This window comes from Drosophila pseudoobscura, chromosome X (assembly GCF_009870125.1).
Source record: "Drosophila pseudoobscura strain MV-25-SWS-2005 chromosome X, UCI_Dpse_MV25, whole genome shotgun sequence".
NCBI classification, from domain to species: Eukaryota; Metazoa; Arthropoda; class Insecta; order Diptera; family Drosophilidae; genus Drosophila; species Drosophila pseudoobscura.
Window position 1 is genome coordinate 37,210,078 of NC_046683.1, and position 144,179 is coordinate 37,354,256.

The 144,179-nt window shown below is 40.5% G+C and overlaps 3 protein-coding genes and 4 long non-coding RNA genes across 7 annotated transcripts; 6 read left to right on the plus strand and 1 right to left on the minus strand.

The window, feature by feature from the left end:
• The first annotated feature begins 4,434 nt into the window (after positions 1 to 4,434).
• LOC6903955 (uncharacterized) lies at positions 4,435 to 69,427 on the plus strand. Its single transcript, XM_033383064.1, has 4 exons — positions 4,435 to 5,099; positions 60,766 to 61,034; positions 61,849 to 63,109; positions 64,706 to 69,427. The coding sequence occupies exons 1-4, from the start codon at positions 4,832 to 4,834 to the stop codon at positions 66,589 to 66,591; spliced, it is 3,684 nt and encodes a 1,227-aa protein (XP_033238955.1). The 5' UTR covers positions 4,435 to 4,831; the 3' UTR covers positions 66,592 to 69,427.
• Positions 40,810 to 58,023, minus strand: LOC117184616 (uncharacterized). The gene is made up of 3 exons (XR_004470024.1): positions 57,951 to 58,023; positions 42,233 to 42,439; positions 40,810 to 42,170 (listed from the first exon to the last, which is right to left on the minus strand). It is a non-coding gene; the product is annotated as an uncharacterized lncRNA (long non-coding RNA).
• Positions 69,428 to 72,035: 2,608 nt separating the features above from the next.
• Positions 72,036 to 72,830, plus strand: LOC6903956 (alanine aminotransferase 2-like). The gene is made up of 3 exons (XM_033385105.1): positions 72,036 to 72,382; positions 72,460 to 72,672; positions 72,761 to 72,830. The coding sequence occupies exons 1-3, from the start codon at positions 72,036 to 72,038 to the stop codon at positions 72,828 to 72,830; spliced, it is 630 nt and encodes a 209-aa protein (XP_033240996.1).
• Positions 72,831 to 86,170: 13,340 nt separating this feature from the next.
• Positions 86,171 to 87,234, plus strand: LOC117184942 (uncharacterized). Its single transcript, XR_004470415.1, has 3 exons — positions 86,171 to 86,374; positions 86,425 to 87,102; positions 87,183 to 87,234. It is a non-coding gene; the product is annotated as an uncharacterized lncRNA (long non-coding RNA).
• A 2,346-nt stretch (positions 87,235 to 89,580) lies between these two features.
• Positions 89,581 to 90,271, plus strand: LOC117185015 (uncharacterized). The gene is made up of 2 exons (XR_004470507.1): positions 89,581 to 89,644; positions 89,703 to 90,271. It is a non-coding gene; the product is annotated as an uncharacterized lncRNA (long non-coding RNA).
• A 9,301-nt stretch (positions 90,272 to 99,572) lies between these two features.
• On the plus strand, positions 99,573 to 102,792 carry LOC117184746 (uncharacterized). Its single transcript, XM_033383571.1, has 2 exons — positions 99,573 to 99,756; positions 100,962 to 102,792. The coding sequence occupies exon 2, from the start codon at positions 101,146 to 101,148 to the stop codon at positions 102,565 to 102,567; it is 1,422 nt and encodes a 473-aa protein (XP_033239462.1). The 5' UTR covers positions 99,573 to 99,756; positions 100,962 to 101,145; the 3' UTR covers positions 102,568 to 102,792.
• Positions 102,793 to 109,835: 7,043 nt separating this feature from the next.
• On the plus strand, positions 109,836 to 111,920 carry LOC117184857 (uncharacterized). The gene is made up of 2 exons (XR_004470326.1): positions 109,836 to 110,379; positions 110,437 to 111,920. It is a non-coding gene; the product is annotated as an uncharacterized lncRNA (long non-coding RNA).
• The last annotated feature ends 32,259 nt before the right edge of the window (positions 111,921 to 144,179 follow it).

Sequence of the window (144,179 nt, forward strand, 5' to 3'; positions counted from 1 at the left end):
CTCCACAGCACCCTGCCCACGGGCCACGATCTGCGCCATACAGAGCCCCGTTGGCGCACATAAAATAACGTGCATGATAAAATGTACTAACGATCCTTCGGGCCTGGTATGCAATGCTAAACAAGGACCGCCGAGGAAAATTCTTCCCTAAGCCATACCACTTGCGTAGCCGTTATCTGGAGGTCCTGAACCTAAGCCTGGTTGAACCAGGTTGAACCCTCCAACAGTCTATAGTCGTATGCAGAGTGCCAGTGCCTCAGGATAGAAAGGCTATCAGAGTATCAATGTGACTCTCTCTCCATCATTCAGCGCATCACTTTTCAGTACGACTTTTTCCAACTGTACTGGTTGCTGTTGGTTTTTGGTGCCGAGGTATTGACCATCGTCTGACCTGCCTGTGGGCAGCAAGGAATGCTTTGGCTTTCTGCTCTCTGGCTTTTCTCGTGCGAGTGTGTCCATTCAGCAGCGGAGAAGTGGGTACCTCGTGCGTAAGCCCCACCGAAACCTTCCCGATGTAAGAGTGTTAACTATACCGAAAATTCTTTGGTGGTACTTCTGCGCGTGCTGCCGGACCACGAGTTAATTCTGCTCTTCCTGCGAGATTATTCTGGTCGCCTACTATTCTCAGAATGGCTTCAGCTGAAGCCCAATAAAATGTATTCTTCTTAGCGTAAATAACCCAAAGCTTGAGTGCCAGTTTCAACTCTGTGCTGACGAAGAGGATACTGCGTCTACGCTGACCCGGATTTTATGCCTGCAAATCGTATTGGTTACCTAATCCCCTAGCCCGCAGTCTCAGTCCCATCCAGATTAAGCATTACTGGGCTAAGCAAATTGCCCCATCATCACTCTAGAGTGAGCCAAATGGCTCGCACATCCTGCACACAAAGCTGATTATTGTTGCGGTTAGGGCAGGGCTCCTGTCCGATTGGATATGTGTACATATACTCTATCGAAGAATATCATAATTTTGGCCAGCCGTTTGCAAACCACAAAGTGAATCTCTCACCTTATAGAGCGATCGTGTTCGTCCTCTTGAGTCGACAGTCACGTCCATATTTTCGCTTCTGCTTTAGATCATAAACAACGTGGCAAATCCTGTCTTGTTTTGTCTAATCTTTCGAGTTAGTTTCTGCGAAGATGACAGTCAGGTGTCAGATAGTTGGCTTAATCATAATACACACACACACTGTATATTAATACTAGGTATATATTTATTTATATAGCGAGTCAAATTATGCATTATGAATAAATGCATGTCAAAAGAGATGATATGAAGAAGACATCTCGTTATACGATTGATCGATATGCAAGTCTATTTAATGCGTCGACTCTTGTTGTGGGGCATCAGTCACGCTTTTCGCTTTCGGGGATAGCCTATTTGAGCGCTTTGCGGGCTTTGTTCAATCTCGTGCTGCAGTGCCGAGGTCGCAGTGAATTCAATTAGAGCCTTGTAGGATGCACTGGAGAATGCCAGGGTCAAACGAAGGCGAGCGAACAGCAATTGCCGGAACTGGACCGGACCACAAACAAAAAAAATAGCTCGACAATTAGCTCAGTAAATATGCCACAATAACAATTACAGCCATAAGAGCATTTCTCAGCACACCTCAGCCAGAGGGAAGTGTGATTAAAAAAAATCATGTACATATATGCGGATTCTGTTTTGCAGATACCACATCCATTCCTACTTCTGTCATAATAGCAATCATAATTGAAACACGACACTCTCCCACACATCAATACGACACACTAAAAAAATTACATAAACAAATAATATTTACAGCGCAATCCAAAGAAAACGGTGAATTAGAATTTTGATCAAATTTGTATTCAATTTAGCATGTATTTTAGAAAAGCAAATAGCAAAATTCACTAATGAAGACTGACATAACTCAAAGTTTCGTTCTTTAAAAGTGCAACACATGAATACTACACTTAAATTGTAAAATTTTTTTATTGGCTGTGGCAGCGAGCGGACGTAGAACAAATTCTTAAAAATGCATTGAAGTGTCTTAATTATAAGAAAGAATAAAATCGTTGAATGAAGTAGGTTAAACTAGGTGTGCCTTGAGTGATTTCGTTAAAAACGAATAAAATTAAACCAAAACAGTTGTTTTTCGAGTCCGCTAAGCGATCTATTCTGCGAGCCGCATCGAAAACTTACAACTCAAATAATAGAAAATATAAAATCTAAAATTGTCTTCTAAGCTAGTGCTAAATTAATAAAACATGTTTTTCCGAAGACTACACACCTTATGGGACTGTAATTAATCAAACAACTAAATGATCAAAAAGACCAGCTTTTAGCATACTTGATAAACTTGATTTGATAAAAATTGCAGCTCGTCCAATCCGTAATAGGATATTGCACACCACAGCATAATAGCGCTCACACAGCTGTGAAGACGATCCAAATGTACATAACTCCTCTTCACTTCTCACTTCCTTAGCTTCCTTTTCATGAATATGTGGCTTTTCTAAACTTCATCTGAAATACCTACATATATAGGGACAGTTTCTACTTCGCGCCATATATGTAAGTATGGCAAAAGTCAAGAGTATTGTAAGTTTTCGTCCGTAAACGATCAAGTGCTGCATAAGAAGGTTTGGTCAAACTACTGTACCTTAGCCGTTTATCCATTGAATTTAACAAACGAAACGAAAGCAGAAATGACAACAAAAATATATTTTTCATCTTTTCCTGAGTTTATAAAGTCAAGATTTAAATAACAAAATACCGGCAAAAAGGATCAATTTTAGCTTGAAAACTTAATATTTTCCAAACGGTAAGCTGAAGCTACAAAGTGTTTGGGTCCGATTGTATTATTATAGTTGAATAAAGCGGTACTTAAATTTTTAAATTGCCAGAATACAGGCAGATGTAAGATGCTTAAGTTATGTGAAAAAAAGAAGCACTGCCCCTGAAAAACACTTAAATAAATAAGCTTTTTGAAATTAATAAAAACTACACCATGAAAAACAACCAATTAATTCATTAAATGTTTTGAAAGTCAAAATCTATCAGAAAATATCGGTTCGGTTCGTAGCGTGGTTAAAAAGTTTAATTTTGTTGCCTAGAGTTATTGATCGAATCAATGATAGTTTTATAAAACATATTCTCGTGATAGCTGCGTATATGCAGCATCATTTCATTTATTTCTATTATGGTATACTGTGTTGTTCCTTATAAATAAGCATTTATGTGAGTATTTAATACTGTGCTGTCCCGCTCTACCAGGCGTCACTTCGAGTGCTATGTCGGTCTGGAAATTCACTCTCGAAAAGCACTTTTTTCGTTGCTTGAAAATGAACATATCAAAAATAACAAAAATTGCTTTGAGAACACGCTAAGAAAACTACCGCGCGGCAGATAAAATCTACTGCAAAATGTTTTAACTAAGAGAGAGAGAGCGAAATACAGGTGGAGTGGAGTTGAGTGGAGAGTATGGAAAGGAAGAGGCTACTAAATGCCGAAATGCCATTGCGATGCCAATCCCAAGCCGGATGAACAGCTTTGGAGTAAGGCAGCGGAGGCAGCAGTGGCTGCAATTGGTACCAATTTCATGTGATCTTCAACGAAACTGTAGCAAGGTGAATAAAAGTAACAGAAACGAGCTCGAAACTTCGATATCCATTGAATTCAGCCGAATAAATTCAAATACAAACTGTTGTATCTACCTCTAGATTAAGATTGCTTATATTAATTTTTCCTCCGCAGTTATTTTGGAAAAATTTACTTCGATATTTTATCCGTCTACCTTTCCGTAGGAACCCTAAAGGTTTAAACCCATAGCTAATTAAAATACCCCGTGTCATACCCTATCCCATGAAATATCCCATACAATTTGTGCATTATTGCAATACTATTATCTGGAATAGTAAAATTTTAAAAACGGTTTGGTTTTTATAGCCGATATTTTTCCCCAGCTCTCTCTTGGATTCATATATAATTTAATGTTAGAAAGATGGCGCACCCTGTATATTATTAAAGACGTATCCTGCTATCCAACCGTAGATGATCAACAAACATACAGTCCTTTGCAGACTTTTTGAGAACACTACCCGTAAAACAGTCCATCAAAACTGCAGCCAGAAGCTCTGACGGCGCTTGCAAATCCGATTTCCCATTGCCCATCAGCCATTATCCATTATCCCACTTCCCGCCTTCCCCAGCCGAAACTCTCAGCACGTAGCCGAGCAAATGAACTGCAACTGACTTCTGTCACACACTACCTTCCGCTGCCACGTACCCTGCAGCCCTTCAGCCCTCCAGCCCTCCAGCCCTCCTGCCCTGCAGGAGCTCCAGCTACTTCATGCTCCATCGTTGACTGTCTCAGGCGCAGGCGTCAGCCGAAGCAGCCGTCCATTCACCAAAACAGAAGTTCGGCTTCGGGGGCTATATGAGTGCTGGCTGAGGACTTCACTGCCTCAATTGGGCTTCGCAAGTTGGCCAGGTCGCACGCTGCCTGCCTAGCGCTCAGTTTAGAATCCTTGTTGCCGGCGTGGGAAACGCGTGTCCCAAGCAGCCAGAATACAGGAATCGAACCGTCGAAAACACAAGTAAGGTTTATTAGCCTCTATCCTTCAACAATTTTGGCTGCGGGGCTTGAGTCAGTGTGTGTGGTATTTTTTTTTTGCTGTTCTGGTGTGGCGACCACCGCTTATTTTCTTCGGAGTCGCCCCAGACTGAGGCAAACCAGAGTACAGTAATCCATAAGTGAAACAAAAGGCGAGTCCTTTTCGTCGGGTGCCAATTTTTTGTGTTTCCGGGTTGCGTTCCGTGCTTTAAGTTACGTGCGTGCGATTTACAGTGAGCCTGCAGTCGAGCATGGCTATGGCGGCTATGGCGGCTATGGCGGCTAAGGAACGCCGACCCCACCACCTGCCGCTGGTTCTAGTACTGGCCCTGAGTGTGGCTCTGGATCTGGCACTGCCCGCCGGGGGAGCCGGAAATGATGTTATTTCCTCGACGAAAGCAGAGTCGGAGCACGGTCTGATGCAGCTCGACCAGGACATCGAAGATGCAGCGGATACCAGCGACCAGTCCCGCCAGCCGAGACCACACAAAAATATTGACTATGACGCCTACGCGAACGGTAAGTGCCGGTTGGGATGGGGATGGAACTGGCGATTTCAAGGGTACGTACCATTAGAGGAAAGAAGAAAGTGCAAGGAAAGAGCTCCTAAACCGATATTTCACGAGTTGGAGTCGCATTCTCAAATTATCTGGAGTACTTTTCGAAGCTTGAGTAAGATACATATTATTTGATGTTTTTCGAGTACCAGTAACAAAATTGAGTGTCTGGCATTGTATACGTTATTTTAAAACATATTCCACGTAACTAATCCAATCTGTCCAAATCATTCACAGTATTTCCTTATTTTACCGATCTTGAATGTATCCAGCCTATTGTTGCAAACCCTTGAAAGCCTTACCTTTTATTTAATTATCTGACCATACTATAAATAAGACTATTAGGTACATGAACTGTTTGGTCTCATATGAGCTTTTTTAACTTCTTAATTCTCAATCAACCTATTTCCGAGCTCTCGACAATATTACCATTACGCTGCTAAAGAACTTCTAAGAAGAAAGTACTCTAACAACTAGCGGGAACATCGTGAGCCGCTGTTCTGAATTTATACATGATACTCAGTCAGTATGTCTTCCCTCCGCCAGAGGGCGTACAATGTACTGTAAGAATGAGAGGGTTTTTGGTCGTTTTGTATCTCCAAAATTTTGGATGCCACAGAAATTCGTCCTTTGTTGGGTCAGAAAGGAGGGGCGAAATTTTCTAAATCGCAAGAATCTAGATAAAAAATTTTTTTGCTCTGGCTCTTATAGACGGCAAGACGGATAGACAGACAGGGCTCAATAGAATAGGCTATTGATGCTGTTCAAGAATATATACTTAAGGTGTTCGGAAACGCTTTTTTCTGGGTGTTACTATTGCCGGCAGTGTTAAGAAGTGCAGTGTTAACAACTGCACCTGTGTCGAAATTATTAGTTTATTTGACTAGCCTAATAGCTCCTAACATAATCTTCAGCTAAAAGCACTATGTTTTTCGATTATGTACATATACACCAAACAACTTTTTTTGCATTTTGTTCATTTAAGAAAAATGAATGATATGCCATCTACATTGCAGTTAGAACGACAAAAATTTTAAACAGTATCTGTGTTTATGTGTGGGGGAAGGGGACTTGGCACTTAAAAGCTACATATACAAAAGTCACTCAAAGATCTTGGTGAAGAAAGATGCGGGCGGAAGAGCTGACTAACCACACTGACAAAAATTTCGAATCGAAGCATTTTTTTATAGCGCGAATCACGAAATGTTTGCTATACACAAAGGCGACAAATACGCACGCGAAAAAACGGCAATCAATTGCATTACGGGTACGTAGTACAGAATATATTCGAATTAAGTTGAATAAGTGCGAAGCACAGTGGGTCAAACGGTCAATATAGCTTTAGCATGTGCAATATCATATAATAATATCATAATTTTTGAAATCCGAAAATTTTTTTTCTGTCTATTCGGATAATAATATAATGATATGAATATCATCAATATATCAATATCAATATTTTTTTTATTTTTATTTTTGACACCGATCTGGTTATGTTAGACGATCTTAAAAGAGAATACATCAATGAAGGCGCATCAACAAATTTTGGTGCCTCTTTGCACCCGGCGCAAAAAAGGTCGAATTTTTACGAAATTAAGCAAAGATTGTTGAGCCAAATGGCTTTCGCATTTTTATACCCGATACTCAAAATAAGTATTGGGGTATATTAGATTTGTGGTAAAAGTGGATGTGTGTAACGGCCAGAAGGACATATATTCATTATCAGCATCAAACGCCGAGTCGATTGAGCCATGTCTGTCTATCCGTCTCTACGTCCGTCCGTCTGTCCGTCCCTATTAGCGCCTAGTGCTCAAAGACCATAAGAGCTAGAGCAACGACATTTTATATCCGGACTTCTGTGATATGTCACTATTACAAGTATATTTCAAAACTTTTCCCCGCCCACTTCCGCTCCCACAAAGGACGAAAATCTGTGGCATTCACAGATCTCAGAGACTATTAGAGCTAGAGCAACCAAATTTTGGACCCATACTCCTGTTTGATCTCACTGTTAGAAGTGTACTTCAAAATTTCGCCCCACCCCCTTCCGCCCCCACAAAGGACGAAAATCTGTGGCATCCACAATATTGAAGATACGAGAAAACTCAAAAAGCACAATCATAAAGAATGACCACATGTACCGAATCCGGATCAGATCGGATCATTTTTGTAGCCAAAAGGAACAAATCAATTTGCAGTGGCTACGCAGCGCCCGACGACACTTTCAGACACGTTTTCTCTCTCTCCCGCACGCACTTTTTGTCATACATAACCAACAAAAGAAAAAAAAAACAGACGCAATACAAAAAAAAGAACGCGTAGAAACTGGTGGTGGTAAGAATTTTTTTATTTTTTGTTTTTTTGAAGCCATTCAAAAATCTTGTTATATACATTTAGTATGAAAACATATGAGTTTGCGGGGAGCCCGAAAGAATCCTTTTGATGTCGATCTGGACAGATAAAATGCATCTTTAAGTATTTAGTATTCTTTCTGCGGCCAAGGCGCCTCACCAAAGCAACAAAACTGGACAACCTTCTGGAGATTAATCGGGAAATGCTGCTAAGAAGGATCAGCAGAAATTACAGCAAGAGCACCAGGAAACAAAAGGAAGAGATACTCCAGCAAATTGTGAGCAGCCAACTTCCAAAGAGAGCTTCTGAAATGTTTAAGGCCATATAAAGAATAACGTCTCATAGTGCCTAGTGGCTAAAAACTGTATATATAGTAGATAGTATATTATAGCCAATAAAACCGCCACTTTATTCATTTCAACTTGTTAAATATCACAATTCAGCCAAAAACTTTGGTATTGTTATTGTCATCAGCAGATTTTTTGATGTATAGTAAATGGTGGATGAGGCCCCGATTCCCACGGTTTCCGTCTGTAAAAAATCCCACCGTTCCCCGTAGATGTACTGCGTGGGTAAAGGCTACTAAGAATAAGCCCAAAGCTGATAATGATGTATCAGAATATGCATTTAAAATGCAGACGTAGGAGGGCGTCTGCTCCGATTCTGTTGTCATTTTCTAATGGGTAATATTATGATATGCTTAATTGGTTAAATCAAACTGTGTTCAGCGTTAATTAAATGCTCAAATGCCGACGCAAAGAAACTCTCAGCACAAATCCTTTTAATCGCTTAAGTAATTACCTAGACACACTCCCAAAAACATTGAGCGAATGAGCGAAAGGTATTCAATGGCTTACAAAAGTTTTCCGTCGCAAATGGTTTAGGGAAGGTGCTGCTGGGATACAAGATCAGGTGTTAATTACACTACTCAACATTTCTGCTGTATACCAAACCGACCTTTTCTGATAGATTTGAGGCTTTAAAATTTAAAATTAAAATGAATGTATTTCGACTTTTTCCGAGTTTTCAAATTCAGAATTGTGGAAAAATATTTGAAAGCTTTATGTTTTCCAGACGGCAAGCTGCAGCTACAAGTTATTTGGTCCGAATTGCAAAAAAAAAATTCAAAAGATTAAAAATAGATTTTAAGTTGTTCTTTAATATACAGCCCCAAAGCTATACAAAAAAGGGTTTGGTTCACAGCGGAAAATTTTGTTGAGTAGTGTTATTAAAGTACTTAAAGTAGCTTTTGTTAATGAGCTGCGAAATATTTCATAGAAAATACCAAAAGCCTACTGAAGTCCACAAAATTCTTTTTTTACATTGTCAATCGCAGTCGCAATCTCGTTTGGTTTTTGTTTTTTTTTTTTTTGGTTTTTTTGACGGTGATTTTGGGAGATTTGGTCGAACGGCACCGTTTTTCGCGCGAGGTTGTGGCAAGTAAATCGGTATAGAAGCCAAACGGTTCCGAAGCGCAGGGCTTTTAGACTTAGGTAATAAATAGTTCAAAGAACATATGTACATAAAAAAAATTTCGGGAAAATTTAGGGATATATTTTTTTAAAGTCCAGTCAAAGTTGAAAACTGCTCAAAAGCTGGGTACTAATGAATCCATATGCTACCTGAGCAGAATACTCCGAATACTTAGAACTTAGTACTATGTAGAAAAGATTATATAATCATAATAGTTGAGTTTGACCCAACCAAAACCAATGTGACATCTAGTCACTAGTGCTCTAATTATAAGCCCCATGCTTGTAGCACTAGGAAAGAAAATAAATAAATAAATAAATAAAAACGCCAGCCAAGGAAATACAGAAGACTAGAAACAAAATTATCCAAGAACAATTTTTGAACAAACTATTGCTGAAAATGGACCGCCCCAAAAAAGGATTTGGAAACACAAACGATGGAAACTCACCATTCTTTGAGAAAAATGAAATAACTGGGTGGATATTGACATTATGAAAAGATTGGGTGTCATTTTGTATATTTTAAACTGCAAAGAAAGTAAATACCCACAAGTTTGGTGAATATGCCTCGAAGACTGCAGAGCTGTTACTGGAAAAATATCCTGAAAAGAAGCTAGCTCCTACGCTTCATAAAATTCTGGCACATGGTCAAATTTTAATTGTACACCAAAGCCTACCAATTGGAGAGATGTCAGAGGAAGCGTAGGAACCGAGAAACAAAGAATACAAAAAATACAGGAATACGAGTACGTGCAAGACATAACGAATTAAGCAAAACAAAGACCTTTTCAACATGTGAGCCTCTTCAGATCCATATATTTCATCCATTAGATATGTGAGATCACAAAATTAATCGGCAAGCAGTCATTCTTTAGAAATAATAAGTTTATAAGATATTCCACCCACTAAACAGGATGTGGAGGATTATTTTACAGAAACAAAAAAATTCAACCAACTTTCCGATAAAAAAAAAAATTTTTTTTGTAAATAAAATTTTGTTAAATAAGGTTGAGTTGAAAATTAAATCAAAAATATTAGTTTATAGGAAAAACACAACATTAAAAGAATCTTATCTTAAAGAATAAAAATTAAGCATTTTAATTAGGAAAATATGCTCCGTCAAAGTTGAACTTTATTCAATATTGTGAAGCTTTTAGACACCGTAGCATAATGTACTTAAGCAGATTAAATTGTGAAATGCAGTTTGTTTCATGAAGATATCTTTAATTGTTCAGAAGTTTTTAATTTAGCAAGCTGAAACGTCGGAATGCCCCACTGTGCGACGCCTAGGTAACGCGTCTATACGTAAATATCAAATATAAAATAAAAAGAAACTATGTGTGTATTTTAGGGGTAGATTAGTTTTTTAGTGGAAGTTTATGTATGTAAAACCTAGAATGAAACATTTCCGACCCTATAAAGTGTATATATTCTTGAACAGCACCAATATATGATTCAGTCCGTCCATCCCGCTGAGCGCCTAGATCTCAGACTCTATATGGGCTAGAGCAACCAAATGTTGTATCCAGGCTCGTGTGATATCACATTGTTAAAAGTTACATTTTGCCATAAATCTTATATACCCTTATACTCTTCAAGTACTAGGTATAAAAATGGAAACAGATAAGATGTTATAAAATGTTAAACAAATAGGTCATTAGGTGGAGAGGCGAAAAACTATGTTAAAGTTGCTGTTGAGACCGCAACTCTACATTTATACCCGATACTTAGTCAGTATGGCTCTCCTCCGGTAGACGCCGCTAATATTAAACGACACGACAAAGAGTGCGTGCGAGAGACACAGATGATCCGATCTGATCCAGATTCAGTAACCGGATAGATATGGTAATTTTCTATGATTGTGTGTTTTTAGTTTTCTCAAATCTGCAATATTGTGGATGTCACAGATTTTCGCCCTTTGTGGGGACGGAAGTGGGCGGGGCAAAGTTTTAAAATATTCTCGTAACAGTGACATATCACAGAAGTCTAGATATAAAATGTCATTGCATTAGCTCTTATAGTCTTTGAGCACTATGCGCTGATAGGGACGGACAGACGGACGGACGGACAGACAGGGCTTGATCGACTCGGCTAATTACAAATAGGACACAGACTAGGGGGCTGTGTAGCACTTTTCCCTAACTTACGATGGGCAAGCAGGCAATCGGAGGCAGCAGCAGAGTGATTCTCGGCGGGCATTAAAGGTACAATATAATCGTTTCGCCTGCGGTTGCCGAGCCCATAACGAGGAGCATGTTTTGAAAAGTCAATCTAGTACAATTCCAGGCTTCACCGATCTCTTCACCCGCTAGCCCACTCGCCCGCTCGCCACAGAGTAGACTGAAACTGACAACTGAATGTGCAATTTTTGTATTATTATCAATCTTGCATGACATCAGAGTCTGTTTTCGTCTTTGTATGTGAAGTGTTTTGGGAATTTAATTGCTTTCGAATCAATGAACATGTGTCGGAGAGAGCAGATAGAGCCAGAGTAGGATGAATAGCAAGGTACATATATTGACATGCAATAATAGGGACATTCCGCTCACGAATAAGTACGTACTAGAGCACTGAATGAATGGCAAAAAGCAGCATTCGAATTAACAATGCGACTTGTCACGAATTGAATGAATTAAATGAGCGTCTGTTTCGAAATTCGAAATGCATTTTTTTTTTTTGCTTCTACATTTGGACCGCAATCACCTTGGTCAACTTTTGAGAAGCAAAATAGCTGTTTTTGTGGTAAAGTATAAAAAAGTTTTTTTTTTATTAATTTTTGCACACAGTTTTAGAAATCATGAAAATAAATAGCAAAACAGAGATAAATATGTTTTTCAAATTTTTATAGATATCGAACTTTAAAAATAGCCAGTACTAGCTTCACATAAAATAGCTCATTATGTAACAGTGTCAGCAATGGCCTCGCAATTGTGGTTGCTTTGCGTAAGGAAAAGAATAACAAATTCAATTCATTGTGTGCGTCGCACAGTGGGCAATCTAGCTTAAATAAACTAATAACTAAGGTACGTAGTAGGTACTTAGACGGCCTGTAATTGGCCTTCTGTAAGGTCTATTCAGTGTCCTGCGCCAGATAATGTGTCGTATTTAAGCCTTTGCTTTACATAATCCCGAAGGCCTGAGGCATGATGAACTGGGCATAAGATGTACGACACCTGAAACCTAAAAGGTAATCCCACATATTCGTAACGCAAAGTTCGTTGCGTTGTTGTGTGGCAACAACTCTCACACGCGTACGTACAAGCCATCCGTTCATATATGAAGTCCATTGAACAAAGGATATCATTGTGTTTGGCATCGTATTCAGACAAATGAAATCCGAGTCGAGATCCACTCATGTGCAATCTACCACATCGAAATCGAATGTAAAATGTCGTCTTGCTGGCGTCCGCCTAGTGGCTGTGCTTCGTTTTGTCCTCAGCCAATTTTCCACACTCAATCACTCTAATTATCCTTAAATGAATTTGATGTGCATCTGAATGCAGCTGAGGATGTAGTCCAATTGGCCAAGCCTATTCGATGGCAGGCGGGCCATTCAGTCAGCATCCATTACGTGTTCAGAATGAAATTTTTTTTATAGAACATCTGAAGACCAGAAGCAGTCCTGTGTGCTATTTAGCATAAACCCCCTTTCGTTTAGCCAGTGCTTTTATCGTTCCAGAATCTCCGCCCAGTGGCCTTCGTCTTTCCTGCATGCGTTAAGAGCTTACTCCAGGAAAGAATTGCTCCAAATGTCGTCGTGCTGCACTAAGCTAATGGCGGAAAGCAGGAAAGCTGGACGACAACGTAGAAGCGATGCTCCTCCAAAGTGCTGGTTGCTGTCTGCTGGCTGCCTATGCCCGTTACAATTTGGCACCCCGTTGCGTATGATTAACATAAATTTTTTGGACTTCATCCCCACCGCCCATCCCTCCTTGGGACCCAGTGTGAGCGGAAGCGGAAGCAGCGGAGCGTAAGGAGTGTGGGAGGGAGTCCGACTAAAATTTTCCAGCACTTAAAACAATTGCTGCTTGCACCGAACATAGAGTACAGTGCAGCCTCGTACTTGGGTGAATGTGCAATGAGGCTGGGCTGTTCTATCTCGGAATCGATTTATCCATAGATCAGACATGCCATTCATTTCCGCGCTCACGGAACGTACTGCCTTCACGACTGCTGCATCTGCTTAAGACTTTTTAGCTATACGTCTCCATGTTGAGGTGGCATTTTTTTTGTTTCTTCTGCGTATGATACTACGGTGATATATGTACGTATTTTTGTTTCTGTTGGTACTGCTACATGCCATGGCCCTAAATGTCACATTACTGAAAGTACGACAGCGAGATGAATGGCATGGGACGGCATAGTCCACCAGCCGTGATTGGGGTCTGGTGTGGCCAAATACTCTGAAATTTATTCTGTCGTAGCTTCTGCATGAGCCGTATCCGCATGGGCAGAAGGAGCAAAAGTGGCAGGACCACTCATACGTACCCCTCTCAACTTTGCTATCAGCTTTGGCCTTGGATGTGCTTCATTCCTCAGCCATGGTGGCAACATTGCCTCCAGTTTCCGTACAAGTCAATCTCCCAAAAAAGGGAGGGAAAAGTTGGTGTACAAAAATTCACAAAGATCGCGTGAACGCTTTAGAACCGACGCGGTCTGTAATGAAAATAAAACTGGCAGCGAAAGAGGAAAAATCACTGGCCTAAAGAGATGAAAAAGGACCAGTCTAGGCGGTGGGACTAGAGAAGAGGCTTAGTGAGTGAACAATAGATGCAGCAGCTTGTTTCAAATTTATAGTAGCATCTGACACATAGGAACCAATTTAATCCTCGGGTAGTTTTCACAGATAATGACAAAATAACAATACAAATAGTTACGCAATCTTTATTTTAACCAGAAACAGCAACAACAATACAACAAATAATCAATACAAACAAAAAAAAACAAAAATGTTCAATGAAAATAAAACCAAACAAAAATTCAAGAAATTAGAGCCAAAGGTTCTAATAAAATAAAAACAAATAAAGAAACAACTTATAGAAATGAGAACCACACGTTCTAATTTCACAGCGCCCAATAAATTAAAATTACCAGTTCTAATTTCTGGACAGTTCAAATTTGTGCGTCTGTTAATTTGTGAGGTTGTACTGTACTGGCCTATCATACTTGAAAATTTGCCAGTTTGCTGTGGCACTACTTTTTGTGATACATGATGAGAAACTAGGGAAACTGTCGGTTACAGAGGTCCAGATGCCAAGGCACACTGGGCGGAATTCCCAAATAAGTGGCATAAAGTCGAATAAAGTAGATATCGAGCTGAAACTTGGTGTATTTAATAAATATAGCACTCTAAATATTTGAACAAAATTTTAAGTTCATCTGACCACGCCTACCGCAAAAGCCCATATATGGCAACAAGGCGTATACGTGATCACAAAGGAAAGTCATGAGAGCTATAAAAAAGTACTACAATTTTAAGGGAATTTATTATTCTGTTGTAATTTTGATGTAATAGTGGTAAATATAAAAATATAAAACAAATTTTTTGATAAACAATTCTTATTATGATCAAATTCTTATTCTACTATTTAACTATTTCTAACTATTTATGTTAAATTATCATTTAGATGTTTTGTACAGATAATTCAAACGAATATGGATTTATATCCTCTAATCCCGACTCATCCGAGTCATAATCGAAACTGTAGTCATTAGTTAAAGGCTGAGGATCTGAGGAGTCCATAGATCTTTGGAATTTGGAATATATCCATCATGTTATTTACCCGCGAATTGTGTCGAGCGTGCATTAGCCGGTCACGCTTGTAAAATTTATTTTTCGCTTCAGACGCATTTTCCCCAAGACAGCCCACCGGCATCACAGATGGAGTTACTATTTGTGATCTATGAACTAAAATTTTATGGAGAGTTGGTGACATAGGATAGCAAGAGTAATGCAACATGTATCATCTAATGGTTTTATCTGAGAAATTTTGAAATTTTAAAGCGTCGATTGCAAATTCGCAGTTAATAGCTATTAAAAGAGTATGCAGACTCTCAAGTAACTCCGAATCGAGTTTTTATTACTGATTGCTACATCGGCAGCTGGTTTTCGTTTTAGACGGGGCCCTGCTTTATCATAAATTAGCCTTGGTCTACCCAATTGAAGACTGTGCGTCTCTTCTTTATTTTCCAAAACAATTTTTAAGCGCATTGATAGCCACTGTGAATGTTTTTTTCTAAATGTGCGCATATTTCGGTTGCACTTTTGCAGATTCGAAGAAATATAAATTGCAAGGCTTTTAACTTTCTTGTTAATTTCACTAATGTTTTCATTGGTTAGTGAACATTCCGTCAATTGGCCAACTATCCAGCTTGCAAGGGCGGTAGAGTTGCGGCCGTTGTCGATCCATACGTCCAGCAGCGTTGCATGACAGAACTCAAGCTGATCTAAAAGTTCAAAGTACCGCAAGAGCCGCAAAAAGCCGCAAACCGGATTATTACTTACTTTTAATACACACTTTCTACTTTATTTTAACATACATTACATAACGCACAAACACGCAGAAGGTTAGTTTTTACTCCACACAAGACGAACACATTGGTTTGGTTTTCTTTTTTTTTTTTGACACATTTTAACACAAAATGTTTTTTGTTATTCAATCTACATACCCGGGCCTTTAAAATCCATATTTCACAATATTTTATTTTAGCAATGTGTGAATTTGCCAAGCGCTCAAAGTGAATACAAATTTCCCGCCAATTTTGTCTCAGGAATCAGCTGACTAATCAACTGACTTTGAAGTTTGATCAGAATGACAGGGTTGCATTTTTAGCAACAAAATTTATTGATTTGTAATATATAGGGATTCTACTTTCAATATATTGAAATATAATTAATATTTGCTTCGACAAAATTTTCGACTTTATGCCACTTATTTGGGAATTCCAGCCCTTGCAAGAGCGAGAATTTTTTTCATGGGGAAAGTTTTCTAAAAGGAACTGCATAGATTTAATTGCAGTTATTTCTAATTTTTCTGCTGCACACAGTGGTAAATTTTAGCATTCTATACAGAAATACTAAAAAGATAAGAGATTACAACAATTTTATTTACATGCATATTCTTGGACGTTGACATGCAATGACTGCATCTTTCAAGAGGCGATGCAGTTACTGCACCGTCAAGTGGCCCGTGTGAAACCAGCAGAAGGCTGATACGCGCGGGTCTCAGCAAATCGCAGCCCTCCTCCCGCCCAACCGACCGAGGGGCGCTGCCGCAAGAAAGATAGCTGTTAGCCTAACATTCGAGGAAAATTAGCACTAAACTTACTAAGAAACATGCAATCAAAATATAAATACCACTACAATTACTAATTACTAGAAAGGTGTGTAAAGATTAGTAATTTAATAAGAGGAAGAGAATTAGTGGTGGATATAATATGGTAGAGGGAATTATAATCCCAGCATAAAACCCTAAACGGTTCATGCAAGGTTAACTAAGGATGGGATGTTTACTAATAGTAGTGTACTATAGTAAGATGGGAGTCTTACACCCGCATCCCAGTCAAGGCCCCGCAGAGCAAAGAGTAAAAAGTTTTTCTGTACTGATTCTATACGGTCCTGGTGTACTTTGTACTGAGGGCACCATACACAGGAGGCGTATTCTAAGATCGGACGAACAAGCGAGGTATAGAGAGTCTTTGTTATATAGGGGTCGTCAAATTCCTTTGACCACCTCTTTATAAAACCCAAGCACGCCCATGGCCTTATTTACCATGGTAGAAATGTGTTCGGAAAACTTTAACTTGGGGACTAACATAACACCCAGATCATCCACCAGGGTAATTCTCTCAAGAGAACCACCAAATAGGGTATAGGGAGCCAACAAAGGGCTAGAACGATGAAATGTCATAACTTTGCATTTCGAGGCATTAGGGTGTAACAAGTTTGCACAACACCATGACTGAAAGTTATTGAGATCGGATTGCAAGCAAGAATGAAATGAAATGTCCTTATACTGGACACAGAGTTTAACATCATCCGCATACATTTTGCTATACCTCTATAATTTTTTGCATCAGACTTGATACCTTTTTTATGGAGAGGAATTATAAACGATTCCTTCCAGATCGGCGGGAGGCAAGAAGAATCAATGGACAGGGTGAATAGTTTAAGCAAAGGTCAGCACAGAGCCTCGGCGCAGTACCTGAGTACACAACCTGGAACCCCGTCTGGACCCGGTGAAAACGTATCCTGCATCGAGATAGGTAGTTCTTATAACATTGTTCATTAAGAACTGAAAAGTGCACAAGTACAAAGCGGATTAAGCTTCGCAAACTCGGCTTTACGTTCAGGTAGTCTACTCGACCGATCCAATACAGTTGGTCCAATATCTAGCGACACCTCGAAAGTAGGGTGGTAGGCGTCTTCAGGTATAGTGAGCGGAAGGGCTCGGGCTAACAACACTATGGTCGGATCCGATACAAAGCACAGATCAAGCAATAGACCCAAGGATTTTTTCACATGATTGACTTGAGACAGGGACAGGTCAAGCAAGCCGTCAACAAAGTCATGTCGTGACATGGGCACTAGGACACTAGACTCGTTTACCGAAGACCAAACAGTTCCTGGTAGGTTGAAGACACCACGAACTATCATACGATCTTTATCAGATAGCGAGGAAGAAACAGCGGTTAAAGCGGACAAGTGCTGCTCATAAATTGAAATATCCGAAGAAGGTGGGATATACGAGCAAGTAATGAATATAGCGAAAGCGGGAAGAATCAGTTTTACACACAGGAATTCCAGTTCCTGTTGAACTTGGACGTGATGTAAGAGTCCACTGCCAAAACCTCGGAACTAAGAATGTACGGCTTTAACCAGGTTTCAGTAAACACAATAACGTGGGAAGCAAATGCAAATGCATCACGGAAAATAATGCTGAGCTTACTACGTAAGCCTCTAATATTCTGATAAGTTACTTAAAGAGAAGTTCGTTTTTTGGAGAGGTGGAAGCAGGAAGAGAAGATGAGAAAGAGGAAGTTGAGGTTGAGGGTGGCACACTGGAATGATTTGTTAGAGTTAAGGGGGCCTATTCTCCTTCTTAGCCTTAAACTCCCTTACCACCAAATGCTCCGGCCAAAATTTGGCGGAGCAAATGGTGTCAAATTGAGTTGGGGAGATGCTTATCTTAACGATGCTATCTCCCTGGCATAAGATAAGTTGAATTTCTCCACCTTTAAACCAACGGCTTTTATTTTGCTTTGAATAAAAGCAATTACATCATTAGATGTGAGGTCAGGGGCCAGCCGTGAGACAAAAACTTGTTTTGGTGGGACTCCCACCAGTGGTTTGGGCACCACAGGCCTAGTACCTGTGGTGGCAATATCCGGAGGTCCCGAACGTCTATTGACTGGTGGGATCGGGATGGACGGGACAACTAGCGAACTTGCGGACACCACGGACACGGACGCTGCAGACGTACTTGGCTGCACATTCTCCGAGGCGATGAATTCGGCTACCGAATCTGCATCGCCAGCAGCTGTCGTTGCCCTTGGAGTGGCAAACGAGATCAACTGCTGCACCCTTGGAGTGGTCGGAGTCAGTTTTTCGGCGGCGCACGGCTGAGTGACGGTCGGCACTTGCAGATCCCGCGGAGTGACCTTTTTACGCCTCGGAGACTCATTCAGCAGTTGCAGACTGCCAAATTGAGACTCCATGGCTAGGAGCCGATCGTATTGCTTTTTAAAGCCAACGGTCAGCTCCTTAGAGCCCTTCCGCGTCTGCCTCATAAAAGCTACCATGTCTTTCTCCACCGCACCGCATGCCTGGCAACTGTAGTGCAAACCATTACGCTTTGGCATCAAATGGCTCAAATGGCATCACTCACAAGGCCAGAAAATCCAGCGCATTTTGCGTGCACTACGCTGTCGCAGAGCCAGCAGGGGATAATCGGCTGATCGTGGGTGATCTGCTTATTGCATGATTTTTTGGCACATACAACAGAAACTCCATAATACAAAATTTGAACAAAATTAAAATCAAATAATATTTCAAAACAAATGGCTATCAAACCAGTGTGCCAGACAAACGCTAATAGGAGGAGAGGAGAACAGTTGCAGAGCTACTTAACAGAATGTTACGAGAGCGAGAGAGAAAAAACAGTTAGCTAAGTTTAGGTGATAGGGAGAGAGTGATAACACAACAAAAGCTACCAGACGAGAGCGGACTGCAATGCAATGTAATGCGTACTCACTCAGTGCAACAACACAATCACGACAAGCCACGCCAAAAAATAAAAAGTTAAATAATGTTTTAACACAAATCAAAAGGCATGCACTCGCGGAATAGAATAGGTTCCAGATTGTTGGCTGGTTAGGAGGGTTATTCAAGTTTATTAAGGAAAACACCGGCTTTTTATTCAAAACAAAAGGAAAGAATGCGGAGCGCAAAACAAAATCGCGTCTGATCACTACGAAAGAGAACGAACGAATATATATACATATGTATGTATGTATATACAATGTTTTTACAGGTTTTTACAATTTATAATAGTTACGATGTCTTACAATTCCCAATAAGTATTTTGGGTGGAATCTCTCAACGGCGGCTTTACTTGAATGTTGAATTCTTTCACCTATTGAAATGAAAAGATTTATAGAGGATCGGGAACGTGGTGAGTCGCAGTTAGGGTCGTGACTCAACATTTATACCCGATACTCAATCAGTATGGCTATCCTCCGCCAGAGGGCGCACACCGCACAAAGAAGAGTGTGTGAAAGAGAAGGAATGAGTAAGCGCGTGGAAGGCGCTGCGTAGTTACAGTTTCATTTGTTCCTTATGGCTATAATAATGATCCGATCTGATTCAGATTCGTTAATCTGATAGATATGATCTCCTCTACGATTCTGTTTTCTTGGTTTTCTTGTATCTTCAAAATTTTGGATGCTTTATTGTGTGGGGTAAAATTTTGAAATACACTTGTAACAGTGTAATATTACTGGAATCTGGATACTAAAGTATTCTGCTCTACCACTTATAGTCTCTAAGAACTAGGTGCTCATGTACAGAACGAAATGGTTATATCGACTCGACTACTGATGCTGATCAAGAGTGTATGTAACATACATATGTACATGTATGTACATATACTTAATCGGGTCGAAAACGCTTCATTCTGGGTGTTGCACACATTCGATTTCACCACAAATCTAACCCTATACTTTTCGAGCATCGGGTTTAAAAAGGTACAAATATCTGTCAGACAATCATCATATATCATAGTGGGGAAAGTAGAATTGCTTGGTCACATGCGGTATTGAAGCGTCGTGCATGGGGCCGAAGTCACAAATAATCAACAAACACACATTCAAGCTAATTTTGCGAGAGGACCCACTGCATCGGTTCAACCATTCCACTGCGCCACAAACTTCTCGTTACCGCGACAGCGATTCCAAAACACACAAAGTCCATTTACATAAATGTAAATGTTAATCCCCGGTTGCTGGCCCGCTCAAACACACGGGCCGACAGACATGTGTAGTACAGATACACGTACTTACGCATATACGTACGAATAAAATTTACCTTTGAACTTTGCCCCCATCAAACTTAATAAAAGGAGCTGGAGCTGGCCCAGTGATATAGGAAGCAGTCCTCTGGGTAACACAATTCGAGCTCCCGTTATCCAACCCCACTGGAACCTGCCCGCAGTTAGCGGGATCCACTCCCGCTCCTTGGGAATATGATAATGCCCACAAACAAGGACATCAATCGATGTTGGCGAAATTGTTTTGCTTCCAACCGCTTTTCCCATTAATATTTTACATTTCATATTCTCATTCGCAGTGGCAATGGCATTGAACCGGTTTCTGGTCATGCAATCTTTCTGGGTGTGGGGTCATACACCTGGCGGAAGCGACGCCTACGTCTGGCAGCCTGCACGGGCAGGGTCGGCTAGGGTGTTTTAATTGTGTTGACTTTGTAAATGATCCATTCATAATGCTACTCCAAGCCATCACACCTTCACCATCATCGTCGTGGCCTTTGTGGCACTGCCTCTGGTCCTTTGGACTGTTTTTAATGGCCGCATTTAAGCAGCGCTCCAATATGAGCGGCGCCAGCAACACAACCTGTACAAAAATCCGAACCGAATGAAACGGAAGGAAAATCGATAATGAAATAATTTCCAAACACTAAAGGCAAATGGCGCCGACAAATTTATGACTGTGGGCAGACCCACATCATTGAACTGATGTAAAACTCGCCTGTCTGGCCAACCCGCTTTGACTCTGACTCTGACTCCGACTCCGACTCCGACTCCCACTCTGTCCCTCTACTATTGCGGACAGCCTCGTAGAGAAAATTGCCCGATAAGCTTTCAGTCAGTCAACCGGGAAATAAAGGACACAAAATAGGGAGCTTTATGACTCACGAGTGCTGTTACCCAATTACACCAGTCGAGTCAAGTAACCAGTTTATTGGCTGGTTATTATACTATATAGATATTTTTTCTTTGAAAACTAAGAAAATAAATTAGATTCTTGTTATTTTATATTTTATTCGTATAGGCACGTATGTAATTGAGCCTCGCACAGTGGGTACTCAGCCCAAAAGAGGGGACAAAAATCAAAGAACTTTATGAGCGCTTTGGATAAAATAAATACATTCATCTTATAGGCAAACAAGCAAAAAAGGCCAGTCGCAGGTATAAAATCCCATATAACCCATATTTTGACTGTTTTCGTGCGAGATTACGTCAGTTAAATCGATCTACATACATATAAGCCGATCGGCTCAAAATCGCACAATGAGCATTTGAACTTAGATAAAATAATATTTAAAGAACATATACAAATTTCGGGAAAATTGTATGGTAGATTTATATAAAGTCAAGTCACAGTTGAAAACGAGGGGGAACGTTGTGAGTTGCTGCGGACACCGCAACACTACAGTTATACCCGATACTAAGTCAGTATGGCTCTCCTCCGGCAGACTCCGCTAATATTAAACGACACGACAAAAAGTGCGTGCGAGAGAGACAGAAAATCAGTCTGAGCGTGACGTCGGGCGCTGCGTAACCAGTGCAAAGTGATTTGTTCCTTTTGGCTATACAAATTATCTGATCTGATTCAGCAATCTAATAGATATGGCCATTATCTATGATTCTGCGTTTTTAGTTTTCTCGAATGTGTAATATTGTGGATGCAACAGATTTTCGTCCTTTGTGGGGGCGGAAGGGGGTGGGGCGAAATTTGGAGATATACGTTTTATAGTGAGATCTAACAGAAGTGCGGATACCAAATTTGGTTACTCTAGCGTTAATAGTCTCTGAAATTTGTGAATATCCCCAGATTTTCGTCCTTTACGGGGGCGGAAGGGGGTGTGGCGAAATTTTGAAACAAACTCGTCTCGGTCCGATATATTAGGAGAGTTTATACCAAATTTGGTTGCTCTAGCTCTTATGGGTTCTGGGATCCTTGAACTCATATATTGCAATTGGCAAAACCGACCATGAAACATGTGTGTAAGAGAGAGACAGAGCGAGAAAGAATGAAATTGTTTTCTTGATTCTGGCTATAATAATTATACGATCTGGTTCAGATTTTGCACCCTAGAAGATATAGTCATCCTCTACGATTCTGCGTTTTTAGTTTTCTCGTATCGTCGAAATTGTGGATGCCACAGATTTTCGCCGTTTGTGGTGGCGGAAGTGGGCGGGGCAAAGCTTAGAAATATTCCTGTAGCAGTGACATATCACAGAAGTCTGGATCCAAAACATCGTTGCTCTAGCTCTCATATATAGCGCTGAAGGGGACGGGCAGACGGACACACGGACAGACAGACATGGCTCAATCGACTCGGCTATTGATGCTGATCAAGAATATATATACTTTATGGGGTCGGAAACGATTCCTTCTGGACGTCACACACATCCACTTTTACCACAAATCTAATATACCCCAATACTCATTTTGAGTATCGGGTATAAAAAACTAAAAAGGAAAAAAAATTCCACATACAAATAAATCCATATTTTTCATACATACATACGAGAGGTGAGATACCAAAATAAATCAGATGATTAATATACAAAAATACAAAATTAGACAAATTTTTATAATTAAAATATTTATTTTTTAATTTTATTTGGTTATAAATTAAATATACAATTTTTGTATAGCAAAAAAATGTATTTTATATAGGCAAATATGCACCGGAGCAAAGTTCAACATTGCGTGCGTTTAGGGTATCGTTTGTATTTGTCTATTTGTCTCAAAAATCACATGTTATATGTACATATGTATTAGAGGTTTGCGTGAATAGAAAAAACCGGCATTCGAATCAGCCATGCGCAAAATGAATTGAATGAATTCGAATGCTCGCCGATAGATTTCGAGTAAATGAGTGCGATGACGTACATATAACCCATCCAACAACATTCAAATGAATTGGCACTATTTGAATGAGTTGAGTAAGCGGCTGAATTCGATTCCATTCGAATGCAGTCAATTTTTTTGCCTCTACATTTGGGCAGGGAACAGTGTGGTTAATTTTTGAGAAGAAAAATACATACATAGCTGATTTTGTGGTAAAATGAAACAATAGTTTGTTTTTTTGGTGCAAGCTTTGTACAGCTTTAGAAAACATACTTATAAATATATAGCAAAATATAGCTTTATAAATATTTTAAATTTAATAAAAAAATTTGTATAGAATTGGAACTTAAAAAATAGCCAGAACTAGCCATCAAATAGCCGATTTTACAACATGGTCAGCAATAGCCTCTCAATTGTTGTTGCTTTGCTGTGGGTAAGGAAACAAAGAAACACAAGAACGAAAAGCCCAAGTATCGAACGAATACATAAAGTGGAAATGCAAAAATACGGGTAATTTGAATGTTTGAATAACTGAATACTCATCCGTACCTCTGCCACGCAGGAACCTTTCCACGTTTTATAACCGTTTTTTTGTTCGACCAAAAATATTAGAATTTTTTTCATGAACCGGACGGTGTCTAACGGTCAAATGTGATGAAGTTTTGGTTATGACGATGTATTATCATTTGAGGCTAAATAAATAAAGGCTTTCATTTAGGTATGTAGTTATCACTTTCGGGCCCGAGTCTCCCATAAAAAAATAGACAAAGTGATGAGCGCGTACAAGGGACTGCTGCGCCGAGATTCAATATCGGAGATATGCCTTGAAAACAAAATTAAAATACATATCGTTTGTGGGTATCAAAGCTCATCGCTTTTCGACTCTAGTTTTACTACTAAAAGTGGTTCTTCGTCAAATAAATATCTTTGTAAGTCATCGACTAGTTTGCAAATAAACTATTCGCCGAATCTTAATAAACCGGGTATTAGAAGAATGGGCGAGGGTGAGCTTTTGAAAAAAATCAGTAGATCTCTGTAAATATACATTTATCTATCTATGTATATTCGACTTCGCGCCCTTGAAGATACACTACCAATAAATCTGTATCCCTCCAACAGACTTCCCCACGCAACGCACCCAATTATCTATATTTATATTTCGCTTGATAAGGTCCGTACTAAGCTGTGCACTCCATAACTATATGTGGTCGTTTAGTTGGAGTTTCTTTAGAAACTATGAGTTGGAATGTTATCTGTCGTATCAAGAGAGCATCGGAAGTATTAAGTATTCAGTTTGTACTAGTTACTGAACTATTATCTCTATGAAACACATTGAATGATGTTAATTCTTGGATTGAAGGGAAATGGGCTGTATTACCAGTACGCGAGAAACAGAGAGGTGGTATGTAAGTGCAACCGTATTTCTAACTGAAAGGGGGTCTATTGTACACATATTCTAAAGGGTATCCTGATTCGAAGGAACATATCTATGTATGTATGTGCTGATCATTAAGAGTATCTGGAAAATATTTTGAATATTAATACGAACATATAATACCCCCGTAGATACGTAGTTTATTGGTAGATTTAAGCTGCGTCCTTAAACCTTTCTAGCAGAAACTACTCGTAGAGTGGTACTTCCAGGTAGGGACCAGACTTCCTTTGGTTCTAATTTGATTTGATATAGATGCAGAGAGGACAACTATTAATTATGCTTGGTCGACTTTAATGATATTAGCTCCAGCTGGCTAAAAGTCAGCCTGTCAGATGCATAGAAATCGATGCGCACTAAAAACTAATCGCAGCACTGGCATGTGGCTCAAAGGATTAGCGTTCAATTTGCTAGCACTCGGTATCCAATTAAAGTCGAGTTTCTGCACTCAATAATACAGGAGTGTGTACCACGTAAGTACACAAGCACATACATACATACATATGTATGTGCATATGTGTGCATATATGTAAGTACATAGTATCTGGATTTTTTTGGGGATGTACAAGGGGGAAATAAAGTTCGTGTTTGTGTACATATGTATGTATGTACATTTTAATATGTTTGGCTTGGTTTCCTTCCGGCCCTTTTTACGCCTTCTTAGCTCTTTTTTGAACATGCAATGCACCTGTAATTATACACACGACTGACACAAATTTCATGTACCACAGCACACTCACACACAGCCCCTGGGTATATTTATAAAGTACTTAAAGGTAAGCAAGACACCGTATAAGTAAGTTACACACTCAACTATCTATAAAAAAACCCAGAAAAGGTCCAATATCGGCTATCGGTGTATTTATACCCGATACTCAAATGTTTGGGAGTATATTAGATTTTTAGTGAAAGTAGATTTGTGTAAAACCCATAAGCAAGTCCGATCCCATGGCGTATATAAGTGGGATTTGGTAGGAAGCCACAGAAAGCTACAGAGTCTGTAGACATAACTGAGAAAGTACCAAAGCAAGTTACAGATAAAGTAAGAGAGCGCGTAACACAGTAAGTAGCAGAGAGAGAGAGAGAGAGAGACTAGAAACGGCCGTCGAACCTAAGAGAGGAGAGCCTCAACGATCTACGCATAGTAGTTTGGTGCCAAAGCCTCATTTTAATTAATGAAATCCCATCTGTTGAGAATATTATTAAAACCCACTGTATCCACAAGTTTCAGTATAGCATACAATAAATAGGGAATTATGTATGTATAGGGTATCGACTCCTTCATACTATTGCTTTGATCATCACTTCTTCGACTCGAAAATGTTCCAGTTTTTTATTGTACAATTTTCTTTGCATCTTTGTTTGACATGCAAATTTTGTAGTTAAGTATATAAATATACCTGTACATTTTCGCATATATATAGTACCATCTAGTATGTACATACATACACTACTGGCCAAAATAATAAGTACACGCTTATGAGCTTTCTGTATGTACATGAAAAATGAGAGTCTCGCTAGGCACGCGAATTCTGTGGCAACATTTTGTTGTTTAATTTTTATGTCCCGACTGCAAGTCGAAGAACTAGTCTTGAGTCCTAGTCTCCTTCCCAGTGCAAGTTTCAGGACGGACCCATTCAAAGTCGCGGTCTCATGCAGAGCTTGGACGATAGCAATATTCTGAATACAAATCGCTGGGAAGGCTGCCGCTGCTGCTGTTGGCAGCCAAAAGAACTTTAAGTAGGTTACTTACTACACACAAATACACACAGGCATGCAGTCATACAAATATACATACATTGAAAGTAGCTTTTGTGCATACTTAAGGCATCGGACCAGCCAAGTGGCCTCTTCCTTCCGCTCGCTGTCTATCCCGCTTCCCCTCATACCAATACCTCTACTGCTGTAATTGAGGCAACTTTGCAAAAAGGCAAAAGTTGCCGCATGTACGAATAGTTTGCTGCATAATGACAGGCGCGCCGGCATGCATATTTATGTCCATCTTCCACCACCCCCACTCAGCGCCAGGCCCCAAAACAGTTGGAAAGGCGTGGAAAGTCACGCTCTATCTGCATGCCCAATGTGGATATGCAAGCGAGTGGAAGATGCCCCATATTCTACCATCACCCCCTCTGCGATCAGGGCTTGAAACGCTGGGAGCTCACACGGATTAATTATTTAGCAATCATTTCAATAGAATTTGCTTGACTTCAAATGAAACCGCAATGAAAGCGGTAGATGTAAGCCCGTCAGCTCTATTCAGCCTAATTGGAGAGAGAGGAGAAGACTGTATAAAAGACTCTATATACATATATACTAGGTGCCCCGGCGAACGTTACTTTACCATGTATATTATTTTTAGGAAACGTTAATCTCTCAGCGCAATAGAGTGTACAATATTCTGGTTTAGTCCGTCTTTAGCCAACACAAACAAACTGGATGGTTTTCCCACGCGAGGACACGCCACATATAGTTGTCCGTGGGATAAACATGGTGTTTTCAAATCTATGCCACATACAGAAAATGTCTGGCCTTGTGCCTTATTGATCGTCATAGCGAATACCAATCTTATTGGGAATTGATTGCGTTTGAATTCAATTGACACATCTGAATTAATCATAGGGATTCGTGGCAGCAACACATTTTCGCTTTGAATCTTTCCATTCAAAATGATGGTTTCAATACCGTTTCCCATTAGTTTTTTAGTGACTAATTGCGTGCCATTACACAGCCGTTATGGGTTCAAGTTACAAAGCAGAATGATCGGAGATCCAACCTTCAATTGTAAATGGTATGCATGGTGGCATAAATGGTGGCATGCCTGGTAATCGAATGAATTGAAAAACTCAATTGGATAATTCACAGTTTCGTTGGTATCGCAAACTGCATCGGGAAATATGTTATCGATGAGAGAATTTTGCGAGTCGATGATTGTGCAGAAGTCCGTCTATGTATCTGCGCGTTACTCTCCGTTCTAGTTGTAGTCTAGTCACGTAACTGCGCCGGCTCACCTGAAATTGGCATTGCTCAAATATATTAAATTATCGGGTTGCAATATTTGGCATTGAACTTTTCACACAAAATTTAAAAAAAAAATCGGCAGAGCCATTTCGGACGAGTTTAGCCACAAAGAGCTCCCAAAAAAAGGACATAGATAGGTACCCGAAGAGTAGTCTGATCGGCATTTAAATGTTGGCCGATGCGCACACCTAACACCTAACATAAAGCACACAGAATTTCACGAAAATCGGTCGAGCCATTTCAGGGGAGGAGGCAAAGGAGGAGGTACTAGGAAGCAAACCCCCGCTCGTGCTAATATGAGTAAGATATCGGACGACCACGACAGAAAACTTTTTTATATAATATAGAGATATATATCTCGCTTATTCAACTTTAACACCTGATCTTGAGATAGATTAAGTAAGTCATGTTAAGAGCAAATGTTAGTTTTTGGTCAAAGCATTTAATTCCAATAAAATGATCAGATTTGACATAAACCAAAATTAAGAAATCCCAATTGTATAAAAGTTTACCGCTCAAAGCTAATACCGCTCAATACTAATTCAAAGTATTTGTTGATTGGTAGAGTTCCTTTACCAACTGAGAAACTTTGAGAAAATAGCTCAAGTACATTGATTCAATCTAAATTTTCAAATGAAAGAGAAAATAATGTTAAGCAAAGAGCAAAAGCAAAAAGCTAGATTTTCGCGATTTTCTCACCTCCCAAGAGGTTAATGTTTATTACAACTTTTTCCAAATTTCACAAAACTTTTCATGCCAAGCTCCACACATATCGCTTCGCCCCTTGTATGTATGTAAAGTGTAATGATATTCCCTACTACAGTTTTTCATTTGCTCGTTTAGATTTAGCTTTTTAGTGATCCGATAGAACTCAGAGAACGAAATGTAAGCTAATCCTCAAATTTAATCACATACCAGGTAGGAATCACATATCAGGAAGAAATAAAAAGAGTAGTTACCCATTATTTAGCAAGCTCGAAATTTTAATTTGTATATTATTGTAGTTTTTCAAGTTCGTGACTTAAGTTTGCCATCTCACGTTCTACTAGTTAACGAATGTTCATATGATTCTTAGAGCAAGGAACAAATTCTAACTAGAGGTTATCGTCCAGTTTATATATGTACATATGGTTTATCATTTTATTGCTAGAAAGCCTCTACCTGAATCGGGACGGGATACAATTACACTCAAAAATTCAGAAATAGAGGAACCAAAAACAAGAACAAGGAACAAGGACCGCGTATGTATTTATCATCCGACAGGACTGGGTCAATGGAAAATATACAAATTAGTCTAAGAGGATACCGGTTGGCGGCCACAAAAGGAAAATGTAACTGCCACTTGGCGTATGATTAGGGGGCTTTGGCACGGAGTGTGTGGAGCTGAACAGATGCATAAAAATACCTCATGTATGTATGAATGTTTGTGTGTGTGTCGAGTGGAAGCAGCAAAAGAAAAAAATTAATTTAAATTTTTATCATGCCATAAAAATAACGCATGGCATGTACATATGTACATACATATGTGCCTCGGCAAATTGTGGGTAAGGCAGACGCAGAGTGAGAGGGAGAGCGCGTGAAACAGCAGAGAGGCTAAAAGACTTGAAAGGGAAAGGGACAAGTGAGGCGAAGTGATGTGGAAGCTGCCGCATCGCCCACGACGGGGGCCATAGCGTTGGTGATGGCCCATCGCTGGCCCAATTAGCTTCCAACTGTGCCCCAGCATGTGAGATGCACGAGGCAGGAGTGAGGAGAGTGGTGGCGCAGGGGGTGCACACCCTAAGCAGCATGTCATTAGTGGCGACTTCCAAACAAAGCCAGAACACACGGAAATGGGGAAGTACTAATCAGAGTAATAGAAAATGTCAGCATCTTCGCAATATCCGAGAAAAATATGCAGTAAAGTTGTCCTCCGGAGCAAAGAATTAAGACTCGAAGACTGATACATGTACATATTTAATGTGACTAAGATACTTATTACGTTAGAGCCGGAATCGCAATCGCGTGCCAGATTTAATTCAAGCCAGACAAGATATACTTTTCCCCTTCTTCAAATTATAGTTTGAGAAATGACAACGGCCTGTCAAAGTTTGTAGCTGAATAATTAATTAAAGAGTTACAGGCTAGTATTCCGAAAACAGAATAAATATTCAATGATATTAAACGATTTTTGCTTACGCTTGACAATCTGATATCACTAGGTCATTAGGAGGGTTTGTCAACCAGCCTAGCCGTTTCGTCGTATTAATTTATTTCGATGAAAAATACCGAACAAAATTTTCCATTTTGCTTTTGAAAGCTTTATATTTCCCGAAGTTAAGCTGAAGCTACAAAATTTTTAAGCCTCAAAAAATGTTGTAGCCCCAAATCTATCAGAAACAGTCGGTTTGATCCAAGAGTATTTTTCAGGGACCGTTAATATTAATAATTTTGTATTTTTGCAGTCGAAAAAATCATCCTCTTAGAATAACCGCACAGCAGAATTAAATTTACCAATATACTCCTATGACACATGGCAAAAAAATCGAACGCTAATCGTTGACGCTACGAACCATATCAACTTTTTCAGATTTCTACAATTTTTGAATAAAGTATGTTTTTTTCTATGGCAACGTTTCTTATACGGTGCTCAAAGAGTATAGTCCCTGCTTTACCGCATTTTACCGTTCAATTCCATTACTCGAAATACGACCGTTTTTTTTTTTTGTTAAAACATTTTGTATTTTCACAGTATTTAGCGTTAAAAAAATTACATTAGGGAAGGTACGTAATGGAATTCAATGGATCAAACGGCTGCACTTTATCCGTATATCCATACATTTTTTACAAACGAAACCTTAATTAACGCCGCAACCTCTGAAAAACCCTCTTACAAAAAATAAATACCTAAATACGGTTGCATAGTGTAATAGAAAATTGTTGACATAAATTTATTTTGGTAATACAATAAAAATAGTTATTTGCATGTTTACACATAATGTTCATCTATTCTTAAATTTGTTCTATATTAACAGTTTTTAGCGTTGTTTCGTGAGATTTATCTACAAATATCTAAACTTGTCTACCCTAAAACTAGCTTTAGTTGGCAATTGGTCTGTTCTGATTATAAAATAGTAAAATACCATTGTTTTTTGTTTGCGATTTTTATACACCATACTCGAAGAGCAAAGGAATATATTTTATTTATGTGGATGTGTGTATCATCCTGGAGAAAGGTTTTCGGCACTATAAAGTGTATATATTCTTGATCAGCATCAATAGCCGAGTCGATTGAGCCATGTCTGACTGTCCGTCCCTATGAGCGCCTAGTGCTCAGAGATAATAAGAGCAAGAGCAACAAAATCTGGCATTCACAATTTTGAAGATACGAGAAAATAAAAAACTCATACAGTATGTCAAGAAACTCTTTACACACTGAAATTAAATTACATTTTTTGACTTTGGATAAGAAAATAATGGTCTTTGGTTCAAATTTATCAAATTTTTTTAATTCCTAACCATTCAGGGATTAATTATAAAGTAGTTAGTGAAAAAAGAATAACAAAACTATAAATAGGTAACTTACAAAACAACAAAAACAATGATTACTCATTTTTGACACTGTCAAGAAACTCTTTACACAAAATATTTTCATTTTTTAAATTCAAAATTCTTTGTAATTATTTAATATATTTAACTTATTTTAATATTTGGTATGTCCTCCCTTAGCATTGACTACATGCTGGAGCCGTTTTTTCATCGAATTTATCAGTTTTTGTAGGTCATACTCAAAGGGAATGTTTTGCCACTCTTCCAGTATGAATTCTTTTAGCTGATTGCGGTTTTTGGGCTGTCTTTTCCCACTTTCTTCTTGAAGTAGGCCCACAAATTTTCAATGGGGCTAAGATCGGGGCTCTGGGATGGTGTATCAATAACTTTTCCACAGTTGTAAAGCACCCAAGCTCTCACATTGGACTCTATGTTTGGGATCATTGTCTTGATAAAACTTGAATTTGGCCATATTGTCCGTAATGAGCCCAAATTTCTCCGCACTGCTTTTTAAATTTGTTTTTAAAATTTGGAGGTACTGTTTGACATCCATTGTGTTCTCAATAAATGTAATATTTCCCACTCCTCGGATAGAGATGCACCCCCAAATCATAACCGCAAATTTTCCAAACTTTACAGTCGGAAAGATGTTTCGGTTATCTAAAGCTATTAACGGCTTGCGCCATACTCTGGGTGTACCATCATTGTAATAAAGCATCATTTTTGTTTCGTCGCACTATATATGACGTCATCCCAATACTCTGCCGGCTTACTGATCATGTTAACAGCGAAAGTGAAGCGCTTTTCCACATTGACCGACGAAAGCAGCGGTTTTTTTTCGTGCCACTCTGGAAGAGTATCTATGGCGTAGAATAACCTGACGTACTGTTTCGTGTGAAACAACCAAGTCAAGGTCTTCCTCAAGCTCCTTGGCCAAAGTCCTGACCGATATTTGCGGATTCTGATTAATTTTCCTCATGATTATGCGGTCTGCCCGTTTGTCTATCTTCCTTTTACGGCCACCTCCAGATTTGGTTTCCAGTCTCCCTTCGTTCTTCGCGCGACTTAGGACATTGTAAATTGTTTTCCTGGATACTGAAAACATTTCTACCATGTCTGCAACAGATTTGCCCAACTGGTGATTATAGTAAATCAACTGGACAACGTCAAAACTAAGTCTTTTGCCAGGCATTTTAAAAATTTCAGAATGTTACTCTGTACATGTGCACCGGTCAAAATTTCGCAACCAAATCAAAGTCAATGCAAAAATAGAGCATCACTGAGCAACGCCAAAAGCATAGATTACGGTAAAGTCCCGTTTTTTCTAAGAACGAGATCAAAACAGAGCTCGAAAACGAAATGTGTAAAGAGTTTCTTGACAGTGTCAAAAATGAGTAATCATTGTTTTTGTTGTTTTGTAAGTTACCTATTTATAGTTTTGTTATTCTTTTTTCACTAACTACTTTATAATTAATCCCTGAATGGTTAGGAATTAAAAAAATTTGATAAATTTGAACCAAAGGCCATTATTTTCTTATCCAAAGTCAAAAAATTTAATTTATTTTCAGTGTGTAAAGAGTTTCTTGACATACTGTAATTATAGAGAGAGAATAACGCCGTCCACGCACTTACTCATAATCTCTCTCTCTCTCCCTCTTTCTCACACACTCTCTCAACATGCAGTGCGAGCCATCTAGCGGAGGGGAGTCAGACTGAGGCCTTTGCCGCTGGTCACAATGTTCCCTCTCTTTTTTAATGAATTAATTTCAAATAACAAATAATAACAAAATTTTTATATTTTCGCTGCTTAATCTTAATCACCTCGCCCTCGCGTAACCAACTCTTTTTACACGATCTCGGTCTTACACTTACTCTTATAAATTTGGTCTGTTCCCCCTTTTAACACGTTGAAAACCTCGTTCTTACACGATTGCAAAATATCAATATTTTTTTTTCGATTGATGCCTGAGACCTTTTCTGTATGCATCAATTCGCATGGGCGTCTAAATAAAGGGTAGGTGAAAAAACCTTGAGCTTTTCAGACGCTTAAAAAAAATTAAATATGTTGTGGCAAGTGAAAAGGTGATGGATTAAATGAAAAAGGTTATCAATAAAATTTACAAAACGTTGTGAGTTTCTTGATACCTGACTTCATTTTTCGTTTTGCCTTTTTCAAAATACTAATCTTGATGTAGAAATTACATTAATATTACATCAATATTGCTCCACGCGTACTTTAATGTAGCTGAACTAAGACGGGATTTCCTGAAATCGCATGCCAATACATATACATATGTATATACATACAGACATACTCATTCTCGCTATATTGGCATAGTAACTCCCATAGCTGTATAATTATTATATGACCTTATTGGGGTAATTGGGGTAATACACAGAAACTAAAACAGTGACCTAAATATTTGCAAGTGCACAATATTTGCTGGTTCAAAAAGCACTGTTTTCAGGCTTTCCCAATGCTTAGAAAGTTAATTTTTTCTCATCAAATAATGGCACCTCATAACCCTATAGTCCCTTAGCCCGTCTCAAGTTTACTTTGCTTTGCGTTAGTTAACCAAAAACTAAGGCGAACGTCGACTGTCGTCACTTAGAAACAACGCGTACTTCTCTATGCGTGCACAACAGCAACTGCAACACTGCAAGCGAACGCGGAGAGAGCACGCTCTCTCCCCTGCGATATTATACTCAAGCAGCACAAAGAACCCGTCCCCCGACCCTTACTGTCTTACCAACGAACTGCTGATAATAACTACGACCAATACAATGCCCTCGCTTACAAATTACAACAACAACGGCAGTTTCTTAGCGCCCGATATTTTCAGCTCAATGCCACAAGAAATGGGAATTGAACATCTATCAAATGAAAAGCTTTGCCCAATTGCTATCGATCGCGTGTGGAATGAAATAGCAATACTTAATCGATAATTGAATAGAAAAAGCCTCCCCTCCTCCTCCCTCTGGATCCAGGTTTCGTTTGGAGCACCCTGTATGGAAGATTCTCACACCCCTCTCCCAACCGAAATGTGCAGAAAACGCTAATACAACCTGGGCTCGTTGGCTATGTGCAAATAAAAAGAAAATTGAGCCCTCAAGCAACTAAGCAAATCTGCACACCCAAAATAACCAACACATTTAAAAACACTGTGATATAGATTCGCGATTCTTAGTGACCCGAAAGCAGATGATGATAACGCTCAATCTAAGGCCAAGCAAGTAAGGAAACCCCTTATTTACTGAATTAAAATGGTTAAAAAATAACTAATAAAGATGGCGAAAACAAAAAATGTCACGTCCATAAATAGTGGTGACATAAATTAAATAACAATACAAGTCAATGACGAACATAATTATCGGTCAGGGGCCAAATATCTCGACGACTTGATTTTTTGTTTTCATTGTTTCTGTTTGGCCAAGGATGTCAACTAACGAACCGATTCTCGATCTTCCGAAATTTCCAGTTTGGCAAAAAGCTGCATTATGTCTGCCGGTCTGGTGGAATAAGTCTAGACTTCCGATCCGGTGGTCCCCTGTTCAAGGCCAGGACTGGCTTATAGTTTTATATTTTCCTGTTTTCTTTAAAAAATTCTTTATTTTTCTTTTATGGCTACGCCCACAAGCGCAAGACCCTAAAAATTGCATATTAAAATTGATCCTACGAACTCACATTTAGCATTCGACTGCATGACCGACGCACTGCTTCAGAGAGAGCATCTCGTCCGCACGAAAAGCAATTCGTAGGAAGTAGTATGACGACGCTTTTGAAGATGAATATTAAAGTAATTAAGTGACTTCGTCCGCCCTGGTGAAGACCATCTACTTTTTTAAAAAGACAAGCGCCAGAGAGGAATACCACTCTTTGTTGCTTGTTGTTTTCATGCTCACTGACAAACGAATGATCCTCAAAAGAAAGCAGATGTGATGATGACACCGTATAGAAAGGTTCAAGTATGTTTTGAGACCATAAAAAATAGGTATAAAGTTCAAAACAATTCTCTCGGTATAAAGATGAGAGTTCACTTAAAAGGTTTCTGATGCGAATCTGTTATTTTCTAATGTAAACGAACGAAAAAAAATATATCCTGATAATCGACATATTAAAAAGAAAGGTTTAGAACGGTTTTCACTACAAATGCGAACATGTCTGAATTGAATTAGGCGCTTTTGAAGGGGAAAGTAATCGAATAATCGAATCAATCGAATAATTCCGTTATTGAAGCTGATGCGGCTGTTCATCACCACGTTGACTTTTTGAACAGCTTTAATCCTTGAGGCCAGCATTCGTCTTCTTGGGTATATTGAAGAGCTGCTACGCGATATATAAGAAGGAGCGTTAAAAAATAGCCAACAAGCTACTACGTAAAACCCTAGAATATGAGAAAAGTCGAGTATGTCCACCAACCGAGAGTGAATCACCGTTACGTACCCAAAGAGGGGAGTGGGCACTCCCATCCTCGCAAACCTTTCTCAATACGTCTTTGATCTTTTTGCCCAATTTTTCCAAACCACCTATTCTGAGGAAAGCTACTCTGGTCAGCTGTACCCATACGGCTTACCGAGGTCGAACAGCAGTCCCTTGCTAAATAAAAGCTTGCTGCTTCATGATCTTCGACTAGTGGGTCCTGACGGAGTTCCCTGCTGTGTACTCAAGTACTGCGCGGAGGTTCTGAGCGTGCCCTATTCACCCTGTCCATTGATTCTTCATGCTTCCCCCGAATTTGTGAGGAATCGTTTTTAATTCCTCTCCGTAAAAAGGTAGCAAGTCTGATGCAACGAACTATAGAGATATATCAAAGTTATCCGCTATTCCTAAAATGTTTGAGAAAGTTTAACCTCCGCACTTGCAAAATCTCAACAAGTCACTTATATCTCCAACTCAGCATGGATTTGCGATCAACCACCACGAATTTGTTAGAGTTGACCTCTCTCATCATTAAAGGCTTTCAGGGTAACTTACAGACGGATGTTATTTACACCGACTTTAGTAAAGCATTCGACGCTGTAAACCATTCCCGTCTAGCACATAAGCTTGACCTTTTGTTATTTCCGCCTAACCTCCTTGGATGGACTTCTAGCTATCTTTTTTCAGGTCTTAAAGAGTCCTCTTCAAAAACTCCCTCTCCTCACCAGTCAAAGTTTCTTCGGGAGTACAACAGGGCAGCCATCTAGGCCCCTTACTCTTCACATTCTTCATTAATGACTTTCCCTCGGTATAACATACTCTCGAGTACGGATATATGCGGATGATATTAAACACTGATGATGCTAAACATTTAATTTCATTCTCGCTCGCAAACCGATCTGAACCACTTTCAGTCATGGTGTTGTGCACACTTGTTACACCATAATGCCTCAAAATGCAATGTAATGACATTTAATCGTTCTAGAACCTTGTTGGCTTCCTCTCCCTATGCGGTGGTTCTCTAGAGAGAATTCCTCTGGTGGATGATCTTGGTGTTATATTAGGCGCCAAGTTTTTGTTTTCTGAACACATTTCTATCACACCATGGGTGTGCCTAGGTTTATAAAGAGGTGGTCAAAGGAATATGACGATCCAAGTTCGTCCGATTTTAGAATTCGGCTCTTGTGTATGGTGCCTTCAGTACAAAGCATACCAAGAACTTATTAAATCAGTCCAAAAAAACTTTTTACTTCTTGCTCTGCGCGGCCTTAGCTGGGATGCAAGTGGGAAAGTGATATTTCACCCCAGTAGATGGCTTTTAATAGACCTTCTATCGTTAGTTAATCGTAGGAAAATGCTTGGTGTGATTTTTGTGCCCAACTTGATCCAGGGTGACGTAGATAGCCCGATCTGTTGAGCCGCATAAACTTCACGATTCATATAGATCCCCTAGAAACTATTTACCGTGGACCCATCCGTTTTATAGATCGAATTATTCCTGCATGAATCGTTTAGGTTCTTACCTTATAACTTCTTCAACTAATTCCCTTCGTCTTCTTAAATTATTTATATATATATAGTATTTATATTTTGAATGCATGTTCTAAGTTTAGTTTGCTGAATCATATTAAAGAATACCTACACATCAACAGTGCAATCCCAATGCACCAATTTGGGTTTCGCGAAAAGCATGAAACCATGGTTATACCGACAAACAGTCTTACAACAACTTCGACATTCGCTGATGATACTGCCATCCTAAGTCGCTTCAAGTGACCAACAAGAGCAACGGAACACTTAACATATAGGATCTGCACAATGAGCACATCTTGGGGAACGGTGGTATTTTTTGACAGATGTGAAATCCCGAATCACAATGGCACTATCCACCATCTTTTATCAAAAAGCAGCTGATGAATAAAAACAACAAAGTTTTGGTCTGAATTGGTTAATTTCCACAATTTAAAATTAGTAAATTGGCCATTTAATTTGCTATAATAGAACAATCCATATGTGTACATTTTACAATAATCGTTACCCTTTGGACTCCCTTAATAATTGCAGTAGCTCTGTTTGGAAGTTCGTTTGGCCTTGGCAGCTCACAAATTGCTGGGGTTTCTCTCGCTTTGCTTTCTGGTGCTCCTCCTGTAATTTCTGCTGCTCTTTCTGGACTTCAAGTATTTCCCGAACAATCTCAAGAAGATTTTCCTGTTTAATCCGCTTTGGTGCGGCGCCTTGGTTGCAGAAAGAATACTAGGGCTGCAGTTGGATCTATCCTCGTCGACATAATCGGAATTATTTCGGGACCCCCCGAAAATCCGCAGTACTATCAAAACAAATAATCAATGCCAAATGCAGTCCATTTCGGCATTCGTTTATTTCATTTCGGCCAAATACTGATAATAAACGAGGGGGAACGTTGTGAGTTGCTGCGGAGACCGCAACTCTACATTTATACCCGATACTAAGACAATATGGCTTCATTCAACGACAAAGAGTGCGTGCGAGAGAGACAGAAAATCAGTCAGAACGTGACGTCGGGCGCTGCGTAGCCACTGCAAATTGAGCCTTTTGGCTATAAAAATGATCAGATCTGATCATACGGCTCTGAGCCATCTGGAAACGCTTACATTCGTAATATAGAAATAATCCAGAGGGCTTAATCGAAGATACTGAAAACTATCACTGAGGGACGATGGTACATCGTGAAGGAAAACATTGATAGAGATTTAAATGTAGGATCTGTAAAAGATTAAATCGCCAAGTTGAAAGCATAGTATCACGTCAGGCTTCTGGCCCATCCTAATCGCCTTGCGCAGTTTTTAACTTGGCAAAGTAGTCATACACGACTCCTCCACACCCTGCAATAAGACCATACTGTAAATAATTAATTGTAATTCATTAAATAAATATTTTAGATTAAAATGTACAAAACAAGCAGCTAAAACTTATTAAAGATATCAAATAATGGTTTATTAAGTGGGACTAAAAAATTTGTAACCAAATGTTGTAACCATGTTGCACAGTAGTTTTTCACTGGTAACCTACTCCGCGTTTTAACTTTCGCTTAACATTCCTCAGAACGAGATCATTATCACTGATCAGTGCCGTTCATCAGGAAAAATCATTGCAAAATGATCAGTGAGAAGGCGTACGCTGGTAGCAGGACCATTTTTGCCTGGTAAAATTGTGGGTGGATGTTAGCACGAAAAAAAAGCTAAAACGCAATTCATAGAAATTATCTGCGAGGAAGTCGGAGTTGAAACATGAAACAAAACTAATTATCGTTACAGCAAATTTATTGTTCGTCTACTGCTATAAATTTAGTCTGCTCTCTGTCTCTCCCTCTGTGTTAGTATAAGTGTATGTGCAAAGATTGTTAGGGGTGGTGTCACACTCTTTGACGATGGTGATGGTGCAAAAGAAAATGAAGCGGAGACGCCCATATTTATAATTACTGTTTGCACACTTAACGAAGACACTAAGAAGAACAAGGAGCCCTACTACAAGAGGAGAGAATAAAAAACAACATATAAGAAAAACCAGAAAAAAGCATGATGAAAGTAAAGAAGGAGCAGCTGACGGGGGTAGCGATACAAATTTTTGAAACTTCAGTTTAAAACGAGGGGGAACGTTGTGAGTTGCTGCGGTCACCGCAACTCTACAGTTATACCCGATACTAAGTCAGTATGGCTCTCCTCCGGCAGATGGCGCTAATATTAAGCGACACGACAAAGAGTGTGTGCGAGAGAGACAGAAAATCAGTCTGAGCGTGACGTCGGGCGCTGCGTAGCCACTGCAAATTGATTTGTTCCTTTTGGCTATAAAAATGATCTGATCTGATCCAGATTCAGCAATCTAATAGATATGGTCATTATCTATGATTCTGCGTTTTTAGTTTTCTCGAATCTGCAATATTGTGGATGCAACAGATTTTCGTCCTTTGTGGGGGCGGATGGGGGTGGGGCGAAATTCTGAGATATACGTTTTATAGTGACATCTTAAAGGAGTGTGTGTACCAAATTTGGTTACTCTAGCCTTAATAGTCTCTGAGATTTGTGGTTGCCCCAGATTTTCGTCCTGTGCGGGGGCGGAAGGGGGTGTGGCGAAATTTGGACAGGAAACGGTCAAGGTCCGATATCACAGGAGTGTGGATACCAAATTTGGTTGCTCTAGCTTTTATGGGTTCTGAGATCCTTGAACTCATATTTTGTAATTGGCAAAACCGACCATGAAACCTGTGTGTTAGAGTGAGACAGAGCGAGAAAGAGTGAAATTGTTTTCGTGATTCTGGCTATAATAATTATACGATTTGGTTCAGATTTTGCACTCTTGAAGATATAGTCATCTTCTACGATTCTGCGTTTTTAGTTTTCTGGTATCGTCAAAATTGTGGATGCCACAGATTTTCGCCCTTTGTGGGGGCGGAAGTGGGCGGGGCAAAGTCTTGAAATATTTTTGGAGCAGTGACATATCACAGAAGTCTGGATCCAAAACATCGTTGCTCTAGCTCTTATAGTCTTTGAGCATTAGGCGCTGAAGGGGACGGACAGACGGACAGACGGACAGACGGACGGACGGACAGACGGACAGACGGACGGACGGACAGACGGACAGACAGACATGGCTCAATCGACTCGGCTATTGATGCTGATCAAGAATATATATACTTTATGGGGTCGGAAACGATTCCTTCTGGACGTTACACACATCTACTTTCACCACAAATCTAATATACCCCAATACTCATTTTGAGTATCGGGTATAATTATGCTCATTTATCATGAAACACAACTAAAATGGCGAAATTGGGGGAGAATGATATTTATATATTTATTAAAAAAAAGGTGCTGGAGAGTTGAGGAAAGGAGTATGTGTATGTATATTGGATATTTGAATGTCTAACAATACGTTACCATTCCACCAAAGAGGGAGGAGATCATGGATTTGAAGTCTATTTGGAAAAGGAAAGGACTACGTTTTTTTTTTTACTTTTTTAAGAAAACCAAAAACACCTTGCAATCTTGGGTCCTTGGGATTTGTGTGGAAAAGTATTGAAAAGTCTTCAATATGTTGAAAATCTTACAGTTTTCGCATAAAGTTAAACTGTTCTCATTTTTTTAATTCAAAATTGATTTGTATAAAAAATATTTAAAAATTGTTTGCTTAGAATCGACGCGCAGTTAAATTCAGCTTATTGAATGTAAACTAAGCTTGATCGACTTTCAGCATAATTTTGAGGGCTATGCATAAACATGTAATTATACCAGTTATCAAATCGGTATCTCTGCCTCTGTATAGCTCTCACATTCCAAGGAAAGCTATCTTTACCGTATTAATACGGTGATACTATTAGCTGTAAACGAGCGGGAGCGATGTGTCAGTCAATAAGACGAAAAACATAGCTGTGCATAGAAACGCATTAGGGGAATTTGGCGATTTCAGTGAAAGTGTATGTTTCTGCTGGCAATCAATGATTAAAGTGATTAAAATGATTACACGTATTGATAAGTATACTAAGTATGAACACCATCCTTGCCAAGCACGCACCGTTAAAGAACACAGAAGGTCAAAAATAAACGCAGAACTAAAGTTGGCTGATGTGCTTAATTTATGAGTAATAGAAGCCAATGAAAAAGTAGGGTAGTTTTCGCTGAGAGACAGTGGCACTCCCCCACTTTTTGTCGCTTCAGTAAACTATTAACTTTTCATGGCTGATCTTTGGCTCCTGTCATTGCATGTTCAAATCTGTACAATGTACATACAATATATTCGTATATGTATTATGTAGCTGTATACACATACATGTATGTATGTTAACCATTATCTGCACATATCCAAGTAGTATTTCCTAAATCACACCCAGACACTTTCAGATACACAAAAACGAAACAAAATCAAAAATTATTTAGCCAAGCACACAACACAGCAAACAAGCAGGAAACGAAGGTAAATTCGAATGTATATCCTGGGAAAGTAATGGGGGAAATAGTTTTTGTCAATCTTCACTACAACCAATGGACAATTCTTTTAAATGCTTTAAAGTTTCAGAGTTTAAGTTGCGAAGTATATTTGTACCTTTCTATATTCTATATTCGGCCGGTAAATCCATTCTTTATAGCTATTCCTTTCCACCCCTATTCGTTCTGATAATCTTCTGAATACCCTTACTTAGTGAATCAAATATAGGAACCACACCATTGGGACATTGTCTGTCCCTTTTCCCCACACCACGCCATGGACATTCTTCCTCAGTTCCCGTCCTACACATTGTGTTTGTATTTTTGTGGTTCCTTCTAGGGCTTTCAGCGGTCGCACGTAGCGAATTCCATTTACGTGTCCTTGAAATATGCTTGATATTATTTGAGCCTTTCCGCCTCTCCTCCATTCCTTCCTTCTTTCTTATCCACACCAATTGCAAGCTAACTGGAACTGTAATAGAAATGGGAATGGGAATAGAATTAGGAATCGAATGAGAAATTAATAACCAATACCGCAGCCACAGAAATAGAAAACGAAGCGGTCCAGAATTCGACGAAGGGAAGTAATTTTTGTAGCCATTTCCTTGACGAGAGGTGTCTGAAGAGCTCTCAGTTGGGGCAGCTTAGCGTTGATTTGCTTTCGGCATTTGGGGCTCATAACTCATACGCATCCTGGGCTCTTCCAGGCCCTGTTCAAGGCTGACTGCGCGAAGGCGATGACTGCGAATGAAATAAATATTTTATTAAATCGATATGGTCTCAGTTGTTGCCGTTGATGGAGCGGCTGGAGCTGGTGGGGCAGCGATGACAACAGCTTGTAAAATACCAAAACCGCTGACAGCCCAGTGATTTATTTATGTACTGCGGCGCATAATCGCTCTCTGACTCCCAGTACTGTTCCCTGAGCCCTGAGCCCAGTGCCCTGACCCTGTCTGCTGTATGTCTGTCTGTGCCTGTCTGCGTCTGCTCCTGTTCCTGCTATCTCTCCGCACAGATTTTAATTATTTTGCCATTGAGATAGTATCTTAAAGCTCAATGAAAACTCGCATCCCGAGGCGCACCCCATAGGCACGCCTACAAATCCAGGAAAAACATTACCAGTAACAAGTTCGAGCAGCAGATGCAGCCACAGGATAATAACAAGGAAAGCAGTGCCATTTAGAAAAACAATCGTAGTTTGGTGCAAGACATAACCCTTTTCCTTTTCGAGCCTTTGAGTCCTTACCGCTACCCGTTCGGCTCCACCACTCCAATGCAGTGCCCCAATGGTCTGCCATCAGAAGCTAGGTGTGCGAGTCAAGTGATTTGTCTGGGGCTTTCCGCGGTCTAGGACTAAAATAACAGGACCAAGGACCCCTGCGTAGCCTGAAATCCTTATGAGTCGCAGTGTATGATAACTGAGCTGGGCTTAGATCCGAGTATGTCTTGGCACAGCGACCACCGCGCCATACTAATCGAGATCGCCCACCCGCCCAACAGGAGGAGCACGCGCAGATCGCCAAGGTCAGGGCCGACATCTGTGCCACCAGACGAAGAATCCAGAGATCTAGAGGCGATCACGCGTACTGACTCAACGAAGAGCACTTCAGATCGAAACGAAAGGCATTAAAAGCGCCATCAAGAGGAGCAAGGCTAAATGCTTTCAGGTATTACTTCACGTAGGCTGGAGTACTGCGAGGACTCGAAACACACGATCTTCGCCGGCACTCTATAAGCAGAAGATCGCGCTATCGTCGAGCAGACAACGAACAGCGCTATAGACACAGCGCTATTTATAGCGCTGTAGCGCGGATAAAAGGCAGGCAATCGCAAGAATAGGTTGGAAATTCTTGCTTCTGACTGTTACACACATCTACCCAAAACTAATATATCAGCCAGGCCCCGTTTGTCACCTTCACAAAAGTTTTCCGATTTACTTTTGAAATCACATAAATTGGGGCTCTCTTTTTCCCATTCCGCAAGATTTCTTCGTTTTCAAAACGAAAACATTTTCGTTGATGAAATGAAAAGTAAACGGCTTTTTCTACAACAAAACGAACCTTAATTGCAAAAGGAAAAAAATAGATGACTTATTGATGCATTAACATAAACTTATCAGGAAATATACCCTATATCAGGGTAATATAACTTGTGCTTTCTTTATAAATAATTTTATTTTAACCCAACCTCAAATTTAGTTCGGACAAAATTGGCCACAGCAACAACAAATTTCGTTTTGGTGTAGGCAGCTGACGCATTCCGATTTGGTTATCGGAACGTTGGCAAGTAATACATTTTTGCGTATAACAGCACAAATGTGCATGTAACAGCTCAGACTGTGCTTGGAACATGCGCTTAACAGAACATCTGGGTGAGCACAGCTGTTTCCCGTCCAATTTAATTCGGACTTTTCTGCAATCGTTTTGCTTCAAAACAAGCAATTGAAAAAATAAAAGGCATTTTAATCACGATGTAAAGCAAAGCAGCAAGCTCAGTTGTTTTTGTTTGCCAGAAGCGATGAAAAAAGAAACATATCGATAAAAAAATATGTGAAAACTGGAGCACCTTAAAACGAAAACGAAACGTTTTGGCTAAAAGCGTAATCCGCAAAAGTAAATGAAAAACGGAGCCTGCCTGTATGCCTTAACTCTTATAGTTGTGGGTATAAGACAAAAAACACACACAAACACTATCCAACATCAAAAACAGATCTAAACCGATTGGACCTCACATCCCGTCTCCAGCTCCTCGTGCATGTAGATTGTAAATATTTAGTTGGTAGGCATCGCCCAGAACGACTTCAGGAAAACATTATCTACAAGCCGATTAAACTTTCCAGAAAGGAAAAAGTTATTGTTTCATGGCTGGGCTTTTCATTCTTCCACAGCCCACAGTCCCAGAGTGTGCCAGAAGCTCGCTTAAATATAACAGGGCCTAAAGCTTTTTTGAGAATTATGCAAATTTACACAGATGTAACTACATATAGCTCTTGATGTTTCTTGTTTACATACATCGTTCCCGCTCACTCGGTTTTGGATGTTGGCTGAAAGCCTGCTGTTGGAGAAGTTGTGGCATAGCTCTCATCTATTTTTCGGTATGTTGCAATCATAAATAAGCGACACACAGATGTGTGGACTATTGAGCCATTTGTTCAGCTGGCACACAGTTGCTCAAGTTTTGCTGCTGTCCATATGACCAGTGCTGCCGATTACGCTTTTTTCCCGTCAGATCTGGCTTTTTTTAAGAGGAAAAGCGTGAAAAATTTGTGAACTGCGGGAATAATGCAATTTTTATACCCGATACTCAAAATGAGTATTGGGGTATATTAGATTTGTGGTAAAAGTGGATTTGTGTAACGTCCGGAAGGAATCGTTTCCGACCCCATAAAGTATATATATTCTTGATCAGCATCAATAGCCGAGTCGATTGAGCCCTGTCTGTCTGTCCGTCCGTCCGTCTGTCCGTCCCCTTCAGCGCCTAGTGCTCAAAGACTATAAGAGCTAGAGCAACGATGTTTTGGATCCAGACTTCTGTGATATGTCACTGCTACAAAAATATTTCAAAACTTCGCCCCGCCCATTTCCGCCCCACAAAGGACGAAAATCTGTGGCATCCACATTTTTAAAGATACTAGCAAAAACGCAGAATCGTATAGGATGACTATCTATCTCAACCAGATCGTATAATTACTATACACACATACATATGTACATATGTGGCCCCAAGTTTTCCGTAGTTATAATTTAATCCAGGACCCAGGTTTTATTACATTTAGTTTTTATTTATGAATATTATGTAGATTCGTTACAATTTCCATTGCGCTAGTAATTTGCGTGTGCTTGAGTGAGAGCTTGGTACTGAACTTCTTTGCGTCGATCGTTGAGGCTCTCCTCTCTTAGGTTCGACGGCCGTTTCTAGTCTCTCTCTCTGTTACTTGCTATGTTACTTTCTCTGTGACTTTCTCTGTTACTTTTTCTGTTGCTTTCTCTGTTACTTGCTCAGCTATACTTGCAGCCTCTGTTGCTTTCTGTGGCTTCCTACCAAGTCCTTCATATATATTTCATTATACCCCTATCCTCTTTGAGTATTGGGTATGAAATGGTCCGAAGTCGATTCTTCAGGTATATTATAACATTACCATTTTTACTTTGCATTACTTTAGCAATTTGATTTCCCTGGTAACAATCGACGCTTTAATAGGTGTAATTTCTATGGACGGGCCTGGTTCAATTTCTTCAAAATTGACGGGGTCCCTTGTGCTGTTCCTTGTTCGGTACCACTAATGGCGCCAATTGGATCCTCCGTTAGAAGTAATATCAGTTTAAGCTTGAACGCTGTAATATTTGAGTTCCGGGGAAGTAGTGTAGCAATTTAGCTTTATAGGTACCCGCGATATGGAAAATTTTTAGCGGATCAACGTTGTTCATGTATCGGTCAGATTTTTTTTCCGAATATTCCCTAGCGGTATCCCTCTATTAAAGAAAAAAATATATCTTTTATCTATTTAGAATGAAGGCGACTCATTATATTCTGTCCTTTTATCCCATTATTAATATTACGATTTCGCAATCTGAATCTGTGCTACGCAAAGCTTCAGATAACTCGGAATCTTTTAAAAGGAGGAGATCTATGATCTATAAAGAGTGATCTATTATCTTATATCCTCATGGCCTCACGCAATTATTGTATGCAAGATCGAAAATGATTTTTAACTCAAAATGAGTATAGACGTATGTATACTAGATTTTTGCTGAATGTGGATGTGTGTAACGTCTAGAAGAAAGCTTTTCCGACCCCTTAAAGTATATATATTCTTGATCAGCATCAATAGCCGAGTCCATTGAGCCCTGTCTGTCCGTCCGTCTCTCCGTCCCTCCGCAGAATCGTAGAGAATGACCATATCTTTTAGACTGCGGAATCTGAATTGGATCGTATTATTATTATAGCCAGCAACAAGAAAACAATTTCACACGTAGCATAGGCGGCTTTGCTTAGAGTAAAACATTAGCGCCTAGATCTCAGAGACTGTAAAAGCTAAAGCAACCAAATTTGGTATCCAAAAAACTAAAAACGCAGAATCAGATAGACCACAGACCGCAGAATAGATAGATAACGACCATTTCTATCAGATTGCTGAATCTGGATCAGATCGGATCATTTTTGTAGCCAATAGGAACAAATCAATTTGCAGTGGCTACGCAGCGCGCGACGTCACGCGTCAGACTGATTTTGTGTCTCTCTCGCACGCAGTCTTTGTCGTGTCGTTCAATATTAGCGGCGTCTGCAGGAGGAGAGCCATACTGACTAAGTATCGGGTATAAATGTAGAGTTGCGGTATCCGCAGCAACTCACAACGTTCCCCCTCGTTTAGTAATGAGGAAGGATAGATCTATAAGGGGAATTCAAAAACAACATTATTTTAACTTAAGTTTTTCACTTGTTCATAATACAATGGTTTACTGTGGGTTTTGATTGAAAACCGCACAATCTTTTTAGACAGCTTTGAGAGTTTGTTATGCAACAGAAACAAATTAAAGCACCTGACCACAAGCTAAGCCTAATGAAACTGGGTATTAAAATATGGAATATAAGATATGAAGTAAAAAGAATAGATTATTTCCATGCCAGTCTCACAAGAGCCAGTTCAGTTGCCAGTTTTGGTTTTTGGTTACCTGAATTTATTGGATTTAGCTTTGGAGTGCACGTAAGCAGGCAATGCTCTGTATGTCTTTGCGTTCGTCTGCACTTGTGGGTGCGCACTCGATTTTATGAGCGCTCTGGGGCTGACTCCAGACCCGTTACTTGGCCTCAAATCGAAGACGGAGTCAGCTCAATTAATTGCACGTCTCGACCACGATGCTGCTATGTGCAGGCTGTGTAAACAAGCAAGTTGTGTTTGTGGGAGTGAACATTTTGTATGTCCCTCGTATTGGGCAAAACAGTCTCTGTCCACCGAATCTCTTTGGGTATGAGGGCTCAGTGCCTCTGACTCGGTGTGTGCCGAAACGCTTAGCAGTTAACCATGTTCAGGGAACATCGACAAGAGGGAAGGGATGTCTCGGATTGTTTTGGGACGAGACCATTATATCAGATACCCGCGAAACCTACCCTTATAAACCTTTAAAAGGCGTCATAAGACCGTAAAGTGAAAGTCAAACTGTTGGAAAAAAAGAGCGCAACAAATTATCAATTTCGAATTTAAAAGTTTTACATTTTCTAAACGGTAAGCTTAAGCTACACTGAGTTTGGGTTATAGTTAGGTTAAAAAGGTGAAAGAATAAGCACAAATTCTGAAAAAAACATTGAAAAGTACCAGTTCTTCTTTTTTAATTAAAAAAAAAACACTGGAAAAAAAATGTATTAAATGTCTTAAAGCCCATATCTATCAGAAAAATTAGTTTTGGTTTACCGCGGAAATGTGGTGTTGCACAGTGTTATTGCTAAAGTAGAGACGCGGCCCTTGCTGCGGCTCACTACGTGCCCCCTCTCACGCATACCCAATCCAATTCAGTTTCATGCTTGTAAGGCCATTGATTAATTTAGGCTTTAATTAATTTAATTATGAGCCGAAAGGCAACTGAAATTATTCACCTGTTGCCGAAAATTCGACGTGTTCAGTGATGCTTAAACTTGTCTTTTACGATAGCAGACAAACATACATATGCATGTGTACCTATGGATGTACATATATGTATATGTACAGGGTGCGCCATCTTTTATGTCGGAAGGTAAACATTAAAGACCTTGGAAAAAAAGGCAACCAATTTTCAAATATCTCGATACTTTTTTTTAACTTAGTCCGTTACAATTTATTCGGACTAATTTTTGCAAAACATTATCAATCAAGTGGCCGCCTTAATTGGAAATTGTAAGTGTGCCCGTTTGGTGCGTTTTCCATCACTTTTTTGCCTCAGATGATCGGTTTGCTGTCGTAAACCTTTGCTTGTAAGCTTTTGATTTAAAGTGCAGACTCGTCAAGTCTCGATCTCTTACTGTCCCGTGCTTAACCAAATTTGGCACCAAACGAGGAATAGTTGTCAGATGGTGCTTGCTTTTCACGATACTTTCAGGTTCATGTTTAAAATGTTACTGAATCGACGATTCCAACACTGGTCTACTCAAGTTAATTGGACTGGGACAAAAGTCAAAGGTATTCAATGTTTAAATACCGCCAAAAAAGATGTCGCATCCTTTATATGTATGTAAAGTATGTGCTATTTGGCTTATCGGCCATAAAAAGAATTGCAGGAGGGGCACATTTTTGATGCGCTCAAATGAAGTTAAATTAGAGGAATCGGCTTATCGTAAGTGAATCTCCCAGTCCCACTCTCTCACAGCCTCTTTCCTGTCCACCGTTGTGGTAAATTACTTTAAATAGCATTAAACGCTTCCACAATTCCACTGCTCTCGCTCGTTTTTTTCTATACTGCTCCTTCATGTGGCATCCATACAAAGCATAATGCAGACAGAAGCCGAAACCTAATATCAGAAAAATCGGGGGGAACGTTGTGAGTCGCAGCTGTAGCCGCGACTTTACATGTAAGCCCGATACTCAGTCAGTCAGCCCTCCGCCAGAGGGCGCAAACTGAAAGTTGGGAGTGTGTAAGATAGAGTGAGAGAGAGATAGTATGAGTAAGCGCGTGGAAGGCGTTGCATCACCACTTCTAATTGGTTTGTTCCTTCTGGGTATCATAATAATGCGATCTGATTCAGATTCGGCAATCTGCTAGATATGGCCTTTCTCTAATGTTGTGGATGCCACATTTTCGACTTTTGTGGTAGAGGAAGAGGGCGTGGCAAAATTAAAAAAAAAATTGTTTCAGTGTGATATCATAGGAGTCTGGATACAAAATGTCGTTGCTCTAGCTCTTATAATATCTGAGAATTAGCCGTCAATCAATCCGGACAGATAGACATGACTATATCGACTCGGTCATTAATCCTGATTATGAATATACGTATGTACGCTGTATGTACATACTCCTATCAAAGTACGAGGTTCGGTCGTAAGAAAATAAGAAAAGAGCGAATTTATTGTTTAGGAATTAAAGGCTATATCAATAAGTGTGTGAATTTTGCATTTAATTCTACAACTGGTTAAAACTCTAAACATATTATTTATTTACTTACAGAGTCTGCTCTAGGTTAAACTGTAGTTACTTAAAATCACTTATGTCCTTAGGGACTTTTTGACCATATATATACATCGAACCAAACCTACTTTTTCTGGTAGATTTGGGGCTTTACATTTTTGTTTTTAGAATTATTACTTATTTGCAGTTTACCGTTTTGTAAACAAATTTAGGTCCAATTTATAGCTGCATATATCAGTTTTTCAGAATTGCAAATTCCAATACAACCTGATGTGGGATACTTACATAAAAAAAAAATTCAAAATAATTGTTAAAGAAGTTGCAAGTTGCAACGGCCGAAGACCCCAATTTGCAATGAAAAAGATACCTAGCTAAATCGCAACTTTTGTTTGGAAAATCACAACTATTTTGGGGGCTTATTACGAATTGTAAAGAGATTCAAAAGATCTACTCAACCAGGCCAATGACTTGAGTTTAATTTTGTGTAAAGCTAATTAAAAAGTGTTTCCTTTGTAGCAATGCGTAAGCAATCGAAAGTTTAAGCTTTGAGAGGAAAATATTTTCTTTGATACCAAATGAGCATTTTCGAATGTTAAAGTATCTTTCCAAATATTCATAATTCATAGGCTTTGCAGAGCAAAGCATACATCCAGATTATTAAATATGAGTGTTGGAAGGAATAATAAAGATAACCAATAATCAAAACGCAAATGGCTTTCACAGTTTATATGGCATATTTTGTTGAAATGTTTAATGCGAAGGTCACACTTTTTCCTCTTCTGCCCCTCACCGGCAAGCCATATTCATCTGCTCTCCACCTTTACATTGCTTCTGCGCCCACGGCCTTTGCCATTGAGTTTGACAAAACTGAAAAAGTTTGAATTTTTCGGGTTTTTTCGCTTGAAGATTATTTTTTAGCTGTCACTTTTCCCTTTTTACCGACACGACACATACATATATGTACATATGTTCATATATTTACCCTTTTTTACCCGATACTCAAAATGAGTATTGGGGTATATTAGATTTTTGGTGAAAATGGATGTGTGTAACGTCCACAAGAAATCGTTTCCGACCCCATAAAGTATATATATTCCCTGTCCTGTCTGTCTGTCCGTCCCTATTAGCGCCTAGCGCTCAAAACTATAAGAGCTAGAGCAACGACATTTTATATCCGGACTTCTGTGGTATGTCACTGTTACAAGTATATTTCAAAACTTTGCCCCGCCCACTTCCGCCCCCCACAAAAGGCGAAAATCTGTGGCATCCACAATATATAAGATACGAGAAAACTAAAAACTCACAATCATAGAGAATGACCGTATCTATTTGATTGCTGAATCTGGATTTGATCGGATCATTTTTATGGCCAAAAGGAACAAATAAATTTGCAGTGGCTACACAGCGCCCGACAGACACGTTTTCTGTCCTCCCGCACGCACACATTGTCGTTCAATGTAGCCATATTGACTATGTATCGGGTATAAATGTAGAGTTGCGGTCGCCGCAGCAACTCACAACGTTCCCCCTCCTTTTTACTATATGAATGTATACATATATGTACATATGTATAACATTTTAAAATATTTGTTGATGGTGTGTCGTTGCCTTTTTGCACCATGTTGCAATTTCAGCATCATAAAAATGCAAATGGGTGTTCGGTATGGGCTTATGCCACACAAACAGCAAAAGGAAAATGAAGGGAGAGAGGGGGCAGCAGAAATAGAGGGAGGGGTGTAGTGCCAGAGAGAGAAAGGAAATATTTAGAAGTCCGATTGAAATGGAAAGCTTATGAAATTTGCACCCCATCCACCGATTGCAGGGCTTCAAATACAATAAAAAAAGACCCCATACTCATAAATATGTACATACATACATAAATACGTATAGATATGTAAATTACGTTCGTATGTTCGTTATGTTCGTAGTGGAACATTAGCTTAGCTTGTATTTAAATATGCCATGACATCGATGATATCCTAAGAAAAATCGAGTGAGGGCTCCGCCTTGTTTGGAATGGAGGGGTATCGTCAAACAGGGTAACAGGGAAGTTATTTGCTCTGAAATGGGTATTAAAAATGGTCTTGATTTTTTGGCAAATGTACAGTGAGTACAAATATCTTTTCGTGTGTTTAAAGTTCGAAAATCAAACAATCCAATCAAATCAATAACTTTATCAGCTGTGTAAGACTATGAAACAGGCAATGAAATTCTTTAAATATTTTATTCTTTTAATTTTTTTTCAGAGGTTAGCTTGGATTGTTGCACATAACTTAAGTATGTTACAACTAGTTTTAAAGAACTTTAAAAAGGTAATGACTGCAGCGTCAAACGGCTTACAAATAATTGAATCTTAGGCTTACCGTTTTCGAAATATTGGGATTTCAAATTCTAAATTTATTAGTTTTTTTGCAGTGTTTTTCCTGAACTGTTGACTTTTAAAAAACAGTAAAATCTGCAGAAGCCACAAGACTGCAACCACGCTCTCGCAATAAAACAAAAATAAATAATAACATAATTTTATAAATTAGTATCAACAAAAGTGCAGGTTTGACAAGCGTTATTTAGCCAATTTTGTTTATTTCATAAACAAATTTTTAAATCTTATTCCTTATTCCTATAAGAATCTTTATTCGAAGAGAACATGCAAAAATATGAAAGCTACTGCCCACATAATTTTCTATCATGGAATGGAGAGGGATATTTTTTACTGCGAATGTGAAGGTCCTCGGCTCTATAGTCCTTTCGAGCGTGAATCACTGGATGAAGAAATAAAACGTTCTTAGCCGCATATAAAAGAGTGGAAAGTATTTTCGCCCTGGTGCCTTTAGCCAAAGTTTATGGAAGGCAAAAGCGACGACCCAACCTTCATTATAGACTTCAAAGCAGCATTCGACACGATTGATAGATATATCCTATTTTTGAAACTCAGGCTGGCAAGGTTTAGGTATCCAAAATTAACAAAAAGGTTGAACCTATTAAAAGGTTTCTACAGGCCCATAATTCTTTGTAAAATGTTGGAGTCTAACAAGAAGGTCGATTTCGGTAGGGACTTAAAAAATTTCTGTTGCCTAAGTTTTGACCAAAAAAATTAAAAGATCCTCTTATCGGATCCATCGGATCGATGGAAGTATGCACGTTAAAGTTTTTTTTTGCTTCTAAATGAATGTTCAGAGGATGTAAATAAATTGCTCAGTGGAATGGACAAATAGATCGTTGGATTATTATGCAAAAAGTCCTTCCAGCCAAAGGTGAAAGAGGAGGATCCGACAAAATCAACAGGCCATAATGGGTTAATTAATTCTGTCAGGAAGAGGGGAAAAGCCAGGCCAGCTCAGCTCTGCATCATCTGTCCGCAGTCTGCAGTCCGACCTGTCCCTCTGTCTATTAATTATCCTAAAGTGGATGGCGGTGATTGCCGGGCAGGAGGCCGGCGAAGCCGGGCGTGGGTTGACGATGGCATTGGCCTGCTAGAATATGCAAAATCCTCATTACAAGCATAATAATTAAACTACAGAGTGACAGAAAGTTCAAATATTCACAGCGAGAGCGAGCGGCTCAGCTTGCTTACGCGATTTCAAATGGCATTTGTATGGCATATGTATGTACATGTAGACATTGCCTACCATGACTGGGTGTGTGCGTGTGTTGCATGGATTTGCGGTATTTGCCTCCAAAGCTCCAAGAAAAACCAACAGTGCAAAGCAAAGCAACGAACAGAACGTGCCAGGCGACCCCATCGCCATCGCATGAACACGTAACCCCTTGTGGACCAGGTTTGCGTGCAAATTAATGCGACATTTATTCATTATGGCATGAAACAGTCATAGAAGGTGAAGTAGAGCATGAGACGAAGGAAGAGTGTCCGCCGAAGGGCTAGGGTTAGGCCCCCAGCTAATGGCTGGATGAGAGGGCAGGCATATGAGAGAGTCATCCATTCGACAACCGAGTAACGCAGTCGATGACACAAAACCCCACTCTGCACATTGGGCCAGATTTTTTTTTTTTTTGCCTAATGTTTAAAAATATAGCTAGAGAGCTGAATTTTGGTGGAATTCCGACCACGCCCACATATACCGCCCATACTAGGACCCATTGTTGAGGAGAAGATTTTTTATAATTAATTGATACATTAATATAAACGAGCTCAAAAACTAATTCTTGAATTTAAAGAGTCCGACGAATCCATTGACCGGTGAAGCACATGCGATAAATTGTATATAATAAAATTTCGTCTAGCGCCTATAAAGTTTATTTCGTGGCTCACGTGCATTTTACTGATGATGATATTAATTATTATCTGCGAGCCGCGAAATAAAACTTTGTGGACAGTTGCTGATATTGGATACGCATTTGACGCATTTACTCGGCAGAACTGGTCAAATCGTAGCCCACAAATCATAAAAAATGCCCACATCTACCAGACTGCAGAATTTGAATCATCTCGGATCATTATTATAGCCAGAAGGAAAAATTCAATTTGCAGTGGTTACGCAACGCAGACCACACGCTTACTTATTTTCTCTCCGTCTCTCTCCCGTACACTCTTCGTCGTTCTGTGTACCCCTCTGGCGGAGGGCAGCCATACTAGCTGATTGTCGGGTATAAATGTTATTTATTAAATGTAGAGTCGCGGCCGTAGCTGGTCTTAAAATCTATTTGGGAAGCTGACTGGGAGAGCTAAATGTCAAATAAGAAGGTGATTGGGGAAGTGCATGGGCTGTCGGCAAAGGAGACGTTGGAAAAGTGAGTGCACACGTCAGCAGCGTAAATCTGGAGAGAGCAGTGCAGAGGAGCAGCAAGTCGTCGGCAAACGGCCTAGGAAAAGTACCTCAGCGTAGGGCTTGAGTTTGCGTCGGAAGAGAGCGTCAGCAGTCAATTACTTCTGGAGCAGAGGTAACGCTCTTCAAACCCTCCCACAATCGACTTCAGAGAGATTTCTAATCAGACTATTTGTACACAACTGGCGTCAGAGCAAAGTTAATATTTGTTGGGGTCAGATAGTGCTGCTTTTAGGTAATTCGCGAGTATTACGAGTTGTGGAATTTGGCAACAATTTGTGTACACTTTAGTTGGGAAGTTACAACACATTCTTTTAATCGCCATTCAAAGTTACTTTTTCGCTTTTAGTGCATCGAACCACGGCATGTTGCGTGTCTGCTCTTAGCTGAAGTAATAATTTTGACTTTTTCCGAACGAATCTTCGACAATTTCCAAACTCTTATCACTTTAGGCGTACACATTGCTTCAAGTTCAGCCAACTCCTTAACATGTTTTAATAAACTAACTTTTGTTAAACTTTTATTGTTTATCTTTTATATTTTTTAACCGCGCACTTCTTCTGATATTTTACAAATAGGAAGGCAGTCAAATTAAATTATGGCTTGGTGAACTTCTTTTTAACCTTTGACCAGGAGAAAGTCCTGGGATTTTTTATACTTCATCGTCAAGGCGTTGCAAGATCTTCTATGACTTCCGCTCAGTAGCCTCTGTAAGTTTATCTTTTCTAGTAAATTATGAGCACTTGAGTAAATTGTCACTTCAGTCCTGCCTCTCAGTTGGGATTTTCTAGGCTTGCACGTATAAACGTACCTACTTCTTGAAATATAATTTTCTGGAACTCCAACCAAATAAGATTTGGGGGTTCGGGATTTATCAGATCCATTCCCTCCGATAACACTGCTTGTTGCAAAAACTTAAATCAATTGATAACACTATGCAACATCACATTTACTCCACGAACCAAAGCGAATTTTTCTTGAATAATTTATTATAGGTTTTGTTTTTAATTTTCAGAAGTTCTACGTTGTTTTTAGAAGTAAGGCATCTTTTTCACATAAGTTAAATATCTTACATCTGGTTGTATGTAATTGGACCTGACCATTTTGTAGCTTCATTCCACATTCTACTTCTGGTCAATATTAATTTCAAATGCAAAATTGATTTTTTTGCGGTATTTTGACTTTAAAATCTCTAGAAAAGTAGAAAAAAATGTATTGTGGTTGTAAACTTTATTTGTATAGGGTCATTTACTAGTCGTCGTATAAGGTACCGTTTATACAAATCTATAGATAAACGGCTAAGGGTAGGCTGTTTGCCCAAACCTCCTAAAATTGAATTTTACAATTATGTATCGTTCGGCATTTATGGCTCAGTGTCGTTCTTACTTTCTATGGAATTCGACAGTTTTTTTTCAAAAAATAACAAAAAATTGTGTATTTGTAACAGTTTTACACGGTAAAATGGTATTTGGTAAGGTACCCAGCGGTATTTAACGGTATAATGCGGAAATTTCCGTTATCACGCTTATTCTTCTTTATTTTGTTGTTTTTGACCTGGGACCAAAATATTTTTATATACTATTATATTATTATACTATTTGTACTGTGATTAAATTAACCCAAGTTCAATAGACACAAGCACACTAACAAACTTACGCGCGCCAGCACACACACACGCAAAATAAATAACTGCGGTATCGGATTGCATTTTTATACCCGATACTCAAAATAAGTATTGGGGTATATTAGATTTGTGGTGAAAGTGGATGTGTGTAACGTCCAGAAGGAATCGTTTCCGACCCCATAAAGTATATATATTCTTGATCAGCATCAATAGCCGAGTCGATTGAGCCATGTCTGTCTGTCCGTCTGTCCGTCCGTCCGTCTGTCCGTCTGTCCGTCTGTCCGTCCCCTTCAGCGCCTAATGCGCAAAGACTATAAGAGCTAGAGCAACGATGTTTTGGATCCAGACTTCTGTGATATGTCACTGCTCCAAAAATATTTCAAAACTTTGCCCCGCCCACTTCCGCCCCCACAAAGGGCGAAAATCTGTGGCATCCACAATTTCAACGATACGAAAAAACTAAAAACGCAGAATCGTAGAAGATGCCTATATCTTCTAGAGTGCAAAATCTGAACCAGATCGTATAATTATTACAGCCAGAATCACGAAAACAATTTCACTCTTTCTCGCTCTGTCTCACTCTAACACACAGGTTTCATGGTCGGTTTTGCCAATTGCAAAATATGAGTTCAAGGATCTCAGAACCTATAAAAGCCAGAGCAACCAAATTTGGTATCCACACTCCTGTGATATCGGACCTTGACCGTTTCCTGTCCAAATTTCGCCACACCCCCTTCCGCCCCCGCAAAGGACGAAAATCTGAGGCAACCACAAATCTCAGAGACTATTAAGGCTAGAGTAACCAAATTTGGTACACACACTCCTTTAAGATGTCACTATAAAACGTATATCTCAGAATTTCACCCCACCCCCTTCCGCCCCCACAAAGGACGAAAATCTGTTGCATCCACAATATTGCAGATTTGAGAAAACTAAAAACGCAGAGTCATAGATAATGACCATATCTATCAGATTGCTGAATCTGGATCAGATCAGATCATTTTTATAGCCAAAAGGAACAAATCAATTTGCAGTGGCTACGCAGCGCCCGACGTCACGCTCAGACTGATTTTCTGTCTCTCTCGCACGCACTCTTTGTCGTGTCGTTAAATATTAGCGGCGTCTGCCGGATGAGAGCCATACTGACTTAGTATCGGGTATAACCGTAGAGTTGCGGTGTCCGCAGCAACTCACAACGTTCCACCTCGTTTAAATTATTATTTAATTTTTGCTGCACAGATTAAGACTTAAAGTTGAGGTTTACGCGATCTAAGGTTTTAGTTCAACTTCAAAGTTTCATTTCTGGATCAACACTGAACTTATGAATTTCTGAATCGCGTTTGTTTGCTTTGTAGAAAAATTTTTCCATAAAAATGCGATTGGAATTCATTATCCCAATTATTGGATTTCGTCATCCAAAGGATTAAAAATTGTGAAATACTCAACGTGCAGAATCTGCAGACATCGTTTATCAGAACCCGGGTGTGGTCAAGGATTGTTTACCAATTTAGGCGTTGTGTGTTTTGTGCTATTTTTTCCAAAGGTTGTGCTTCTTTTTTTCACATAGCATCAGATACTTAATCTTACATTTGGTTGTATGGAACTTTGTAATTATAAAAAGAAGCTAAAAATCGGACAGTTTTTAGCTTCAGCTAACCGTCTGGAAAATATTATGCTTTTAAATTCAAAATTGTAAATTTTTTGTGGTATATTATTAAAAAATAATTTGGCTTTAAAAACTCGAAAACAATTACTTTCTTCTGCTTTAATAATTTTTCCGTAAAAATACATTAATGGGGCGTCGTTAAAGGTATTGTTACATCTATGGATAAACGGCTAAGGCGCAGCCTTCTTACTACATATTTTAATGCCGCATTTTACGGTTTAATTTCAATACTGGAAAACGACCGTTTTTTTCAATACCAAAATTTCGTATAGACAACAGTTTTTAACGGTAAAATTTCATTTAGGAACGAACTTAATTTAATTAATTTTAGGCCATTTTGCCTATTATTTTTTTTCTATGTTAATTTAGTTTTAAGAAGTTAATTTTTCTTATTCTAATTTAAGGTGTGCCCTTAACTGCTTTTTGAACTGTGAAAGGTTATTTCTCTTTATCATGTGATGCTATTCTATTTGCGAATGGCATTGACGAAGAAATGCCTCGCGGAATTGTGAGTTTTATGCCGAATGATAATATTATTTGTTCTGTCGGAATTAGTAAATCCAAGATTTTGGTGCATTTATTCGGGTTGTTTGGTGAATAGTATCTAATGTAGTACTCTAGCATCTTATAGTCAATCCATTTGAAAAGATTCGTTTCGTATATTTTGAATGAGAATGCTAAGATTCGATCATTTAGCCTTAATCCGAACAGATATCTACCTATATTATAAAAGCACACGCTTAGCTTTTGCCTGTTTGGGTAGCCACAGCTACCAAATATCTCAATCCCATAAGTGAGTACAGGTACAAGGTATGCTTTTGCTATCCGCATACGAATGTTCAATGGTATAGTTCGTTTGGTAATGTTGAGTGATCTTAAGATCCAATACGTTTTCCCAGTCTTTACTTACGTGATCATCAAACCTTCTCTACGTAGCTCATGGGAGTATTTGAAAGTTCCACGCATAGATAATCAAACATTTTGCCATGGTTGGATCTAGGCATAGACGATTGTTGGCTGCCCATGCACTAATCTTCTCGATTGCTAACATTGATACACCAGCAGGTCAATTACATAAATAAAGAACAATAACGAACCAAGTACTGGTCCGACATTTTAGCTTCAGCGACAACAGCCTGACTCCTATTTAGGAACTTAGACGATAGCAACGGTACTGCTGAGTCAGAGAAATTATATTATCTGCAAATCCTTGCACTGAGGATACCATGGTCAAGTGAGTCAAAGCCAAAGTTCAAATGTATGCACTGTGGGAAAGCGCTTTGATAGGGTCAGTAGAATGGATATTGTTCTGTAATCTTGGGAGTTTGCTTTTGACCTAGTTCTACTTTTCAGGCAGCATTGGCATAGTAATGGTTATGTTGAAAATGTGGGTAGCTTGCGCTATAGTTCGGGGGAGAATTATTCTTAGGAATTCAAGGCCAATTGGATTCGATTTAATCTTAAGAAGGGATTTATAGGACGTCACAAGGTCTAACACAACAGAAACTAAAGCTACGATTTCAAGTTCAGTGCTGGGGGAAAGCCTGGTACAACTAATTTCACAAAATTTGTAATTACTTCATTAACGTTCATGTCAAATTTAGAGTAGTTTATTGTTAATTTCTCTATTCCAATATTTTTAATTATTTGCCATTTTTCCTTGAGGTATACAGCGTTGTTAAACTTTGACGTGTACGAGTAGAGGGCGGTCTTCGCAGGGTTGATTAGCTTTCTTACATTTGATATTAACGATTTGTACATATTAAAATGAATTTCAGTCCTGTACCTTTTAAACTTTTTGAAGGGTTCATTTCGTCTAGTGATAACCATTTTTAACTGACAACTGGCCGACGGCATATAATAGACGGACATTTTCATATCTTACATAGTTTCAGTTTTTTTCTGAGAATACATATTTCGTTTATTATTAAACTATATACATATAACAGTAACGACCGTACAAGAAAAAGTTATCAGAATTATATGGCCAGAAAATGCTACATTTTGAAATTGGAGAGGCAATTTTAGCCTGTCTAAAAGGGTGGTGTAATGTCGCTCCTAATTGTTCGCCTAATTTTAGACAAAATAATTTAATAAGAAGTCTGCGCAAAAAATTTTGCCAGTCTTAATGAAAATGTATTAATTTACCGGATAAAACTACGTATCTGTAAAAAATAAGGATGTACTTATGGGTATATAGTATGGGAGGTATACTGATTGGTATTTCCAGACCTAAAACATGTTGTACGGCGGCTTACCACATCGCCGGCTTGCGTGTATGTCAACAGCACTCCCACGTGCGGCCACCTCTTTTGCATCGCGCCGTTTCTCAAGCTGCCCAAATGGCAATTCAGTCAATGACAGAGCATAAAAGATACCTGTGCGTGTATGCGGTGAAGTGGTGGGCAGGGCCAGGGGCAATGGCAGGGGCCGGAAAGAAAATCTTCTCTATTCAACTATGAGTGAAACCTATTTTCCTGAGGTCATGCATGGTATCTGCATGCATACTCACATACCTTCCAGATACATATGTACATATGTATAGTATCTATATATGAATAGGTGTATGTATGCATATGTGCTATCACATACGAATAGATATATTCGCATTGAAAGAGACCCAAAGTGGAAGTCAATTCAACCAGCTTACCTTTATTTAAAGGAAAAAGAACACACACGCTCACACATATTTTTTGTTCGAAATGTACTTGAGCAGGGCCACCACTAGTCCATGCCCACTGCTCTGACCTTTTCTATGTTATTTTATTGTGGGGCATTCGTGTGTACGGAGGCCCGTTTTCCTGCAAACCACCTGAACAATTCCAATGGGGTACTTTCTGTCTCTTTCTTTTGCTTTTTTCTATACCGTACTCAATTCTTGCTTATTTTTCTTGCTTTTGCAGATTTCAATTTTCAAGAAGAGGCCTCCATACCGGAGGACATATTTGACCAGCACGATGGCGACATTGAAGTTACCGACTCCCAGCTGCATTATGCCCCAGCCGCCCTAGCTTCCCCAGCCGCCACTGATGCAACCGCTGGCGACGATGATGAAGCCAGAGATGCTGAAGATGCGATCGAGGCTGTGTGGAGCGATGTGGATGGTTCACCCCTATGGTATGAGGACCAGAACGAGGACGAGGAGAATGATGCATCCGAGGCAGCCGATATAGTAAGTATACACACCCATACATACCCGTGTGTAAATATAAATATAGTACATACCTACTTGTAAGTACATACACATAGAGTGCCTGAGGCCCGAGCCAAGTCCGTTGCGAATGAGGTCAGTTCTGTTGTACCAGTGTACCAGTCCATTGAAATGTCGCAAAATGTCGGCCAAGTCAAATTACTATTCTAACTAGGCGGCGAAGAGGAAGAGGGCTACGGCCACAATGCTGAATATCTGCATTAAAATTCACTTGAGAAAAAATGAGTCGATACCAGCGCCATTCACTTCAAACCATTTTTGAGCCCAATATTTAGACACAGGCAGTAAGGAAGCTCACTTCAGAGACCCAAAGTTGATACATTAGATATAAATATGACGAACAGTAAGTCTACATTCTTCAGTCTGTTATGCTTCACAGAATTAATACGAATGAAGGCCACAATACATAAAAAGTAGCGCATTAAGAAAATGAATAGCTTAAAGTTTCGCTTCGCCTTTTTAATTCAAACTACTCGTATGCTGTTCATCAGACAAAAGGAAAAGGGGAAGACAAAATACAAAAGAGATTAAACAAATGAATGGAGCACCGGAGATGATAATTATAGCGCACGACCCTCCTAATCATTAGGCTAAACATCACGGTTTGCAGACACTTGAGGGAGTGGCAGCAAGACATAGAGATATGTAGATATGGTCAAAGGAAATAAAACTATACGTAATTGTATTGTTAACTGCACGTGTGCTCGCTTCCATCTTTTTGCGTTTGTTTCCAGCATTTTTATCTATGTAATATGTAATTGTCATATATTTGCAGATACTTGAATCGCAATGGCCCACTACGAAAAACTGTACTGCTTACCTAGACGCAAAAGAAATGTTCATAAAGTACCAGAATGGTAACAGCAAGAAGAAGTTTGCGGAACAGAAGCAAAATAAAGGTAACTACATCTACAAATTGGTGAACAATAAGGAGAGCCAGCCGCCGAAAAGATTACCCGATGAAAATGAAGGGGCAGCAAAGGAAGCCGTGGCCGGGACAGAAAGTGCAGTAAAATTTGTTTTCGCCAAGGAGGCAGTGACTGAGTCGAGCCAGGACAACGCTAACTTTGACAGGAAAAGTTTAAGGTATACAAGATTTAAGAAAATGCATGAACAGGAAAATCAACAGCCGAAGAAGCAACACGAAGAACAGGACCCCAAGCCGCAGGACCGCCAGGAGCAGGCTCACGGTCCAGACAGGGCCAAGTGGCAAGGTGGTGAGATGGGGGAGAGGAGAGGCCGAGAGGAACAGCTGTTTGATTCTATAGAAATATTAAATGAACGAAAATTTAATAAACCACCGGGCCAATTAACATTGGAACCGGAGCTGGATAAAGAGCAGGAAAAACATAATCGAGACAACAAAAAAGGGAAAGAGATAGTCAAGATAGTGAGAGAGGATGAGGAAGCAATCGGCGACATTGAAAACAATTTTGATAATGATAAAATACTGGAGGACGAAGGCATCCAGTTTTCAATTGACATTGACGAATCATCCCAAAAACCCCCACCAGTACCAACAACTTCCACAAAAATAACACCCACAGCCGGCAGGGAGACTGGTAAGGACTGTGAAGCCACAATGTCACCGACCATAGCAATGATTGGTCGCAAAGAAAAGCGTGGATTTTTCCGCATGTATAGGCCAGATATCATGGCTAAATATTTTGAAAAGTTCGAGGAGCTTGACAATGCAAGGGAAAATGTTAAGACGAGTGCTGATGACGACGACATCCTTGGTTCCCCTGTTGGGGAGCTGCACTACTTCGACAACGGTGGTAAGCATCAGAAGCAACCAGCAGAAAAGGGATTGATGATGGACCCGACTCAGGTCCCATTACGGGCCAGTTATTTAAGTAGCTCCTTTGGTCTGCCAGAAAATGGAAAGCAACAGCATCCCGAATCAAGTTTCGCTGACGATCAGACCTCGGAGCAGCCCCCCCCTCTGGAACCACAGCAGGACAGTCTTGGAAGTCTGGAGTTGAAAAGAAGCCAATCGGAAACTTATATGGAATCTGCATTGCAGCCGTTTCAGGGTAAGTCGAAAAATTTGGACAAACAACAAAAAAGCAAACCAGTTGAAACTTTTAAATTGTGACAGACATCTACCAAAATAAGGTTTCAAATATGTTAGGCATATAAAAAAAAAGATAAATGTAAATTTCATGTAGTACCTGATGTTACCTGTTTTTACTTAAATTTAAATACAAGTATAAAGAAAATCAGCAATGCATCCCCATAGAGAGGGGGATAAGACTGTTGGCCGGGAAGTCTCTTTAAAAGGACTGAGAATGCTTGAGACGGGCTGCAAAGGAGGAGTTTTGGGTTCGGTACTTTCCTAATTAGTTTGGGCAAAAAGTTTCCGCAACATTTTTTTGCAGTTTCCTTTTGCTTTTTTTCCTAAATAGGAAAGAAGTCGCGGCTACGGCCGCGGCTTTATTTTATACCGGGAACTCAGTTAGTATGTGAGCTGATGATTTATTAAATTTATGTAATATGTTTTATACGTCGCTTTCAAAAAAAAAAAAAAAATTCATAAAAATATGTTGAACCGTGTGAACGGTTAAAAAGACTTGGGATCACTTTGCGTTGTATTGTCTCGGTTGTATTCAATAAAACCCGACAGCTTTCGCGAATACGCATTGGAAACCGTATTCTTAAACAAGAATATCGATGGTTTTACATGCTCTGCTCTGTACACAAAATATGCAATCATGGAGCCGATATAATGATATAATAGAAAGTACACCACTTCCGACTAGAATGATGTTGGAAGAAGCCTTGGGAGTAAACAACAACAATTTACGCAATTTTCGGATTCAACATACTCGAAAAAATTCGCGACTAAGTTCGATGGAGGTTCTGATGAACTAGTTTTTTAGATTCTTCAGATCCAGTAATACTTATACAAAAGGTCAATAAGTAAAAACAGCACGGCCATTTTCTTTGACAAGGAAGCCCAAAATCTACTATCGGATCACCCCGAAGAATCAGAAGACTACGATTCGGCTTCCAAAAACTAAAATTTTGTTCACAAATATGTAATGTAAAAGGAATTATTTAAAACCGAGGGGGAACCGCAACTCTATAGTTATACCCGATACGAAGTCAGTATGGCTCTCCTCCGGCAGACGCCTCTAATATTGAACGACACGAAATATTTTGGTATTTTTATAGGCTGATTTCCTTTACTATTACAAACATATATCCTACATGAGAGATGATTCCTTATGAAATGTTTACCTCAAAGTCCTGCTAAAACATATATTGAAGTTTTTCGGACAACTATTATAAAGGTGAATACTTTTTCACTGACTTGAATATGCTTTTGAAAAAAAGGTTTTTGGTGTTTCTTTAGCTAATTTAATGGTTTACTTCGTTGAATAAGATTTTTCTTGAAAAACATACCAAGATATTATAAAACATTTGTAAATTTTTGTACATTTGTACATATGTATGTATCTATTTATGTAGGCAGTATCTATTTTGGGAATGTTTGAAACTTCTGGTCTGAATTTTGACCCCTATGTATGTGCTTCGGAGAGTACAACAAGACATTGTACCATTCCTTAATATAAAGAAATCTGCAGCATGCCGGGACTAATAGTTTTCTTGTTTTTCTCCATTCACAGAGACGGTTCCGACCACAACCATAACGCCAACCTCTTCGACACCTTCCTCTGCTTTTGAGCGATTCAAGGCTTTGCGGCGCAGCCATCAGAAGACTGGCCACAAGAGCCACAAAAAGCGATACAAGGATTACCTAAAACGGCATCACCAGCCAGAACCAGGAACAGTAAAACAACCACCACCCCCGAGTCTCGCACCCCGTCATGTCCAGAAGCTGCTCCACGAACAAGTGCGAGAGCGGGAGCGATCCCTCTCAGCTCCCATATTCGCCTTAGGTATGCGGCCCCGCTCATCTCTGTCCACTGATAAACCCTTCTATGAGGGACGCGTACACTACTACGACCACCCCCGACTCGGCATGGAGCAAGACCAGGAGCAACAGCAGACCACAGAGATGGAGCGCCTAATAGCCCACGACAATGACAACTGGTACCGTCGTATAAGTCCCGTTCTCCGCAATGGCATCAAAGGTGGCCAGGGCGAGCAGCATCCGTATCAGCAAAAGCACCAGCATTACCAAAGTGTTAAAGGACATCATCAACACCATCATCATCAGCACCAGTACCAGCACCACCATCACAACAACCACAACAACCAAAACAACCAAAACAGGCAAAACCACCACCAGCACTCCTACCAGAAACCGGGTCAACTGCGTCAGAGGCTGAGCAGTCCCTACCAGCGCAAGGCACCAGCAGCGTCATGGGCAGGTTCGGTGGAAGGTTCTCCGAGCAGTTCCTTGCCTACTCCACCACTGCCACCACCCACCCAGCAGCTAGGACACCAGATCACCGAACTTGAGCACCTCGAACGCTACTACGCCAAGTGGCCGCATCTGGCACGGGTCCAGTTCCAGCTGTACGATGAGCAACGCAAGTCTCAGCAGCATCCACAGCTGTATGGCGACTACGAGGATGACTACGAGACTGCAGCCGAGCTGGAAGAGGCCCAGGAAGAGCAAGGCGAGGAGGCCAACCTGCCGCCGTATATCAAGAAGTACAATCGGCGCAACAAACAGTTGCTCAACCTGCTCGAGGGCACCCTACCACCACCATCGAACCCCTCCGGTAACTCCGTTTGGAGCGGATCCGTGTCGAAGGCTGGAACACCTGTCACAACACCGGTGCGTCTGGACGATGAATATTTGAAGCAGAAGCGGCGACGCTACCATCAGCAGCACCATTTCGAGGACTTGTTTGCCGAGCAGCGCAACGGCTTCATTGCCACAGAATCCCAAGAAACAACCACGATTACAGCGCCTACATCAGTCACAGAAGAAACATCAGCCACGTTAGCAGAGCTTCCCAGCAATCAACTGCCTGACGACGACGGGTATGTGCACATCGATGGAAATCGGCAGAAGACGCGTCTAACCGCATCCGTTGACTTCTGGCAGAAGGAAATGGCCAACAAAGCACCTCGCCCTCGGCCTTCCTTCACTCCGCAATCAGCTGTGACTACTCCCAAGCCCGCCCTGTTTAAATTGCCCTCGTATCCAGCCATAGCAAGCAGTTTCCTGGGAGCTCCGAGAAGCCGCAGCCGAAGCACACAGTTCGTGGCCAATGTGGCGGGTCGTGGACAGAGCAGCAGTCTGCCACACCACGACACCTCCAATAAAATAGGCGATGGAGCCAAGGGCACTGGTGAAGGTGTAGCGGAAGCTGCAGCATCGCCGCTCAACTCCTTTGCATATCACCGCGTCGTCGATGGAATCGGCGGCAACTCGGTGCTATCCAGTGGTGTCGGCACAAGCGGCGCCAACAGTCACAAGCAGTCTCGGCTTCCCTTTGTAGCCATTACTGATCGGAGACTTGAGACGATGGTCAGCAAGAGGACGCTAGCAGAGCGACACAAAGACTTTGAGCAGAATCATTTTCCAATGCCTTAAGCCCCGACCTCAAAGTGAGAGCGTCGGAGTGGTTCAGGTGCGGAGGGAGAGCAAGAATAAATAATGAAGGGCTGATGAGGGCTGGAAATGAGATGGGTATTGGGTCGATTAGGAAACACTAGCTTCAATTTTCTACTGTTTCAAGCACGATTGAAATTTGTAATATTTAAACTACTTGCAACCACCTAAGTCCGGGTGCATACCCATAATAAAAACTATTTCAGTGTTTCGTGCTTACTGTAAAGGTTTTCAATCACATATAGATTTTAAAAATATTAATTTTTAAAGCAGCATTTTCAAGATCCAGCCAAGACCGATTTAGGCAGATGTATTTCAGATTGAATGAACCGATTTAAGCCGATTGAGCAAAAAGGCATCATTAAATATTTTTCGAGTACGATTCCACAGCTTTTTCGTGGGTCAAGTCCTCATATCCAGCCTTATTTTCAGCCATGGGTCGTAACATAAATATAGAACTATAATATTGTAGTCGCCGCTTTCGGATGGTTTTTTGTGTTTTATACTCACAAAATCACGAATACTCCATATTCTTGTACATGTGTCTGAAAGAGGAGAACCAGAGAATCAAAGGATTTAGAAATAATTGTCAGAGAACTTTTTGTGGTGGTAGATATATAAAAACAAGAAACCATAAATGTTATAGGAAGGTAAAAAATGAAAGTAAAAATTCTACAAAAATATGTAACTATATGTGAGCAAAGAATTTTTTTTGTAAAAATAGGAAATATCACCAAATTCTGTAGACACATGCACATACACACACACACACACACACACACACACACACACACTCTAAGAGCTGTTAGAAATCAAAAAGTGATATCCAAAATTTAATTTTTTTCAATGAAATGAACAAGAATCTTGAATAATTTGGTCGAAAACTCGCCTTTCCACGCACAACACTTACGCAAACATATGGCGAACGCTCCCTTCTCCCTACTGCACGCAAACCATACAAATAGGTTTCAAAATTGAACAAAAAACTAAATTTGCATTAAAAATGGTGTTATACAGAATTTTAAAGATACGAGTACATATGTATTTTATTATCCAGAGAAAAGATAAATTTTAGAAGTCAATAGCAAGGCGAACGAAACAACACTGAAAACATATCACTAAAAGGAATAGGCAGTTATTAATTATACATCAAGATTTTGCTTCGGATTAATAAATCGCTTTGAAAATAAATAAAGATTTTTCAAGATTTAAGAAATTCTGGGAGGCGAGCAATATCAAGAACGATTTAGCAGGCTCGTTGTTAAATAGTTCCTGCATGGTACTGCCAGCCACCGTTGCCATCAACGACGCGTAACTTTAAACTCTAACTAGGTTCAAATAATCATCAGTAATCGTTTTTTATAACGTGTTCGTGCTAAAAATGGTTAACATAAGTAAGATCCGATTCCATCATCATCGCTCGAAGCATTGCATAACATTCTTCGACGACAAACCAAACAAGAAATAACCTTAACCAACTTAAATAGCGATATTGATTTGCTAATTTTATACTTCCTTCCATTTTCTGAAACCATTTAAACTGAAATTGTTGCGAAACGCATTGACATTGGTGTATCTGGTATTTGTCTACCGTCTCCCAACAATTTTAGCACCAAAATCGATTATGAATCGTTGAATCGGTATTGAAGCGGTAAAACCATTGTATATTGTATTTTGAGCAATACTCGCTTCAGAGTATTCGCTTCAATCGGAGTTTTAGTCGAAGAAATTATTCTCGACGAAAAATTATGTATTTATCGGTCTGAAGCAAACATCTTACCATCACACCGTTAAGAAAACAAACAATAAATATTCAAACAGAACAATAACCCGAAATAAAATAAAACTAAAATATAAGAAAAGAAAATATAGTACGTTATTTCGCGTGGGAAAAAAGTGAAAATCCATAAGTAGTGTGAACACATCCTAAAGACTTATCCGAGTTACGAGCTTACGCACACACAGAGACAGAAGCAAAGGTTGCGACCAGAAATAGAAATTTCATAGGCAAATACATACAAGAGTAGCGAGAAGAATGCCACGATTGGGATAGGCCAGGAGAAGATGATTAGACGGGAAGGTCAGGGCGAGGTCAGAGCTCAGAGGTGGGGCTGTGTAGTTAATTAACATATCAAGAGCGATGCGCGAGCAGTGTAATGGCCGAAAGGGAAAAGCAAGCATAATTAAGATCACCTGCAAAACTTCACGGCATATACATAAATATTCTTTATGAATAATTTTATGTTATTTTGCTGTTCTTACATAGCTTGGGGAAAGGAGGAAGGCCTTATTGAAAATATGCATACTCGTTAAATAAGCTAGTTTCCCGTTTTAAGGCAGTTAAGCCCGAAAAACATCGTCTCGTCTATGATAGAATTTTATAAAAGGATATCAAAATAGCTCCTGTAATCTATTCCAATACAGGCAGCGAATAAAAGTGATTACTTTTAGGCGAAAAGCGTGTTTGAATAATGCGTAGTCAAGCCAGACTATAATCTCGATATGTTTGAGGCTTACTAAAAATTGAGAAAACGCCTTAATTTTGGAACTGTTGCCGTTTTTAATAAATGCTCTGTTCTTTCATATTTTCATATTTTATTGTAGTAAAAATTAGTTGAAAAGTGATTTAGAGGAAAGAGAACAAAAATACCTTAAAAGGTTCAAGTATCAGAGAAAAAAGCATAGAATCAAAAAAACCTCTAGGGCCTCCTTACCCCTTCACCCACAACATACACATACACACACACACACACACATACACATTAAGTGGTAGCATTTTAATGGAATGAAATTTAATAAAGCAAACATATATTATTTACGCATAAATATGGGTGAAGTTTTTCCTTTTCCTGAAGTAAACAGACCTTTAACGAGTGGCAGTCGCCGACCTTTGAGTACATAAATCATTCAGGAGTTGAATTTTGAAGCAGGAACGTCACAGACAATCAAACGCGCATTTAAATATGGCAAAAGCTATAATTGACCAGTCATTTTTATACCAGGTACTCCAAGAGTAATACTCCCATTCGTTAGAATTTTCGGTACATCGACTCAAAAGATCCAGCTCTACTGGTGCTGGAAGATTTCCCAAAACTTCTCAATGTATCGATAGCCACCACAAGCACGGAGCGGGACATGTTTCCAGTCGCACAAGGGCTCGGCGTTCAACCACGTTGTAGCACTGAGCAAGTGCGGTAGTACCATAAGTTGTGCCGAGCAGGGTCACTTGTGACGCACTTTAAGGAGTGTCCATTGTCGAGCTGAGCATAAAATACACCGACTTCATCAAATAATCATCAAGCGTACCCCTCAGTGTCTTGATGCCATTAACTACTCCCTGTTTCCGAGTGAATCGCAGACGGACTTCATTTGGGTTGCATGCACTTTAAAGCTCCTGGCGCACGGCAGGATGTGAAGACGCGCTAAAGGAGCTCGGAACGATTGCTCAGAGGAATTAGATCTTCTAGGGCAGCATCGAGGTCTTAGACTATTGTTCGTCTTACTGCTATACTGCAATTGCCCGACAGATCGTATATACAATACAATGAGTTGCTGCTGCTGCTGCGCAACTCTACATTTATCGGGTCCATACGAGGGCTGCTATTTATATTTCGGGAATTGGAAATAAGAACAACAATTTTTAAATGAAAATGGTTCTATTGTTTTTCAATTGTTTTGCATTCGCTTGAACCATTGGTCATAGCAGTTTTTCCACTCCTCTTGAGACACCTCCAAAGCATGGTTTTTAAACTCTTCAACTGCTTCTTCGGCGCTCGTAAAACGTTGACCACGCAGTTTTTTTTTGATGTTAGGGAATAAAAAGAAGTCATTGGGTGCCAAGTCAGGACTGTAGGGAGGATGAGTCATCAATTCGACGTTTTGACTGCTTAAAAATTCACCTGTTTGTCGAGATGTGTGCGAGCTCGCATTGTCATGATGGTTTTGCGAATTTCTCCGAAGACCTCCGGCAAACAAATGGTCGTGTACCACTCAGAATTGACAGTCCTACGTTTCTCTAGCGGAACAGTGGCCACATGACCCATTCTCCCGAAGAAACAGGCGACCATTTGCTTCGAAGTGCTTCGTGCTCGAACAACTTTTGTTGGATTTTGCTCATCTTGAAACACCCACACGGTCGATTGCTGTTTAGTTTCCTCATACGCATATATCCATGATTCATCACCTGTCACCATTTTATGAACATCTTTTGAAGCACCTCGGTCGAACTTTTTAAGCATTTTCTTACTCCAATCGACGCGAGCCCTTTTTTTGAGCGATTGATAAGTTATGGGGTATCCAACGAGAGCAAACCCTTTTTACAACTAAGTGTTCATGTAAAATGAAATGTATTGAAGTGGAACTAATGTGCAAGGATGCCTCTATCTCACGATATGTCACATGTCGATCTTGCACTATCAGTTCACGCACACCATCGATGTTTTGTGGCAGATCAACCGATTTTGGGCGACCTTCACGAAATTCGTCAGCGACTGAACTACGACCACTATTAAACTCTGCAAACCAGCGATAAACTGTCGTTTTTGATGGTGCTTTCTCGGCATATAAAGAACTAAGTTCATCAACACATTCGTGTTGGGATAATCCACGTCGAAAGTTGTGAAAAATAATCCAACGAAAACCCTCTCGCGAAATTTCCATTTTTTTGCTAAATTGATTTTTTTAACTGATCGTGAACACAACAAAAACCAATTGTACATAAAAACGTTGTACGTACATATATGCTAAAAAATGACAAAGTTTATTATGGCGTTGCCAGATTTTACGTATTGGCTTTAGTATTGCCCATTCCCGAAATATAAATAGCAACCCTCGTAATCCGTATGGCTGCATTGAGCGACAATGTGTGCGTGCGGGAGAGCGGGAGAAAACGTGTCTGAACATGTCGATCCGATGTTCAAAAGATCTGATCTGATCCAGACTCTGCAGTCTGGTAGATTTAGTCATTCTTTATGATTGTGTGTTTTTACTTTTCTCGTATCTTCAATATTGTGGATGCCACAGATTTTCGTCCTTTGTGGGTGCCGAAGTTTTAAAATATACTTGTAACATTGTAATATCACATAAGTACATAAGATATAAAATGTCGGACGGACGGACAGACGGTTAGACAGACAGGGCTCAATCGACTCGGCTATTGATGCTGATCAGGAATATATATACTTTATAGGGTCGGAAACGATTCCTTCTGGACGGTTACACTTATCCATTTTCACCACAAATATAATATAAAGATAAAGATAATCAACCGTGACATTCGCTTTTTACACAAAAGCGGAAAGCATTCAATCCAAAGCGTACGACCATGTGATTCGGGCCATTATCGGTGACTGTCATGCCAAGCCACTTGTCGTGATGGTGATCATTTCCCAGCGTCCACCGTGCTCTGCCACCAAGCCGAGTAGGGCATGGGCAAGCTGGACTACTATTTTGAGGAGGATTCCGGCTGGAGTCTAAGCCGCGAGGAGCTGAAGCGCTCCTTCGATGAGGCCAAGAGGTCGTGCAATACATGCGCTCTGGTCGTCATCAATCCGGGCAATCCCACCGGTCAAGTGCTAACCTGCGATAACAATGATAACGGGCTGATTCTGCTGTCCGATGAGGTGTACCAGGACAACGTTTACGACAAGAACTCCAAGTTCTACTCGTTTAAGAAGGTCGCCTACGAGATGGGTGAGCCCTACTGCAGCCAATATCTGGTCAGCTTCCCTTCCACATCAAAGGGTTTCCTCGGCGAGTGCGGCATTCGTGGCGGGTGAATGGGTGAACGGCTGCCCTCTGCATCACCACCGCCGGTCAGGTGGCCGTCAGTGCTCTGGTTAATCCACCCAGGACCGGCGAGCCCTCCTACGATCTATTTCAAAAAGAGAAGAGCGCCACCCTAGCGGCCGTCAAGGAGCGCGCAGAGCTTGTCCACAAGACGCTCAGCAGTTTCGAGGGCTACAAGGTGAACCCCGTCCAGAGGCCAATGCACGTGTTTCCCCAGATCGAGATCCCACCCAAAACGATCCCGGTAGCCAAGGCCAGGGGCATGGCTCCCAATGCGTTCTACGCATTCGAGGTCCTCGAGAGGAGCGGTAGCTGTAGCGGATTCGGGCAAAATCCCAAAACCCGCCATCTATCACTTCCGCAGCATGATCCTGCCGCAGGCGGACAGGCTGAAACTGATGATAGAGTTCAATTTTATGAAGAAGTACAAATAGATGGAGATGGACACACTGCTTGCAGCCCTTCATTAGACCCTTGCTCCGCCTGCCGCGTGCCTATGTTAAGAGCTGTATTAGTCCACTTCGAATGCCCTCAAAGTCCACTTCGAATGACACCTGACTTGGGGACTACACATCGAAGCCACTGTCGTTAATGGTCAAAATAAGCTTAAAAGGTTTCATTGGATTTTAAACTAAAAACTAAACTAAAAGTTTCTCCCATGAACCAAAGGCAATAATAAAGGCCATAGGTCACACGCCGTTCAAACCTGGGAATGTGCCGCGAAAACGCATCTCAGCAAAATAAGAATTTTACAAGCGAAGACCTTAACGGCAATTGCAGGTGGTGCTCCATCTTTGGTTGGGACCACTGTGTTAGAGAGATCCCTACAACCCTAAAGTGGGGATAAAATAAACCACCACAGTAGTCGCTATAATCATAGGTTGTATAATCACCCAAATGAATCAGTAAAGATTTACTTAGCCCTCACATCCCACGAAGACTACTACTAAAGCGACTAAAGCATTCAAGCAATAAAAAGTATAGAAAAATTTGCGGGTGTATAAGGGAGTATGTGTGTGACAGAGCCATCTGTGTGGACCATTTGCGGTGAGGGAGGGACAATGAGGTATTTTTTGACCGCAATTTCGAGTAAAAGAACTCTATCAAAAGCACATTTAAATGCACGATAGTCGAGATGGGAGATTCAAGCGATGCGGGAAAGAGGGAGTGACCGTGGGAGAGAAAGAGTCCAACAAACAAACAACGTAATTAATTTGTCAAAAATTCAGATGCTCACCGGCCTTGAAGGAAATGGGAGAGGGAGAGAAAAAAATTCAAAAGGAAAACAAACAAAATGCGACGGCAGCTCCTTTCTTAGCCGTTTCTCCGCTTCACCGTTTTGCTGACTACGTGCCCAGCTTACGGTTCTATTAAAATTTCAATTAAATATTTTTCAGTTCCCTCTTTTTCTTTCTCTTTTCTCGCTATCTCAGAAAGACCCCCGACGGATTTGGCTATAGTACCTAAGTGCTTTAATTATTGCTTGTATAATTATTATAATTAAGATTTTGAGTGAGGCCCTCCAGGGAGTTAGAGGCCCCCCTTGCCCGGTTGTACTCTAGAAAGGTAGAGTGCGGGAAACTCACGCGAACATGTCGCACGCAAGTGCTTAAATTTTGAAAATACTTGCATGGTACCACGGATGCGTGTACGACAGGGGGCAGCAGAGGGGCCGGTTACATGATTCCGCAAAATATCCAGCAAAATATGCGAAATATACAAGACAGGCAGAAACAGCGACAGCAGCACAGACAAAGTCGAAGACTAGGACGGACAGAGGCAGAGACATACATGTATCACAAATCTATGTACATATGGTGTATATGTAAGTATGTAGAAACCTGTATGCACGGGTTCGGTGAGAGCGACACTGCAGGCAACATTTGGTACGACACACGCTGACTCTGACTGCAATGACAAGTGCGCTGCAACTTTGCCAAGTGTTTGCCGCCAGCGAGCTGCAGCGATTCGCGTCGCAAGCAACCACCTCATTGGTCGGCGCGTGCAGGCCGCGAAAATTCGTTAAGACGTTGCTGGCTGCTGCTCGCGCTCTCTATAAAACTCACTCTGCCTGTGGCTACAGTTGGTGCTGCTGTCGTTTTGAAATGTCTCTATTATCAGTCTGGTTCCAGCTAAACACATGCATAAGTACTTACGTGTCTGCTTTAGTCTGAGCCGCTGCTCCTGAGGCGCTGATACCTTGCAACCGCATTAGCAGGCTGCGAGCATGTGTGGTCTGCGATCGTAGCATGCTTTTTAGGGCTTTGCCCCGTCTCAACAGTATTTAGCGGGGATGCTTCCGCAAACTCTATACAAAACTTTGGTAAAAAGGACATCTGTATGCCCAGTACTCTTTCGAATTGGCTGAGTCTGCCGCTGGTCTCGCTGGGCTTGTTCATGTTGCTCGTAAATTGAATTGAAATTATTTGCCAAATGTGTAGGGACGCACAGTGGCAACTTCAGCTTGCTAAATTATTACCTTCTGAACGAAATAAGATATTTTCATGAAATAAACTGAATTTGAAAAATATATTATCATAAATGGTGCTACCATGTCTAGAGCCTTTACAATGAATCGGCAAAGTTTAACTTTGTTGCTCGTGGATATTTGCATATGAAAAAGAGAGTGTTAAAGTTATTTTATTTGTAAGACAGCAGAATATCAGTATACAGAATTATATGTGCTTCCGAGTAACATACGCAAGAGAGACAGACGCCGAAAGAAGAACATCGATATGAGAACATCGATATGCAGCAGGGCACATGCGCAGTGTTGTTACAGATCAATATCTAATTATCGTGGCGGTCACTTTGAACACTCCTCCTCAACACAACGCATGTTTACAAACTTTAAATATACTTAACTAATATTCAATAACATGTCAAGCACTAATAAACGATCTTTTAAACCAAATGCGAATACAAATTTATGGTGCTTAACCTTGGCTAAGTTCTTTGTGAGGACATCTGCTATCATCTCATCGGTTGGCAGATACGCAATGTTGACTTCACCTCTCTTGAGAACCTCTCGAATGTGATGTATCTTGACGTCGATGTGCTTTGAACGTGCATGAAACATGGGGTTTCTAGCAAGATGCTGTGCTCCAATGTTGTCGCCGTACATCTGAATAGCTGACTCCTTGGACATCAGCTTCAAGTCAATCAGTAGGCTGCGAAAGTATATCGCCTCTTTTGCTGCAGATGATAAGGCTATGTACTCTGCCTCCGTGGAACTGAGGGCAACCGTCGATTGCTTTCTTGACTCCCAAGAAATCGCTCCTCCTGCCAACATGCATACATAGCCAGTGAATGACTTTCGGTTCGTCATATCACTTGCCCAATCTGCATCAACAAAACACTCAATTGCCTTTCCTTGCTTTGTGTAGCATATCTCCCAGTCGATAGTTTTTGCCAAATATCGAACGATGTGCTTGGCTGCCGCTTCATGCTCGGAATGAGGATCCTTGTTGCGTTGTGCTAATTTGTTCACCGAATGCGCAATGTCTGGACGAGTCATAACAGCAAGATAAGATAACTCTCCAATTAGCTTTTGGAACGATGTGATGTCGACCTTGCGGCAGTCCTCTTTGTTGCATGTCACCTGGTAACCAGCTTCCAGCGGCGTGGACGTCTGTCGACAATCTTTCATACTGTACTGGACTGTTCGAGTAACTCTCTAATATACTTCCGTTGGCTGATTGAAATCGCACCCGTACTGCCTTCACGTTTCACCTCAATACCTAAAAAGTATTGCATAGGCCCGATGTCAACCACATCAAACTCTGCTGCGATCCTTGTCTTGATATCAGATATATCAGCTAGGTCTTTTCACAAGGATTGATTCATTTTTAAAGCTTTTACAGGCGCTTAAAGTGAAAAGTGATAAAAATATATCCACATGTGCTCGCCACTGTAGATGCGCCGTTGCGCCAATGTCTATGCACCATGCATTTAACATCTGGTCATTCGGCTTAGCTAAACTTAGGATTGGTACATATTTTTCTGGTTCCACTTTGGCATATTCGGTTACGCAAAGCATTGTACCCAATCTTTCCCCGCTTTTACTGTTTGCGCCCTTGTTGTCTGCTCCTTCCTGCTTACTTTTAACATGGCATTCTGATTTAAAATGCCCTTCCTTTCCGCACTTAAAACACTTTTTGCCCTTAAAGCTTTTCTTAAAACTGTTGTTGTCATAACTAACGTGTAGTTCAGTGCTACTTGTAATTTCCTTGCTAATGATATCTTCCTGCCTATTCTTCAGAAATTTTTATTGTAAGCATACTCAAGCTCGGCAAATTATCTCCCGACTTAATCGCAACAACAAAACTTTCATAAGTTTTCCACTGACGATTGGCCACAAATCATTTTGAATGAGATCACTTCTCATCAAAACCTCCCATGTGCTATAATTGTTTTCGTCCAGTTTTTCAACATTGAAATGAACCACAAGCTCAATATTTGGCTTCCGCCTAATTGATTTTTAAGATGTACAATCTCAATCTTGGGCTCCCGCCACAATCCCAATCTTTGACAATCGCCTCAATAGAAAAACAATCTTTGCCCACACCCGGCTTCTGATAAACAATCTCACACCCGGCTTTCTGCAGATTCTGCACTTTGAGCATTTTATCGTTCTCAACCTTTGGATGACGAAGTCCAATATTCGGGATGGGGAAATAATTCGGCATGTTTATAGAAAAATTATTCCCGAAAGGGATTGACGAAGCAAAGATCAAAAAGTTCAATTCAGTCTTGATCCAGAAGCGAAACCGAAAAGTCGAGCTAAAAACTAAGATCGCGCAAACACTTTGTCCGGAATCCTTTGTAACCCTCAATTTAAGTCTATATCTGTTTATATCTTAAAAGTTAAATATAAACTTTTAAAAAACGCAATCCGCTACCGCAGTTATTTAATTGGCGCCCAACGTGGGGCGACGTTGTATAAAAAGCACTGAATAATAAAAGTGTTGCGTCGTGCCGAAACTCGAAGAACAATTAATTAATGGAATAAATCCTTCAATAAAAAGACGCGGAGTGACTGTGAGATATTAGACAAGAAAAAGTGAAATAATAAAAAAAAAGAAAACAAACCGGAGCTTAGGGTGCGGGAAAAATAAATACAAAAAAAGGAATCAAGACACTTAAAAAATATAAAAAAGAAAAGCTTTAAACAAAACACAAAGAAATAAAAACAGCTAAACCAGCTAAAACAAAGAAGGAAGACCCCTAGAAAGACTATTAAACAACAAAGAATCTTACCAAGGAAGACCCGTACGAAGATTTGTCAGCCAAACCAAGAAGCAAGACCCTAATACTAAATATATAAGTTGAAATAGGTTTAAGCCCAGCGGTATCCAAAAATATAAAAACAAACATATAAACAAAATACAAGGTGGATCAACTAACTTTAGAGTTTGGAAAACTAAAAATGATTTATTCACAGACAAGGACCGATCTCACTGCAGATCTGGTCAAACAATTTATAGCACTTCAAATTCACAAGTACAGGAGCAAATAGTAAATTTGAAACAACAAATAGAATCTAAATCCGATCAGGTTTCAGATTATCAGGCAGAAACAATAGATGAGACAATCAAAGATGACACCACATTAAAAGTAATAAAATCCCTACCAATTTTCAATGGTGGATTAAACCAATACGTAGGATAGAGGGAAGCTGCAGAAACTGCAGTGAAACTATATAAGAAAGGAAGTAAGCAATATTATATTGCCTTAACAATTTTAAGAAACAAAATAACAGCACATGACGCACTGACCAACCACGGGACAGTATTAAATTTCGATGCCATACTTTCACGACTTGATTTTGTTTACAGTGACAAGAGATCAATATATATAATAGAATAGGAACTAAGCGTTCTCCGACAAGGGAACCTTTCAATAGTAGAGGTCTACAATGAGGATAACAAAAAGATGCCTTTTTTTAAAAATAAGACCATAATGATTCATGGAAAGGCAGTAAAGATACCAAAGAATCTAATAACAAAATTAGACAGAATGCCTTAAGCATTTTTATCACAGGCCTAAACGGCAACATTTTGGAAATTTTATTACCATTAAATCCCCCAATTTGTCTACCAATTCAGTACCAATACCAATACAGTGGCGTATTATTCAGTAATAATACTTTAAGATTCAACCAATGGCAACCAAGGACAAATAGTTCACCATTCGACCAAAAAAACGATTTCCAAGGGAATAAAATGTCATGGGGACAACCCTATTTCTTAGGCAAAAGACAACAAAATCAAGCTTCAGAACCAATGGATGTAGACGAATCAATAAAAATCCAGAACCGACAGAACACCAATCAATACAGGGGTAATAATAATAATAGATTTTATCGGAAAAATAATAATGATAAAATAATAAAAAACTAAACAAAGATTTAAAAGTTTTGATAGATACGGGAGCAACTTCCTGTTATATAAAAAAGGGAATTTACAAAAATAAAAAAGAATTATCAATTTATAAGAAAGTTGCTACAGTAAATGGGTATTCGATAGTTAAATCTATCCATAATATAACTATTTTTAATACAAAAAAAGTGTTTTACGAAATAAATGGAATGGAGGCGGATTTCCTAATATTTAACCCATTAAAGAAAATCGGAGCTTTTGTTGATACAGGAAAGGGGATTTTAAGTTATAAAAACAATGAAGAGAAACTAATATATAATGAGGTCCTTTCTTGAAACAAATTAACCATTATAGAAGGAACGAGGGGGAACGTTGTGAGTTGCTGCGGACACCGCAACTCTACATTTATACCCGCCGCAGACGCCGCTAATATTAAACGACACGACAAAGAGTGCGTGCGAGAGAGACAGAAAATCAGTCGGACGCTTAACACTTTAAATTGGTACCCAGGGAACACCACGGGGAGGCTATCACGATTCAATGGGGTCACTCTAGCCAAAATATAATCTTGGGGACCTACGAGACCTACGAGCTAAATATTCCCCAAAAAATAAAAAAGGGGATTCCAATCCTTTATAAAATATCTAGACTAACATGAATGAATACCTATTTACATAGAAATAAACCTATTTCATACAAACTTAATTAACAAAATAATAAAACAGATAAAAATAAAAAAATTTTAAAAAAAGTAAAGATTAAAGTACTAATATAATTAAGAATACGGCTAAATAATGCAAAATATTAAATATTTACACTATTGCCTGATTACCAAACAAATCTAATCTTCTGCCTCTCTAACAAATCTTAAAAATCTAACAAATCCTCGCCAAATCTAAATATGGCCTACTATTCCTTTCTGAAAGGAATTTATAAATTTTCTTACAGCAGCCTAAAAGGCAACGAAGGCATAAATTAAAATCTCCTAACACTACGGAATTTCTATCTAAAAACGGATACCGTTGAAATAAGACCTCTAGTTCTGCTTCGAACTTTCGCAACGGATACGGGTTCTGTAAATAACAATAAAATCGACAGAGTTGTACTTAAACAAAGCATACTCGAACACTGGAGATGCTAAGTTCCCGAAATCCGCATAATATCTATTACTTTTAATAATACTACAATGATTCAAAAGTTCATTCCTAACGAATATTAGAATGCCTCTTTTCGGTCTAGCTCAGCTGGCTACGGACTGGCAATCTAACCGCACTGCTGTGGAAAAGCCAGGAATATTATAAGCTTCATTTGAGTATGTGGAAGCCTCAACGAAGCACAAAATAGAAGATTTGAGCATTAGCTGATCAGAACAGACATCGATAAAATGGCAGTGCAAGCTTTCCGTATTATGGAAGAAAATATTTAATTCGGACGGATTGAGTAAACAATCGAAGTGGGTATGAAGTAACTTAGCGGAACGCAAGTTCTCCATCTCTTTCGCGACAGGACAGTCCCGCTTGGGTCTCGAAGGAATGAGTGGTCCAACGATATAAAGTCCGTTCGCACTGGTGGCCCTACTACCCTACACTTTGCTGTATGTTGCTCCCTGACTCTTATGAAGAGTTATAGCTTCTGCAGCTACAATCGGAAACTGTTTTCGGTCAATAGTAACTTGTTCGTTTTGATGGTATTGAAAACATTTTGTAGTTTTCTGAATTGGGGTCCAAGAAGATTCGTTACTATGGCTGCGCTTTGACCGTGCGTTAACTCTTACGCTTTCCTCGAGAAAATGTATCCAAAGAAGTTCGGGGGCATTGAAAGAGCTGAGATCTATCTGCATTAAAACACCAGTGGCTCCGTTAACAAGACCATCGGATGTATCTACATTGACTTTCATCATATATTTAGCCGTGGTTTGAGAACCAATGAAGTGCACAAGCCATGTGTATTCGAAATTTAGAAACTCTTAACAGAGTCCAGATATTTTGCTTTGATTTCTGGGTTAAGATGATCGGCTTTGATGGAGTCTAAAGCTATTGAAGTATATTCTACAGTCATAATCGAAAAAAGCTTCTCCTTATTGTACTTATCTGTCTCGCTAATGCTATACAATAAGTGGATCGCATCTCTTGGTGCTTCACTGCCGTGAACTATTCGGTCTCTAAGCAATTGAATATCTTCTGACGTCATTACGGCCGATGCCTTGTTATTTAGTGCGGTTGCAAAAGGTTGGTCATCTCGCTGTCGCATTATCTCTGTAAGTTCGAAAAACTTGAAGCCATCCCAGAGACTAGAGCCAACTATCGCACTGTATGGATTATGCGCTCCTGATGAGGATTTGAATATCGATCGTTGGATATTCAACGGATTCCTACTGGACATAACTTCCTTAGATCGCCAAACACGACAACAGAAATGCCACCGAAAGGACTCTCGGGCTGTGAAAATATTTGTTTTAGACGCATATCCAAATATGAAAACATTTTTTCACCGACCATAGAAATTTCGTCAATTATAAGAATTTTAAGATCAATAAATCTTGAACGCAAGGTATTTAACAAATCTGGACCCAATTGTTTAAAAGCATGGTTGGATTGATTGAGAGGTAAAGAAAACATTGAGTGAAGTGTGGCACCTCCAATACCAAATGCAGCTTTTCCTGTGGGAGCACACAGCAGAGCTCTAACAGTTTCTGGGTTAGATCCTGGTCTACGATTAAACTCCTGGGAAATGGTCTGAAAAATTGTAGATATGGTTCTACCAAAGACTATACAATACCAAGATGTTGCATGAGCGACCAAAAAGCTGTTCTATGGCGGGTCCTAACATTAGAACCCAAAAGGCACGAGGGAGCGCGCGGGGTTTCAATTCCCTTTTCGCCTGTACTTCGACTCTACCGCGACCCCGCTGCCCATCGGTTTCGTCTGTTCGGCAATTCTGGACTCTCGAGCCTCAGCACCGTCGAAGCGGTGGTCGCGGATCGCCGATGTCTTTGGAGCGGCACAGTGGGACCTTTGGCCGTCTCAGCTTGCTAAATTAGTTAGTGAATATGAGTTCAAAAAATATTTTCACACTGAAAAAATGTTAAACTTTGAGTGCTTATATCTCCTAAACTAAAACTATCTTGAAAATTCGATTGGAAAATTCTCTATTAGATGCGTACATTAAATTTATCTAAAGCACTCATACAATTTTTTTACTATTTCGGCTGAGTCCCCACTGTGCCGCGCCAAAGACATCAGCGACCACGCTGCCCTACGGTTTCGGCACGCAGACGATTCATATTTTGTTTTTGTATTCTATCTCTCGAGACACACCGACTCGACGCTGACCGAGGCATTGACGAAGCCGAGTAGCATTTCGGAGGCGAAGGTAGCGTAAAAGAGAATTGAAGTAATAGCCCCGCGCGCCCATACCTTGAAGCGTCAAACGAAAATTGAAAAAGAATTTGTTCCTCATGCAACATCTTGGTATTGTATAGTCTTTGGTTCTACTCTTGCCGACGCCTGCGCCGCCACCAACAAACTCATAAAAAACTTCTTTATTTCTCACATTATGCAGAACATGGGTGAAATACATATGTAGGTTTTTTGCTTCAAATTCAGCGATCTAATCAAATTAGCTAAAATATTAAGGGAAACAATAGGAGGAAGCTTAATTAATCGAATACTTCTATCTTGATCCGCTGCCTGGTCATTCAAATTCAAATTCAAAACATTTATCTGGGAACTTATTTCTGGAATCGCTAAAGCCCTAAACTCCTCAGCAATTGCCTCATCAACTACCTCTTCACCTTCCTCCCTATTCTCTTCGGCTTCCATGGCCCTCCTAAGCGCGTCTTCCAAATCTCCTAATGCATTGAATTTTTGGAAATTTGAATTTACCAAATCCTGATGATTATTATAAAGATCCTCGCAATTTACGCTCACTAAATCTTTCTCTTCATCTCTCCACGGATAAAACAGCATAGCTAATGCTCTATAATAGTTTGACCTATCTGTATTTATATTAAACCTCATATATTTTAAAATGGACGGCTTAGTTATTTCCCTAATAAAACCCCTATTATCGCGGAGAGAGATAAAAACTTCTACTTGTGCCTCATTTTCTTCGTCCTCTTCATCATCTCTATTTTGGATAGTTCTTTTCCCGCTTTTAGAAAATTCATAATTTGCTGCAAAATCGGCTAAACACAGTCCCTCAAGATCAGTTGGTCTTTGTTCATAGCGCTCCAGCAATCCTTTGACGAATATGTCAGTGGACTCCTGATGCATATTTTGTAGCTTGTGGATGCTTGTGGATTTGAGCATTCGAATTCGTTGCTCTGGAGGGAAGTATTTACTTGAACACATTTATTGCTAGTTCCGGACAACGGAATGCCTAGACAACAATATACGGCTTCCTGAGCAGATATCTCAGTGCCAGAAATAAATTTGTGACCAATATGCTGTAGCTTTTGTCTTGTCGTGTAATTGTCCCCTTGAACTTCTTTTGCAGCTTCGCGCATAAGCTTAGAAAAATACCCCTTTGGGTTTTATTTATATAATTTATTATATAGCTACAGCATGCATAAGGGTCCAAAATATATTGGATATCCATATTGGCCCTTTGCATTGAAAGGATGTGTTTATTATAAGCATTAACGCAAATCTCAGCAATGACCTTTTTAGAAAAATGTGTGGTTTCTTTAAACCAGAAGAAATTGCATATTTGTAGTCCTCGTAATTGAGGCTCACTTGTTCGTGCGAAAGAAAGTTCTCAAATATGCTCAAGTGATCAATCATATCAGAGGATTGATCAGAATTTAGTAGGTCTTGTTTTTTCTTAAAATTTCCTTGGTGAAAATCAAGGTTTGGAGTTTCCTCCGGCAGTGGACTTAATATCTCCGTTTGGGGCATTGGAGGGTATGGAATACCGAATCTACAAACTTTTTTTCCACTTTTATTGGTCTTTTTAAGACATGACATGTCCTTATGCCGATGATTTTGGTATTCAACATACGGAGCTAATTCAGAGTCTGTGACATCTACTGTAATATGTTTGTTAATGAAGACTTTAACTGTTGAAATTTACTCTGTACTGGTTAAGTCCACTGCTGGGGCATCTTTCAGCCAAAACATGCCGTGAATATGGGGGGAACCTCTTTGTTGGAATTCAACACGCCAATAATATTTGATGATTTGATGAAGTTTTCCCCGAAAATGCCCTCGCGATTCCTCATAGCTTTTAAAATCTCGCGATACCTATAATCGAAATACCTAGCACAAGTAACTGGATCTGCCCTGATAAGACGCTCCTTTTCGGTGTAGGGTAGATTCATTGCTTCTTCTTCGCTAATGATCTCCCTATCTACGTTTTTTTTTGAGCAAAACAAGCAACTCTGGTCACCGCGTTTCAGCAGCAGACAGAGTAATGAAAAAAGTCGGCAGGCCGAACTGACGAATCATGGCCATAATCTTCTTCTATTCATCCTCCCAGTGAGCCGGAGACGATCGAATATCGCGAAGAACCCTATATCCCTCATCGTGGTTAAAAGCGTTAGCTGCCGTTACTGCACTGGAAGTGCTCCGCTTACGTAAGCAGATTGAAATATTATTTCGAATCTTAATGAGTTCTAACTTCTTGTAATTGAAGAATAGTTTGTCAGTTCTACAACCTCTCCTATCTACATTTCGAAGCTCTGATCTAACAATGGTTGTAAAACTTTGCGAAGATTGTCTTTTGACGCCTGCATAAATAGTGGGAAAGGATAACTCTTCCGAGTCAATGTCTACAATCATGTCGAGAGGTCGTTGGCCTTGACCTGGTACGATTTTAATAATCCAATCATCAAATGGTATGTTGTTTTCAAGCAGAGTTTCCTGACCTCCAGGGTTGAGCTCTTCGGCTTCTACTTCCTCGTCGGGATGGGCCGGCTCCATATCTACATTCCTATCTCTATTCTGCATACTTTCTAAAAAGGCTGCGTCTGCTTGAGATGCTACGAAAGGAACAATATCGGATGTGAAACCAGAGATCCATTGCTCGTTCACTACAACATTATGCTTTTTATACAAATCTGTGGTAACTAAATAACGAAGTTCTTCAAAAATGTTGTCGTGGTCGTTTCCGACCCCATAAAGTATATATATTCTTGATCAGCATCAATAGCCGAGTCGATTGAGCCATGTCTGTCTGTCCGTCCGTCCGTCTGTCCGTCTGTCCGTCCCCTTCAGCGCCTAATGCTCAAAGACTATAAGAGCCAGAGCAACGATGTTTTGGATCCAGACTTCTGTGAAAAGTCACTGCTACAAAAATATTTTAAAACTTTGCCCCGCCCACTTCCGCCCCCACAAAGGGCGAAAATCTGTGGCATCCACAATTTTAAAGATAAGATAAAACCAAAAACGCAGAATCGTAGAGAATGACCATATCTTATAGACTGCAGAATCTGAATTGTATCGTATTATTATTATAGCCAGCATCAAGAAAACAATTTCATTTTTTCTCGCCCTGTCTCTCTCTAACACACACGTAGCATAGGCGGCTTTGCTTAGAGTAAAACATTAGCGCCTAGATCTCAGAGACTATAAAAGCTAGACCAACCAAATTTGGTATCCACACTCCTAATATATCGGACCGAGACGAGTTTGTTTCAAAATTTCGCCACACCCCCTTCCGCCCACGCAAAGAATGCAAATCTGGGGATTTTCACAAATCTCAGAGACTATTAAAGCTAGAGTAACCAAATTTGGTATCCGCACTTCTGTTAGATCTCACTATAAAACGTATATCTCAAAATTTCGCCCCACCCCCTTCCGCCCACACAAAGGACGAAAATCTGTTGCATCCACAATATTGCAGATTTGAGAAAACTAAAAACGCAGAATCATAGATAACGACCATATCTATCAGATTGCTGAATCTGGATCAGATGAGATCATTTTTATAGCGAAAGGAAACAAATCAATTTGCACTGCCTACGCAGCGCCCGACGTCACGCTCAGACTGATTTTCTGTCTCTCTCGCACGCACTCTTTGTCATGTCGAATAATATAAGCGGCGACTGCCGGACAACGGCCAGTTGTGACTCTAAAACTCCAGCGAACAGTTTGGGAAGTATTGCCCTCGCGTTCAACATTAACTCTTCTTTTTTTAAAACAAGATAAGAGATTGATTATAAGAGAGTTAAAGCTTTCACTGAAGAGCTTAAGATCTAATTGAGAGAAGCAGCGTGGTTCTGTGGGAGTTATGTTTTAAAGCTTCACTAGAAATCGTACGATTTCTCCGTTAGTCGTGGAAGCTATGTGTAAGCTTTGCTTAGCATCGTACGATTTCTCCGTTAGTCGTGGAAGCTATGTGTAAGCTTGGCTTAGCATCGTATGATTTCCCCGTTGGTTGTGGAAGGTAAAGTTCCGATCGCAAGGGGCTAATGCTAGTGATAAAACTTCTAGATGGATCATTGCTTTAGTGAAGCTGTACGAACTCGGAGGTATTTTTCTATGCAAATATATATATATATCCAGTGAATTTGAAAACGTTGTGCAATCAAACACGTGCCAATTAAATTGAAGTTCTGGTGGATTATATTATTCGGTTTGGTTTAAAGAAGACAAGAGGTATTTGAATCGTACAATAGTGAAACAGTTTTAACAGTCTCGTATCCTAGGACTGGGAATCTTACTACGTTCGACATCGGGAAAGAGAAAAAGTACCAACTGACCCCTCCAATAACGAAGTCGTCAAAGTCCATCGATTTCTTAGTAGATCTGGGAAAGGCCTCGGATTTCCCAGGAACCAGCATCTACATAAACCAACGATAACTACAACCAAATAGACTAGCAAAGCCGCCCGAAGATATATGTACTAGAGTGAAGCTTGAAGTTATGTGGATGCATACTTAAACTGATGTACTTCTTGGAGTAAGACGACAAGAATGGTTTTCTTGCGAATTCGGAGAAACTAATGTGCCGCACTCGTCACCCTTCTCGCTTACGAGTTAAGCGCGCGGCTAAAGCTTTCGCACGTAGTTTCTTCGTTGTGTGTGTAGTGATTTCCAAACTGGGGAAATAAAAACATTATTCTGCTGCGATCCACACTGCCGTTTAACAGTCGTCGTATCAAAATGTACCCAAAGTATCAATTTTGAGTCTCTTTATGAGATTTTCCATTTTCTTTGTATTATTAAAGATTAAATTCCGTACTAGCTATTCATCTTAGTTCTGTATTGTATAGACGTTAAGAGAAAAACAAACAATGTATATAATGACCCATAATTAAAATCTGCGCAAGTGAAAGCCACATAGTTTTAAGATCAGCCGTTAAGTTGCAAATCGTCGTCGAACTGGTATGGAAATGATATAATCGGTGTTTCATCCGAATTAGAAGTGAAGACATGTATATTCATAATTTTTCTCCTTTCCTCAGAATATGTTCCCACGTCGCCCCTTGAGCTCAACGGACACGCCGGATATTTCATATAAAGTATGAGTGAGTTACGAGCTTCCTTAAACGGAGATCTCGAGTATTTTCAAAGTATATATATACGTCTTGTAAAACTTCTATTGCGGTATGTTGAACAACCATATACATACGTGCGCTAATTAAAGCCGATCGGCTAGTAATTTTTCTTTCACGTTTGCCTTCTTTTTATATTATTATCATATTTTTTTTCTATTCTTTCCAATTTAATTTCTTTTACGCCATATTCTCTACACATACATAAGTCCTATATACATATACATATACATTTATAACTAGATATAAATTGTTATTATTTCCTCTTTCTTTATCTGATTAAGTTGTATTAAGTTTATGCATATCCAGAAAATCATGAAGTCCCAACCCGTAAATTTTGAATTATTAAATAATAATTATCAGATAATAATGGAACATTAAACCTTTTGTGTTTGTCCTGAGTAGAGCCTGAGGCAGTCCGATGATCGAATAGAGATACGCTTGATTAGGGTTATGCTGTCGATTAAACGGCATACTAAAGGTAGGGAGGGTAGAGAAGGGGTCAAAGTCATCTGAGTTCCCCGAGAGCGGCGGAATATAGCCTGACTATTTGTCGGTAGTCGGTTAGCCAGTTAGTTAAAATTCCCATTCTTTTCTTTTTTTGATTTCTTTTATAGAGTTCCTTTTGAACATTAAATCAAGTGTACCTAAAACATCTTTGCGAATGTGTTCGTATGGCAAATAGGAGAGTAGGAAAGATCCCACGACATTCCGGCGAGCTAGTTAGAGCATAGCTAGAGGTACACGTTCCGAAATCCTGCTATACTATTGGTGTCTGACCGTCAAAAAAAGTAGGTACAACCTCCATCCGTACATACAATCTCACACCTCTAAGAATAAGAATTTCTTGCACATTACAATTTTTACGAATACTTCTTGACCTGGCGAGTATTGTATTATCGGTTTTTTTTTGTTGTGATTTTTTAAATCCAAGTCCTGTTTATTTTTAAGTATGTCAATATTATTTTGTCGGCTTATTTCGTATTGATGAGGATTTCTTGTGACGTTCCTACCAAAGAACACTTCTAACGGTTTTCTGTTTGTTACTGAGTGTACCGAGAAATTGTATTCGTAAATAGCTCGATTTAGTTATTCTTTAGTCATTCTTTAGTTATTCTATGTGCTATAGATTCCTTTAATTTTTAAACACCGCATTATTTCTGAGAGGGTTGAATGGAATCTTTCTACTTGTCCGTTTACTGAGCTTGTGTAGGGTGGGGCTGTAAATATCTGAGTTCCCAATTGGTCTTTCATCATAAACGTTATGGAAGCTGAATTTAAGGATTTTTCGTTGTCAATTACTACATTTTTTAAACGCCGAAATAAAACAGAATATCATGCAGGGATGGTTTTATATCTTCGATGGATTTGGATTTGATGATTCTTCCTTGGGCTAATTTGGAAAATTTGTCTATTTCTGTCAAAACTAAATTTCTTTCTGTGGAATAAATATCAACGTGAATAGTGTGACCTGGATATTGTGGTATTGGTGTTTCCACGATTTCGGAATTGGTGTGTCTGTCGTATTTTACTTCCTCACAAATCTGACACTGCTTTACTATAGTGGAAATTTTCTGTTTCATTTTTGGAAAATATAATTTTTCGATGAGTTGTTTTTGATTTTCTACGGCATTTCTGTGGGCTCTATTGTGAACTTTTAAGATCTCTTCTTCTTGTTGGCTTTCCTTACTTAAGTATTCTACTCTACTTTGTGTGAATCTAACTTTGTATTGGAAGAAATTTAATGGGTATATTTTTTGGATTTGTCCCATAATGTGTTCGATTGTTCAAATTCCATTAATAACGGAGGGGTTAAGGTATTTTTTAATATTTGTAATAAATCAGCAGTAATATTCGACGCTTGTCGTGCCTTCTTGTATTTTAATTATCCACGGCTAACTCCCAAAATTACAGCCTAAAACTAGGCCGTAAAAAAATTCGAGTTGAAGATCTTTTGAGCTTTGATAAAGCTTATCAACAGCTCTTTCGCGACCAAGCGGCAATGCTATGATATGCAATTTTTCTGCCGTGCACTATATTTTATTAAATATTGCTGTGTCTGGATTCTGTATAACAGAAGAAGACCATAGAAAGTGTACTTAGTAGTCCCAGCCTCTGTCCTTTTCTCCTCGTGACCGTCAGAGGGACTGGCAGTGGAAAAAGAAGTCTTGTAGAGCGGACCCAGTTCTCTAAACCAAGGTCAAGCCAAAGTCAAAGCCTAGTGCAAGTGCCAAGTGCGGCTCAAAGTGATCATTTTATTTGAGTGGACGCGCCAGTTATATATCGCCAATACTGGATATTTGGAAATATTTGGAAAACGAGCGCCCACAGTTAACTAAAATTTTTCGAAACAGTGGTGCAATTCTGTTGAGGTAATTATCCACCCAGCTACAGCGACCCGTTGAAAAATGTGATGTTCTTTCCGCGTAGGATTAGCACCACTAGTATCTACGTATTGAAACGCTGGTTTAGAAGTTACGGATTGGTTATTCCCGGAGACCTCTATTGGCCACGTGCCCGTCCCACCGGTTAAACCCCCACCGTGTGACATTCGGATGAGGCGGTAGCCGAGGGCATGGACTTGCTCCTCCAGTAAACCCGATCGGTGGGCTCTGCAAGCGTCGCCTGAACCCGTTCGACCCATGGGGATAATCAGACTGACTCTTCAAATACACCAGTCGCCTCACGAGCAATCAAGTGTGCGGGTGTACCTAACCTCACGCCGCAGATGGACCGCGGTCATTGACCCTTGGCATCGGAAGCAGCTGAAGTTACCTGCGGCCGGTACAATCGTGTGCCACCTCGAGACCTCGAGTAGGAACTCGGTCTCCAGCCGGGAAGCATCCACCCCGCCTCGGATTTAGTTATATTTTCTATCTTTCTTTCAAAATTAGACCCGATATGCGAAACCCTGTTTTTTTATCCGCTTTCTGTTTAACTACGTTCTTTTGATACGGCAAAAATTTGCAACAGCCAATTAAATCCGGTATAAACAAAAAGGGAATTCCTGTACATGGGCTAAGTCGAACTTGAACAAATGAGTAGTGTATTAATACCGATTATTGTTACAGTTTTTGATTTTGGTTGCCACACATTCATCTCATCATCTATGCAGCTAATCATCACAATCACACACATCATCATACTCATCCACCCATCAAATCACCTCATCCAACATACAACGAAAGATCTTTCTGCGTGGCAGCCAAAATTATTATTCGTCCCCTAAGTGATTATCATGAAACAAGTAAGCCATATGATAAACATGACTGTGCGGTAACTATTCGTTGGTCTTCAACCGTGATCATGGTCTTATACACGTATTACTCATGCTCTTGGTCGACTCTCCATATACCTGGTTTTTGCCTGGTTTCGCACGGACCAAGTTAAATTAATGAAGTTTAAAGTTTTAGTGTTCCTATAATGAACACGTAATGTAGTTCTTGCACATATCTATACATACTCATAACCATTTTTATATATTTATTCATCATTATACCCTACCTCTCCCATATGATTCTCTTTCCCCCCGCATATTCTCTATAGTAATACCCTGTAAATGAAAGAAAATTTCGAATATCATGGTTATATTAGGGTATACGTTCTATGTTAGGTTAGGTTTAATAAGAAAGTAGATGAATATTCATGGATTGCTTAAATAAAATTTGTTTTTGAAATGAAACAAGACTAAATAGACTATATCAGAACCCTGCAGCGTCGTTTGAAGGAGATGTGACCCACCGCAGTCTTTGTTGGAGGGATCCTGACGATTAATAGGTGGCCCTGAAGGATCATGGTAGGGTGGGCGTTCTCGCCAATGGGCGATACCGCAGCCGACAAAGATCTGACCGGTGATCTTCTTCATTTACGTGTACCTGCTGATCTGTCCCTTTGACCCCCCTGTATCCCGTTTCCTAGTATCCTTTCCCTACTCGTACGCGATTTTTTTTATAAATTCTTATCTCGACCATTTGCCAGAGCTATAAATGGGTAGTAAAATTTCCTCCATGCCCACACCCCGCCGACCAGAGACAAAAGCCGAAGCCAGCGCGTACTTCCTACTCCCGTTTACTTATCATCAGCTCCTATAACCTGTACGTTGTATGCTACACCATCAAATCACCTCATCCAACACACAACGAAAGATCTTTCTGCGTGGGAGTCAAAGCTATTAATCGTATCGTAAATGATTATCCTGAACCAAGTAAGCCAAGTATACTAAATTTGTAATTTTTTTCGTTTCCTGGAATAATAAAGATTTGGTTTTTAAAAGTATTTATTGGTATTTCCAAACTATGAATTAACCTTTCGGAGGAACTTTGGCTACTATGTTGTGTCGTGATGGAGTTTATCTCCTTGATTCTGGACAAAGAGTCAGCTACTACATTGCCTTTTCCTGGTTTGTAGATTAGCTGATAGTCGTGCTCTTCCAAAAATGTTCTCCATCGTTTTATTCTCGCGTTGCCATTCCAATCGCTCATGGAATGGGTTAAGGGTTGATGGTCGGTGTAAATTTTAACCTTTGCTCCCCCATAGAGATAATTTCTCAAAGACTTCAATGACCATATTATTGCTAGCATTTCTTTTTTGTTTGCTGCATAATTTTCTTCGGCTTTCGAAAGGGTTCGGGAGATGAAGGATATTGGTTTGTCATTTTGAGTAAAACTGCTCCTAATGCGAAATTTTAAGCATCTGTTGTGAGTTGAAACTCTTTATTGAAATCTGGGTATTATAAAATGACTTGTGTCGAAATGAGGGTGTTCTTGAGTTTTTTGAAAGCTTCCATTGCCTCTGGGTTAAGGTGACTGATTTTTTTGCTCGAGTTGTTTTTAGATATGCGACCATCTTCCCCTCTTAATAATGAGGTAAGTGGTTTAGCTAGCATTGCATAGTCCTTTATGAATCTTCTATAGTAACCGGATAATCCTAGGAAGAATCTGAGATCCTTTAATGTTTTCGGACAAGGATACTTGGAAATGGCTTCTACCTTTGCAGGATTTGTTTCTATGCCTCTATCGGAAATAATAAATCCTAAAAATTCTACTTTATTTTTAAAGAACTCGCATTTGTCGAGTTGGCATTTAATATTGGCTTGTTCAAGGGTATCGAATATGGTCGCGAGATTGTTAGCATGTGTTTCTTCATCTTTCCCAAAAATAATTATGTCGTCAATATAAATATAGCAGATTTCACCAATATGTGGTCGAAGGATATCATCAAGGGTGCGTTGGAATATTGCTGGTGCATTTTTTAATCCAAAGGGGAGACGTGTGAATTCGTATTTACCGTTGTTGATGGAGAATGCAGTTTTTTCGATATCTGATTTTTATACCCGATACTCAAAATGAGTATTGGGGTATATTAGGTTTGTGGTGAAAATGGATGTGTGTAACGTCCAGAAGGAATCGTTTCCGACCCCATAAAGTATATATATTCTTGATCAGCATCAATAGCCGAGTCGATTGAGCCATGTCTGTCTGTCCGTCTGTCCGTCCCCTTCAGCGCCTAATGCTCAAAGACTATGAGAGCTAGAGCAACGATGTTTTAGATCCAAACTTCTGTGATATGTCACTGCTACTTCCCACTTCCGCCCCCACAAACGGCGAAAATCTGTGGCATCCACAATTTTAAAGATCTCTAACACACACGTAGCATAGGCGGCTTTGCTTAGAGTAAAACATTAGCGCCTAGATCTCAGAGACTATAAAAGCTAGAGCAACCAAATTTGGTATCCACACTCCCAAGATATCGGACCGAGACGAGTTTGTTTCAAAATTTCGCCACACCCCCTTCCGCCCCCGCAAAGAATGCAAATCTGGGGATATTCACAAATCTCAGAGACTATTAAAGCTAGAGTAACCAAATTTGGTATCCGCACTTCTGTTAGATCTCACTATAAAATCTTTATCTCAAAATTTCGCCCCACCCCCCTCCGCCCACACAAAAGACGAAAATCTGTTGCATCCACAATATTGCAGATTTGAGAAAACTAAAAACGCAGAATCATAGATAACGACCATATCTATCAGATTGCTGAATCTGAATCAGATCAGATCATTTTTATAGCCAAAGGAAACAAATCAATTTGCAGTGGCTACGCAGCGCGTGACGTCACGCACAGACTGATTTTCTGTCTCTCTCGCACGCACTCTTTGTCGTGTCGTTTAATATTAGCGGCCTCTGCCGGAGGAGAGCCATACTGACTTAGTATCGGCTATAACTCTAGAGTTGCGGTGTCCGCAGCAACTCACAACGTTCCCCCTCGTTTTTTGTGTAGGTTTGGCCAATAATACAACTTAGTTATTTGTTTGTAATTTTCGTCTAGTCCTCTATGGGCTCTGCAATGTGTTTCTTCTATAATTATAGCTTTATCTTCTGAATTTACTACATCTTGGAGGAACTTTCTCGTGAAGAGAAATTTATTTATGAAGTTTTCCTTTAGCTTATTTTGGATAAAGTATAAATCTTCTAAAGTGCAATGTATTCCTGTGGTTAAGTTAGGTTGAATAAATTCTTTCAAAATGATTAGCAAATTGTCAACCATATCAAATTCAATAATATGTCGGGTATTTTCATAAACTCTTACTAACTCATGAACTGTGAATCTCCCTTGCGATAATAGTAGCTGCTATTTAAATTGGTTTAAAGGCTTGCTAGTCTCTTGAATGACGTTTTCAAAACTACTCTCTGCTGAATGCTTAGTATTTATATCTGATTCCTATTCCGTCTGGTCGACATCACAATCTGTCATATGTTACGTTAGTTGAGCCTGGTTTATAAATGATTTTCTGTGTGAAGTAATACCAACGTTTCATTTCAACATTTGGATTTTTTTGCGACATTGCAAAGGACAAAGGTTGGTGATCTGTATGTATTTCAATTCCACTCACTCCGTATAAATAATTTCGCAAATTTTTTAATGCCCATACAATAGCTAATAATTCCTTTTTATTAGTAGCATATAATTGCTCGGTTTTACTTAAAGTTTTAGAAATAAACGTTATGGGATTCCCATCTTGTGACAAAACTGCACCTATTGCTATTTCCGATGCATCTGTGGTTAATGTGAATTTTTTATTGTAATCTGGTTGTACTAATTCAATATGTGCTATTAAACTGTCCTTTAAATTATTAAATGCTCCAATTGCTGGTTAATCCAGTTGTATTAATGTTTTTTTGGATGCCCTTCGTGAAACTTTCCCATTTACTCCACTCAGATATTTTGTTAATGGCTTGGCAATTGTGGCATAATTTCGGACAAATTTTCTGTAATACCCTGTTAGTCCTAAGAAGCTCTCTGATATTTTTAGGAATTGGATAGTTTTGTATTGTGGAGATTTTTTCTGGATCTGTTTTAATGATATTATGGGAAACAATGTATCCCAAAAATTTGGTTTCTGTATTATATGAATAAGATCTTTATAATATTGTTCTATAGTTTTTGAAAATATTATTATATAGTCCATATAGACGTGACAAGTTTTCCCAACTTGTCCCCTAAGTATATCGTCCATTGCCCTTTGGAAAATTCTGGGAGCGTTCGTCAATCCCATAGGCATTCCAGAAATTTATATTTACCGTTATTTATGGAAAATAATGTTTTTTCAATATCTGATTCCCTCATTAAAATCTGATAGAAAGCTGACTCTAAATCAATAGCCGAGAAATACTTTGCCTTACCTAAATTGGCAAGGATTACTGAAGGATCTTGCATAGGGTATCTATCCGGTATGGTGTTTTCATTAAGTTTCTTAAAGTCTATTACTAATCTATGTTTAGGAGTTCCGTCCTCATTTACTCCCTTCTTTGGTACTACTATTACCGGTGAATTATATGGGCTTTTACTAGGTCTGATTATAACTTCATCTAACATTTTACTTATTTCGTTATTAACGAAATCGTTAACCGAATAAGCGTATGGATACTGTTTGCCATATACCGGTCTATCATGTTCAGTGTTAATCTCTCCTTTTATATCCGTTCTAAAGGGTAACTGTAATTTTATATTCGCATGGTTTTCTTTGATTATAGCTATCATTTTCTCTGAGGTTTTCTAAATTATCTTCTTTATATGTTCTTGTGTTATACAATTTCATTTTTTTCGATTCAGAGTTTGCATATTTTTTAATGTCGGATATTTCTACGACGGCGTGTTCAGGATTTTTGCATCCCAAACTGTTAAATCGCTAATTTTCGGATAATTCAACGACGGCATGTTCAGGAATTTTTAAATCCCAAACTATTAAAACTTTTGGTGTCCGATAATTAAACGACGGCGTATTCAGGATATTTGAATCACGAACTATTTATTTCTTTATTGACGGATACTTCCTTCTGTATTAACTTCCTTCTACCTTTACTGAATCAGTTCTAGTTTCTTTTCATACCCGATACTCAAAATAAGTATTGGGGTATATTAGATTTGTGGTAAAAGTGGATGTGTGTAACGTCCAGAAGGAATCGTTTCCGACCCCATAAAGTATATATATTCTTGATCAGCATCAATAGCCGAGTCGATTGAGCCCTGTCCGTCTGTCCGTCTCCTTCAGCGCCTAGTGCTCAAAGACTATAAGAGCTAGAGCAACGACATTTTATATCCGAACTTCTGTGTCACTGTTACAAGAATGTTTCAAAACATTTCCCCGCCCACTTCCACCCCCACAAAGAGCGAAAATCTGTCGCATCCATAATTTCAAAGATACGAGAAAACTGAGAACGCAGAGACGTAGAGGATGACTATATCTTCTAGAGTGCAAAATCTGAACCAGAGCGTATAATTATTATAGCCAGAATGATGAAAACAATTTCATTCTCACTCGCTCTGTCTCTCTCTAACACATAGGTTTCATGGTCGGTTTTGCCAATTGCAAAATATGAGTTCAAGGATCTCAGAACCTATAAGATCTAGAGCAACCAAATTTGGTATCCATACTCCTGTGACATCGGACCTTCACCGTTTTATGTCAAAATCTCGCCACACCCCCTTCCGTCTCCGCAAAGGACGAAAATCTGGGGTATCCACAAATCTCAGGGACTGTTTACGCTAGAGTAACAAAATTTGGTATCCGCACTTCTGTTAGATCTCACTATAAAACGTATACCTCAGTTTTTCTCCCCACCCCCTTCCGACCCACAAAGGACGAAAATCTGTTGCATCCACAATATTCCAGATGCGAGAAAACTAAAAACGCAGAATCATAGATAACGACCATATCTACCAGATTGCTAAATTTGGATCGGATCATTTTTATAGCCAAAAGGAGCAAAACAATTGGCAGTGGCTACGCAGCTATGCGTTCGCCGTCTCTATCTCCCTCTCTCTCTATCTCTCTACCCTGAAAAAAATAAAAACAACCCCGGCAATGCAAGCCCTAGACTAACTGCTGGCAGGCGATGTCTTTTTCTTTGTTTTACGCTCAACATTCTGACCAATACCCTTTATCCAAAAAAGAGGGATACCCGATGCCCAGATGCCCCTCTCTCTACAAACAAGCGCACCGCGGTGTCTGCTTGTCCAGGTCTCAGTTCAATCACCCCCTCCCACATTAACAAATCAATCAGTCCATTTGCCTACAAAGAGACTAAATAGAGAGAGACACACAGCATGCCCAGCAATATCACTTGTCCAAAGAGGAAGAGCAAGAGCAATGAACATAAATATGTAAATAAATAAACATTATATAGTATGTGTATGTATATGCAGCTGTTTGAATGAGCCGTTATGGTTAGGGAGTGAAAGGGGGACCAGCGAATGCAAGTGTGAAAGTGATATACAGTGGGCTGCAAAAGTGAGTACATACTCACAATCACTGACTTTCGCCGCCCATAACAGCCAAACGAATAAAGCAAAGCAAAAGAACTTTTTTCCCATATCAATACACTTTATTCTTAGCAAATAGGTAATAAAAAGAAAACGAAATGAGAAGTTGTCAAAGAGTGAAAAAGAAAAAAGCAAAAAAACTCGCATGTACTCAGTTTTGCACTTTTCGTTATTTGCAACTATTTTCGTTCGAAATGCTGTCCCCAAACCTCAAGTACAAGGCCGCCCTAAGAAGTTAACGGACTCAGACGCTAGACTTATGATGTCCGAAATGAGAAAAAATAAGTTGCTAACACCAAAGAATGCTTCTATGGCCATAAAAAAAATGTTAGTTGCTGGACAGCTAGAAGAGCCCTTCGCAACATTGGGTACATGGTAGCCGTTAAGCAAAATAAACCTGCGATGTCGGAAAAAAATGTTAAAGCAAGGTTGATATTTGCAAGGGATCATAAAAATTGGACCACGGATGATTGGAAACGTGTTATCTGGCCTGATGAATCCAAATTTAACCGTTTTCAATCGGATGGGAAGCAGTACAGTTGGCGTAGGCCCGGAGAGAAACTTCAAAAACATCATGTCAAGCAAACTGTAAAACATGGCGGTGGAAATATTATGGTTTGGGGATGTTTTACATGATGTCACGTTGGTCCTCTACAAAAAATAGATGGTATCATGCGAAAAGAGAACTACTTAAATATTTTGCAAACCTATCTACCCAATTTTTTGGAAAAATATGCTTATCCCGAACCACAAATAACATTTCAACAAGATGGAGATCCGAAGCACACTGCGAAAATTGTTAGAGAATGGCTGGGAAATCAAAATTTTAAACTGATGGAGTGGCCAGCTCAAAGTCCCGACCTCAATCCGATTGAAAACTTATGGTCAATCGTGAAACGACGGCTCGGTCAGTAAAAATCAGCCCCATCCAACCTAGGCGATCTCTGGAGCCGCGTAGAATTGGAATGGAATCGTATTCCAAAAGCTATTATTGAGAATTTGGTAGAGAGTATGCCATGTAACGCTTGGATCAGCGAGCGAGCTAGTTCGCAGCGCCATCTAGTGGTCGGCACCGTAAGGGCCGTGGTAGACCAAACACCCTCTATGGGCTAGGTCGAGGAGATCACGAAAAGTGGCATAGGAAGGGGGATAGAGTTAACAGCTTGGATTGTCAACTTTCTCTGGCATTTCACCCTGTCCTTTGAGAGGGCCCGAGGGTTGTAGCTTGTTGAGGGGCTTGGCTTCGGTCGCTTCCCGTTTTGGCGCTCGACCCGAGCGTTCGTTTTCTCTGTCAACAGCCAACAAGTATTTTTTATAAGTGCTAAAAAGGGAAAAAACGTGTAATCGCGGCGGGAGGAGAAGAGCTTCAGCATTCCGGCATTAGTTTTCCAGCCTAGGTAAGATTGAGAAGGGTAAAGGAAAATTGGACTAGTCAGATAATTTCATCCGTGTAGGACCGGCCATTGGCGCAGTGGATACCGCAAAGGAGGAACGCCGCATCGCCGTATTTTCGTTGCCAAGCGGCCCGGATCAGCTTCGCGGATCCAAAGACGCGAGGCGTCGAGGAGATCGAGCGTCCAAGGGACGCCAGAAGGGGTCCAGAGGAGCAGCCAAAGCAGCGGTGGAAAAAAATTGCAGGCCCAAGTACACGGGCACCGACGTCACGCTAGCGGGGGTTGAGTGGTTTTTGGGGAAGAAGAAAAAAAAACTCAATCGTCTTGTTGGAGAGCGAGCCAAGGCAGGGCTATATAGCGCAGCTAGAGCGAAAGCAAGAGCAGTCCGAGATCTGGCGGGGTCTTTCGAGTGGCTTCGCGAGTGCTTTCATCGTCGGGAACCGTCCCAGGGAACGATGAAGTGATTTCGGAAGGGAAAATCTAAAACTAAAAGAAACCGGGAATGGCCGAGATCTCTAGCAATAATAGGATTCAGTGTTAAGTGATTAGTGTTAATAATTTAATGAGTTAAGTAATATTTCTTTGTTAGTTTTTTTGTGCGTTAAAGTCTGCGACAGTCGGCGAAGGGCAGGCGAAAGAAAAGGAAAAAAAAAGAAAGGGCCGAGAGAGTTTTTTGTTGTACTCGAGTGGAATGAGTCGCTCAAAGTAAGAGTGGAGCGAGCAAAGAGTTGAATTTGTGAGTGAGGTTTTTTTTGTGTGCCTTTGATTTACTCCCGATTGGAGTTCACTTTACAGGTCCAAATCTCCTCCGGGAAGCGCTTCATCGGTGGATATGCGGATCATCGGGTGAGTGAGAACGAACAAGAAAATTTAACCCTGGCAATTCCACTCATGAGAGAAAAGAAAAGAGAGATTTAGATAATTACATAATTCCCCCTATTGTTTGTTCCGTTTCTTCCCCCCTTTCGGTCTGGCTGTTGTACTGTCTTTATACATGAATTCCGAGATAATTGTTAGTTTTATTCCTCATCATTATTAAGCAATTTTATTGATATTATTTTTTTCATTCTTTTTACTTTTTATGCGTACTTTTTGTTGAGTTATGTTTAGTTTTAATTTAGGAATCGCTCAGTTTTTAGTCATAAGTCAATAAATTTTATAATGTTTTAGTTCACAGTTTTTTTGCCTTCGGCTAGCCAAATGCCCCTGAGGATCCCATAACGACGCAAAGGGGTCATTCCATATAAATTGCGACCTAGGAATGGCCAAGGTAGGGAGGGTCAATCCGCCCTCAACGAGATCTGAGGCGGGGAAAAGCGTTCGGGGACAGGTCGGAGAAAGGGCCAATTACGTGTTCAAGCAATTTTAGGTCCACCTTAACTCTCGTCGTAGCACGCATAAATTTTAACTTGTTAATAATGAAGATAGGCATCAGGTGAGAGGAGGGCAAGATCACCACCCCAATTAGCCGACGAGCATCCCAGCCGGGAACAACCGCGTGCGCCCTTCTCCCACTCCCCAACACCCAGCCTGGTTCGTTACAGTTATAAGTAATTATTAATTTCATTATTATAAAGTTAGTGGCGCCCAACAATGGGACCCAAAATAATTGGTAGAACCGCATCCCGATGTGGTCAACAATATCGCAGAAACACACACATCAAAAACACTTTCGGTTTTTCTGGCAAACGATGTACATACATATGTAGTGGGCTTGAGAAGAGAGGCATATACGTTTATTCGCTTTTATTCTCAAACTACGGTTGCTGCAGCATCTGGGCCAGAATACCGATCTTCATAGTCAGCTAAATTCTGCAAGTCAGTCGCATAGGATTTATTGTTGAGACGTTGCTAGCAGCGATCGACAAGCCACGGCTGAGGACGTAGAGCTTAGTAGGCGATTAAATACCCTACAGTAATGGAGTCCGTAGCCCAACGAGTTAGACGTTTGGAAAAGCAGGGAAGAAGTCTTTAAATAAGTCCACCCTGACCACGAATAACGAGTTTTAGCAAAGACCCATCCATAGTTTACAATAGTCATGCGGCAGAGCTAGCCATCAAACGCTCGGAAATACAGAACAAAATCTTTAATAAGAGTTTGCCTGGCCACGGGTGATGGAAAACCAGCATACCTGTCCGCGAAAGCAAGAGTGCGAAGGAGAGTAAAGAAGACGAAACTGATTAGCTTCGATTTACTCGCACTCGAGCTTGCAGTCGTTGTTTTTGTCTTGCGGATCGGCGCTCCAAAGCAATAAAACGTTTGGTTGTTGTTGCGAGGGCTGATTAGCGGCACAAGCAGCGGTAAAATATCTTTGTTCTTTCTTCTCACACCAGTTCCGATATGATTTTTTTTTCAGGGGAACTAAGCTATGCTTGAAGGCAAATAAATGTTTTTTTGATTTCTTTATATATTGCGATTTTCACAAAATATTATTCTTATTTTTAATTATAAATTGTTTTATGTTTTATTATCAGCTACAAACGCGTCTCAATTCCTCAAGCTGTAAGCAAAGAGTTTTTATTTTTTTTGTGTCACAAGAAAAAAAAAAGTTGCTAGAACGCCGAAACCGCTGTCTCGGTTGAGATAGGTCATCGACCGGCAAAGAATTGTGAGCACTGGGAAGAAAAAAGCTAGGTGACGTGCCGAAGGGAATCAATAATGGAGGGAGAACCTGTAAATCCGTCCGTTTGCTTTCTGTGTGGGGAAGAGTTTGGATCCCTGCAGTTATACAAGACCAGGTGTGGCCACGAGTTTCATAAAGCTTGCATCGTCCCCTACTCGAAGGAAAATGCTAAATGTCCCAGATGTGGAAGAGTCACTTTTGAGTTGCAAGGCGGCGCATCGGTTTCGGGCACGCAAACCGCAAAACAGCAGGCAGGAAGCAAAGAAAAAGCTTCAGGCACCCCAGCGACGGGATCAGCAAATAATAATCCAGGTTCAGCTTCAGTTGATGGCGGGAATATAGGAATCATGATTACCCAAGCAGTGCGAGCCATGCAAAACGACCTTTTAACCCAGTTGTCGGAGCAGATGGCGCAAATAATACAAACCAATGTCGCTGCTCATCTTCAACTGACTGGCCGGGATCAACACACTCGAAATATAGCTCCAGACCATAGTTCGCAGGGTCAGGAAGCAGGCGGAGGCCGAGAATCGGCAGGATTTTACAGAGAGGGCAGAGACACTCCTAGAAGTTTAGCTTCCGATCTGTCCCAAAGGCCGGACAAGGTCGTACACATCATGAATGGTTGGAAGCTACGATTTAGCGGGGATGCGGAAGGAATTAGCGCTGATAATTTTATCTATAGGGTAGAAGCTCTCACCCATGCAACGATGGAAAGCAACTTTGCGGTGCTATGTAGCAACGCTAGCATCCTCTTTGACGGAAAGGCTCGGGAATTCTTTTGGAGGTTTCATAAGTCAGTGGTAGTGGTCCGATGGGATGTGCTTTGTCAGGCATTAAAGAAACAGTTCCGAGACACTCGCACGGATGTGGACATTCGAGAGGCGATCAGGGACCGGAAGCAGAAAGAAAAAGAAGGGTTCGATGCCTTTTATGATGCCATAGTCCAGCTAATGGATAGTTTAGAGTCTCCCTTGTCAGAAAAGTCTGTGGTAGATATACTGCGAAGAAATTTGAGGCCCGAAGTAAGGCACGAGTTGCTCAATATAAAAATAACTTCGGTTGGGGAGCTCAGGGAAATATGCAGACGAAGAGAGAGTTTCCTGGAGGACGTGAGACGGAATTATGGTTATCAAAAGAGTGTTCCTTTCCGTAGGCAAGTAGCTGAGTTGGTGGAGGAGCACATGTCTGATGACGCAACGGAGTTTTCTGAAGGTGAGGGCGAAGCCGAAATAGGAGCGTTGGCCTTGGTATGCTGGAACTGCCATAAAGAAGGACATCGGTACCAGGATTGCGAATCCAAATGCAAGATCTTTTGCTATGGGTGTGGCATTCCAAACATTTACAAACCAGCTTGCGAAAAATGTCAGAAAAAAAACGGCAGGGCGAGCACACAGCCTCGTCAGCTTCAGAGTGTGCGTCGCCAAAAATCCGCGAACCCAGACGCCAGCCAGTAGAAAATCAACACCAGGCAGTTATAGATACGAGCATTCCAGTCCAGCCCGTCAGTACAGTAAAAACAAATTTATGGCATAATTTCATTAATTCTAATTCAGATGCAGAAGCTGTAGAAACACTGTTCCGTCGCAGATCCAATTCAAGACACTCCAAACGGATGAGATCATTTTGGAAGGCAGCTAAATCAATAAATGCAATTAGGTACAAAGAGCTCGATAAACGTCCGTACGCAGAGGTAAAAATTTTTGAGCGGCCAGTGCTTGGGTTGTTAGATACGGGGGCAGCGATGAGTGTAGTTGGTGGGAATTTGGCTAAACAAATAATTACCAGCAGGATTCCATTTAAACGGGGCATCTCAGTTGCTCATACTGCAGATGGCAGGCGGCAGGAGGTTCTGGGTCGATTGAGAACTCCAGTCGGCATAGCGTCATATCTCCGACGACATATCTCCGCCCAGTACATTTTGCCGGCGGAATTATGTCGCTTTTTTTCTGGCGGACTTATGTCGTTTGAAAGCGTCATATCTCCGCTCGGAGATATGACGTTTTGAAACGACATATCTCCGCCGTGTTACAAACGACATATCTCCGCTCGGAGATATGACGTTTTGAAACGACATATCTCCGCCGTGTCACAAACGACATATCTCCGCGCGGAGCTATGACGCTTAGAAGCGACATATCTCCGCGCAGCGATTTTGAGCAAATTATGCCGATACACCATCAAAAAATACAAAAAAAAAACAAAAAAAAGAAAACAAAAGGAACAAATAAATTTGCAGTGGCTACACAGCGCCCAACGACATGTTCTGACTGATTTTCTGTCCCTCTCGCACATACTCTTTATCTTTAGCTGGTTACCTAACTGTAAATGCACCGTAAAAAATATTGTCTTAATTGAGCAAATATAGCTACTGCATAATTTATGAACAGCGTTTTTATTAGGAAGTTAATTTCATTAAACAAAAATTGTTAAAGAATGCCGTGTTGTATTTAATGTAATATAAACGTATTATTTAATATGTAATATGTAGATAATTTATTGTTTTTAAACATGTGCATAGAATATAATGTTATAGAATATTTTTTTCTGTGCAATAGGCAAAGCGTGCGAGGCGCGCGCCAAAAATATGCCGCATTATTCTGCTGCATTCATTCCGATTCGGTTGCTCAGACAGTAAGAATGGACTACGAAAATATTAAATTTGAATTCAGAGAAGGAAGCCGAGCGGGCTGCTCGTTACTGTTGTTTTCATTATTCGAGCAACAAATTTATGTAAAAAACAAACAATTAAAACTAGGCGAAACCACATATGTGTGCCGAGTTAAATTCTGTAAAGCCAGAGTTTATTTAAGTTCAGACAAATCTAGAGTTTACTCAAATCCTGAATATGTTGTGCATAGCCATGGCCCTCAGAGTGATGAAATGAAAAAAAATCAGTGCTCTTAGTGAAATAAAACTGAAGTGCGAAAATAATAGCAATTTCGACACCAAAAAAGTATTCAATGATGTTCTTGCTGAGTAAGTTAATATATTAATTGAAATTTTAATAATACATACTGCCTTGCTACATATGTTTGTACAGTGGCTCACAGCTTAAATGAACCAAAGCACGTTAAAAATTTAAAATTTTCATAACTTCTAAACCATCAAACTTACCAATGAAAATCAAATGACAAACAAAACGAACTTCTTATATTTTTTAACATTTTTCTAAGACGTTTTAAATAATAAATAACAAAAATACTGCCTTTTTCCACCCCACAGCTTATTTTGTTCAAAGAGAAGGTGTTTTCTAGTGCGCATTTTGTTTTTTTCCTTTTTGCGGGGTAACGGAGAAGAATATCGAACTCTTTTTTTTGGTTGGTAAGATAAGTAAAATCTTAACAGAATTGTATTAAAATTTTTGTTATAGGACTGCTCAATTGATTTTTACAGGGGTTTGAAGTTTGAAAAGTGCTCTGGTTCATTTAAGCTGTGAGGCACTATATGTACATACATATATACTTCAGCGGTCGGCACGCACACATTACATTGCGTTTGTGTGCGTTGACAGAAGTCAAACTAAAACAAAAAGTATTATTGTGTTGCTGCCGACCACTGCACTATGGTCCAGAGTTCGTTTTTTTTGGCATAAAGTCGAAATTTTTATGTGAATGGATTACGTTTTTTCTTGCAAATTCTCAAAGTAAATTCATCATACATATTAAAAATTATTTAGCTCCCCTGAAGATTTTGGCGAGCTTTTGAAAGTGAACAATCGATCAGCTGATTGTGGGAAAAAAATTGGCGCCAAATTACTTGTTTACATTTTTACGTGGCGATCGAGTAAATTTGCTCAAATAAATTCGGCTAAAAATGGAAAATGAAGATAAAGGTTTGTAGTATCTAATGTATTTAGTTATTTTATGTGTAGTCCCAAGATTTAAGTGTTGTGCAATGTCCAATTTATGTGTATTTTTGTAGAAAATTTAACTGCGTCCCCTGTGTTTCGTAGAATATAACAAATGAACTGAGTTCTGCTGAGAAAAACTAACTATGCGAGTTTGTACCTACAAATGTTGTAATTGACTGGAAAGTAACAACTTTGGCCCGTTTTGGCCCCTTTTCTTTAAATTTGTTAATATTCAGGAAAGTTCGAGTTTTTGCATAGCGATCTCATCGATATTTGGCGCAACAACAATCGCCAAAAAAAATCTGTCTCACATTGGATTTACAGTAAAATCAATAACAACCATTTGGAAAATGAAAAAAAAGAGAAATAGATAAAAAAATCAGTAATTTTGAGTCCTTCATTAAAAGAAACCTTCTGAAGTGCAACAAAATGATGGAACGGTTTATGACCACCCATGCTAAATGGATGGCTTCTAAAATAACAATTATTGTTGATGAAAATTGTAAGACACCAAAGAAAATGGGACGTCCAACATTACATTATACAAATGCAGGGACAAGATTAAAAAGGAAACTGGCGTCTGATCTTGCAAATGATAATAATAATAACACGAATCTTCTTATGCATGCTGCGGCAGTTTCTGCTAAGAAAGAACGCAAGACCTACGTGGCTTTTGTCGTAACAAAAACAATTAGAACACCTGAATACCCGACTGAATCGAAAAAGCATCTTCAATTGCAAAAGCCCATTGCACTTTCACCAGATGAAGCTTTAGCTTACCTCCTGGAAAATTCACTCAACAAACAGCAGTATACAAACACTAGGCTTTTAAATAAAAGGCATAACTGCGACATTTATCCTAGCTATAATAAAGTAATGGAAGCTAAATTACAGTGCCGACCAGAGTGCATAGAAGTAATGGAAACTACTGCTCGAGTGCCATTACAAAATCTTTTGGATCATACAGCACATCGAATAATTAAATTGCAGTCCGATGTTTTCAAGCAGTTCCCGGATGCATCTGAAATCAAATTAATCTGCAGCTACGGATTTGATGGCTCAACGGGTCATAGTATATACAAGCAGAAGTTTTTAACTGAAATACCTGGCAGTCAGCTTTCCGATCATTCTTTATTTGTAACTTCTGTTATACCCATACAAATTACAGACACCTATCATCGGAACATCTGGACAAATAGAACACCGCAGTCTATTAGATTTTGCAGACCGCTAAAAATTGATCTAGTAAAAGAAACTACTGCGCACATAATTATAGAAAAAAAAGATTTAGATTTTCAAATTAACACTCTTAAACCCTTTGTTTATAAATTAGTTGAGAATGTTGACATAGTAGTTACCTATGAAATGCATATGACACTTATAGATGGAAAAGTGCTGAACGTATTAACTGGAACTAAATCTACTCAATGTTGTCCAATATGTGGGGTCACCCCGACAAAAGTATTGGAAATTACAGATTTTAGTTCAGAAACCTTTACCCCAAAACTTGGAGCTTTGAAATTTGGAGTAAGTCCATTACATGCTTGGATCCGGTTTCTAGAATTTGTCTTGAACATATCATACAGAATAGAGATACAAAAATGGCATATAAAAGGTGATAATAAGATAAAAATGAGAATTCGGAAAAAATATATTCAGGAAAAGATTTGGGAAGATATGGGTCTACGTATAAGCATGCCAAAGCAGAATGGCAACGGAAATAGCAATGATGGGAATACGGCAAGAAGAGCTTTTGCGAACACTAAGCTACTATCATCCATAACCAACTTTAGCGTAGCCCTTTTAAATAATTTTCACATAATCTTAATCGCAATTTCGTGTAACTATTATATAAATTCGGAAAAATTTCGTTCTTTTTGTGAGAGTACTTTTTGCTTATATATGCAAACATATCCGTGGTACCCAATGTCCCCTACGATTCATAAAGTATTAGTCCACGGTTTTCAAATAAACAATTCGACGTTGGTTCCACTTGGATGTTTAGGAGAAAATGCTTCAGAGGCACGGAATAAAATGTACAAAAAAGACAGATTATCACATGCAAGAAAAAATAGTCGGGTAAATACTATGACTGACATTTTTTATAGAGCGATGGATTCCTCGGATCCATTACTATCGAGTGTCTGTTTAAAGGAGAGGGAAAGGAAAAACAAGAAAAAGCCTCTTTCCAAAGAAGTATTAAGCCTTCTGGAGTTGCCGTCTACCGAAAGCAAAGATTCATGTGAATACGATAATGACTCGCAATCTGATTCTGATTCTGATTATAATATATACGACATAGAACTAGAAGAAGAAGATGAGGTCATTTAAGAAAAAAATTAGTGTGTAATAAATTTCCATAGTTTATATATAAATATAGATAATTTGAAATAAGATATTATATATAATGATTTAACAACAAAATGTAATAAATGCCTGTAAAACAACGGCATTTTCCCGTGTCACCAGCCGTGGAGAAACTGCTGTATGCCGAAGTGGATAGGATGCTCAAATTAAGAGTTATTGAGGAATCTGATAGCGCCTGGTCCTCTCCAGTTGTGCTAGTCCAGAAACCGGGAAAGGTTCGACTTTGCCTAGACAGCCGAAAAGTCAATGCCGTTACACGAAAGGACGCCTATCCGTTGCCGCAAATAGACGGTATACTAAGTCGCCTCCCCAGAGCCATGTTCATCTCGAGTCTGGATCTCAAGGATGCCTATTGGCAGATACCCTTAGATCCGGAGTCTCGGGACAAAACTGCTTTCACAATTCCAGGTAAACCTTTATATCAGTTTAAGGTTATGCCGTTCGGTCTCACCAACGCGTCGCAAACCATGACCAGATTGATGGACAAGGTGATCCCTGCGGAACTTCGCAATGAAGTCTTCGTCTACTTGGACGACTTGTTAATTGTTTCCGATAGCTTTGAGTCGCATATGAAGGTGTTGAGAGTTGTAGCGCAGCATGTTCGATTGGCTGGATTAACGCTCAACGTAGAAAAGAGCAAATTCTGTATGCGTTCGGTGAAGTATCTTGGTCATATCGTCGGGGAGGGTGTCATTCGAACGGATCCCGGGAAAATTTCGGCCATGATAGACTTTCCAGTGCCGAACTCTTTGAGAGCCCTACGGAGATTCCTTGGGATGGTTGGATGGTATCGTAAATTTATAGCAAATTTTGCGTCGATAGCTTCCCCTCTCACTGACCTGCTGAAACCTAAGTGCAGATTTGTCATGACTCCGGAAGGACGTACCGCGTTCGAGGAACTTAAAAAACTGTTGTGCTCTGCGCCAGTTCTTCGTAGTCCCGATTTTAGCCAACCTTTCTTTGTGCATTGTGATGCCAGCAAGTCAGGTGTTGGAGGTGTCTTGGTGCAAAAGACTCCGGAAGGAGACGAATTTCCGATAGCTTTTGTGTCGAAAAAACTTAATAAGGCGCAAAGAAATTATTCTGTGACCGAGCAAGAGTGTCTGGCGGCGATTGTTTGCATCAATCGTTTTAGGGCATACATAGAGGGACATGATTTTACGGTTATCACCGATCATGCATCTCTGAAATGGCTCATGACGCAGACGGATCTACATTCGCGGCTGGCCCGATGGGCATTGAAATTACAGGGCTTTAACTTCAAAATAGAACACCGGAGTGGGCGTTTACATGTTGTACCCGATGCCTTATCCAGAGTTAATGAAGAAGATTTGGCGGCCGTGGATGTTGGTTATGGACAAGCAGTTGATCTCGAGTCGCCAGCTTTTCAGTCCGACGAGTATGTGGAGCTGGTAAACAGAATAAAGGCCAATGACGTTAACTTGCCGGATCTGAGGGTGGTCGAAGATCGTGTGTACAGGAAGTGTGATTTCGCCACAGGGAGTACTCTTCATGATCATTTTATCTGGAAGTTATGGATCCCACAGAGTCTCATTGCAGAGGTACTAGCCAATGCTCACGACCATCCCTTAGCATCGCATGGGGGAATTCATAAGACTCTAGAGCGAGTGCGACAGTTTCTCTATTGGCCAAGTTTGGTCAAAGATGTAAAAGCGTATGTACTCGCGTGCGACACTTGTAAAGCAACTAAAGCACCGAACTCTGTCCAGCGACCCCCGATGGGAGTGGCACCCGAGTCGCAGAGGTTTTTCCAGAAGCTATACGTAGATTTTCTCGGCCCTTATCCACGTTCAAAAAGCGGGAATATTGGCATATTTATAGTACTAGACCACTATTCTAAGTTTGTCTTCCTGAAGGCTGTAAAAAAACTAACGGCTGATCTCGTGATCAAGTATCTGCAGCAAGATCTATTCCACACTTTTGGCTTTCCGGAGACCATCGTATCGGACAATGGCTCGCAATTTAAGTCGGAAGTCTTCCAAAAGTTTCTCAAAGCGCACAAGATATCACACACGGCCACAGCAGTATACTCTCCGCAGTCGAATGCGTCAGAGCGAGTAAACCGATCTGTAATTGCCGCCATTCGTTCCTATGTGAGGTCCGATCAGAAAAATTGGGACGAGGAGCTGAGCAGCATTTGTTGCGCCTTGCGAACCGCGGTCCATTCTAGCCTTGGAGCTTCGCCCTATTATATGGTATTTGGGCAGCAGTTCGTTAGCTCAGGGGAAACGTATAAAGTTCTGAGAGCTCTTCGATTGTTGGAAGATAAATCCCTAGTCTTCTCCAAGGAGGATTCGTTGGAATTGGTACGTAGCAAGGCCTTAACGGTAATGGAAAAGCAAAGGCAGAAAAACGAACGAAATTACAATTTGAGATCAAGGGAGGTTTCGTACCAAGTGGGCCAAGAGGTGTTCCGGAGGAACTTTAAGCAGAGCAACTTCCAGGCTGGCTATAGTGCCAAACTGGGCCCAGCCTTTGTGAAGGCCAGAATCCGCAAGAAGATAGGTAATGCTTATTATGAGTTGGAGGATCTACAAGGACGGTCTATTGGGCGATACCACGCGAAAGACTTAAAACAATAGCTGATCCGCGCAGTTTGGATCCGACTTGTGTGATACCACTAAGTCAGATCTTCGGCGGGGGGTATTTGTAACGCTTGGATCAGCGAGCGAGCTAGTTCGCAGCGCCATCTAGTGGTCGGCACCGTAAGGGCCGTGGTAGACCAAACACCCTCTATGGGCTAGGTCGAGGAGATCACGAAAAGTGGCATAGGAAGGGGGATAGAGTTAACAGCTTGGATTGTCAACTTTCTCTGGCATTTCACCCTGTCCTTTGAGAGGGCCCGAGGGTTGTAGCTTGTTGAGGGGCTTGGCTTCGGTCGCTTCCCGTTTTGGCGCTCGACCCGAGCGTTCGTTTTCTCTGTCAACAGCCAACAAGTATTTTTTATAAGTGCTAAAAAGGGAAAAAACGTGTAATCGCGGCGGGAGGAGAAGAGCTTCAGCATTCCGGCATTAGTTTTCCAGCCTAGGTAAGATTGAGAAGGGTAAAGGAAAATTGGACTAGTCAGATAATTTCATCCGTGTAGGACCGGCCATTGGCGCAGTGGATACCGCAAAGGAGGAACGCCGCATCGCCGTATTTTCGTTGCCAAGCGGCCCGGATCAGCTTCGCGGATCCAAAGACGCGAGGCGTCGAGGAGATCGAGCGTCCAAGGGACGCCAGAAGGGGTCCAGAGGAGCAGCCAAAGCAGCGGTGGAAAAAAATTGCAGGCCCAAGTACACGGGCACCGACGTCACGCTAGCGGGGGTTGAGTGGTTTTTGGGGAAGAAGAAAAAAAAACTCAATCGTCTTGTTGGAGAGCGAGCCAAGGCAGGGCTATATAGCGCAGCTAGAGCGAAAGCAAGAGCAGTCCGAGATCTGGCGGGGTCTTTCGAGTGGCTTCGCGAGTGCTTTCATCGTCGGGAACCGTCCCAGGGAACGATGAAGTGATTTCGGAAGGGAAAATCTAAAACTAAAAGAAACCGGGAATGGCCGAGATCTCTAGCAATAATAGGATTCAGTGTTAAGTGATTAGTGTTAATAATTTAATGAGTTAAGTAATATTTCTTTGTTAGTTTTTTTGTGCGTTAAAGTCTGCGACAGTCGGTGAAGGGCAGGCGAAAGAAAAGGAAAAAAAAAGAAAGGGCCGAGAGAGTTTTTTTGTTGTACTCGAGTGGAATGAGTCGCTCAAAGTAAGAGTGGAGCGAGCAAAGAGTTGAATTTGTGAGTGAGGTTTTTTTTGTGTGCCTTTGATTTACTCCCGATTGGAGTTCACTTTACAGGTCCAAATCTCCTCCGGGAAGCGCTTCATCGGTGGATATGCGGATCATCGGGTGAGTGAGAACGAACAAGAAAATTTAACCCTGGCAATTCCACTCATGAGAGAAAAGAAAAGAGAGATTTAGATAATTACATAATTCCCCCTATTGTTTGTTCCGTTTCTTCCCCCCTTTCGGTCTGGCTGTTGTACTGTCTTTATACATGAATTCCGAGATAATTGTTAGTTTTATTCCTCATCATTATTAAGCAATTTTATTGATATTATTTTTTTCATTCTTTTTACTTTTTATGCGTACTTTTTGTTGAGTTATGTTTAGTTTTAATTTAGGAATCGCTCAGTTTTTAGTCATAAGTCAATAAATTTTATAATGTTTTAGTTCACAGTTTTTTTGCCTTCGGCTAGCCAAATGCCCCTGAGGATCCCATAACGACGCAAAGGGGTCATTCCATATAAATTGCGACCTAGGAATGGCCAAGGTAGGGAGGGTCAATCCGCCCTCAACGAGATCTGAGGCGGGGAAAAGCGTTCGGGGACAGGTCGGAGAAAGGGCCAATTACGTGTTCAAGCAATTTTAGGTCCACCTTAACTCTCGTCGTAGCACGCATAAATTTTAACTTGTTAATAATGAAGATAGGCATCAGGTGAGAGGAGGGCAAGATCACCACCCCAATTAGCCGACGAGCATCCCAGCCGGGAACAACCGCGTGCGCCCTTCTCCCACTCCCCAACACCCAGCCTGGTTCGTTACAGCCAAACCGTGTTAATAAAGTAATAGCTAATAAGGGTCTATGGACAAAATATTAATACTATGTTATTTTCTTTGATTTTTGTAAAAGTGCAAAACTGAGTACATGCGAGTTTTTTTGCTTTTTTCTTTTTCACTCTTTGACAACTTCTCATTTCGTTTTGTTAAAAAAGTTCTTTTTCTTTGCTTTATTCGTTTGGCTGTTATGGGCGGCGAAAGTCAGTGATTGTGAATATGTACTCACTTTTGCAGCCCACTGTAAATGCCTTTAGAAAGAATGAGAATTGGCTGTAAAAAAACCGCGAAAGCTAAACACCAGGGGCTCTCTCACTCTTTCCGCAAGCCAAAAAGAGGAAGAGAGCATCACCCAGGCCCAGGCAATTGGTAAATAATTTCTTAACCGTTACAGTAAGTGAGGGGGACACGAAAATGTTTTCACTCGTATGCGAATGGAAGAAATGAGAAAAAAGCCGCTCCATTTTTTTGCGTTATTTGAGTTATTCTCTCAGTTCTCTGTCCTACACAGACAAGTGTTCTCTCAATAAAGCAAATGTCCATACATACAAAAGCTGAAAATGTCTAACAAGGTGACGTCATCACCACAGCTGCTCTCTTTCAGCGATTATCATACGGCACCTTATTGGTGAATTCACCTTCTATGTCTATTTGGAAAACGTGAATTGAATTGTCCGTTTGTTCCGCATGCTTCTCTGCCCCACTCAGAAAAGAGTTCTCTCAACTGTCTGTTCACATCCTTACACATTTACATATGGATGCAAGTGTCTTTATTAACAAGATGACGTCATCACCACACTTGCTGTCTTTCGGCGATTATCATACGCCACCTTATTCATGCATTCACCATGTAAGAGTCTTTCCGCATGCTTTGACTCCGTTCTCTCTTTTTTGAGTGACTCACTCGTAAAAAGACCGCGAAATCTCAATAGGCCGTGTTTTGGTGGGACCAGTTGATATCGAGCCAGGCAGAGCGATAGTCTTTTTACCGATTACCGATTACCGATTTCGAATTAAACCCATTCAAACTAGTTTAGCTTTTAACTTATTAAAAAAAGGTAGTTGGTTATGAATTAGTGGACTGTATAATCGTTTATATCTTGAGCTTATTTATTATTTATTGATTATTTAATATTGGTGGTTATAGTACAATTATATTACAAGAATAGCGGGGGGTTCGATTCTGCGGCGGTACAAACTATGCGTGCGGGCGGCTTCGTCTCGAAGTTTCTACTGCATCAACTCCGCGAAAAGAAGTCGAGCAAAAGGGAATTGAAAGATCACGCGATAAGACTCGACGCGACGGTTTCAATGCAAAACAACGGAACGCATCGCTGTGTGCGTGTGCAGCTGCGGGTCTGGCCATGCGTGTGAGAACATTACAGCTATGTTCTGGACCCGAGTAAACAACAACACAGCTATGCGCGTAAAAATAGTTACTTAGGCGGTGTACTACAATCATGAGCGTGTAAATAGGTCAATCGCAATATACATGTAAAAACTACGAGGCTCATTTCTCACCATACCGGCCCCCCTGAACGACTGTTCAGAACAAGGGAAGCACAGCAAGTTTGGTAATAGGCCTCTTGTACACTCCTCGGGCGGTTTTGACGGTGACCACTCGAACTCTCTCGTCTTGGCCAGGATGAACTTCGGTGATTCGCCCAAGCAGCCACTTGCTAGGCGGTTGATTTGGCTCCTTCAGTACCACAAGAGTGTCCACGGTTATGTCGTTGGACTCCTGCTGCCATTTCGTGCGAGGTTGCAAGGAAGTAAGGTATTCCAGATTCCAACGTTTCCAGAATCCTTGAACCTTGGCTTGCAGTTGTCTCCAACGCTGCAGTCTGTTAATGTTGACGTCTAACAAGGACGGCTCCGGCACCGACATGTGAGGTTGACCTGTAAGAAAATGAGCGGGGGTAAGGGGATCCAAGCTGTGATCGCTGGGCGCGCACAGTGGGCGAGAGTTGAGTAACCCTTCAATCTGAGTTAAAATTGTTGAATATTCCTCGAAGGTTAACGCACTGCTACCAATTACTCGGCGAAGGTGGAGTTTGATAGATCGTACGCCTGTTTCCCAAAGACCTCCAAAGTGCCGGGCAGATGGCGGAATGAAGTGCCAGTTGATGTCCTGACTCGTCAGAAAATTAGCAATTTCCTCGTCTTGACTTTGAGATACAGCTATCCGTTGCATCTCCGTTAGCTCCTTTCTGGCTCCATGGAATGTTGTGCCATTGTCCGAGTACAAGTCGGATATAGGGCCACGTCGAGACCAAAAACGTTTGAAAGCGGCGATAAATGCAGGAGTCGTCAAATCACTGACGAGCTCGATATGAATTGCTTTGGTGGACAGATAAACAAAGATGGCAAACCAAGCTTTGCCAAACTTCGGTGTCCGACCTGCTGATGTCTTGATGGTAGCTGGTCCAGCGTAATCCAATCCAGAATGTAGAAAGCAGCGGGTGGGCTGAACGCGAACGGCGGGAAGATCAGCCATGAGCTGTGTACTCGTTCCTTTGCGCTGGAGGAAGCATATCTTGCAGTTGAATACAATTTTGCGGACTATGTTACGGGCTCCCAGGATCCAATACTTCTGTCTCAACGTGTGAAACATAAACTCGACTCCAGCGTGTAACGATGTGACGTGCTGGTGTCTAGCTATTAAAACAGCGACTGGTGATTCCTTTGGAAGAAGTATGGGATGTTTTGCGTCATAGGTTGTCATCGAGTTTCCAATGCGTCCTCCTACGCGCAGAATTCCTTGGTCGTCAACAAATGGAGTGTAGTGAATCAACTTGGATTTTTGAGAAAGGGCTTGTCCAGTGCTCAGCTGTCTGTACTCCACTTGGAAGAACTCCATCTGGACATGTTTGATTACCCTAGAGCGGACATATTGAAGCTCCCATGACGATAAAAATGATGACAGGCGGTCCTTGCAACGAAGACGATGTACGAACCGAAAGCAATAGCTAAGTGTCCGCAAGAGATGTGACCAGGAGGACGCTTTGTTGATCATACAGTTAAGATCATTTCCTTCATTGGAAATGTGTAGATTAACTTGGGGCTTGACCGTTACTTCCATCCGCTCAGCGTCCTCAGTCGACAGTGCGAACTTGGCCTTAGCAGGTGGCCAATTGCGATGTGATTGGGAAAGCCACGGTGGTCCATTCCACCACAGTTGATGTTCCACCAGATCCTTTGGTAGAAGTCCGCGTGATGCACAGTCCGCGGGATTGTCCTCAGTGCGAATGTGGGCAGCTACGTGGCAGCAGCTACGTGGGCAAGCTTCTAGAATCTCAGCCGTGCGATTACAAACATAAGTGTTCCAAGTCCGTGGGGGTGATGAGAGCCAATGTAGTACAATTTCGGAGTCTGACCAACACGAAGTATCGAGCCGTGGGATGGAGTTAGGTTTGATGGGTGCCACCCGGGTTTTTGCGGCGATCAGTGTTACAGCGTAATCATTATTGACTCTCACGCGACTGTAGATAACAGCGGCGTATGCATGAGATGACGCATCGGCGAATCCATGCAGCTCCGTTGCTTGAAGTGGCGAGGATAGGTAGCGGGGTATGCGACAGCTTTCCAATAAATGAACTTCGGCTGCAAACTGTTGCCACCGTGCGCATAGCTGCGCGAGTAGTGGTTCGTTCCAGTCGACCGAGCTCAGCCAACTATAAATGTCCTGTGGCAGTGTGGACCCCATCGGAGGGGCAGATTCCTTGAACGGGTATTGGACGATGTATACGCCATCGTTTCTGCGGGCGTGCGTATGAACGAAGTGTTGCTCAGCGGGATCACTAGCATCAATGGTAGCGTCACTTGGTTGAACTCGTTCCATGTCCATGAACGATCGAACCAAAGTGTCCAGATCCTCGTGCGCGTGATGTGCTAGTGCGTGGTTGTGAGCATCACTACTGAGATGGTAGCTGCCTGTAATGACCCAACCAAAATTAGTATGAAGTGCAATAGGATATTCAGAACCAAACTCTTTGCGTTGTCCAGTGTACAAGTTCCAAAGCTGATCAGCTCCTAAGATCACGTCGATTTCGCCTGGTTTACCAAATGTAGGGTCCGCTAAGGGTAGATCACGAATCCTTTTCCACATCGGTGTGTTAGACTCGATCCTCTGGGCTGGAATCGAGGAGGTTAAAGTGTTCATAATCAGACCTGTTACCACCACTGAGGCCGAGCTTGTGCGGGAGAGCAGCGTGAATGTGGCGCGACCTCTAGTAACCCCAGCAGGATTTGCGCCTAGACCAACCACTGGTATACGAGCGTGGGTGTGCGGCAAACCAATTCGTTGAATAAATGATTCGGCGACCATCGTTATAGTCGAACCAGTATCCAACAGTATCCTGCAGGTGGTCTCGTTGCCCCAGGAGTCGACTATAGTGGCCAAAATCGTTGGCAATATGGCCTGACTCTTGGCCACGAATTTCCTCTCCAATGTATGATGGCTGACCACGGCAGGATCAGCGTCAGCAGGGAAACTGGACGAGCGGAAGGGTGAGTCAGCGGAGTTGTTGACATCAGCGGAAGCCGTGACAGAGCGTATGTCCTCTGGATGAACAAGAGTGTGGTGCCTCAGCTTACACAGACGGCACGTGTTTGTGGAATTACACTTCTTGACTTGATGAGATCGGCTTAGACAATTGAAGCACAAATGACCATCCCTTGCGAACTTGCGGCGGTCCACAACATCCAGAGCCTTGAATTGAGTGCATGCATAAAGACTGTGTTGCTCGTGACAATATACACAATCACGAGCAGACGTATTTGGCACGTCCACATGATGAGAAATTGCACGACGTTTATTCAGCACCGTGTGTGTATCCTGGATTAGCTTTGGATCTTGACAAGACTCAAGTGCATCGCAACGGGCGAAGACAAAGCCGAACAGGTCATTTATGGTCACATTTTCCTTGCACGATTCACTGGAGGTGGCCCACGCTTCCTTGCATTCCGGGTCTAACTTTGAGAGCAAGATATGGATTAGCCACACATCGCGGCTGTCGCAGCTCAGCGCATGTAGACCACGTATACTTTCGTCAGCGGTGTCGACTATCTTACGCAACTCGGCGATGTTTGAACCCTTTGCGGTTGGCAACGAAAGAAAGTTTTGAATGAACGAACGAGCAATCAGTGACTTCTTGTTGTAGCGATTTTCGAGCCTCTCCCATGCGTCCTGGTAATTGGCATCCGATACGGGAATATGTTTTATCAGAGACAACGCTTCACCATCCAGATAGGATTTCAAATAATGAAACTTTTGGCACTTGGACAGACTACTCTTCTTGTCGACTGAGCCTAAGAACAAGTCACTAAACTGACACCAATCCTCGTATCTGCCCGAAAACGTCGGAATGCGTATTTTCTCGAACTGCAGCTCTGTGGTTCCCGATGAGTCCCGAATCCTCTCCAGAAGTTGAGTTTGTCCCTCAAATAAGCGTTCCACAGTGGTCGATAGCAGTAGATTTGAGTTGTCGTGCTCATTCTCGTGACTGCTCCGGTCACGTATGGCTTCAGTGAAGATACTATGCGCACTAAAGAACCTTTTCTCATATTCGGGGATGTCCAAATCCGGATCCACGTATTCCTCTTCATCATTATATTGGACCAGCTCTTCAGACAGCTCCATAAAGCGGTTGAAAGTTGCAACAAGTCGGTCCAACTTGTGCTCTAATGTTTGCACAGAAGTACATGACTGTACAAACTCTTGAGCCTCCGCAGCCACGCGAGTTAATTGGGATTTGCAGGCCCCACGTTGCTGAATTAGACGATGCACTAGGGCCTTCATGGCAAACAGCGGGTAACGGTATCACTCAATATGTATACATATGTATAAATAAACTCAAACGCGGAGATCCGGCTCGAAGGACCAAAATTTGTTATGGTTATGAATTAGTGGACTGTATAATCGTTTATATCTTGAGCTTATTTATTATTTATTGATTATTTAATATTGGTGGTTATAGTACAATTATATTACAAGAATAGCGGGGGGTTCGATTCTGCGGCGGTACAAACTATGCGTGCGGGCGGCTTCGTCTCGAAGTTTCTACTGCATCAACTCCGCGAAAAGAAGTCGAGCAAAAGGGAATTGAAAGATCACGCGATAAGACTCGACGCGACGGTTTCAATGCAAAACAACGGAACGCATCGCTGTGTGCGTGTGCAGCTGCGGGTCTGGCCATGCGTGTGAGAACATTACAGCTATGTTCTGGACCCGAGTAAACAACAACACAGCTATGCGCGTAAAAATAGTTACTTAGGCGGTGTACTACAATCATGAGCGTGTAAATAGGTCAATCGCAATATACATGTAAAAACTACGAGGCTCATTTCTCACCAGTAGTGCTTGTTTATTAAGGTATAGTGCCTTAGTTTTTCTGCGCCGATCGTTAGTTAGAAACTAATAACAGTTTCTAACTTTCGTCGTTGCTTCGCGCGCTTTTCAGTGCCTCTGCTGGCGTCACTGGAGGCTGAGGTCGGACGTCGCTGCCTGCATAGCGGCTGAGGACGGACGTCGCTGCTTCTCTCGCCAGGGGACGTCGCTGCCACCGATTGCTGACGCTTTGGGAAGTTAAAAGTTAATTTACATTAATTATATATTATATATATATAATTATAGTTTTATAATATATATATATAAATATATATTCAGGCAGGCTCCGTTTTTCATTTACTTTTGCGGATTACGTTTTCAGCCAAAACGTTTCGTTTTCGTTTTAAGGTGTTCCAGTTTTCACATATTTTTTTTATCGATATGTTTCTTTTTTCATCGTTTCTGGCAAACAAAAACAGCTGACCTGGCTGCTTTGTAAAAATACAGCGTGATTAAAATGCCTTTTATTTTTTCAATAGCTTGTTTTGAAGCAAAACGATTGCAGAAATTACGTGATCTAAGAAGATCTAGACATCTTAGATGCAACACTTGTGTATTTAACATGTCTGACGAACTGTGAGTAACAGCATGCGTATTGAAAATTAAATTGCTAATGGTAAAGCTTTCAGATTTGTGAAGTCATTTCGGATCGACAAAAAAACTTTCAAAATGATTTTGGAGAAAGTTCAACCCCATTTAGGTGTTACCAGGAAGTTATCTCCCTCTACGCAATTGGAAAGATTCTTCACAAACTTATTCCGTTGATGGACAGGCTGTTATGTGTTGAGTTCATTTCGTTGCAGATGAATAATCATCAATTGCAACAATCATATGAATATTTCTATCGGAACTTTAAATTGCCTCGAATTGGTGCCTGTGTGGATGGAACTCACATCAGAATACTAAAGCCTGTACAAAACCACTCCGTGTTCTATAATAGGAAAGGATTTTATAGCATGAATGCCATGGTGGTGTGTAACTACAACATGGAGATAATTGCTATTGATGCCACGCACCCGGGTTCCTGCCATGACTCCTTCATTTGGAATCAGTCCCCTGTTAGGGAATATTTATCCACGACCATTAATGGGTTTGTTTTGGCTGATTCGGGCTACGCTCTAGAGAGTTTTGTTCTGACTCCTTATAGGAGCGCGGAGATAGCCACCTATCAGCACAGATTCAACATAAAGCATACTGGAGCACGAAATATTATAGAACGCACCATTGGAGTCCTTAAAAGCCGTTTCCGTTGCTTGCAACGCACTTTAAATTACCCACCAATATTTTGTTGCCAAATTATAAATGTATGCTGTGCCCTGCACAATATTTGTAGAAGACGTAATGTCTTAATCGAGGAGGATGTTCGATTTGACGACCCTCTAGACACTGAAAATGAATTCGACGACACTGAAAATAATGGATCATCTATACGCGATGAAATAGCTCAGGCCATTCCTTATTAAAATGCAAAATTTGTCATGTTTTCTTCTTTATACCATTCGATTTTATAACTAATAAAGCTAAGTTTCACAAAAACTAATAGGAATCTAATTATTTCGCCAATTTGTCCAATATTTGGCTAAATTTATCTACAAGCGCCTTTTGGACCTCTAGCTTCTCCTTCTCTAATGTTTCCATTCGTTCGAAATGTTCCGACATTTTCTTCGAAATTGCCGACATTTCCTTCAGCTGAGCAGCGCAGAGATCGTTCAGGTCCATGGTCTGCGCTGGTCTAGTTCGACGGCGCTTCGGCATGGGCTCCTCCTTCTCTGAGGGTTCGTCCTTCTCTGAGAGTTCCTCCTCAATGGGGTCTTCAATCGCGCACTTAACCCCAGTGTCGGCCTCCTTAGTCGTACGGGGGGGAAGTCCATAGATTGGCCAACCTACTCCTTCCACCATTTCGTATAGGCCACATAGCTTGGCCACTTCCTCCTCCAATTCCCCAAGCAATTGCTGAGCGAAGGGCCCTCCACCTGTAGCTCGAGTTTCGGATTTGTTTTTTACCATCTTCTTGCGGATGTTGGTTTTCCAATCCGCCCAAACCTAAAATTGTAGAATTGAATATAGTAGTGTGCTACCTTTTGTTGTGCAACACATACCTTTTTTCAACCCAATGCGTCCTTGATTGGCGGCTCAACAGCATTGAGAGCGCCGCAAAGCTCTGCCCACTTGGCATCGACAACAACTCGGTCGCCCTTCACAAATCCTTTTGCCAAGTCCGGGTTTTCTTTCATGAAACCCACCAGGATTTCATCTTGTAGTGATGATTTATGCTTTCCCCTGGATATAAAGAACAAAGCGGTAATTTTGTCCGAATTAAATTGTGCGGGAAACAGTTGTGCTCACCCAGATGTTCTGTTAAGCGCATGTTACAAGCACAGTCTGAGCTGTTACATGCACATTTGTGCTGTTATACGCAAAAATTTATTAATTGCCAACGTTCCGATAACTAAATCGGAATGCGTCAGCTGCTTACACCAAAACGAAATTTGTTGTTGCTGTGGCCAATTTTTTCTGAGCCAAATTTTAGGTTGGGTTAAAATAAAATTATTTATAAAGAAAGCACAAGTTAAATTACCCTGATATAGGTATCAAGTTTATGTTAATGCATCAATAAGTCATCTATTTTTTTCCTTTTGCAATTAAGGTTCGTTTTGTTGTATAAAAAGCCGTTTACTTTTCATTTCGTCAACGAAAATGTTTTCGTTTTGAAAACGAAGAAATCTTGCGGAATGGGAAAAAGAGAGCCCCAATTTATGTGATTTCAAAAGTAAATCGGAAAACTTTTGTGAATGTGAAAAACGGAGCCTGGCTGATTATATATTTCATTATTAGTTATATTATTATTATATGTATGTCGGAAAATGAAGACCCTGATGCGGCACATCGTTCTCTTGATTTTCATTCGCCATTTTGTATCACCGCTGTAACACAGCAAGTCACTTGCGTCGCGTTCTTTTCGTAGTCCAATCTCGACTGACTCTCAACAACAACACTAGCAACATGCTCATCTGAGACGCTCTCTCTCTCGCTCAGACTATGCTCTCAGCAACATTGTATATCATTGAATATATCGATACAGCTATCGTAGTAACTAATTTTATTGTAAGTCGATTACTTATTTTATTTAAAAATACTGGAATTATTTCATAATCTCCGACACGGCCTTCCTGACGCTCACACGTCCTCGTGGGCCAGGCCATACCAATTAACGACAAAATACATAGTCGTCCATCACTTGCTCAAGTAACTTAACATTTTATTTACATTCGCTTTTATTTGTTTTTAATCAATTGCTTATTTCAACTTAAACTTATTTTCCAATCAATTCCAATTTTCAATTGCTCATTCCAATTTAAACTTGTTCTTCAATCTTTATCTTTTAATTCTTACAATATACCAAAGCCACATTCTCTTCTTTTCAATGATGCTCTTAATTTCTTGTTTCGTTTACGTCTATAGTACCATTGTACCATCGCACCATCACTCTCTCACTCTTCTCTTATGATTGTCACTCACATATCCTTCATACCACGTTCTCAGGCTCTTGCTGTCTCAATACAACGCTCTCACGCACATTTTGCGTCCTGGTCTCTCTCTAGACCCTCATGACCCCCGCCACGCGACATCAACCGCGCCGCACGCCATGTTGGACTCTCTTAGCCCACACTTGTGCCATCGGTTGACCATCGTGGTGCAGTCGTAGCATTCGTGTATGATTCACCTCAACACACCCACTGGTGACGGAGTGTATGGTACTTCTTCATCATCCATGCCCTCTAGCAGGTGATCCACTTCAGCCGCAACTAGCTCACTTGGCATAGCTCGTAATTGTTCATGAGCATACTTAAATGTTCTCTTACTTGATAAAGATTTTAACATATATCGATCACCTTCAAGAACTTCAATTATCGTAAATGGACCTTAAAATTTAGGATCCAACTTCGTTTGGTGACGTTCCTCACACTTGAGCAAGACATGGTCGCCAACACCTTCGTTCGTTCTGACACCTTCTATATCTACCTTTTCTTCTTCTATCAATGGCATCATACACAATGGCCTTGCCTCTTTCCCAATCAACATTTCCAATGGACTAGCCTTAGTGACTCGATTCGTTGTACAATTCAAAGCCAACTGAACATCTTTCAACGCATCCTGCCAAGATCGTTTACTTGTTTCCACAGCCGTCAACATTGCCTTCATGGTACTCATAACGCGCTCTACCTGTCCATTCGCACGACTAGCGCCAGTTGCTATTATATGAAAATCAATCTTTTGTGCAGAGCAAAACTGTCGGAAATCACTACTCGCAAAACTACGGCCCTGATCTGCGATTATCCGATTGGGAACACCAAGTAAGGATATGGCAGATTTCACTGCCTCAATGCAGCTGTCAAAAAAAAATAAAAAAAATTAGAATTAGTATTAGTATTAATAATACAAATATTAGTCATAATAATAAAAATATTAGTCACATTAAAAATGTTAGAATAAGAAAATCATTCTGCTTAAAGCACGCAACTATGTGAACTCCATGTGACTAGCGCATTAACATAAAGTAGAAATAATGTCGCGTTAGGAATATATATATACAAATAAATGCAGCTGTCTGTATCAAGATTCAAAGTGTGATAAAGATACACGTACTTGGTGAATGCATCGACTTGTACTATCACGTATTCTTTCTCACATATGTTGACATATTTTCAAACCAATACTGTGTGTAAACCTTATCTAAAGTCTTCTCCCAGCGCAAATGCATTATAGCTTCGTGTACGTGATTGATGACTGACCATCTGAACGCCCTAGGTATTACAGGTAGGCACCTGGTTCGACCATCTCTTTGTATTTTCCTATACAGCATACCCGCTCTCAATTCATATGTCCTTGCAATCTTATCCTGTAATTCATTATTTTGCAATTTCGAAACTACGCCTGCTAACTCTTGATCTCGCTGCTGTTCTGCTAAGAGCCAATTATCCGTTATTTCCGCTAATTCTACACGAAATTCATTTATATTCGCAGCATTCGCACGTTTTTCAACCGACAATGAATTGCGTGAAAGAAAGTCAACATGTGCCATATGATTTCCTTTTCTATACTCCACACTAAAATCAAATGATTGCAATAATAAGTCCATCAGCGATGTACCCGAGGCGACAAATCTATTTTATGGCGGCTAGCTTTTAAGAAATTGCAATCGGTGTACACTACAAAAGCACGGCCATGCAGGTAATGGCGAAAATGTTTAACGGCATTAAAAACGGCTAGTGTTTCCAGCTCATACGAGTGGTGTTTTGATTCGGCTGCTGTAGTGCATTTGCTGCAATATTCAATCACTCTCGGTTTGCCATTTACCTTGTGCATCAATATGGCGCCATAGCCAATCGATCTAGCATCGGTATGAAACTCAACAGGGTATTATGGATCGAAGATTATCAGAACGGAGTCGCTAACTAGCGTTGATATAATTTTCTGTCGCACCTGTTCATGTTTTGGTTCTCACTCAAATTTGCTGTTCTTAGAGGTATAAAAATATAATGGCTTCATTTCCTCGGAGAATCTGGGAACAAATTGCCGAAAGTAGGATGACAACCCTATAAACTGTCTCAGTTGGGTCACAGATTGTGGTGGCGACTGAGCAGCCAACGCTTCTATCTTACGCGGATTCGGCCTTAATTCGCCATTTTCAACTTTGAACCCCAGATATTCTACGCTTGGTTTCAGAAATGGACACTTGGCTATATTAACTGAGAATCCGGCCTCATTTAGTACGTTCAACACCTTTTCAAGTCTTTCATACGCCTCCTCTCTCGTGCCGGTAACAACCAGAACATCATTGATGTAAACTATGGCATACGAATAGGCCAGTTCTCCCAAAGCTCGTGTTATTGCTCGTTGAAAAACAGATGATGCGTTTTTCAGGCCAAACGGCATGGACAGAAACTCGTACTGACCCTCAGGTGTTACAAATGCTGTGCGTTCTATCGAGTCCGAATGTATGGGTACCTGATAGAAACCACTCGCCATATCCAAGCTTGAAAAGAATCCCTTTTGGCAATGTCGGACAGCGTGTTGACAGTTTTGATCTTATATATATATCTCAAATTTGTTGTCATCTATGGAAACATTAAAACCCTGACTCAGAATCTCGCGGCCGATTAACACATCATGCTTTATACATTCATTCATTATCACGTGAAATAAGATTTCTACGGAATATTCACAAATTTTAACTGTTAATAAGATTTGCAAATTACATGATATAGAATTTTCCCCAATTCCTTTTAAAACTACCTTATTGTTCAATCTCTTTCCTGCAAACTTTTCAACCAGTTTTTCTTTCAATAATGAACATTCAGCACCTGAGTCAAAGAAGAATGGAACGGGCTCACCAAACTGATACAGGGTTCCTCTCGGCTCCATCACGGTACAGACATCTACCCGCTTCTCGTATGTGCTGCTCTTACTTGACGCTGAGGTACCTTTCGTACATACAGACGCAATATGTCCAGGGTTGCCACACTTAAAACATGTCACTGTTAAGACCTTAAAAGAAAAGTCTAGACATTTGCGAGTTGAGTTGTAAATTCAAACTAAATTTTATTCTTAAAACGAGGGGGAACGTTGTGAGTTGCTGCGGTCACCGCAACTCTACAGTTATACCCGATACTAAGTCAGTATGGCTCTCCTCCGGCAGATGGCGCTAATATTAAGCGACACGACAAAGAGTGTGTGCGAGAGAGACAGAAAATCAGTCTGAGCGTGACGTCGGGCGCTGCGTAGCCACTGCAAATTGATTTGTTCCTTTTGGCTATAAAAATGATCTGATCTGATCCAGATTCAGCAATCTAATAGATATGGTCATTATCTATGATTCTGCGTTTTTAGTTTTCTCGAATCTGCAATATTGTGGATGCAACAGATTTTCGTCCTTTGTGGGGGCGGATGGGGGTGGGGCGAAATTCTGAGATATACGTTTTATAGTGACATCTTAAAGGAGTGTGTGTACCAAATTTGGTTACTCTAGCCTTAATAGTCTCTGAGATTTGTGGTTGCCCCAGATTTTTGTCCTGTGCGGGGGCGGAAGGGGGTGTGGCGAAATTTGGACAGGAAACGGTCAAGGTCCGATATCACAGGAGTGTGGATACCAAATTTCGTTGCTCTAGCTTTTATGGGTTCTGAGATCCTTGAACTCATATTTTGTAATTGGCAAAACCGACCATGAAACCTGTGTGTTAGAGTGAGACAGAGCGAGAAAGAGTGAAATTGTTTTCGTGATTCTGGCTATAATAATTATACGATTTGGTTCAGATTTTGCACTCTTGAAGATATAGTCATCTTCTACGATTCTGCGTTTATAGTTTTCTGGTATCGTCAAAATTGTGGATGCCACAGATTTTCGCCCTTTGTGGGGGCGGAAGTGGGCGGGGCAAAGTCTTGAAATATTTTTGGAGCAGTGACATATCACAGAAGTCTGGATCCAAAACATCGTTGCTCTAGCCATTATAGTCTTTGAGCATTAGGCGCTGAAGGGGACGGACAGACGGACGGACGGACAGACGGACAGACGGACGGACGGACAGACGGACAGACAGACATGGCTCAATCGACTCGGCTATTGATGCTGATCAAGAATATATATACTTTATGGGGTCGGAAACGATTCCTTCTGGACGTTACACACATCTACTTTCACCACAAATCTAATATACCCCAATACTCATTTTGAGTATCGGGTATAAAAATCAGAGCGTTATATGTGATTTGACAATGAGGTAGGAGGTACAATTTGGTAGTCTATAATTATCGTTAGACCTACGCAGAGGATACACTTCACTGAGGGTGTCTATTTGAGTACATGCTTACATAAGTTTTATTTTAGGACCGCATTTTTTAAGTGTTTTCTCCACTTGTTACAGGGTTACAGATCTCTGTTTACACCAGTGCAGTCATAACTTGTCTACTATGTGATTTCTTTAGAGTTCGGTGTTGTTACATGAGTGAATGGGTACAATAATCTATTAATGTTTAAACATTCTGCAAGGGGCCGAAAGTGGCATTGTATTGACGATAATATGTTCATGTTTGAACATCACTGCTGCTTGTTCCTTCCTTGGCTTCGGGCTGCCATTGAAGATGTTTAGCAAAATGGCTGCCGGCGTCTCTATTCCTTCGTAGCGCTGAACAAATAGATCTCTAAACGCAGGCTATTTGATTCCTGTGTAACAGATCTGTGATAGCCACTGTGATGGTCCTCCCTCCAGCGAGTCACTGAGTGCCATCACAAGTGCGCTGCCCTCTAGCGGATTCTCTGCCATGATTATATCCACCGTTTTGCACCAAGCAGCGGCATCTGCACCTACAGCGTCGGGGTTGTCTTTGGCAAGGTTACAACTTTGGCTTTTTCATCAGAATTTTTTGATGCCTGCATTGATTTAATAAGCTCCATGAAATTTCGGTGTTGGGCCTCGAGAAGTGTACGCCAGTATTTGTCAGAGTGGTCTGATGGCGAGGGCGATCCCACTTCTGATGTCGGAACATGAAGACCCTGATGCGGCACATCGTTCTCTTGATTTTCATCCGCCATTTTGTATCACCGCTGTAGCACAGCAAGTCACTTGCGTCGCGTTCTTTTCGTAGTCCAATCTCGACTGACTCTCAACAACAACACTAGCAATATGCTCATCTGAGACGCTCTCTCTCTCGCTCAGACTATGCTCTCAGCAACATTGTATATCATTGAATATATCGATACAGCTATCGTAGTAACTAATTTTATTGTAAGTCGATTACTTATTTTATTTAAAAATACTGGAACTATTTCATAATCTCCGACATGTATATATTATATATTTACTAAATAGTTTTTCTTATTTTTGTTATTTAATTATATTTTGACTACATTTTATCATGCCTCGTAGGCTATCTGCTTCTCAGCAGTCTCAGAGACGCAAATTGAGAAACAGATCAAATAGAGATAGAAATTTAGGAAATTTAGAAAATTTAGGAAATTTAGAAAATGTCGAGTTTATTGAAAATAGGGAACTTGTAATAGATGCAGACCCTGAGTTCGTTGACCCAGTTAGAAACCAAGAGCTAGATGCGGAGGGAGAAAATCAAGTGACTGCTTGGCAAGTTCCAGGAGTAGGTCGGGAAGAGCAGGCAGCTGTCCCTGGTGAGCAGGTAGAGAATACAGTAGGCAACGATCGTTCTCTTTCGTAGTGATCAGACGTGTTTTTGTTTTGCGCTCCGCATTTTTCCTTTTGTTTCAAATAAACAGCCGGAGTTTTCCTAATTAAATTCTAAATATACTTTCTAACCAGACAACAATCTGGAAACCTATTCATTTACGCGAGTGCATGCCTTTTGATTTGTGTTAAAATATTATTTAACTTTTTATTTTTCGGCGTCGGCTTGTGTTGTGTTGTATTGTTGCAGTGAGTGAGTATTGCATTGCAGTCCGCTCTCGTCTGGTAGCTTTTGTTGTCTTATCACTCTCTCGCTATCACCTCAACCTCAATAACTGTTCTTTCTTCTCGCTCTTTCAACTTTCTGAGCAATAGCGCTCTCTGTCTAGTAGCTCTATAACCGCTCTCCACTCTGCTCTCTTTTTTTTCTTACCAATTCCGCTTTGAGCGTTGTCTGGCACATTGGTCTGATACCAATTTGTTTTGGAAATTTTTAATTTTTTTGATTTTAATAAAATATTTGAATAATAAAAATAGAATGGAATTCGCTGTGGTCTGCGCCAAAAAAACCTGCAAGAAGCAGATCACTCACGATCAGCCAAATGTCCCCTGCTGGCTCTGCGACAGCGTAGTCCACGCAAAATGCGCGGGATTTTCTGGCCTCGTGAGCGATGCCATAGCCAAACGTAATGGCTTGCATTACAGTTGCGAGGCATGCCGTGCGGTGGAGAAAGACATGGTGGCTTTCATGAGGCAGACGCGGAGTGGCTTTAAGGAGCTGACCGTTGGTTTTAAAAACCAGTACGATCGGCTCCTAGCCATGGAGGCTCAGTTTAGCGGTTTAAAGCTGCTGAATGAGTCTCCGAGGCGCAAAAAGGTCACTCCGCGGGACCTGCAAGTGCCAACCGTCACTCAGCCGTCCGCCGCCGAAAAATTGACTCCGACCACTCCAAGTGTACAGCAGTTGATCTCGTTTGCCACTCCAAAGGCAACGAAAGCTGCTGGCGATGCAGATTCGGTAGCCGAATTCATCGCCTCGGAGAATGTGCAGCCAAGTACGTCTGCTGCGTCCGTGTCCGTGGTGTCCGCAAGTTCACTAGTTGTCCCGTCTATCCCGATCCCACCAGTAAATAGACGTTCCGGACCTCCGGATATTGCCACTACAGGTACTAGACCTGCGGTGACTAAACCACTGGTGGGAGTCCCACCAAAACGACAAGTTTTTGTTTCACGGCTGGCCCCTGACCTCACATCTAATGATGTAACTGCTTTCATTCAAAGCAAAATAAAAGCCGTGGGTTTAAAGGTGGAGAAATTTAACTTCTCTTATGCCAGGGAGATAGCGTCGTTTAAGATAAGCATCTCCCCAACTCAATTTGACACCATTTGCTCCACCAAATTTTGGCCGGAGCATTTGGTGGTGAAGGAGTTTAAGGCTAAGAAGAAGAATAGGCCCCCCATATCGCTTCCAAATCTTTCCAGCGTGCCACCCTCAACCTCAACTTCCTCTTCCTCAACTTCCCGTCTTGCTCCAACCTTTCCAAAAAACTAACTTCTCTTTAAGTAACCTATCAGAATGTAAGAGGCTTGCGTAGTAAGCTCAGCATTCTTTTCCGGGATAGTGTTGCATTTGCTTCCCACGTTATTGTGTTTACTGAAACCTGGTTAAAGCCGGACATTCTTAGTTCCGAGGTTTTGGCAGGTCGGTACACAACTTTTAGAAAGGACCGTTCGTCTCGACGTGCAGGAGGGGTTCTAATTGCAGTGGACTCTTACTTCACGTCAGAACACTTCACAGTCCAAGTTCAACAGGAACTGGAATTCCTGTGTGTAAAACTGATTCTTCCCGCTTTCGCTATATTCATTACTTGCTCGTATATCCCACCTTCTTCGGATATTTCAATTTATGAGCAGCACTTGTCCGCTTTAACCGCTGTTGCTTCCTCGCTATCTGATAAAGATCGTATGATAGTTCTTGGTGACTTCAACTTGCCAGGAACTGTTTGGTCTTCGGTAAACGAGTCTAGTATCCTAGTGCCCATGTCACGACATGACTTTGTTGACGGCTTGCTTGACCTGTCCCTGTCTCAAGTCAATCATGTGAAAAATTCCTTGGGTCGATTGCTTGATCTATGCTTTGTATCGGATCCGACCATAGTGTTGTTAACCCGAGCCCTTCCGCTCACTATACCTGAAGACGCCTACCACCCTACTTTCGAGGTGTCGCTAGACATAGGACCAACTGTATTGGATCGGTCGAGTAGACTACCTGAACGTGTCCGCTGCTTTCGTAAAGCCGAGTTTGCGAAGCTTAATAACCTAATTAGGGATTTTGATTGGTCCGCTTTGTACTTGTGCACTGATGTCACAAAAGCCACAAACATTTTTTACAATGCTCTTGGCACATTTTTTGATTCTTGTGTCCCGCTTTCTTGTCCGATTAGATCTGGAAAACCCCCTTGGTTTACCAAAGAGTTATCCAGTCTAAAAAACTTAAAATCAAGACTTTATAAAAAATTTCAAGAAGTGGGTTCTCCTACTTCTCACTCTCGTTATGTAATAGCTCGGTCCAACTTTTCAGTTCTTAATGCTCAATGCTATAAGAACTACCTATCTCGTTGCAGGATACGTTTTTCTCAGGACCCTAAACAGTTTTACTGCTTCGTAAACAGTAAGCGTAGAACGTCCGCACACCCATCCTCGCTATCATTTTGTAATACGTCGGCAAATAATGATCAGGCAATTGCCGATCTTTTTGCCCAGTTTTTCCAAACTACCTATTCTGAGGAACGCTACTCTGGTCAACCGTACCCATACGGATTACCGAGGTCGAACGGCATTTTAAGTCCCTTGTTAAATGAGTATTCCCTACTTCAAGATCTTCGACTAGTTAAGCCGGTGTTTTCACCGGGTCCAGACGGGGTTCCAGGTTGTGTACTCAGGTACTGCGCCGAGGCTCTGTGTGGACCATTGCTTAAACTATTCACCATGTCCATTGATTCATCTTGCTTCCCCCCAATCTGGAAGGAATCGTTTATAATTCCTCTCCATAAAAAAGGTAGTAAGTCTGATGTAAAAAATTATAGAGGTATAGCAAAGTTATCCGCTATTCCCAAATTGTTTGAGAAGGTTTTAACTCCGCACTTGCAACATCTCTGCAAGTCACTTATATCTCCAACTCAGCATGGATTTATAAGGCGGCGATCAACCACCACGAACTTGTTAGAGTTTACCTCTTTCATTATTAAAGGCTTTCAAGGTAACTTACAGACGGATGTTATTTACACCGACTTTAGTAAAGCATTCGACTCTGTAAACCATTCCCTTTTAGCACATAAACTTGACCTTTTAGGGTTTCCGCCCAACCTCCTGAGATGGATTTCTAGCTATCTTTGTTCTAGGTCTCAAAGAGTCCTCTTCAAAAACTCCCTCTCTTTACCAGTAAAGGTTTCTTCGGGAGTACCACAGGGCAGCCATCTAGGCCCCTTACTCTTCACACTCTTTATTAATGACTTGCCTTCAGTAATAACATACTCTCGAGTACTTATGTATGCGGATGATGTTAAACTCTGTGTCCAGTACAAGGACATTTCATTTCATTCTCGCTTGCAATCCGATCTCAATAGCTTTCAGTCATGGTGTTGTGCAAACTTGTTACACCTTAATGCCTCGAAATGCAAAGTTATGACATTTCATCGTTCTAACCCTTTGTTGGCTCCCTACACCCTATTTGGGGGTTCTCTTGAGAGAATTACCATGGTGGATGATCTGGGTGTTATGTTAGATCCCAAGTTAAAGTTTTCCGAACACATTTCTACCATGGTAAATAAGGCCATGGGCGTGCTTGGGTTTATAAAGAGGTGGTCAAAGGAATTTGACGACCCCTATTTAACAAAGACTCTCTATACCTCGCTTGGTCGTCCGATCTTAGAATACGGCTCCTGTGTATGGTGCCCTCAGTACAAAGTACACCAGGACCGTATAGAATCAGTACAGAAAAACTTTTTACTCTTTGCTCTGCGGGGCCTTAACTGGGATGCGGGTGTAAGACTCCCATCTTACTCTAGTAGACTATTATTAGTAAACCTCCCATCCTTAGTTAACCGTAGAAAAATGCTTGGTGTGATATTTATGCACAACTTGATCAGGGGTGACATAGACAGCCCTGATCTGTTGAGCCGCATAAACTTCACGATTCCTATTAGACTGACTAGAAACTTTATTCCGTTGTTCCTTCCACTTTGTAGATCGAATTATTCCTTGCATGAACCGTTTAGGGTCTTATGCTCGGACTATAATTCCCTCTACCATATTATATCCTCCACTAATTCTCTTCCTCTTATTAAATTACTAATCCTTACACACCTTTCTAGTAATTAGTAATTGTAGTGGTATTTGTATTTTGTATTTTATTGCATGCTTAATTTCTTAATAAGTTTAGTGCTAATTTTCCTCGAAGGTTAGTCTAATATCTATCTTTCTTGCATGCTCGCGTTTGGTTCGGCTACGCACCGCGCGTCATGCGGCAGCGCCTCTCGGTCGGTTGGGCGGGAGGAGGGCTGCGTTTTGCCTGGGATCCGCGCGTAACAGCCTTCTGCTGGTGTCACACGGGCCACTTGACGGTGCAGTAATTGCATCGCCTCTTGTTAGATGCAGTCATTGCATGTCAACGTCCAAAGAATAAAATAGTGACGACAGAAATGCACAGAATAAACGACAAGTGTCCGTGCGTCAGTCCGTACGTTTACGGAACCAACATGTAGAGAATATAGAAGAAAGAGTAGAATTGAGAACACGACAGGGGCAAGTGGCCAACACTGAGCGTCGGTTCAAACGGAGACGAAGCCAAAGGTATAGGGCTACAGAGCAGGCACAAAATACCGCCGAACATGTACTGAGACGAACAGACTCTCGCATTAGACATGAGGAGCAAGTGGCCGATACTGTGCGTCGGTCCACACGGAGACAGGACCCTGACTATAGGACAAGAGAGCAGAAGCAGAATACTGTAGAACATATAGTTAGAAGAACAGACGCACAGATTAGACACGAGGAGCAAGTGGCCGATACTGTGCGTCGGTCCAGACGGAGACAGGACTTGGACTATAGGGCACGAGAGCAAGAACAGAGTACAGGAGAACATATAGTTAGAAGAACAGACGCACAGATTATCAATGAAGAGCAAGTGGCCGATACTGTGCGTCGGTCCAGACGCAGACAGGACCCTGACTATAGGACAAGAGAGCAGGAGCAGAATACTGTAGAACATATAGTTAGAAGAACAGACGCACAGATTAGACACGAGGAGCAAGTGGCCGATACTGTGCGTCGGTCCAGACGTAGACAGGACTTGGACTATAGGACAAGGGAGCAAGAACGGAACACAGAGAGGCGACAACGCATCCGTTTAAATAATGAAAGGAGACGCATGTTAGAAAGAGAACAGGATAGAGTTCGCAGGGTCGAAGAACGGAGCTTAGTAGATCGTAGGCGTATCTCGCGAGCGCAAGACACTCTGACACGCCAAGCTGCTCGTGCCGCAGCACGACAGCTAGAAATTGACGCTGCCAGAACTGCTAGTCAGAGAGTTAGCCAATATAGGAGCGATAGCAGCAATAGAGTTGAGCAAAATTTAAGAAACGCCTCCCGAATGCAGCAGGAACGATCAAATATCTCCCAGGAAGATAGGGCTCAGATAGAACCCAGAATCAGGCTTAGTGGCCTAGAAGCTCTGAAAGTAGTTTATAACAGGAATGTTAAGCTGGGTCCTGATCAGGTTTGCCTTTCTTACAAAGGCCTGTGGTTCCCCAAACAAATTTGTAAGGTTCCTCGCGTCCTTTTAGAAAGTTATTGCGAGTGGTGAAATTTTCGCTCTTGAAAGCCTTTTAGAATTCCCTTCTGATTGCTCAACATTAAAATTTTGCAGAACATTTCATAGCAACATTAATAAGCGTAAAAAACCTAAGCTTTTCTTCAATGAATTAGATTTCCCTAAGCTACCCGACTGCTTAAAGGGGCTTACTCCATTAGAGGAACGACTAATTTCTCCTCGACTTCCATTTATGATAATTAAGCCTATAATGCCTGGGGGGCGAGGTCAAAATGCCATTAAAGGGGCAGTGGTAAACGTCCCTATTTCGGTAAGCGATATCGTGAAGGAGCTTCCACGAGCTTTCCATGAAGCCCAGGTAATTCAGCTCCACCTCAAACGCAGAAAAGAGTATCTTCATGCTTTCATGGCTGAAACCATTAGACCTTCCAACATTTTTGAAGAACTTCGTTATTTAGTTACCACAGATTTGTATAAAAAGCATAATGTTGTAGTGAACGAGCAATGGATCTCTGGTTTCACATCCGATATTGTTCCTTTCGTAGCATCTCAAGCAGACGCAGCCTTTTTAGAAAGTATGCAGAATAGAGATAGGAATGTAGATATGGAGCCGGCCCATCCCGACGAGGAAGTAGAAGCCGAAGAGCTCAACCCTGGAGGTCAGGAAACTCTGCTTGAAAACAACATACCATTTGATGATTGGATTATTAAAATCGTACCAGGTCAAGGCCAACGACCTCTCGACATGATTGTAGACATTGACTCGGAAGAGTTATCCTTTCCCACTATTTATGCAGGCGTCAAAAGACAATCTTCGCAAAGTTTTACAACCATTGTTAGATCAGAGCTTCGAAATGTAGATAGGAGAGGTTGTATAACTGACAAACTATTCTTCAATTAGAAGAAGTTAGAACTCATTAAGATTCGAAATAATATTTCAATCTGCTTACGTAAGCGGAGCACTTCCAGTGCAGTAACGGCAGCTAACGCTCTTAACCACGATGAGGGATATAGGGTTCTTCGCGATATTCGATCGTCTCCGGCTCACTGGGAGGATGAATAGAAGAAGGTTATGGCCATGATTCGTCAGTTCGGCCTGCCGACTTTTTTCATTACTCTGTCTGCTGCTGAAACGCGGTGACCAGAGTTGCTTGTTTTGCTCAAAAAAAACGTAGATAGGGAGATCATTAGCGAAGAAGAAGCAATGAATCTACCCTACACCGAAAAGGAGCGTCTTATCAGGGCAGATCCAGTTACTTGTGCTAGGTATTTCGATTATAGGTATCGCGAGATTTTAAAAGCTATGAGGAATCGCGAGGGCATTTTCGGGGAAAACTTCATCAAATCATCAAATATTATTGGCGTGTTGAATTCCAACAAAGAGGTTCCCCCCATATTCACGGCATGTTTTGGCTGAAAGATGCCCCAGCAGTGGACTTAACCAGTACAGAGTCAATTTCAACAGTTAAAGTCTTCATTAACAAACATATTACAGTAGATGTCACAGACTCTGAATTAGCTCCGTATGTTGAATACCAAAATCATCGGCATAAGGACATGTCATGTCTTAAAAAGGCCAATAAAAGTGGAAAAAAAGTTTGTAGATTCGGTATTCCATACCCTCCAATGCCCCAAACGGAGATATTAAGTCCACTGCCGGAGGAAACTCCAAACCTTGATTTTCACCAAGGAAATTTTAAGAAAAAACAAAACCTACTAAATTCTGATCAATCCTCTGATATGATTGATCACTTGAGCATATTTGAGAACTTTCTTTCGCACGAACAAGTGAGCCTCAATTACGAGGACTACAAATATGCAATTTCTTCTGGTTTAAAGAAACCACACATTTTTCTAAAAAGGTCATTGCTGAGATTTGCGTTAATGCTTATAATAAACACATCCTTTCAATGCAAAGGGCCAATATGGATATCCAATATATTTTGGACCCTTATGCATGCTGTAGCTATATAATAAATTATATAAATAAAACCCAAAGGGGTATTTTTCTAAGCTTATGCGCGAAGCTGCAAAAGAAGTTCAAGGGGACAATTACACGACAAGACAAAAGCTACAGCATATTGGTCACAAATTTATTTCTGGCACTGAGATATCTGCTCAGGAAGCCGTATATTGTTGTCTAGGCATTCCGTTGTCCGGAACTAGCAATAAATGTGTTCAAGTAAATACTTCCCTCCAGAGCAACGAATTCGAATGCTCAAATCCACAAGCATCCTACAAAATATGCATCAGGAGTCCACTGACATATTCGTCAAAGGATTGCTGGAGCGCTATGAACAAAGACCAACTGATCTTGAGGGACTGTGTTTAGCCGATTTTGCAGCAAATTATGAATTTTCTAAAAGCGGGAAAAGAACTATCCAAAATAGAGATGATGAAGAGGACGAAGAAAATGAGGCACAAGTAGAAGTTTTTATCTCTCTCCGCGATAATAGGGGTTTTATTAGGGAAATAACTAAGCCGTCCATTTTAAAATATATGAGGTTTAATATAAATACAGATAGGTCAAACTATTATAGAGCATTAGCTATGCTGTTTTATCCGTGGAGAGATGAAGAGAAAGATTTAGTGAGCGTAAATTGCGAGGATCTTTATAATAATCATCAGGATTTGGTAAACTCAAATTTCCAAAAATTCAATGCATTAGGAGATTTGGAAGACGCGCTTAGGAGGGCCATGGAAGCCGAAGAGAATAGGGAGGAAGGTGAAGAGGTAGTTGATGAGGCAATTGCTGAGGAGTTTAGGGCTTTAGCGATTCCAGAAATAAGTTCCCAGATAAATGTTTTGAATTTGAATTTGAATGACCAGGCAGCGGATCAAGATAGAAGTATTCGATTAATTAAGCTTCCTCCTATTGTTTCCCTTAATATTTTAGCTAATTTGATTAGATCGCTGAATTTGAAGCAAAAAACCTACATATTTCACCCATGTTCTGCATAATGTGAGAAATAAAGAAGTTTTTTATGAGTTTGTTGGTGGCGGCGCAGGCGTCGGCAAGAGTAGAACCAAAGACTATACAATACCAAGATGTTGCATGAGGAACAAATTCTTTTTAAATTTTCGTTTGACGCTTCAAGGTATGGGCGCGCGGGGCTATTACTTCAATTCTCTTTTACGCTACCTTCGCCTCCGAAATGCTACTCGGCTTCGTCAATGCCTCGGTCAGCGTCGAGTCGGTGTGTCTCGAGAGATAGAATACAAAAACAAAATATGAATCGTCTGCGTGCCGAAACCGTAGGGCAGCGTGGTCGCTGATGTCTTTGGCGCGGCACAGTGGGGACTCAGTATAGTATAGTATAGTATAGTAAAAAAATTGTATGAGTGCTTTAGATAAATTTAATGTACGCATCTAATAGAGAATTTTCCAATCGAATTTTCAAGATAGTTTTAGTTTAGGAGATATAAGCACTCAAAGTTTAACATTTTTTCAGTGTGAAAATATTTTTTGAACTCATATTCACTAACTAATTTAGCAAGCTGAGACGGCCAAAGGTCCCACTGTGCCGCTCCAAAGACATCGGCGATCCGCGACCACCGCTTCGACGGTGCTGAGGCTCGAGAGTCCAGAATTGCCGAACAGACGAAACCGATGGGCAGCGGGGTCGCGGTAGAGTCGAAGTACAGGCGAAAAGGGAATTGAAACCCCGCGCGCTCCCTCGTGCCTTTTGGGTTCTAAAGTTAGGACCCGCCATAGAACAGCTTTTTGGTCGCTCATGCAACATCTTGGTATTGTATAGTCTTTGGTAGAACCATATCTACAATTTTTCAGACCATTTCCCAGGAGTTTAATCGTAGACCAGGATCTAACCCAGAAACTGTTAGAGCTCTGCTGTGTGCTCCCACAGGAAAAGCTGCATTTGGTATTGGAGGTGCCACACTTCACTCAATGTTTTCTTTACCTCTCAATCAATCCAACCATGCTTTTAAACAATTGGGTCCAGATTTGTTAAATACCTTGCGTTCAAGATTTATTGATCTTAAAATTCTTATAATTGACGAAATTTCTATGGTCGGTGAAAAAATGTTTTCATATTTGGATATGCGTCTAAAACAAATATTTTCACAGCCCGAGAGTCCTTTCGGTGGCATTTCTGTTGTCGTGTTTGGCGATCTAAGGAAGTTATGTCCAGTAGGAATCCGTTGAATATCCAACGATCGATATTCAAATCCTCATCAGGAGCGCATAATCCATACAGTGCGATAGTTGGCTCTAGTCTCTGGGATGGCTTCAAGTTTTTCGAACTTACAGAGATAATGCGACAGCGAGATGACCAACCTTTTGCAACCGCACTAAATAACAAGGCATCGGCCGTAATGACGTCAGAAGATATTCAATTGCTTAGAGACCGAATAGTTCACGGCAGTGAAGCACCAAGAGATGCGATCCACTTATTGTATAGCATTAGCGAGACAGATAAGTACAATAAGGAGAAGCTTTTTTCGATTATGACTGTAGAATATACTTCAATAGCTTTAGACTCCATCAAAGCCGATCATCTTAACCCAGAAATCAAAACAAAATATCTGGACTCTGTTAAGAGTTTCTAAATTTCGAATACACATGGCTTGTGCACTTCATTGGTTCTCAAACCACGGCTAAATATATGATGAAAGTCAATGTAGATACATCCGATGGTCTTGTTAACGGAGCCACTGGTGTTTTAATGCAGATAGATCTCAGCTCATTCAATGCCCCCGAACTTCTTTGGATACATTTTCTCGAGGAAAGCGTAAGAGTTAACGCACGGTCAAAGCGCAGCCATAGTAACGAATCTTCTTGGACCCCAATTCAGAAAACTACAAAATGTTTTCAATACCATCAAAACGAACAAGTTACTATTGACCGAAAACAGTTTCCGATTGTAGCTGCAGAAGCTATAACTCTTCATAAGAGTCAGGGAGCAACATACAGCAAAGTGTAGGGTAGTAGGGCCACCAGTGCGAACGGACTTTATATCGTTGGACCACTCATTCCTTCGAGACCCAAGCGGGACTGTCCTGTCGCGAAAGAGATGGAGAACTTGCGTTCCGCTAAGTTACTTCACACCCACTTCGATTGTTTACTCAATCCGTCCGAATTAAATATTTTCTTCCATAATACGGAAAGCTTGCACTGCCATTTTATCGATGTCTGTTCTGATCAGCTAATGCTCAAATCTTCTATTTTGTGCTTCGTTGAGGCTTCCACATACTCAAATGAAGCTTATAATATTCCTGGCTTTTCCACAGCAGTGCGGTTAGATTGCCAGTCCGTAGCCAGCTGAGCTAGACCGAAAAGAGGCATTCTAATATTCGTTAGGAATGAACTTTTGAATCATTGTAGTATTATTAAAAGTAATAGATATTATGCGGATTTCGGGAACTTAGCATCTCCAGTGTTCGAGTATGCTTTGTTTAAGTACAACTCTGTCGATTTTATTGTTATTTACAGAACCCGTATCCGTTGCGAAAGTTCGAAGCAGAACTAGAGGTCTTATTTCAACGGCATCCGTTTTTAGATAGAAATTCCGTAGTGTTAGGAGATTTTAATTTATGCCTTCGTTGCCTTTTAGGCTGCTGTAAGAAAATTTATAAATTCCTTTCAGAAAGGAATAGTAGGCCATATTTAGATTTGGAGAGGATTTGTTAGATTTTTAAGATTTGTTAGAGAGGCAGAAGATTAGATTTGTTTGGTAATCAGGCAATAGTGTAAATATTTAATATTTTGCATTATTTAGCCGTATTCTTAATTATATTAGTACTTTAATCTTTACTTTTTTTAAAACTTTTTTATTTTTATCTGTTTTATTATTTTGTTAATTAAGTTTGTATGAAATAGGTTTATTTCTATGTAAATAGGTTAGTTAGTCTAGATATTTTTATAAAGGATTGGAATCCCCTTTTTTATTTTTTGGGGAATATGGAGCTCGTAGGTCTCGTAGGTCCCCAAGATTATATTTTGGCTAGAGTGACCCCATTGAATCGTGATGGCCTCCCCGTGGTGTTCCCTGGGTACCAATTTAAGGTGTTAAGCGTCCGACTGATTTTCTGTCTCTCTCGCACGCACTCTTTGTCGTGTCGTTTAATATTAGCGGCGTCTGCGGCGGGTATAAATGTAGAGTTGCGGTGTCCGCAGCAACTCACAACGTTCCCCCTCGTTCCTTCTATAATGGTTAATTTGTTTCAAGAAAGAACCTCATTATATATTAGTTTCTCTTCATTGTTTTTATAACTTAAAATCCCCTTTCCTGTATCAACAAAAGCTCCGATTTTCTTTAATGGGTTAAATATTAGGAAATCCGCCTCCATTCCATTTATTTCGTAAAACACTTTTTTTGTATTAAAAATAGTTATATTATGGATAGATTTAACTATCGAATACCCATTTACTGTAGCAACTTTCTTATAAATTGATAATTCTTTTTTATTTTTGTAAATTCCCTTTTTTATATAACAGGAAGTTGCTCCCGTATCTATCAAAACTTTTAAATCTTTGTTTAGTTTTTTATTATTTTATCATTATTATTTTTCCAATAAAATCTATTATTATTATTACCCCTGTATTGATTGGTGTTCTGTCGGTTCTGGATTTTTATTGATTCGTCTTCATCCATTGGTTCTGAAGCCTGATTTTGTTGTCTTTTGCCTAAGAAATAGGGTTGTCCCCATGACATTTAATTCCCTTGGAAATCGTTTTTTTGGTCGAATGGTGAACTATTTGTCCTTGGTTGCCATTGGTTGAATCTTAAAGTATTATTACTGAATAATACGCCACTGTATTGGTATTGGTACTGAATTGGTAGACAAATTAGGCCCGTCTATTATTCGCTTGCAATTCTTGTACCTTTGCCAAAGCATTTGGTAAATCTGGGGGATTTAATGGTAATAAAATTTCCAAAATGTTGCCGTTTAGGCCTGTGATAAAAATGCTTAAGGCATTCTGTCTAATTTTGTTATTAGGTTCTTTGGTATCTTTACTGCCTTTCCATGAATCATTATGGTCTTATTTTTAAAAAAAAGTCATCTTTTTGTTATCCTCATTGTAGACCTCTACTATTGAAAGGTTCCCTTGTCGGAGAACGCTTAGTTCCTATTCTATTATATATATTGATCTCTTGTCACTGTAAACAAAATCAAGTCGTGAAAGTATGGCATCGAAATTTAAAACTGTCCCGTGGTTGGTCAGTGCGTCATGTGCTGTTATTTTGTTTCTTAAAATTGTTAAGGCAATATAATATTGCTTACTTCCTTTCTTATATAGTTTCACTGCAGTTTCTGCAGCTTCCCTCCATCCTACGTATTGGTTTAATCCACCATTGAAAATTGGTAGGGATTCTATTACTTTTAATGTGGTGTCATCTTTGATTGTCTCATCTATTGTTTCTGCCTGATAATCTGAAACCTGATCGGATTTAGATTCTATTTGTTGTTTCAAATTTATTATTTGCTCCTGTACTTGTGAATTTGAAGTGCTATAAATTGTTTGAGCAGATCTGCAGTGAGATCGGTCCTTGTCTGTGAATAAATCATTTTTAGTTTTCCAAACTCTAAAGTTAGTTGATCCACCTTGTATTTTGTTTATATGTTTGTTTTTATATTTTTGGATACCGCTGGGCTTAAACCTATTTCAACTTATATATTTAGTATTAGGGTCTTGCTTCTTGGTTTGGCTGACAAATCTTCGTACGGGTCTTCCTTGGTAAGATTCTTTGTTGTTTAATCGTCTTTCTAGGGGTCTTCCTTCTTTGTTTTAGCTGGTTTAGCTGTTTTTATTTCTTTGTGTTTTGTTTAAAGCTTTTCTTTTTTATATTTTTTAAGTGTCTTGATTCCTTTTTTTGTATTTATTTTTCCCGCACCCTAAGCTCCGGTTTGTTTCCTTTTTTTTTATTATTTCACTTTTTCTTGTCTAATATCTCACAGTCACTCCGCGTCTTTTTATTGAAGGATTTATTCCATTAATTAATTGTTCTTCGAGTTTCGGCACGACGCAACACTTTTATTATTCAGTGCTTTTTATACAACGTCGCCCCACGTTGGGCGCCAATTAAATAACTGCGGTAGCGGATTGCGTTTTTTAAAAGTTTATATTTAACTTTTAAGATATAAACAGATATAGACTTAAATTGAGGGTTACAAAGGATTCCGGACAAAGTGTTTGCGCGATCTTAGTTTTTAGCTCGACTTTTCGGTTTCGCTTCTGGATCAAGACTGAATTGAACTTTTTGATCTTTGCTTCGTCAATCCCTTTCGGGAATAATTTTTCTATAAACATGCCGAATTATTTCCCCATCCCGAATATTGGACTTCGTCATCCAAAGGTTGAGAACGATAAAATGCTCAAAGTGCAGAATCTGCAGAAAGCCGGGTGTGAAATTGTTTATCAGAAGCCGGGTGTGGGCAAAGATTGTTTTTCTATTGAGGCGATTGTCAAAGATTGGGATTGTGGCGGGAGCCCAAGATTGAGATTGTACATCTTAAAAATCAATTAGGCGGAAGCCAAATATTGAGCTTGTGGTTCATTTCAATGTTGAAAAACTGGACGAAAACAATTATAGCACATGGGAGGTTTTGATGAGAAGTGATCTCATTCAAAATGATTTGTGGCCAATCGTCAGTGGAAAACTTATGAAAGTTTTGTTGTTGCGATTAAGTCGGGAGATAATTTGCCGAGCTTGAGTATGCTTACAATAAAAATTTCTGAAGAATAGGCAGGAAGATATCATTAGCAAGGAAATTACAAGTAGCACTGAACTACACGTTAGTTATGACAACAGCGGAAAGGAAGGGCATTTTAAATCAGAATGCCATGTTAAAAGTAAGCAGGAAGGAGCAAACAACAAGGGCGCAAACAGTAAAAGCGGGGAAAGATTGGGTACAATGCTTTGCGTAACCGAATATGCCAAAGTGGAACCAGAAAAATATGTACCAATCCTAAGTTTAGCTAAGCCAAGCTAAGCTAAGCTAAGAATGACCAGATGTTAAATGCATGGTGCATAGACAGTGGCGCAACGGCGCATCTACAGTGACGAGCACATGTGGATATATTTTTATCACTTTTCACTTTAAGCGCCTGTAAAAGCTTTAAAAATGAATCAATCCTTGTGAAAAGACCTAGCTGATATATCTGATATCAAGACAAGGATCGCAGCAGAGTTTGATGTGGTTGACATCGGGCCTATGCAATACTTTTTAGGTATTGAGGTGAAACGTGAAGGCAGTACTGGTGCGATTTCAATCAGCCAACAAAAGTACATTAGAGAGTTACTCGAACAGTCCAGTACAGTATGAAAGATTGTCGACAGACGTCCACGCCGCAGAAGCTAATTGGAGAGTTATCATATCTTGCAGTTATGACTCGTCCGGACATTGCGCATTCGGTGAACAAATTAGCACAACGTAACAAGGATCCTCATTCCGAGCATGAAGCGGCAGCCAAGCACATCATTCGATATTTGGCAAAGACTATCGATTGGGAGATATGCTACACAAAGCAAAGAAAGGCAATTGAGGGTTTTGTTGATGCAGATTGGGCTAGTGATTTGACAAACCGGAAGTCATGCATGTTGGCAGGGGGAGCAGTTTCTTGGGAGTCAAGAAAGCAATCGACGGTTGTGCTCAGTTCCAAAGAGGCAGAGTACATAGCCTTATCATCTGCAGCAAAAAAAGGCGACAAACTGACTGCCACGATAATTAGTTATCGATCCCTTTCAACACTGCGGATGTGCCCTGCTGCATATCTAAGTTTCTTCTTTCGGCTCAGTCTCTTGCGCACATTACTCGAAAGCGAATTTGTATAATTCTGTAAACTGATCTTTAGTTGCATTACCAAGTAAAATAACTTTAACAGTTGTTATATTTTTCGTTTTTTTATTGGCGATTCGATGGCAATTTTCCTTGTCTTCGCAACACTATACAATTTTAAACAGTGTTAAAATGTTTTCAAAAACTTGTTCGTTCAACTTGAACGATAAACGCTTTTACATGCAACCTGTTGCGCAATTTAGTCTCAAATATATTCATTTGAGTGAACACTCGTTCCACATCAGCATTTGGCCATGGGAGCGAGAGCATTTGAATAGCAAAAAGATCAAGTGATGTAACGCTTGGATCAGCCGAGAGATCTGGATCACAGCGCAATCTAGTGGTCGGCACCGTAATGGCCGTGGCAGAGCAAACACCATCTATGGGCTAAGTCTGGGAGGTCACGACAAGGGGCATAGCAAAAGGGTGATAGAGTTAACAGCATGGATCGTCAACTTTCTCTGGCATTTCAACCTGTTCTTTGAGGGTCCCGAGGGTTCTAGCTTGATGAGGTGCTTGGCTTCGGTCTCTTCCAGTTTTGGCGCTCGACCCGAGTATTCGTCTTCTCCATCAGCGGAAAACTATTGTTTTTTGTGCGTCAAAAAGAGCAATCGCGGCGGGAGGAGAAAAGCTGGAGTCACTCCGGCATTAGTTGTCCCATGTTAGGTGAGATTGAGAAGGGAAAAGAATAATTTGGCAAATTAGTCTGACAGTTTCATCCGTATAAGACCGGCCATTGGCATACTGCCCAAAGAGGAACGCCGCGTCGCCGTATTTGCGTCTCAAAACCGGCGTGGATCGGCTTCGCAGATCCAAAGACGCCGAGGCGTCGAGGAGATCGAGCGTCCGAGTGACGCCAAAAGGGGTCCAGAGGAGAAGCAGAAGCAGCATAAGCAGCGGGCGAAAACAAGAAAAAACGAGGGGGAACGTTGTGAGTTGCTGCGGACACCGCAACTCTACAGTTATACCCGATACTAAGTCAGTATGGCTCTCTTCCGGCAGACGCCGCTAATATTAAACGACACGACAAAGAGTGCG

Bases quoted from the DNA above. Each gene is read 5' to 3' on its own strand.
- LOC6903956 (XM_033385105.1), top strand. From the start codon at position 72,036: ATGGGCAAGCTGGACTACTATTTTGAGGAGGATTCCGGCTGGAGTCTA. The intron at 72,383-72,459 runs GTGAATGGGTGA...TAATCCACCCAG, and splicing joins GAGTGCGGCATTCGTGGCGG to GACCGGCGAGCCCTCCTACG. The intron at 72,673-72,760 runs GTTCTACGCATT...TCACTTCCGCAG, and splicing joins AGGGGCATGGCTCCCAATGC to CATGATCCTGCCGCAGGCGG.
- LOC6903955 (XM_033383064.1), top strand. From the start codon at position 4,832: ATGGCTATGGCGGCTATGGCGGCTATGGCGGCTAAGGAACGCCGACCC. The intron at 61,035-61,848 runs GTAAGTATACAC...ATATATTTGCAG, and splicing joins CATCCGAGGCAGCCGATATA to ATACTTGAATCGCAATGGCC. The intron at 63,110-64,705 runs GTAAGTCGAAAA...CTCCATTCACAG, and splicing joins TGCATTGCAGCCGTTTCAGG to AGACGGTTCCGACCACAACC.
- LOC117184746 (XM_033383571.1), top strand. From the start codon at position 101,146: ATGGAGGGAGAACCTGTAAATCCGTCCGTTTGCTTTCTGTGTGGGGAA.